The sequence below is a fragment of the Helicoverpa zea genome, chromosome 13 (assembly GCF_022581195.2).
Source record: "Helicoverpa zea isolate HzStark_Cry1AcR chromosome 13, ilHelZeax1.1, whole genome shotgun sequence".
NCBI classification, from domain to species: Eukaryota; Metazoa; Arthropoda; class Insecta; order Lepidoptera; family Noctuidae; genus Helicoverpa; species Helicoverpa zea.
The window spans coordinates 8,976,715-9,120,893 of record NC_061464.1 but is presented as its reverse complement, the minus strand read 5'-3'; the positions used below and the strand labels follow the sequence as shown (position 1 = coordinate 9,120,893).

The following is a 144,179-nucleotide window of genomic DNA, read 5'->3' as shown; positions in this document are numbered from 1 at the left end:
AAAGGTTAATAATAGGCCGATCAACTAATATAAGTACAACATTCAAATGTACAGTTTTGACAAACAGATTGCGTGTCGTAATAATTTACATCTTGAATTCACAAAATTAATCATATCTTTTGATAGAGTGAATCGATTTCGATGAAACAAAAACTAAGTAATACCCCAAGTTACGTAGAATTTTTTTATATAAGCATTGTCTGCATTGAATTCGTAGGTTTTACGTGAATCCCGAACGAACAAACAGATAAACAGATAAACAGACAAACAGACAAACAGACAAACAGACAAACAGACAAAAATGATGGAAATGGGTTCTGTTAGTTATCCTTTAACATGCTGGCTATTTTTTTTGCCAATTTCTTCAATGTACAAAAATTACTTTTCTACAGATTTATTATATGTATAGATGATACAAGTTAAGTGGTCATACGACAACAATTGTATCTGTCTTTACGTAGGTACAATTGACATGCAGGCAGTACCGTACCTACGAGATAAATAAAAAATACTTTTGATATAATAATTATAGATCGTTAAATTAACAATGAAGAATGATAGATAAATGAGAGCACGACGTAGGTATAGAAACACAAAAAATTGTAATATAGATTACTAACCTTACAACCGAAATGTTATTTTTTTAAGATTTTTATGGTAGAAAAGAGGCAAACAGGAGGCGAGAAACATTTACTCTCGCATTCATATAATTCGAAAAATAATAATAAACTGCCTACCGATGCATCAGAAGCTTTAAACTATGCATATTGCAAAACTACTAGTACTTCAATCGTTTTGTCATCTACCTCACTCACGACATACACAAGAAAATAAAGATAAACACAAGCAAGTATTAAAATTGTTTGTATACAAAACTGAATACCAGTAACCCACTTTCCTGCAAGCAGTTAAAATACAATGTTGTAGTTATCAGTTAACGCACAACTGGCAACACTTTATGATAAGTACGTGTGGCTTAACTATGTGCGTATACGCATACTCGTAGAATCATTGGAGGTCATAGACAAGTTAGTAAGCTTTGCTGACGGGAAATATTCAACGACTAGCACCCGCCCGCGGCTTCGCCCGCGTAGAGTTCGGTTATATCGCGTTTCCAAGAGAATTCTTCAAAAGTCCGGGATAAAAACTATCCTATGTTCTTTCTCAAGGTAGAACTCTATAATAATAATAATGGCGTCCACGGCCGATTTCGGCCACGGCGGCTGTTCTCATTTAAGGAGATCAGCCAGCTGCGCGGGACATATTATAGTGCACGAGCAATTGCGCAGACACAGGTGCACTCCCTATTCCTTCACTCTCATAACCCGATGGGACGGTAATCCGACACGACCGGGAAGAGATCAGGCGCAGGACCGACATTTACGTGCTCTCCGATGCACGGGTGAATCAATCACCAACTTCCTACTACGGGCTGCTTTGTGAAAGTTTTAAGAAAACCCACAAAGCGATTTCGATTTTCGGAAATCGAACCCGAGACCTCGAGCACAGCAGCCGCGCTTGCAACCACTAGACCAACGAGGCAGTCGTCTCGCATGGAGATGTATGGTAGTACGCACATTAGTATTTAGCCAGTATCAGACCGACTCAAACTTGGATTTGAATCAAGATTTTCTATAAAAAAAATGTCTGCCATCGGGTCAATAGTCGGCCGTATGTTTGCGGGTATTCGATGGAAAATATCAACTATATGGTGTGTTTACTTTAGTGTGCACTCTGGTCTACGGTCTATGGTTAAACAATCGATGTGTATGAAATACCTTTGGCTCGAAGGACAGGAAATTTATAAAATATGGATCCTAATCATAATCCTTTATGTTATCTGTGCGAATATGAGTTAAAACTTTTTTATTCTCTAAATTGTTATTCACGCTGGGGGAGACAGTAAGAGAATATCAGACTTATATCAACTTGAAACCATAAAAGTTCTGAAGTCTTGTATTCCAGGGATCCTGTAGTAGTTTTGAATAATATCGCAGCCCCGAAAGCATCAATGAGAAAATCTATGTCTTTAATTACAAAAAATTACATATAGGGGTAGAGTAATCAAAAGACTGGTCTTGACATGACCATAACCACAATTTCAAGAGTGATTTGATTACGAAGGGAAGTAGCTTTTGCAGGCTTTGGCCTCTTCAATTATTCTATCATCTCTTCGCGCGGTCTAAAGCGGCTTTCCTCAAAGGACACAGTTAATACAGGAAGCAGTAACTACATAAATATTGTACCAAAGCAATCTTTGTCCTTCAACGAGATAATTACAAGACGATATCAGTTCTAATATGCATTTTCCCGAGACCATTTAACTAACGGTGCCCCATCCTCAATTAGCAGACTTTATAAGAGCAACTTAACGAGAAGTCAGGTAATTCCTTGAATTACTGTATTAACACTTCGGTTAAGAGTTCCGTAAGTATAGCGGAATAGATTCCGGTGTGAACGATATTATTTCAAGGAAATTGCTGTTGCTTTAGATCCTGTAATTTTTGTAGAAGTCTTTTTTTTTAATACGTACCGTGATAGATACTGGCCGTGCTCTCGCTGTGGGACCGACATATTGGGCTGATAAAGTGTAGTCTCACTATAAGACATGCCATCGACACGAAAGAAGAAGAAGAATACGTACCGTCGTATCACAAAAACATTTAAACGTCCGTTGAACACTTGTCTAAAAAATATCAGGTTGTGACGTAGAAATTAGGTGAATTTTAAGTCAAACTTTTTTTAGACAAGTGTTCAACAGATGTTTAAGTTTTTGTAGTAATGCTGGTAAGGTTTGAATGAGTAACTAGTAACTTAAATTCTAACTAGCAACGAGTAACCTTAACTTAATGTGTCGTGGTGGTTTGATGGCATACGTTTACGTATATATAATAATTATATAACTCTTAATAAATAACCAAAATGAATGTCAAAGTACTACCCAAAAAAACAACTATTTCTACCATACATTAATTCTCTTAAAATTCACAGACTCTTAAGCATAGTTTATCTAACAATAACTTCGTTTAGCTATGATTTCACAGATCGCCGCTTCAATAATTTCCATCGAACTAACGATACCATAATGTAATTTTAAGCACAGATATCAACCAGACATTATTTAGAAAGCATCTTAAAGAGAAAACCCGCGGTTTTCACAAAAACATCTCATTGAAATCTGTACCATAAACTTAAGTTAACAAATCGACCATTATTATAGGTCTGATTTATCCTGCAGCTAAATCTCTGAGTATATCTTAAAGTAAGAACTGTTTGCCGCCCACACCTTCCTCATTTCTCTACAAAATAATAATATACATACAAAATACTCATGGAGAACAAAATGAATAGCGGAGATGTCATAACGCAAAATCTTCGAAGAAAGTAGCTCGACAAAATACAGGTGTTCTGGGGATGAGGAACGTTACTAGCCCCGCGCTTACACGCCGTCTATAGAACCCAATATTTGAAAAATAAAATCATCAATCAATCAAGACCAAATCTTTGACCGGTTTGGATTTGACAAGGAATCCGAACGCCTCGTTAGTTCTAGTATAGTTATCGGCACGAATTTTGAGCTCTGACCTACATCTGCACAGAAGTGATTTATTAGCAAAGAACCAATCCCGAGTGACGGCTATGACGCGATGCACTACGGGCCAATCACCGCTTTAGCCCACTTCCGCGCCTAACTTCATACCACAAAAGTTACCCAATAAACTACTTCTGCGCAGGTGAAGGTCAGAGCTCAAGATTTGTGCCGATAACTATAACTGATCACGCCTACTATACGTTACATTGACCTACAATAAGACGCCTGACCTACCTTCCTTATAGCATCTCCGCTATCTTTCCTTCCTCTGTGTTTTCACAGTTAAAGTTTTCAACAAAACTACAACTGTAGTAGCATATGACTCGCGTTATCTGCAACGGGACCTACCAGTCCTTATATAAAATGCAAAACAAACGCCAATCGCCCAGCCGTGGGCAGATTCGCCCAATAATAACGTACAAAGCAATTCACTCGGAATTTTATCTATACTTCATACTCATACAATGAAGAGGAATCATTTGTATGTTTGTTTGTAACTTAAAGACTCCGAAACTACTGGACCGATTTCTGGAAAATTGTGTCACTATTGGGTAGCCAGACTATCCCCGAGTCACATAAGCTGTATTTTGATTGAGTACGGGAAGAAGTTCCCCCGATACGTGGGTGAAACCGCGGGAAAACAGCTAGCTGTCATAGACAACTTAAAATACACGATTCTAAACACTGATAGCAAAATATTTACTCCTCGTACTATTTCTACTTATCCGCACGTCAGACTCACGTGCGTATTTACTAAAACCTTACAATTTACACTCGCATAGACGTTGACAGTTTACCAAATTACTGTAGTAGTTAAACTAACTGGTTTCCTACGTCTAACTATCAGTTACTGTTTGGTTTGCAACCTGTTCAATGTTAGGGTCAAAATGAGGTAGTAAGGTCTAGTTTGACCTCTTAAATGAATAGTAATGGCATGGAAATTTATGAGTGACGTAAAATATGGTGGGGTTACTTTGTAAGATATGGTTAGTTGACGTTTATCGGCTGATCAGGATATGATAAGATGCTGTTTTCTTCTACGTATTACCTCCGGAGTAGAATGTCTGTTTTTTATTTGAAATTTGAAGTAAGTTGTGTCAATCATTGAAGACCAGAATTCAATAAGAAATGTATGTTTCTCGGAAAAGTCTAAAGGACGTGGCACATTACAGCAGCACAGCAACAGCACGGCTCCACACCAGCATTTAAGTTGTCATTCAATTTAGAGCATTAAATCGTGTATATTATAATATATTTCGTAATGTCAATATGAAAAAGCCAACGGCGAGCAGTCAGCGCGCTTGCCGCTTCCACACAACTCGGCTCGCCGCCCGCGTGCTGCAAGCGAGCGGACCTCATGCGTACAGCGCGCCGACGGCGTGCTAATTGCGCGCCGACGGCGTGCTAATTGCGCGCCGATGGCGTGCTAATTGCGCGCCGACTCCGAGCCGGCAGAGAAACAACGTCATTGCGTCGTCGCGTCGTGGATACGCTTTGCATATGTTAACGGAAATGTATGTAATCCGTCATTGTATACAATTCCTAGGAAATCTATGAAATTCCTAAAACCGCCAAGAAATGTGTAAAATAAATTACATTACACACATTTCCTAGGAAATCTATACATTTCATAAATAGTAATCGGAAATGTACCTATATTTAAGATATCAAGGGGTAAGCGGGGGATAGCGGAGCGAGGGTATTGCTTTATCTGATCGGGCGCAATGTTACCTCATTGAAGAAGGCATGCAGCATGGAAGCAAACATGCAACATGCAGCAAACTTGGCTTCTGTCACGGCTCCAGCGCTGCGGGGCTCCGGCGGTCCCATGCGAGCTTATTGTCGCAGATGGTTTTCAAGCTCAGCTCGCAGGCCACCTCGCCCCTCCGCGCTTATTTGATTTGCACTCTAGAGGTAGGGCAAACAAGACTACGTGGAGTCGGTTTTGCAGCGATTCCTTTTCGGCCATTGGGTTTAAGTCTGACACTCCTTCACGCTGCTAACCCACAGCGGGAGGAAGCATTTGATGATTTATCACAAAAAAGTCGACAATAACTTAAACCCATATTTAATAATTAGCTAGTAGAAAATTGGTTTTACCATATTTATTACTTTGGCTAACTTTGACCAGCTATAATGAATAATATCCAGATAAAGTGATTAATTTATCACATTGTCAGGTCAATTTGGGTATTGTATATAATGACCAGTGATTATGAATAATATCTATTTAATCACTATGGCTGTAACATATATGTAAAGAGTATTTAGTTGTTGTAAGATATTTCACCTCCATGGTTTTATTTTCTTTATATGTCTTAAATACAATTTGTCAATGTCAATTGAAATCATAGACATAATATAGTAATCAGAACTGCTCACTTATTTATTTAATATTACTTTTATTTATTTAATATGAATAAAGAAAAACTGATAGAGGAAGTACGAAGATACCCATTTCTTTACGATCCTGGTGATTCAAAATTCATCGACACAGTAAAAAAAGAGCAGGCCTGGAAGAATATTGCTGGCGTTCTATCTGCAACAGGTCGATACATCTATTTACTTTCCTAATAATACTTTTGTGTAGGCCTATACCATAGATGTAATATACTAAAACAAGATTGCGCACTCTCAAAATATATATTTACGAAAATGGACTCTATTCCAACGCAATAAGGTACTAAATTAACTAATAAACAACTAGGGTGCCCATGAATTCTTGTAATGAGTCAAAATATGGGTGATGGATTTTAAAGCTGTTGTACTATTGTTATAGCTTCCCAAAAAAATGTAGAAAGGCGATATAAATGGCTCAGCAGTCTATATGTGAAGCAAAAATACAAAAAAAAAAACAGTCTGCACTTCGAATCTTCCTGTTTTTATTACTGCTAATTCCCGCTAATTATTAAAAGCCTATATTAGTATTTTAAGGTCACAAACTGCGTAAGTTAAAACTTCAATACCAATCTGTTTCATAATCTTAACAAACTCGGATTGGTCTCACATAGCTTAATCTCATAGTTACCCTATTAGAAAGGGACAGACGGCCTCCGTACTAACTGTTTCACTCGGCTCGTTTTTTGGTTAAAGGTGTGCAGTCCTGTTTACTATATTATGTCTATGGCCTATACTTTCATAATTTAAATTTAGAATGCCTATTTTGTAACTTATAGACTAAGCTTTATGTTAATTTTATATTTGAATATTGTGGGGAGATAAATAATAAAATCTGTAATGTAGAATAATAATTTAATATATATTTATAGTGTTTTTTTAATCATTAAGGAAAAGATGTTGGTACACTTGACTTCATGTTTTTGTATTACATATTTCGATACTGCCACGGAACTTGACCTTGAGGAGACAGAAAATATGATGTAAAATCATCGCGGGTATTAAAAGCATTATTTGAACTGTTTTCTTCGATGTTTGATAGTGCTTGCAATCTGGGCTCGATCTATCATCACTGACAGGACTATTGTAGCCAATAAGCCTGATATTGTGTTGATAGATCGATTAGCGCGCCGCGTGATGATAGTCGATGTCGCCGTCCCGCATGACGAGAACCTTGTGAAAGCTGAGAAAGAGAAACAAATAAAGTATCTCGACTTAGCGCACGAGGTTGTCGCCATGTGGAGTGTCGACACGGCTGTTGTTGTGCCGATTGTCGTTACGGCCAATGGTTTAATAGCCAAGAGCCTCGACGAACACCTCAGGAGGCTCTCGTTGGGCGGCTGGATCAAGGGACTGATTCAGAAGGCAGTACTCCTTGATACGGCACGTATTGTGAGGAGGTTTCTGTCTCTGGGACCCTAACCACCGGTACCTTGGACCCTGTGCCCGATATCGGTGGCAACCTATTTTTTATATTTTTAAATGTTTTTTATTTTTATATTTAATATTTAAAAATGTAAATTATATGTTAGAAAATAAATAAATAAAAAGCTAATGTATTATAACTTTAATAAATATAATACTTCATTGTGACTTTAAAAATACTTACCTCAATGTTACTGCCAATTTTTCCTCTGCTGGTATTGCCTGTCTGAAACTTGTGTTTTTCTTCGTAATATCCTTGCGAATAAACGATAGTATTTTATAAAATAAATATTTGGGCATATGAAAATAAATGTAGAATTTTTCATCATCGTCAATCAAATGTCTTATATTCTTCCAGTATTCCCCTTCTGTTAGTCGTTCTTTTAACATATTATGCACCCAATATCTTCGTCTTCTTTTATTTTCTTGTTCGTCATCGAGAGCAATAGCGATTATTGCTAGTTCGCGCAATGTAAACCGAGACATAATGAATACGTGCTAGTCCTAGGCTTGTTCAATCATAACTGTCTCCAAAAAATATTGAGATTGCGGTGACAGCGAGCTTACACCTCGCGGCCGGCGCGCGGATGGCGAGCTGCCGGCGCGCGGACGGCGCGCTGCCGGCGCGCGGCCGGCGCGCGGCCGGCGCGCGGACGGTGCGCGGCCGGCGCGCGGCCGTCGCGCTGACGGCGAGCCGTAGTCTAAATTCGAGGCGACGCCGTGCTGCTGCCGTGCTGTTGCCGTGCTGCTATAATGTGCCACAAGCTTAATTCTTAATTTGGTCAAAATGTATGAACATTGCGCAATCGCATTGCCAAATAGCAAACTTCAGATTAGCAAAGTTAAATGGCAAGAACTGTACAGATTCTTAATTCGAAGGTACACTATGCAAAATTATATGAACACAGGAACATCTATGATTCTTGAAATTAGCATAACGTTTGAAACGCGAGACCTCCTGGTCTAAAGTGCATAGGTATGTGACACTAAGAATGTGTTTCAGAAGGCCTGTTTGAAACAATAATAATAAAAGCGTCTACAGTGATTTTTTTGCCACGGTGACTGTTCTTGAAGGAGATCAGTCAGCTGCGTAGAACTTTAGGTACACAACTTACGAAGTTTTTGAGTATCGATTACATGAAAATATGTAGGCACGACGGTATACAGCGGAAAATGTGTACGACGGTCGTTTGTGTTTTGAAATATAAATGCCTAAAGCTAATTGCGACGAACAGATTTGGCGCAAAAATATACCAGTCAATCACAGCACTGCCTTTTAAAAGTTGGTTTAAAACTTCAACTTAACTATCTACTTATATTTTGACTTTAAGATGGGAAACTGGGGAAAAAATATAATATAAAATCTCCTCCTCTTTTGAAAGCTGGTTGAAAAAGAAAGACTTCTGTGTTGACTTTGCGTTGTGCAAAATTGTTGCCAATAACAATTATCTATATGTAAACATGCACATTGAATATGAATCTGGTATTTATCTACTCGTACAGCTTGTTTTAGGTTTTAAACACATGTTTATGAGGCGTTAGGAAAAAAGGCAGAAAGGTCTTACGTAAATGCGTAAGTATTTCTATAGAGAAGTTTAGATGGAATATAAGATTCGCACATAAAATACAGCAAACTTTGTTTTAACTTTTGCCAATTCTTTAATTATTTGATTACACAACTATCCGATCTGATATCACCTGCGACTTCGTCCGCGTCTGGAGAAGGTATCTCTTTCTCCTTTCTGCCTTTGTGACACCAAACACGTCCACTGTCGGTTCATACAATCTCCACCAATGCAATCGGTTAAGGAGTTTTATAGCGAAAGCTTTGCAAACGCAATCATCTAACAATTATAGTAATCTGTGCTGACACGTTTCATGGAAGTAAAGGATTACTTAGATCATATCTGCAGCCTTTTATTTTTTATACTGTCATTATAAAATTAACTGTAAATAACATACAGCTACAGTTTCCCATAACACCGTAAAGACATAAACCTCAAAATATAGGCCACTTAAGTACTCACGAGTCTGTCAAAAACGCTTCGTCAGCATGCAGCTGCCATTACACCGTCACAGTGTGTACCTTGCCTTATCTTGCAACACTTTGAACGCAAGTCAACGGGGTATGTTGATATTCCGTTATTTTTAATATGTGGATGACATGTGAGGAAAACTGTTTATAAATCTTTAAGTAGGTATTAAGAAGAAAAATATTTAATAATGTAGGTAGGCCTACAATCTTCACCTAAGGCTGACAAATACTATGTTGAAAACCGCGTCAAAATCGGTTCAGCCAAACGTGAGGTTATCGCGCACAATCATACAATACATACAGGTCAAACTGAGAACCTCCTGTTTTGGAGCCAGTTAAAAAATGAACAATTTCAGCCGAAATATTTTCTATTAATAGGTAATTCTGTATGTCTACTAAGTAGCAAAAGTCATGAATTAACAGAAACCTGCCCAATAACCTTATACCAAAAACAGTAAACTCTAGAAGTCTAGAAAAACAAACCTTAACCCAGATTTTATAAACACATTCGAACATACAATGCGTATAAATTTTACATTATACATTTTCTACAAGCCATACCGTACCTTAGCACTTACTATAAAACCAATATATTAACAACCGGCTTAAGAACGACCCTTCATAGAGAGCAGGGTCTTATATAACTGGTCAAAGATACTGGACTATATAGTCCAGTATAAAATGAACCGCCTTGTCAATGAATGTTTACAAAGAGAGAGGTCTTGTTATACTGGATGTTTATCCAGTATTAAATGATCCGGCTTATAGAGTTATATAGATAGAAGTGTAGTCCTTTTTATACTGGTTTCGTTATATTAGTCACTGAGGAAGGAAAGATGAGCGGAGATGAAATAATGCAGGTATGTCAGGCGCCTTCTAGGTCAAATAGGCACGGTGGGCATGACCAAAGCGATCAGTTACTAGTGAACTAACGAAGCGTTGGGGTTCTTTGAGACATTTTGTCAATGATATTTGGTGTTACAAAAAATGGTCGGGTCGTAAAGGCGTATAAGAGCGAAGACAGTAACATTCCTCGACTCTCACACCCGCATTTTGGCGCGCTACTTTCTTAGGAGATTTTCCGTTTTGGCACCTTTTCTATGTGAAATCATCAAAAAAATGACCCCTCTCGCTGTGGCTTGGCAGCGTGAGGGAGTGTCAGACTCCTACTGACTAAAACCCATCATGTTCCTCCGTAGGCCTTTTATGTACCGGTACTCTTATGGCCGTAACTCTTTCAAACAACCCCGCAGCCCCGGGCCGTTATGGCACCTCCGCTAGAGATTTTGTTCTCCATGGTATTAGTAGATATTATATAAGCTCAGATCTCATACATTTGTATTTGTATCAAATGTGTTTGTCACGGCCAGAGTCGGGCGTGGTTATAATGTGGGACAATCACGATACATTCTGCTTTTATAGTGTTAAGGTGACTGTAGATTGTGGTAGTCCCGGGAAATGCATTGCGGGATTTTAAAGATACAGTAAGGATGGATAATTTGTTCCATCGTGCAAATAGTTTTAAGAATAATAAGTTTTTGAAAATAAAAAATAAAAGCTAAAGCAGGCCATTTATCAATAAGAGTCGAGTCAGTAGCTATGGTTTTGGTACGACATAATATTTATATACAGATACTCCATTTTTTTGTCATACATGTCTTGTGAAACTAAAAACCTTTACCAAGGTTACCTAACTTACTAAAATTCTAACTCCGGACAGAAATGTAATACCTTTAAAACATATGGAGTGCAATAAACGTATTGAGTATTGAAATCCCGGATTCCGGGACATACACGATCAGCACAGACCCTTACAATAAATCGACAAAGCCATGTAAATACTATAATACGTGTACGCCTTACAAAGTATGAGATGAAGCAGTTATCATTTACGATCACTTCTTTATGCAGTAGGTAGACGTGTGTAAGCTGATGAAAATTGACAATAAACATCTTTATGAGATCGCACCTATGTTTAATGTAAACACCTATAAATATACATGATATTGGATACTAGTAGCAATTATAAACGTTTAAATAAATATTTATCATTGATTAATTTTACTATCTTCTTTTCATTGTTAGCTATCGTCCCGCCTCACCTAGACCTTCCTCATGAATCACTTTATCTATGGGAGAAAGTTTGCATGAAGATCTTTGCAGTATTTTTTAAGTTTATCGCATCTTATTTCAAGTCTTAAATTTACAGGTAGGTAGGTACCTTACACTTTTCCTTTTACCTACCTACCCTACTCCAGGATCATACAAACTTTTTCAAATCTTGTGCGACATTAGCAGATTTTGGACCATAAAAGAACTCTTGAGACCGCGGAATTGTTACACTGTATGGTATCTCTTAGCCATCTGAGGGCAGTGGTAAACTAATGTCCTATTTAACACCGGATCACCCTAACAACAGCATAACAACACAACACATAATCATTATTACTCGCCCTGTTTATTTTGGATCACATTTTAGTAGAAAGCCAATAAAATATTCATAATATTTCCTTAACATATCGAGCGAACCTCCATTTTGGTATTTGGAGTAAATATATTTCTGTATGTTTACTTACAACTTGTAATAAATGGTATGTGAATTGGTTTGTAAAGCTTTCACTGTGAAACTGCTGAACCGATAAGAATATGCAAAGTTTGATGGGGATGACCAGTTAATTTCTAGAATTCTTTGTGCAATAATTGTTTTAAGTTAGTCAATAGCCTTACCAGGGGGTATTGGATTGAGGAGGTCAGATAGGCAGTCGCTCCTTGTAAACACTGGTACTCAGCTCCATCAGGTAAGACTGTAGGCCGACCCCAACATAGTTGGGAAAAGCGCAAGAATAACGCGCAAGAATTCAGGAGCCAAGTATTTGAAAGGCAACCACGGGAGACAACTAGTGTTAATAATTTAGGTACCTACAGATAGTAAATTACTTTTTGATTATGTTTTCAGTTTTGGTAATGAAGGTCAATCAATAATGATAATTGTTTGAAGTGATTTGGGCTTTTAAAAAACGTACGTTTTGATAATATCCGATTTTTTTTCCTTTCAGCTAAATTATTTATTTAACTTATTTAAAAATACCAAATAAAGAAGTACTTACTCTAAATAAAAGCTTACCTGAATAAACGTCATGGTTTTAAGACAAACGGGTGATAAATGAGTCAAAGATGTTATCACGTCGCACCAATATTTTACTGTTAACATGACTTCTCAAAGTACTTAAACTTCAAAAACTCAGTACACTGAACTGTCTAAACAAATTATTCGAAATAGGTAGTTACTATCACTTTTATTTTAAACCTAATTGCATTGGAATAAGATTGCACATCTTATGGCACGGATTACGAAAAATCATCATATATGTTAGAAAATTTTGAATATTTTGAGCATTATTTTAAATGTTTAAAAAAATACACTTGCCGGCAATGAAATTGGGCTAGTAACAAAATGTATTTCGCGTCCCATGGGAACTACTGCCGGTACCAGGATAAAATATATCCTCCGTTACTCAAAGATAGTCTAGCTTCCCAACAGTGAATTTTTGAAATCGGCCCAGTAGTTTCCGAGCCTATAAGATACAAACATAAAAAAAATATTCCTCTGTATTATATTAGTATAGATTAAAACTGATTCTTGATTACAATTCTTTTATATAGTAATCAAAATATGATACAAAAAAGATTATTTAATCCATACTTACCACATATGGTTTTTTATTAACTTACCTAACAACCAATGTTTTCTAACATTTACACTGTAGGTACTTTAAAAACATACATATTTAAGTCGTAACTTGCTCACTTAAGTATCACTTGTCCACGAATATCACGATTTTGGTATCCATCACTAGCATAAATCTTAAAGTTAAGTTGAGTTTAAGTGTGCTCTAAGTTACTTTGGCCCTCACTTAAGTTAGCCACGCGTCATTAAAGTGTTCAAAAGATTTTTTTCAACAATATTTTTTTCTGTTTTGTTTAGGCCGATGGTTCAACTTTTATTTTAAGAAAATCTTGATTCCAATCAAAGTTTTCAGTCGGTCTGATACCGGCTAAATACTTGATATTTGTAGTGTGTGTCCTACCTGACATCTTCATTCATACTAATTTATGAGCCCAAACAAACTATCGGCCGACTAAAAGTTTGCTCTGTACAGGTACCTACTCATAATCATCATCCTCCTGCCCTTATCCCAATTTTATTTGGGGTCGGCGCAGCATGTTTTCTTCTTCCATACTCTTCTATCTGCCGTCATCTCACAAGTAACATTCTTTCTTACCATGTCTACTTTCACACAATCCATCCATCGTTTCTTTGGTCTTCCTCTTCCACTATATCCGTCCACGTTCATACTCATTACCTTCCTCACAATATGACTCTCATTCCTCCGCATCACATGCCCATACCACGACAGCCGGTAGGCAGGTACCTACTCATAACAGTACTACTAAACATGAGACATCAGGTTTTAGGTCCAAATCTTTGATGAAGTCAAGTTAGAACGTTATCATGCAAGTTTTTTTCAAGTGGCTTTATATATTACTAATAAAATTAAATTATATTTTAACCACCTCGGCAGTATAACTTTGGACCCCAGCATCAAATCTGCTCTTATGTCCACTAAATCAAAGATGCAGTATTTAAAAATAGTTTTATATTGAATATTCTCATTCAAATAGAAAAAAATAACAAATTAATATAGAATATAACAACTAGAATCGTTTAGAATAATATTTGTCAATACATATAAGAAGCCGCGGGGGGTTCTTGTGACAAAGTGTTAACGTTAAGTAAATATACGTGTAATCAATAAATATGTTAATGTATAAATCCATCCATTTTTTGTTGCATTTATTATTTTTTACATGGACTAGTCGAATCACTGGATAAGTTGTCATTCAAGTTTTGAATCGCGGCTTCGCCCGCGTATAGTTCAGTCATATCGCGTTTCCAAGAGAATTCTTCAAAAGTCCGGGATAAAAACTATCCTATGTTCTTTCTCAATGTTCTATCTATCTATCCCATGTTCAATCTCTGTACCAAATTTTATTAAAATAATTTCAGTGGTTTAGACGTGACAGACAGACAGAGTTACTTTCGCATTTATAATATTAGTAGGGATAATACCCAAACACAACTTCAACATCCTTTATTTGTAAACCTTTCTTCTACTTTATCCGTTTTTTTTTCTTTGTACTTTCTCATAACTCATAACACACATACTTCGTCCCTTCGTCCATCCAGTTTTGTGACAACTGTCCGTGTCCAGTGATTAATACTTCCAAGCTAGAAGGCAAGCATTGTGCTGAGTTGATTAATTGTACTTTAGCGTGCAGGGACGTACTCAGCGAATACATTATAAAAAATATTATATTTATATAAACATTATAAATGGGAAATAAGTTTTATTTACAGGAAAACCTGCAATATGTGAGTTTTGATTCACCTTTCTGTTTCGAAACATTTCTTTTATTTCTTCGTCAATATTTTTTTCGCCATGTAGGTACTTTTAGACGTCCAACATCTTTTAATTTGGGAAGGCCATAAGTTCCTGTTATTACGAGCAAAGACCCGGGTAAATACCTACTTGTGAAATCACGGGATACCGATGCTAGTCTCATCATCGGCCTAGCCTTTTCCTAACATGTTGGGTTGGTACCAGTGCTTTACATGAAGCGAATGCCTATCCGACCTCTTTAACCTAGTTACCTATGCAACTTGAATCCGCGTGGTAAGACTTTCTGGCTTCCGACTACCGGTACCAAAAATTTTCAAATGATATCTGGGACTCTCTAATTTAATGTGCCTTCCGAAACACGGAGGAACTCTATAAAATAATATTTTATACTGAAGACCAACCGTATTTACAAGTACTCACAAAACATGGAGGCGTTATACAAATATAATTAAATACTATAGTTCGGCCATTCAGAGAATGCGTTCCTGACACGTCGCGATTGAACTGACGACGTAACTACATTCATTGATTATTGATATAATAATGTTGTTTTAATGCTCCTCAATTGTTAAAACGGTAAACAACCAGCAAAAATATTTTTATCGTAACTGCAACGCCATTGCAAAGTTACGTCGTCAGTTCAATCGCGACGTGTCAGGAACGCATTCTCTGAATGGCCGAACTATAACACATACCTATTTCGAGCATATTTACCTATAATTCTATAAGTACCGTTAATACATGTTCAACGCCTTTATTTGTAAAGGTATGGACTTCTCAAAACTGTCTAGTAGACAGCGTTGTATAAAAATAAACAAATTGTATAAATATTATATGGTAGATATTATAGGAGGTATGGGATTAAAAGAAATAATATACTAATTTGATATTGAAATATTTATTCTATACTTTAAATGGTACTTGGAAGCAATACGTCCGTCTAACAAGATCCCGTGACGCAGTGTGTGTAGAGTTAAATAAACAGTAGATTGTTCAGATAGAACAAAGAACAATGTTATCGAAAGTTAGGAGTATTAGTTTTTGCTTTATATAATCCAACACGCCCCCTCAAAAATTAATCCCTAACTTTTAGTCATTCGTTAGTTTACTATACAGTATCTAGTCTACAATTCAACATTACAAAGTGAATACCAACTTATAAATACGACGTAACATATTATACTTCCAAGTAAGGTCTGGGACAACTGTACAATAATGGTCCAACATTTGCTGCACAGGATCAGGGAAAACCCAGAAAAACCTGATCAGACCATTTCATAATGAAATTGTACTTAAATTAAAACTTATTCTATACCCAATCCTTTTCTCAGTCTTATAAAAGACACGACTGGTAAAGGTTTTGTCAACAAGTCTGCCAACTGGTTACCTGTGGAAATATAATTTAATTTTATTACATTTTTCTCAACTTGTTCTCTAGAGAAATGATATTTTATATCTATGTGTTTGGACCTTTTATGACTTGTTGGATTATTAGCTATGCTAATACATCCGTTATTATCTTCATATAAAATAATGGGCTTATTAATTTTTAAGTTTATGCTTTCTGCCAGAGACTTAAGCCATAATGCTTCTTTAACAGCTTCATATAAAGCCATATATTCGGATTCAGTAGACGAGACCGCTACTGATGTTTGTCTCTTTGTACACCATGTAATTGTATTTTGATCAAATAATTTAAACACATATCCAGTAGTGCTTTTCCTATCATTACAATCGTGGCCACCCCAATCTGAGTCGACATATCCACTTAGGATGTTATTGTAATTATTTCTTGTATATGTTAACTTCAAATCAATTGTGCCTTTGATATATCTTAAAACTCGCTTTAAGCATAACCACAATTCTTTATTGTTCTTATTTGTGTACCGACTTAAAATATTTACGCATGTACTTAAGTCCGGACGCGTACAAAGCATAATGTACATTAAACAACCGATCAGGTGACGGCATGGTGCGTCACACTTCTTATCAGCGTTAAGAGCTTCATAGTTTAATTTAAGCTCCATCGGTGTGTTTATAGGATTGCAATCACTCATATTAAATTTATTCAAAACGGTTTTAATGTAAGCACTTTGGTCTAAAGTAATTTTATCATGGTGTCTCTCTATTTTAATGCCCAAAAATAATTTGATATCGTGTAAGTCGGTCATTTCGAATTTAGTCATTAAATATGCTTTGAAATTATTCATTGTTTGCAAATCTGCACATGCTATAACCAAATCATCGACGTACAAGATTACGTAAATATTTTTAGAAATGTCTCCTTTACCTTTCATATATATACACCTATCTACTGGGGAGTTCTGAAAACCTATTTCTTTGAGACATTGTTCAAATGTTTCGTACCAACATCTAGCTGATTGTTTTAAGCCATAAAGAGCTTTGTTTAATTTGCATACGTAATTATCTTTACATTTTACACCTTCAGGAACTTTCATGTAGATTTCTTCCTTTAGTGTACCATTTAGAAATTCTGTTTTTACATCCATATGATGAATCAGTAAATTATATTGATTTGCGTAGCTAATTAAGAATCTAAAGCTTGCTATTCTAGCAACTGGTGCAAATGTTTCATTATAATCACTAAGATATTCTTGACTGAAACCTCTAGCGACAAGACGTGCCTTATATCTTGAAGGTTGACCTGAAACGTCATTTTTAATAGTGAATATCCATTTACAGTCTACAATATTTTTATTTGATGGTTTTGGTACTAATGTCCATGTATTATTTTTCTTAAGAGAATTGAGTTCTTCTCTGACTGCTTTTTCCCACTGATTCCTATCGTTCAGAGATTTAATTTCATTTAATGATTTTGGTATATTACTTGTGATGGATAACGCACTATAGACATCATAGTCATTTTCATTATATGATTTACGCGAACATGTTTTCAGTCTTTCACTTCTTCGTAAATTTAAAAATTCATCAGGTTTATCCTGATTTTTGTGTTTCAAACTACTCTCAGATTCATTTTCAGGTTCATTCGGTATTTCATGACTACCGATTTTTCGAATTTTACTTGTACTGCATTCATCAGATTGAGAGCTATCTGATTTAGGGCCAGAACTATGAGACTTATAAGACACTGATTTTGTTACGGAGTCATTATCAGTTTCGTCTTGGGAATATGTATTATTACTCCGTTCAGGTCGTAATGAAGGCCTAGATTCGATAAAATTAGTCTCATCAATTACAACGTCCCTTACAGTTTCATATTTTTCGAATTCTGTATTCCAAACTTTATAACCATTGGGTTCATAACCTACCAGTATTCCTTTCCACGACCTATTGTCAAATTTGTTTTTACTGGTTTTATTATGAACATATACAGTTGAACCGAAAACTCTGAGATTTTTAACGCTTGGTTTCCTATCATGCCACATCTCGTATGGTGTCTTTGATTGACTTAAAGCTTTCGTAGGCGTAATATTTATTAAATAAACTGCAGTTAAAACTGCATTTCCCCAAAAACGTTTTGATGCTTTAGTGCCATTTAACATAGCACGAGCTTTTTCTGTTATTGTGCGAACCATACGTTCTGCAACACCATTTAACTGTGGGGTCCTAGGAACTGTTAAATGATAGCTTATGCCTCTTTCTCTACAGTAGTTTTTCATTTCGGTGGATAAGTATTCACCACCGTTATCACTATAAAGATTTACTACTTTGAAATTGAATTTAGCCTCACTTTTAGCGACATAGTCTTTAAAAGCTGTAAACACTTCTGATTTGTAAGTTAACATATACACCACACAATAATGTGTGTATTCATCAACAAATAAAACAAAATAATTTCTGTTATCTATTGTTGGAGGTGTTATAGGACCACAAACATCTGAATGCACAATAAACAGAGGGCGTTTAATGTAACTTTTGTCTTTAACTTTATTAAAAGGCAGGCGAGTCTGCTTCCCATTTATGCACGCTTCACACAACTTATCATTTGGAGTTACGGTATTTATTTCATCTGAGTCATCAATCATATTATGACATTTTAACTGCAGGAATTTAGTTTTACTTATATGTCCTAGGCGTTGATGCCATAATTCATATTTATTTTCATTAACATAACATGCTTGGGAAGCGGATTCCCCTTTTATTACTGGTATTTTAAACTCTAGAACTATAAGATTATTCAATGTCTTACCTTTCATGATGATTTTACCTTCCTTTGTAATTTGTGTGCCTTTGTCATCAAATATTATGGTGAATCCTGCTTGCTGCATCTTTGATACCGATATTAAATTATATGGTACTTCGGCACAGAACAATACATTTGTAAGTATTCCTTGCACTCCTGTTTGACTGATAAGATTTATGTTTCCCCTTTTAGTTGCTGAAATAAATGTATTGTTTTTAGCTACTGAAATTTTTAAAGGAGGATTTAAACATTCAAACGATGTGAAGAGATCATCTCTATTTGTGATGTGATCAGACGCTCCTGAATCTAATAGGAATTTAATTGTCGAGTGGTCTTTTTCATAATGGTATGCGCTTGTCATGAACGCAAATCCTGAAAAAGAAGAATTCGAGGTCGTTCCCTCTTGCAGGGCAATAGTTTGGACTTGTCTTGTCCTTTCTGGGGCATTGTTTTGTATATTTGTCTGTCTTTTGAAATAGAAACAATCCTGTTTCTTGTGTCCTTTGCGTCCACAGTAATGACATTTCACAAATTTTTGTTTGTTTGTTTTCTTGAATGTTGTATTCTTCAAATAGTTTTGTTTTGTGCGATTGTATCTGTTTTTATTATATTTTTCTTCAACATGGAGTATCTTTAAACTGGTATCACGACTCTCGTTTTTTAATTTTACTTCGTGATCTAATAGTTTAGTTTTTACAAAACCGAGAGTGATATTTTCTTCAGATAGTGTCTCAATTGCAGTGATAACGCCATCATATGTATTCGGGAGAGTAAGTAATAAATGAGCTACTTTGTCCGTTTCCTCTAATTTAGCTCCAGCAGCTGATAATTCTGTCAGCAGATCGTCAAATGTTGAGAAGTGTTTGATCAAGGGTATATCGGCTTTTAATTTTAATCCCAATAATTGTTTTCTCAGCGCTAATTGAGTTGCTACACTTTTCCTTTCATAGATCGCGTCAAAATGTTTAAAAACTGCTTGAGCAGTCCCATTTTCATTAATATAATTAAGATATGAGTCCGCCAAATATTCGACTATAATACTTTTGGCTGCCTTATTATTCTTTTCCCACTCAGCGGATCGCGTTCCAGGAATTTCTTCGTCAATAACACTGAGCAAGTTTAACTCTGAAAGCAGTGTACGAATTCTAAATTTCCATACACTGTACTTTTCTCCATTAAAAGGCTTAATGTTTCTTTTCACTTTTTCCATTGTCACAACTTTATTTTTATTTACAACTATGCACTTTACTGTCACTACGCACTACTGAATGTTCTCACTACTAAATGTCCTTTTTCGCACTGGGCCCATAACCTATAGGAGGTATGGGATTAAAAGAAATAATATACTAATTTGATATTGAAATATTTATTCTATACTTTAAATGGTACTTGGAAGCAATACGTCCGTCTAACAAGATCCCGTGACGCAGTGTGTGTAGAGTTAAATAAACAGTAGATTGTTCAGATAGAACAAAGAACAATGTTATCGAAAGTTAGGAGTATTAGTTTTTGCTTTATACAGGGTTACTGGTAAGTAGACCGCATCCTTTCAGGAGGTGATAGTATAGGTCAATACGGACAAATTTGACCCTGGGATACACTGGGCAAAAGTTAACCCATTTCAAGATAATCGAATTTTAAGATCTTTTCTTTACAAGTCGTCTAGGTACATGTATACATTTTTATTACTAGTTAAAAGTCTTGTTTTTGCAGATTTTTGTGTGTTTTGTGGCTGTTTGGATAGCTAGATAAATGTAGATGTTTTTTAAGTATTCTGCACAAAAAAATGAAGAGTAATATTTTTGAGAAAATATCTACTAAAAAAGTAATTGCTGTTCGCTATAATTTCCTCTGTGATTTGTGCAGTTTTATGGTTTGTTATTATGTAATGATTCATCTTCTATCCAAAAACACACAAAAATCCACAAAAACGAGACTTTTGACTAATAATGAAAATTTATACGTGTACCTAGACGACTGATCTTGAAACTTGATTATCTTGAAACGGGTTAACTTTTGCCCAGTGTATCCCAGGGTCAAATTTGTCCGTATTGACCTATACTATCACCTCCTGAAAGGATGCGGTCTACTTACCAGTAACCCTGTATAATCCAACAGATATACCTACATGTCTTGAAAACTTGTTCTATTTGCTCATGGCGTATTAATGGTGAGCTATTAATTAGGCAGTTAATTTACACGGTAAGTCAATATAGATGGTGTTACGGTGTTTTTTCTCTCAAATATCAGATCAGGTTAACAGTTTATTGATTTAGCGGTAAAATACGGGTGCTTACGAAATAAGAAGTTACGCAGTGAGCATTTTGTCTAAGAAAAAGTACCTATATTAGAACGAATTTTTTATATTAAAAAAAGAAAAAAGTAATAATGTTATAAAATAACTTCAGACAGGTCAGCAGTTTTTTAAAACAATTCTGGCGCTTAAATTAAGATAAAGCCCATTAAAAAGATTAAATCGATTCAGAATTTAATGTTAAGCGTAACAAACGAATAAAATGTTTAATTATAATAATTTATGATGCCTAAATCCATGCCTGTGTAATGGATTATCTCTTTTAAGATAAAAATATAATCGCTTTAGCGTTAGACCAGTAGTGAATCCAGTATTTAAGAATAATTAAAATACCTAATACATCTCTAAAAGTATGTATATGAAATACGTTGGATTTCTAGCATTAGTTTTACGTCTTCATACTATGTAAAAACTAACGTAAAACACTGAATTTTTGTACATTATTTTTTATACTTTTGATTTTTTTTTATTTAATTTTATCTACACAGTTGCAAGTAAATTTTAAAAAAATACTATACTTATTGGAATCTCCGTGTGAGAGGACGCCTGTGCGCAACAGTGGGACAAAAAAAAGGCTAAACAAAAATCTAGGTATATTGGAAAAGCATTGAAAACCGTAAATAGCGACGTTTTTACCAAATCCTAAATACCATATTGCCTGGGGACACTTCCCGGGACCCGAAGGCTGGCTTTTATTTCGCACAGAGGTTGAGCATTGCCATCCAACGTGGCAATGCTGCCAGTCTTTTGGGTACATTACCCAGTGACAGCGACGAGGAGCAATTTTGATGCCATTTATTAGTTTTAAGTTGTATACATATGTAAGTTTATTTTAAGTTACCTTTGTTATTATTTCCCAATAATAATTTTACAAGTAAAACCGCGGTCTAAAATATCTGTCACAATATAACAATAGCCGTAAAGTAAGTCCCACGCACCTTCCATAGGATCCCCTATTAATTTTATTGATGATACTAAAACCGCTATTTCTACTATAAATTACGTGAATATTTTGACAATGAATAAAACTAGATTCCTTTGTTTTTTGTTGAGAATCAATTAATTTGTGGTATCTGTAGACATACATGTGGTAGAAGTCAATGAATATATTATAATCTGATTTAGTGACTGTTGGAGTAAAGAATAATAATTCAAGTAAATCACTTAGTATGTTTTATTTAAAAGTTAAAGATGATAAGTTTTATTTGTGCCCACATTTTTGGCCATTGAAGTGTAATGAAGTAGTCATAGTATTATGCCAATCACACTCTTCTTGGCTTTTATAGGATGCATAAAATTTATAATTGTGTTGTTATATTTACATATTAATATCCAGGCTTCACACAATTTTTATAAAAAAAAAGTAATAATTTTAAAAACATCAACATCTTTTCACTCACAAGGGCTAATAAACTTATTAAGCAAGTTATTCTGTTTGCTGAATGACGGACAAACAAAACCTCAGTTTTGTTCAAACAATACATACAACCTAATAGGTACTAAAACACAAACGACGAATAATATATGACCTTTTGTTGTACGTCAAAAGGTCAATGCTCTTTAGGTTAGGGTTTCGATATAAAGGAAAGCTTATTTTTAGTCAATACTTGTTTTCTTATATATCTATAGTAATAGAAAATAGGTAAAGAGCTTCGGAGAGCACGTAAATGTCGGTCCTGCGCCTGATCTCTTTCCGGTCGTGTCGGATTGCCGTCCCATCGGGTTATGAAGTGTGAAGGAATAGTGAGTGCACCTGTGTCTGCGCAAATGCTCGTGAACTATATTATGTCCTGCGCGGCTGGCTGCTCTCCTTAAATGAGAACAGCCCCCGTGGCCGAAATCCATTTAATCCGGGACGTAGGTAAAACCGCGGGAAACAGTTATACCTACATATTTGTACCACGGAGCGCATTTGCTAGCGACCTAAAATATTTTTAAGGGGTTTTTAGTCTTGAAGAACTATGTCAGTTTGTAAATAAACATAAAATTGGTTTTTATACAAATATTATAGTAGGTAACTACTTAATGATTATAATGATCTTTAAAATCTCAGTTTACATTATAAAATTTTATTACAGCGATTAAAATTTACAACAAGCAAAATATTTATGGAAAATGTAATAAAACGGAACATTACTTTAAATTAAATTTAAATATACTATAAAACTATAATTTAATCACATAAAACTGTTGTCGTTAATATCTACATTCACACAATACTCATATAAAATCAACATTCTATTTTTTATATAATTTTATTTATTAGAGGATATCAGCGGCCCTTTTCTTCAAAAAGAAAACAAAAAAACTTTCCATTAAAAAGTCACAATTCTATCTTTCAGAGTTGGAACCCGTACTACTTAAGACACAGGCAGCCTTATTACAAAAAACATAAACATTTGTTGAACACTTTGGTAAAAAAATGTGTAGCTGCAAAACGAACCTTATTTCAACGCCTTAATCCGTCAATTTTTAGACAAGTGTTCAACAGACGTTTAAAAGTTTTTGTGGTACGACGGAGGAACTTTAACAACTGAACTACTACGGTCTCATGACGTCATCACGTGTTAACCAACTGTTTCTAAGGTAAGTCACTGTGTACATATTGATATACCTACCTTTTTAGTCATGAATCCTTATTCGGAATCTTACATTATTAACACCTAAGAAACGAGTGTCTGTATTTGTAAATTAGGTAGCTACCTGTTTTATTTTTAGATTCTAAAATACAGTTAAAATAGCTCTTTCCCGGGGCTGACGAAAAACAATGAAAATTTAAAACTGTGTCTTGGAAGGCTATCTATAGGTTGCTTATTATTCGGGTCCCCGGAGTAGTTTCCACGGGACACAGGTGAGATCTAGAGTAAAAGAAAGATGAAGTATGAAATTCACTATTGGCATTTTTAGCTATCCCTCCTCAGATTAACCTATTTCCTTAGTTAATAATAAAACACCCGAATGAAATATAGCTTAACTTTATCGACAGGGATACAATTTCTCGTATAAGTAAAATTATTTATTAATTTTTACATACAATTTTAACCCCCAATTATAAAACAACCAAATACTTACATATTACTTCATCTACAACACCACAAAATTCAACCAAACATCTCTCTAAAACCTCACTAATCCATATAGATAACCGCTCAAAAGTGTGCGCGCACGCATGATCAATAAACGTAGTTAGCACGCGCGAGGTCAGCAATCCGTTGACCTGACCGTGACTCATAGCTACCGACTGATGTTTCCATTATATGAGAAAAATATAGTTTTTAAATTTAGTTACCTATACTATATGTATCATGTTTTCTATTTAAAGAAAGAATATACCTTTTTTATGGGAAATCATCAAATGAAGCCCTGAAAGCGTGAGGGAGTGTCAGACTGTTACTGACTAAAACCCATCATGTTTCTTCTTAAGCCCTTTACATACCAGGGTCGCAGTAACTCTTTCTAACAATCCCGCAGCCCCGGCAGGAAAAGTTTCACAATTTCAAGAGTTAACTTACCAGTTGGACGTATTATTTTATCAAAATCTGCTCAATAGGATTAAGGACTTGCAATGCAATACATATTTACATCGATACTTCAAAATTATTTAGTGATGCTAATTTATAAACATCTATCTTTGCGTAACAGGATAAGTAGTGGCCTTCTTCGGAAATTGGATACCCAGCAGTGAAAGAATATTTCCAATCGAATTAAGTCAGGATTAGCGCTCAATCTTGTTATTACGTATCAGTAATATAATATTTGCAAAAAAGTACATTAAGCTCATTTTTTGATGAAGAAGTTCTACAATTTCTCTAACATGTTATTTTCCTCAAAAATTTGCCTGAACCGGTAATAAAACTTGAACAATCGTAAAAATACAAGTCATTATCAAGTTAACATTTCTTGAACGTCAAATTATCCATTGTGTGCGTTTAAACAAATTCTCATTAATTGAGATTAATTTCCTCTATGAAAAGAACCGTTTTAGAGATCCTTTTGTTAGTTATTTTTTGTATCGTTCATTCACCTTTTAAATATGACCTTTACTCATAAGTGTAGCTTTAATAATTTTAATCTTCTTAAGGCTTAAATGCCAGACATAATTGAAAATCTATTGTTTGACGGACAGTTGGTGTTCAACATCTTTAACTAGACAGTTATTAAGAAGGAAAATAAGCCAAGTATTGTTAGTATCCAAATTAATATAAATATGTAGTAGCCTCAAAGTTTAAAGGACAGTCTCAAATCCTCATAAAATATCTACAGAACCCATTGAACCATCACCACACTAATTCTATCTGTATTAAAACACAATACCAACCGACAAAGATAAATTAATACCTCCACCCACTAAGACGTATCACTATTATTATCATTGTATAATACAGAATTAACTACAAGCGTTCCATTCTTAACTCTCCACTTATGTATTAGCTATCATTATATGTTACGCTTCAATGGATAAGGGGCTTAATACAGTAGCTCATTATTGCTTATTGCATATAATGACACCTATTTGAGAGCCTTTTATTATGATACATTAACAGTTTTCCAAGGGTTTTCCCGGTCACTCTGAGGAAACTAATTAACTTAGATGAATGTAATCATAATCTGCCTATCCTTTTCCCAACTATGTTGGGGTCGGCTTCCAGTCTAACCGAATGCAGCTGAGTACCAGTGTTTTACAAGGAGCGACTGCCTATCGCCAACCCTACCTACCACCAACCCGCATTGAGCAAGCGTGGCGATGAATGCTCAATCCTTCTCCGTGTGAGAGGAGTCCGCTGCACAGCAGTGGGACGAAAAAAGGCTGTAACATGACTGCCTATCTGACCTCCTCAACCCAGTTACCCGTTCAACCCAGTTTACATTTTCCCAAAAGAAATTGCAATTTTTGGTGAGTATTTAATAACAATACTAAATGTCTGTTATTTTCGGCTCTCTACATAAACTTAAATGCCCGACTACAAATTATTTAGGTAGTGTAAAAACTTCGCAAAAAGTATGCAAATGGCCGCAAAATAAAATTAAAAATCTTGCTGTAAGTAAGTAATTGACTTTCAATGATATGTTCGCGAGTGTAGCCTGTGACTTTGTTGCAACGCGGGGTGGCAAACATTTGGTTGATAAAACTTTTTTCGGAAATAAAAAAGTGTAAAAGGTAACCACAAAAGAACGCCGTCATCTCCTCGACGAACATAATTCCTAAAAAAAAAGTCAGACCAATCAAGCATCTATCAAAAGTGATCAGATAGGACATGTTAAAGAAATATGTAAGATATAAAAAATATGTATATTTATAGTAAGTAAGTGTGTTGGTGAACTGCTGAGGTAATAAATAAATATATCAGACATCTACTTATAATATACTAGTTCAGAAGTAAAGTTAAATTCTCAAGCAAATAAATAATTAGCACAGATATTTATTACCACAGAGGGCAATCTGGTGTTCAACCTAATGAAATCCAGGCTCTCCATATTTTTTTTCCTTTACCAAATGTTGACCGCCCCTGTCGTTGAGTATCAAACGATTGCAGTACCCCATCGAGATTTCGTCGAGCCGATACCACACACGTTATTCTATAATGTACGGACGTATAAGGGCTGCTTCAGAACAAACTTGTGTTAAAATCATATACCTCTTTTCTGGTGCTGTCGGAAAACCATGGTGGGATTTTTTTTTTATTTAGCCTGTGTTGTCCCACTGCTGGGCAAAGGCCTCCCCCATAGCCTTCCATCTTTCGTTATCGGTCGCCATTTGTGGCCAGTCCTTGTGGAAGTTGTTGTGGAAGTTGTCCTCTCTCCAGAAAATACTGTCGAGTTATTGGTGCATTTAATCTCGTCATAACGTGAGGGAAGACTTTGTAATTTTGTATTTTCTCATAGTGTCATCATCATCATCATCTCAGCCATAGGACGTCCACTGCTGAACATAGGCCTTCTCCTTAGATCTCCACAGATACCTGTTGGAAGCGACCTGCATCCAGCGTCTTCCAGCGACCTTTATAAGGTCGTCTGTCCACCTCATAGTGTATAGTAGGTATTTCTAGGTGGCTAAAAACGAAACGACGGGAAAATGCTTCAGTAGCAATATAACTAAATATTACAGATTTTTTTACGTTCAAAAATACTAGGTAATTATATTTACTACAACTACTGAAATTCTGAAACTATAGGTACTTAGCAAAATCACGAAAAATAAAATGGTAATCAAATAAAGACTTGCTTCCAATTATTTACCCAGTTACCAAGACTCGGTATTCCGAATTTAATGCAATATTTCGCTTTAAATTGCAACATGTGATGCACCACGGTATCTACCGCAAACAGTTACTATAATAAGCATTACTTATATTCCGTTGCTTCATTTCACTACAAAAACCAACTAGAATAAGCTTTGCATAATTTGCTAAAATGAATAAAATATTTACTAGTAAAATTCTTAAGTTGCAACACATGTGAATTTCATCTTTATCTCTTAAAGAATAAGGTTGAATATTCTTTGAGTAGGTTGCTAACCATCCCTTTGAACACTGTCGGGTCTGAAATAGGCCTTACTGCGCCATATTGTGGCCTACTGACCTGACCAAAGAGTATGTAATGAACCACATATTTGTTTTCTGCCTACACGCACGCTGCATTTTATAGACTCGCTAATTTGTGAAGTACACTTACACGTTACGCAAGTAACTCTATTTTTACGACAGGTGTACTAAGAAAAACTGTTGCTACTCGTTACTTTTATGGCACAAGTGACAAGTTCAGAAACTGGATAGCGGTTTAAATAACTCTTTGTTTGTCATTTTTGTTAAATACACTAAAAGATTCCAACGAGTTTCTTGACGAATTTACACACAGCTGTGGAATACAGTTCGGTTACAGATAAGTAGTTTAAGGTTCTATAGTGATAGGAAATCTGAAAAATAAAGGAAAACGTAAAAAAATTTTTTACAAAACAATTGAACTTCATTAATAAACCTTCTCCTAAATCTGAAAAATAATATCGGTAAAATCGGTTTAATTAACCAAACCCTGAGATGATCGCGCACGAAGATACATACGGGACAAACTGAGAACCTCCTTTTATTTGATGTCGGTTAAAAATAAAATGTAACAGACCCATAATACCTAGAGAGTCCTTTATCTAGATTTAAGTAAAAAGAAAGTTCCTGTTATTAAGTCATATTCACCAACTAGTTAATAAGAACCACAATTTCCAAAGACCATTGCTATAAAATGGTCCTTTCGACCACGATTTGTGTTTTATCGCTTTATTACCTTTTGCTACCGTGGGCGATACTAATTGCCAGGTTATAGGTTTTTATGACTTTTTGTGTGATTTGTAATTGACGGGTAGCTGTGAATTTTATTGATTTCTTTTCGTGAGTGATATTTCGTGTTTTGTCAAATGGCCCAGTTTTTTTTGAAGCGTCATGAAATATTTGGGACTGCCTAAATGTGTTTTGAGATGTTGATTACTCAAAGTATACCTTTTAACCGACTTCAGAAAAAGGAAGTTCTCAGTATCAGCTGTAGCTATGTATGTTTGTGGGCAACTATTTCATGTTTTTCCGAACCGATTTTGATTTGAACTCATAGTATTTTTCAGACTGGAAAGTTTTAGGTATTATCATTATTTTTTAAACTTTTTTTCTGACGGGTAAGTATATTGATCACTCTGTCTTGATTAGTAGACTTTCCCATGAACTAATTGGAGCTAATGAAATTCCTATGATCACCAATATAATCGAACTTTCGCAATACTGTAATAATATCTATTATGTGCACAGTAACTATGAAATATACATTTCAAATGACTTCGGGATGTTATTGCTCGTTAAACTCCATCGTAAAATCCTTTATGATTGTATTTAACCACGACTTATCTACTAAATATCACTTATTGCAGTTAATTACAAGAGCTAAGACTAAGCTAAGCTGGTAAGACTACCAAATCCATGAATACCAATACGAAATATCATAATAGAAATACAAATAATTTCTGTCACCATTTCATTAAAGTTGTCTCAAAAGGGCTTCAGCGTGTTGGCTTCCAAAAATCCGAGACTATATCGCTCCGGGGTCTGGTGGAGACATATAAATAATCAATAAAAATAAATACCTAATTGAGTAGGTACATAGGGAACAGTTTTTTAAATCAAGTAAGTTTTTTTTCCTACGGCAAAAAACCTACACACAATGCTACTGACTCTTAGGCACAATACTTGTCCATCATTCGTTCCATCAAAAGACGTTCGCATCTGCAAAACTCGAAGCCAATCAGGCATTATTAGCAGCGGGAAGTGCAGACGCCCACGACTCGCCTTAGGCGGCCCAATCTTTAGGAAACTCACGATTTATCTCCAACACATATTATATTAACACACGTACATTTTAACGCGATGAAAGACGCCGAATGCTCGCGGCGTATGTAAATTTTTTCTTCGACAATTACTGAACAAGAATTGATTGGACTGGTCTATACGTATAACTGCGAATGGTGGAGAAATTCGCTAGAGGCGAAGGAAGGATTTTATTTTGAGGAACATGGGCTAACGTGTTTTTATGTGATTCATACTTTTTGGTATTGTTAGCTTTGCAGCTTGAAGAATGTTCCTTTAGGGTCCTATTAAGGTTGACCCAGAATTTAAATTGGTCAGGAATTTGTTAATGACATAATCGAAGAGTTAAAATTATTCCTTGAGGCTCCCTTATATCATTGAAAGGGCTCAATAGTGTGGTGTAAATTATTACGTGGTACAAAGAATGCAACGGCTGCTTGACAGATGGTCAAACCACCCACCACGAGCTGGTTTCTTCATTACTTAGAATTGTATTTCGTAGGTGGAATTTTGCTCTGTATATCAATTGATATTTAGGCCACATTTTTGTGTTTTGTCGGCTCGTGGTTTGGTAGTCTTTCACTTCATATAAATTCTTTTACGGCTCCTGTAGAATTGTATAACCTTTGACGTGAAACAGAGTGAATTTAGTAGTATAAGGCTTAGCAATTACTGTTAACGTTAACGTAAAAGGGGAAAAATACTTAGTAACTTCAAAACTACGGCACGGATTTTCATGCGATTTTTACTAGTAGATAGAGTTATGTCGCGTGGAGGGTGTAGCATATATATTTATACATTTGCCTGGTTGCTAGTGTAGAATACGTAATGCTACTAATTTTACAGGAAGGGTGCATTTTGCAAGAAAAAAGAGGTCAATTATATAGAAAACCGTCAAATCAATTGAACCCACCAAACTCAAAACATTAATTCTAACCACCACCGTTCAGTTACACGCTAGCAACAGTGATGGCTAGTAAAGTACCCACAGTTATGCGAGGTATGTTGATAACCGCGCGAAATAACGTTCCGTTCCACGGAATATTGTTGCATAAGTTCATAGCTGCTACTACATGATTTAGGCCTTCGTTGAAGAAGCTTGTAAATTGTGCTTACTAATAATATGTATTGGAAATCTGTCTGTTTGTTAAGTTACTAGTTGTGCTGATGATTTATGAGACGGGTATAGATAATTGGGAATAGATTGAACATAAAATCATATATCTTTGTACAATTCAAAGATATAGGATTTCATGTATGTTTTAATGTTAATATTAACAGGTTTCTGTTTTTGAAATATAGTCACTTGTATCTACAAACACGTTGCTTGAAAGGATTGAAGCTGCTTTTGGAATGGGTCAACAAAGTCACTATTATTTAATTTTTTGCTTTCATCAGGACTTATAAAGGTTCACTTAGACTGCTCATGGAACATAGCATCTTTACTTCAATTTGTATTCTTTATTTACACAAACTTAGATCCTTTCTATATTTACAAATTAAAAATTATTATAAATTAGGTACCTTAGGTAGGTGCTCAATCCTTCTCCATGTGAGAGGAGGCCTGTGCCCAGCAGTGGGACGATAAAAAAGGCTGTAACAGTAACAGTAGGTACCTTCTAATAATCAAAAACTAAAAATTTACATCAATTAACTAATTTAAATAAAGATTCAATTTAACACCTTCTAAAACCCAACCATTTAGAAAACCATACAATTACAAATTACAATTGCCACGGTCAAGAGTGAACATTGTACATGTAATTAATTCAGTTTAGCACACAATAGTAAACAATTAGACAAAAGAAAGTGACTTTCTCTCGTACTAAATGATTCACGCCGCCCACAAACCATCTTGTGGTTGGAAGAGCATTTGCATTCGCCCTTTTTGGTATAACTCGTTGGTGGTTTGTTGAAAGAAGACTTTGAAAAACGATTTCGAGAACATATTACATAGGTGTTACTTATGTATGTCCATAGGTGGTTCAAGACTTTTGAATTCAGTCAATTTTATTCGCATTTTCCCTAAAATTAAATAATAGGCTGAATTTACGCGTAAAAGGAAACGGGCTGCCTCCTTCATGAACCGTATCCGGGGTGTGTATGATTGCTGCAAATTTGATATTTGTGATATCTGATATTTTTGTTGTGATATATGTATAACTATTGAATTGAATTTAATGTGATGTAGTTTAATTTTGTAATTAATTTAATTTTAACTTTGTAATTAATTAATTTAATTTTGTAATTGTGTAAATTTATTGTATAATGTTGTTTCCTTTAATCTTTTTCTATTATGGGTTTCTTACCTGAAATAAAATTTATTTTTTATAAAGGCAGAAGTAATATTACTTTTTGAAGCTTTTTTAGTCTAGTTTACCTAAAATGTAAAAATTAATTAGTCGACATGTTATTATTATTCTGATTGAAAGTGCGCACAAATACACTCCTCGTATATAGGTAAGTATTTTTTCTAACACCTAACTGAATAAATGAACACGAGTATTAAGAACATAAATTCATATATAACTTTTAACTTTAAACGAACTCAAATCATATCATTTGTATAATTTAAAAACTTCACACTGCTCTAGGAATAGAAAGCTATGTAAAATGTAAAGTTTACAACATTTTTCATACATTTTACACTTTTTTGTGGTACGCAATGACTTGCATTACTTTGTCACTAGTCACATTACAGTTTTACATGCATGACCCCTTTGTGACATACGGACATAGGAGACGACTAACAAGTTTATTAGGTTATGGTAAAATACTAAAATCTTTAAAATTTAATAGCTCTGTCAACTTGGAAATCGAAAAAAACACTGAATGGTTACATGCATAGTCAGTCTGGAATTCTTTTCGGGCTAAGTTATCAAGGTACTTTTAAATCCAAAATTATGACTCTCCTGGATATTGAGAGTGAGAGGCAGACCAAAGAAAAACTGTATATAGACTTTCTGAAAGAGCACCTGAGTGAAAAGGGAGTCAATAAGTATGAAGGGTGACAGATAGACATGGAAAAGGGAAACATATTGCGATGACCCAAAATAAATTGGGAATAGGGCAGGATGGCGAAAAAGACACCAGCGTATTTGAATTATTTATAAATTCCCTGATACGAATAACATTTGTGAATGCTTTCCATACTTTGTACCACTATGTCCCAACCTGTGAAATGTCCAAACGAGTAAATTCAATAATCTCAGCGTGTTTGTGCAACAGTTATCACGTTCGCGTGACGATTGTGTGTCGTGTCGTGTCGTATAACGGAAGAAGACGTCAATTTTGGGACCCATACATGAACAGTTTTTTGGTGGGTAATCATCAAATGACCTGCCGTGGGTGCAGCATGTCAGACTCTTACTGACTCTGCTACACAGATAGCTTGAATGAACAGAACAACAGAATGGACCATTTTAAGACTTGGCCTCTGGACTTGTAAGAGATTGTGATCCTTGAGTTTTTTTCGGTGGTTCCAATCAAGACAGATAGGGAATACGGCCTCATTAAAATTTTAAAAACCTGTTAATAGAAATTTATAATTATCAAGCTAGTAAAGTCACAGATTACTATCATAGTTAAAGTGCATTACCCATTTTACGTAAATATACAAATTCACTGTATATTTTGAATTAAAATCTTAATAAACCAAGAAATATATATAGCAAATTCTTCTTTATATCATTCCTTCATATTTTATTCATTTTTGCTATTTCTGGGTATCAACATTAAGTTATAGGTTTATATATATATATTTAACACATCATATAAGTCGCATAACTACATACAACATACTCAAATAATAAACTACCATACAGGTATTATACCTACCTTACATAAGAACTTATCTTACCCATAGACAAGCACACAGGTACAATAAAGCAGTCATATCAAGCCATAGAGCACGACGACGCATTAACATTCTGCGCACGCGCGGGACGCCTCCCCCCCCCCCGCCCTGCGCCTCACGCCCGGCCACTCAGACTCACGCGCAGCACCCCCGCGCGATGACTGCGCGTGATCGACTGTAGTAGAAGCTATGCTATACTATATTGTAGATTTTATAATGGAGTTATACAGCCTTCTGCAAAAACTTAAATATCTGTTGAACGCTTATCTAAAGAAATTGGCTGCAAAACGGACCTTATTTCAACGTCATAATCTGTCATTTTTTAGACAACTTTTCAACAGACGTGTAAAAGTTTTAGTGGTACGACGCTTGTTGTTTTGTTTTAACGCGTAGTAAACATGAGATTAATCGACTTCCCAGTAAGAAAGAAGATGAAGGTTCTCTATTAGATTGTGTGTATTTGTATTTTCAGTTAAGAATTAGGATTCTGTAACTGGTTATTATTTCTCTCTCGTTTTAACTATTGGTTCCATGAATAAATACTTACAGTGTTAGATAGCCCATTTATCAAGGAAGGCCATAGGCTACATTTTTATCCACGTACGTGAAGTAGTTCCATTGGAATTCGGGTAAAAACGCTGGAAGAAACTAGTATGCAATACAACCAGCAGATTTAAACCTCTGAAGAGCAAAATTAGGTCCTACTTTTAGTACTGTGGTCTCTATTATGAAAACCATCGCCCCCACCTCAATTAATCGCCTATCTCTCACTGTACTTACAACCTAAACTAGACAACTTAAACAAACCTCCGTGGTAGCAACTGACAATGGAATTTCCGAATTGTACCACGTTTGACCGTGTAATTGTACAAACTTGTACCCACTTGTACCCAGTTTGTCCAGCGGTGGGCATAAGTACTAAAAATAAGCGTTTCTTAGAAACGATTTTGAAACGAAACTTGCTAAGAATTTGCCGTCCGTCATGTAATTTGTTTTTTTTCTTTTGCATTTTGTGTATTTATTTGTTCGTGGAAAATTGGGCGGGTTATGTGAAAATTATGTAACACACGGTAGCGCTACAGGTTCAACTTTTTTTAGGCATATGTTTAGAGTACCATTAAAAAAATATATGAAATCCCTGTGCATAGATATGGGTAAAAGGTATAACAAATGCTAAATTTTAATAATCTGTATGTATGCACACTTTCACGGCGAAAACGCAGAACCGAATTTATTGTACGAGGATACATCAGAGTATATTTAATAATCGAGAGCTTAAAATGAATTTCCCCAGCTTACGAATAAAACAATCTAATTATCAACCAAAAAAATATATTAATTTTTTCAAGGAAAAATAAGCCGTTACCTAATGATCTAAAATAATATCTCTTACGAAGAGAAGACATCAACGAAACTTACATATTTTTAAACCAAGAGTTTCTTTGTTTATTCAAACGTCCCAATCCCAGGTACTATTAGACCAATTTAAAAAATCTGTGTTAGATATCATTCATCGAGAAAGTCGAAATAAATTTGTTTTCGAGGATCACACCACTAGACGATGCTAGTGCAAAATAATATAATTTTAAAATGACATTTAATGTTGACAAATGAATCCAAGGTCAATATATTCTTATGCATTATGTCGTAAAACCGCATTTTAATCAATACTATTGTTAGAACACAAAGCAGGTTGTCAATCAAACTATATAACGAGCTTATTATGTGTTATTTCTGTCAAATTGTTGTGATTATCCTTATTTATTTGACACTTCTGAAATATCTAATATTATGTGTAATCTCAATTTATCTATCTTAATTCCTACACCATATTTCTACAAAATATCTATCTACATAGGTACAATACTGCACACCTGGTATTACCTACTATATCTTGGACTGTCTTCTGTAGTTCCGTTTTCAATCTATTTTTCAAATTCCTGACTATCAATAATGACTTATTGACTAATGTTAAAATCTCTACATATATTGATGATAAGGTCATAATTCATAGAATCTGGGAAACTATGGGTAATGAGTTAAATAATGTAATTTCCTGCAAAGTAAATAACAACGTTTAACTACATACAGTTATGAAGACACTCTGAAATTACCTCGAAAAAAAAACTAAGAAATGCATCAAAATTGGTATCCATTCTATACCAAACAACGACAAGTTTAAAACAAAACATAATTACATAAATCGATATCACAATAATTACCTATTATCTTCATATCATCGATATTACAATAATAATTCTCAATACATCACATCATCGTTTGACAATACCGTCAAGTTTCAAAACAATACGTTCTATATGTACCGGTGAATGTCGAAATAGCCGTAATTACTACAAACGGCTGATTGTTACATAAACTACGTATAAACTGACAATACTGTATCATTAGAACTTTGATTTGTTATTAGCAATTTGGATTGTGGGTACTTTTGCAGGAGTTAATCTCTACTACTAATATTATAAAACTGAAGAGCTTTTTTTGTTTGTTTGCTTGAACGCACTAATGTCAGGAACTCCTGGCCCGATTTGAATAATTATTCCAGAGTAAGATAGTCCATTTATCGAAAAAGGCTTTCTACTTTTTATTTGGGTTCGTGCAGAGGTTTCCACGGGATGCGGGTGAAACCACTGTCAGAAGCAAGTACATAATATAATACACAATCCGCGCCAAATATATTTGCAATTCTGCAGTTAGCTTTTTGAAGCCCTTTTTTGCTAGAAAATTATTAAATGACGCCTCCCGCTGTGGGTACAGCGTGAGGGAGTGTCAGACTCTTACTGTCATCCACCATGTTCCTTCTTAAGGCCTCTATGTACCAGGGCCGCGGTAACTCTTTCGAACAATCCCGCAGCCCTGGCAGTCTTTAGCCCTGGTGGGACCCACTGATATTCTATCTACTTAAAGCAGAAGCTTATTTAACTTTGTACCATCTTACAGCTATTGAACTATGAATTCTAAATGTATAGATTTACCTAATGCATCGATATTAAATCAGTCAAGATTAGCAAAGCTAAATGGCAATCAGGAATGATTAATTGCGCCATTCACACCTCAAACTTTAAGACTAAATTAACATATTTTATCAGATCAACCGTCAATGACGCCCACGGAAGTATTCCTAAGTTATAATAAGATCAAGATTTTTGACCCTAGTTCAATATTTGTAGGTAGTATACAAGGTGTTTATCTATTGTGCTATAAATTCGTGCAAGAAAATGTAAGTCATTACCAGTTTTTATCTTCTTTCAGAAATCATCATCTGCCGAGCCTTTTTCCAACTATGTTGGGGTCTAACCGGGTACAACTGTGTACAGTGTTTTACAAGTAGCGACCGCCTATCTGACCTCCTCAACCCAGGCTTCCCTCAGTTACTCAGGCCTCCCTCAGTTACTCAGTAAGCCGATACCCCTAATTAAGACTATTTGTCAGACTTACTGGCTTCTGAGTACCCATAACGACTGCCAAAGATGTTCAATTGACAGCCGAGACCTACAGTATATCCTGCGCTCCGAAACACGGTTATGCAGATATGCAAAATAAAATCACCCACGTATTTTAACGATAATCCTCATAATTCTAAAAGCTAATACCTAATAAGGCACGCTTATAAAACAACACCTTATATAAAACACAGTTTAGCTCCAAGCCAAATCATAAACAACCAGAAATAGTTAATAACGAAATACACATTTATTTTAAAGCGATTTTCTATGTCATAAAATGTATAGAAATATTGGATTTGCAATATGCAGAATATAATTTATACTTATTATGTAGGCGACGAGTATTATTATTAATTTAAGATATATTTATATACTAGCCGATTTCCCGCGGTTTCACCCGCGTCCTGTAGGTACTACTGCCCGTAACTGGATAAAATATAGCCTATGTTACTCGGGAATAGGGCTGCCATCTCGAATTTCGCCAAACCCGGACAAACGTTAAAAAAACCCGGACATTTAGCGTAAATCGCATTTTTTCCCCGAACGAGTACGATTTTTTTTTAACAAAATAATACCAAATTTGTTATTCATTTACTATTAACATATACTTAAATTCAATGAGGTGCTTCCTTACATGAAAAGTGTCCGGGTTTTCCCCGGACATTTCTTAAAACCCCGCCCGGACGGCCCCCGGACGGCCCCCAAACGAGGACAAATCCGGGGAAACCCGGACGGATGGCAGCCCTACTCGGGAACAGTGTAGCTATCCAACAGTGGAAGAATTTTTCAAATCGATTTAGTAGATTCGGAGCCTTTAGGGTACAAACAAACAAACAACATTTACAGTCTTTGTTATGCATATTTGTATAGCTTTAAAATATTATATTTATATATTAATATTGTATCAGTTCGTTTTTTTTTGTTTATAGGTAATAACCTATAATTGATGCTGTGTTTATATAAAAAGACTATTCATTAAAAGCTAATTAGGCTATGTAATATTTTATTATCTTAATAAGTTTATTTTTAATCTGTCTCTGTTTGGTTCTGAAGCTTGATTTATGTTTATTGTTTAAAGCTAATTCGAAACTCCTGCCAATTTGATGTTTATTTCCAAGCAGAAACAAAAAGTAATATAAATAGTGTAATCTTAACATCACCTTCCGATCCTTTTCCTAACTATTTTGTAGTTGGCTTCCCCAGTCCAACCGGATGCATTTGAGTACTAATGTACAAGAAGTGACTGCCTATCTGACCTCCTCAACCCAGTTACCCAGGCAACCCAGTACCCCTTAGTATGACTAATTGTCAGACTTACTGGCTTCTGACTACCCGTAACGACAAAAACATGAAAATGACAGCAAGGACCACAGATATGGAAATACGCAAAGCTGATCATCATCTGAACTTTTTAACGACAATGCACTCAGTACTCAAACACCAGGTGCTGACAAGTCAAGTTACTACTAGTATAAACTACTATATGTACATACAAGTAAAACATACAATAATGAGCCAGTAAGGGCGCTTCTACACGGTGCAAGTACCTTACGCACATGCGCAAGTTACATGCATTTATATCGTCGAACCGAAATCGCTTTGTAGGTTTAAGAAACTTTCACAAAGCAGCCCGGAGTCTGGAAGTTGGTGATTGATACACCCGTGCATAGGAGAGCACGTAAATGTCGATCCTGCGTAAATGTTGATCTCTCTCTGGTCGTGTCGGATTGCCGCCCCATCGAGCTATGAGAGTGAAGGAATAGTGAGTGCACGTGTGTCTGCGCAAATGCTTGTGCACTATAATATGTCCTGCGCAGTTGGCTAATCTTACATAAGAACAGTTGTAGCCGATAATCGGCTAGGAGGACATCAATCAATCGTCATCATATGCATTTAAAAAACGTGCGGATCTAGCGACTCTTGTTCTTGTCACTTGCGCATGTTAACTTGCTCCAGCTACATGCACCGTGTAGACGCACCTTAAGGATGAAACGTAAAAACATTATCGTAGAACATAATGCTTTACAAACTAGTTCTGGATGTTAGTAGGGCGTTTTTAAATGGATGACATGTTGTGGGATCCTTGTTTATGTAAAGACGGTGTTAAGTTTGTTAAGCTTATTAAGCTTATTACTTCCGAAGGGGTTGGCAGATGTGTTCTGCCTTTACAATATTATAGAATAGCTTTAGCCATGTCTTTTGCGCGGATAAAAATTAGGTATTTGCCCGGATAAAAAGTATTCTGCCTTTTTGTGAAATGGGCTGCCTGACGGTAAAATATTTTCAAATCGAAACAGTAGTTCCTGAGATAAACGCGTTTGAACAAACGATTAAAGCTTGCGGCTTTATAATAAGTACTAATAAAGGACAGTAATGCTAATGCTACTACTCTCACTAATTGATAGAATTCATTCAAAGATTAACGCGCAAGGGAACAATGTAGTTTCAAAATGTCGATCATAATACTATCTGAGCAACGGAGCCAGCTTTTTTGACTTTAGGTGGTCCAAAAATGCTGCGAGTTCCTGGTGAGGTCACAATTTGGGAAGACCTCTTCCCAATTAGGACACTTCTATTTACACAACCGCTGTCACTATTCCCGACTAAGGGCTGCTCGTAGGGTGTAGTGTAGGACTACTTCAGTTTCTATTAAAAGTTTGCGTCTTGGCGATGTTTTCGTTAACCGTAAATGGTGACTAGTAGATGACATCACACCTGTATTTAAAACATTCATTTGATTACACTTAATTGCCGTCCATTGCAGAAATAGCATATTTTGGACTGCACAGGATACAAGTCTTCCAAAAAAGGTTGCATTACGAAATATCTGCATGCCAAACTGCATGACTAAAGGTAATACCTATTACCAGGTCTAGAACTAGACATTTTGCTTGCCTTTCTAGCATTGTTGTGTTAAGACTATTATCTTCTTTTAGGATCAGGAATTTCATTAAATATTGCTAAATAATCGTCAAATAATTTTGCTGCTCTAAAGTTGGCTGTAAGTAAGTTAAAACAAAACATTAGGTAGGGCTCTGGTCAAAAGCTTTGCCGCTGTGAAGTTAGCAATTCGATGCCTCGAGTATACGCAGAAGTGTTTCATTGGCATGTTGTGACTATCGTGAAGTTATTATTATAACCTAACTTCGGAGTGAACTATTAAAGCAATATAATAAGGTAATATATAGTCTCGTGGTAAAATTGGGCTAGCTACAATCGGTTCTTCGATAGGTAACAAAATAAAATATAGACCATTTACAAGCTTTTGAAGCTTGTGAAATTATGGTCTCAGTTCTTATATTGATTGATTGTCCAAAACATTGCCGCATATAGTTTAAAAGTTGCATAAACAAAAACAATTATAGATTTTTAACACCCATTGACCTAGTGGCAGTGCAGCCTTCGTTGGACTGGTTTTATCCATGTTTTTATTTCATAATCGTTAATTAAGATTCCATAGTCAGACTTTGTTTATGTGTTAACATTTCGCGAAATAATTTTCAAATACCTTAGATTATTTATGCCTTTGCAATTAATCATTTTTAGAGTAGACACTTGGCCGACTGTTGGGTCCGGTGGTTGAAAAATATATTTTTTTTTAAATCGTGTATTCAATCGTACTTTTTAGTCGGTCTAATACCGGACAAACAGCTGATCATTGTTAAGAGTATACTACGATTTATCTTCGTACTGATTTATGAGCCCAAAAGAACTATCAAAGTCAAAGTCAAATCATTAATTTCATATAGGCCTTTACAAGCACAACTTATGAACGTCAAAGAATATAAAAAGGTTTGATTCTAGTTGCCAGACTCTTAAGATTAAGAAACTTATAACATTTTATTGAGAAGAAGAAATAGCTCAACATACTCCACAGACCATAGATTATTCTTAATCGATATCATAAATCTTCTAGTAAAACGTTTGGCACAGGTATTGTCCACGTTCAGCCTATGTTTCAATCTAACTTGACAGCTAGCACTCTGAACGCTCTATAAGCTTTATAGGCGGCCATTTTAATTTCAAATGCGCGGGTTTTCTTGATGTATTGTATTTTCCGTCACCTTGAAGTCCGTGATTGATATGTGTGCTGTTTTTTAAGTGGGGCAGTGTATTTGAATTATAGTTACACTTGGAAGCTATAAAATTGGGTAAGTTGTCAAAATTCTTTGTTATGGATGACATATTGACTGTAGTTTTACGGGTATGGATGCTTTGAATACTCTCTACCTTAAGTTTACATCCTTGATTTGCCCGAACGTAGTAGAGTTACCTATTAAAAACATTATATAAGTTTAACACTGGCCTTTTAACCGAGCAATGTTTTAACCACGTAGAAAAGAAAGATGAGGTTTTAACTGCCATCATGAAGTATATAAGCCCCAAATGGACAGATTTTTGTGACTTAGATAAAATACAGTCTTTCTTAGTCACATTACTTTTGTTGGTATTGCATTAGAGATGAATGTAAAGTCCCTTTAAATAATTTGCTCACATATTTCGGTACTTATTTTATATTTATGTCTTAGTAAGACACGATTTTTGATGATCATTTATTGTGTTTTTTTTTTTGGAAGATTAATGATCGGGTCCTTTGGGTGACTAGAGCCATGATTTCTTTTTGATATCTTCGTTTCTTTCTAGATTGTCAACTACGTGGTATTATCAGGTTATGGGGGTTTTATTTGTATGTACGATTTGTGATTGCGATTGTTAGACTGCATAATACCTACCCAGTACACCTTTAAAGTACTTATGTACTTCACAGCATATTTAATTTATTTTATGGTAAAAAATAAACAGTTATGACTGCCTCACTGACATCGCAGGTACTTAGGTAGGTATGTTTATTGAACTTTGATCAGCACGCCCTACGAAGGTACCTTAACTGCCAACTATTGTTAATATTTTCTCAAGCAATTAGTCATACATTAAACAGTTATTAACTTCCTTATAGCTGTACCTACTACCCATCAAAATTACTTATACACAGAATTATAATCCACACTAATATTATAAATGCGAAAGAAACTTTGTCTGCCTGTTGGTCACGATATTAGGCCAAAAGTACTGAACCGATTTAAATTAAATTTGGTTTGCAGATAGTCCAGAGCCTGAGAAAGGATATTGGATAGTTTTTATCCGAGTACAGGAAGTAATTGCGTATAGTATCGAGTTTATTTATAAGCTCTTGTTTCAAAGGTATTTTTATAACGATTCAAAAATTCCTCAAATTAAAGAAGATTTATATCAAACAAAATTTTAATTACTTCAATGCAAACTATGAATTAATTAGCTCCAAACCAGTGGCCATTATTCACTTCAAAAACCATTAATTATCAAAAACACATCGCTGAGTTTACATTCAACTTATAAGTAGTACCTACACTTCAAACTTTTAGTCGGCCGATAGTTTGTTTGGGCTCATAAATCTGTATGAAGATGAATGGTAGTACACATATTACAAACATCAGGTATTTTGCCGGTATCGCAGCGACTGAAAACTTTGATCGAAATCAAGAATTTCTTTAAAAAATAATCGGTAATTATCGGGTCAACTCTCGGCCAACTTTTTAGTCTGTAGTGTGAACTCGTTAATTTATTCAAAACTTGATTGTGAAAGTGAGTTGAAATTGTTTACATTTCGCAATAGTATTATAAAACTCCATTCTTAGATTAGCCAAGCTATTTATATTCACGAGGACAATACTGACATCATAAAAATAATTGACTTATTCTATTCATGGCTGCGATAATTAAACAAGTAATTATGTCGAAGGAAAAAATAATTTTCCTCATAATAGTCAGCGCTGTCATACCTAGTGAGAAGAAAAACAAGTTCTTATTTATCCATGAAACGCACACAATACACAAAAACGAATTATCTATTATTCAAGCATTGAATAGTTTTCGTGACGACGCTATAACAATAAAACACACCCAATTAAAACTAGCTTAAAATAAAATAACTCACCGAAAATAATCCTTTAGAATTTTTGTGTCGATAGCTCTAAAATATCCAAATTTGATGACACACACACAAACACACACACAGGTTATCATTCAAAATTGATGTGTAGAACAATTCACAACACTAGCACTTAGAAATGTGTTTTTCAAAAATACGTTCACGTGATTGGTCGGATGAGACAGCGCGCGACTCACTCCCGCGCAAGTTGGGTAGAGACTGGCGCATGCGTGGTTCGGTGCGCACCTGTCTCACTAAAAAACAATGGCAATGTAAACATAGTAGCTTGGAGGTAAGCTATGAAGCCTTATAGAGTGCATAGTTCAATAATAATATTGAGTAGCTCATTTGTTGGAGGTTGAGAACATGTTCTATAGATCACCATTTTATATAGATACACAATATGTTTTGTGTGCTATTACTAGAGTAGATTACAGTAGAAACTTCAAGAGAGAGATATAGAGAGATAAAGTGTAGAGCTGAAATGATGATTACATTAAAAAAAAACTTAGCACTGTAAGGTTATTCAAATATGTTCAGTTTCAGTACTGTCGGAGTATTTTGATTACAAAGAAATAAAAAAAATGTGTTTATTGTTAATTTAAAAGTTTTATCATATTAGTTTAAATTCTGCTGACCTTAAAAACATTAGGATAAAGGCGAGAGGTCTATATTTCTATACCATTTGTGGTACCGCAGTAGCCTTGATATTTTATCTAACTATGGGCTGAGTAATTCTGATTGTGAATCGAGAGTAGGTAACTCTTGAACCGTGATTGAACTTAATACCTACAATATGAAAGATTGAACCTCACCCTTTGTTGACCATAGTTTGAAAATATTTTGTAACAAACGGACTTTAGGTAAATGGAAAATACATTTGTTTTTACTTCTTTTACAAATATATTTTTTATTTTTATTTCCCAGTAGCCATGTCCTCGCGGTTTCATTCGTGTCCCGTAGAAACTACAGCTCGTACCTAATAAAATATAGCCTATGTTACTCGGGAAGAGGAAAGAATTTTTCAAATCTTATCTGTAGTTTCGGAACCTTTAGGGTACAAACAGACAAACACAGACATGTTTCCTCTTTATTGTATTAGTATAGAAGTAAGTATGTATATGTATAGATATAGACTAAGTTACTCTAAACATGTAATGGCCCTACAGACAACATCTGTCGTGTTAGAAATAAATTATAACGACTGGTCCTGTCTAGGCGTCTGTAATTGTCTATACTGAGCCTTGCAATATTATTATTACATCGATTGGTGTGAAAATAATAGCAGGATACTATAATATTACGTTTCCTGTCAGCAAGGTAAAGTAACGTAATGATTATGAAATTAATGTATTCTAAGCACCGGAATTTACAAGTTTTCTGAAAAGAGTTCGTTTAAAGGAATTGTATGATTTTCTAAAAAGATATAAAATCAGAATTTTGAAACACTTGAACACGAAAGATTTGTAATTCGTTTAAAATATGAATAATAATTAAAATATGAGATTTGATTTGTATTCGATTAATAATTCGTTTCGACGAATTCGTTTTACGAATTATTATGTAATTCGTTTCAAAATACATTACAAATCTTTTCTTTTTTACTTTGTATACATGTTCTAAAAGCATCCAAAACTTAAGTTAAAATAAGTTATCACTTAAAATTTCTTAGAACATATAAATCCAAAGTGTCGCTTTTTAACTTGACTGACATTACAATAGCAGCCTCGGTCTACCACTGAAATGGTTAATGACACTATAATTCATTCACACATACACCATTTGTTTAAACTTGGTTAAAAAAAGTTTCTATTTTTAGGGTTCCGTATCCAAAGGGTAAAACGGGACCCTATTGTTTTCGCTCCTCTGTCCGTCCGTCCGTCCGTCTGCCACCAGGCTGTATCTCATGAACCGTGATAGTTAGAGAGCCGAAATTTTCACAGATGATGTATTATTGTTGCCGCTATAACAACAAATACTAAAAATACTAAAATTCAATAAATATTTTGGGGGGCTCCCATTCAACAAACGTGATTTTTGTGGTCATTTTATAAATAATGGTACAGAACCCTTCGTGCGCGAGTCCAACTCGCACTTGGCCGGTTTTTATTTAAGAGGCTTAGAAGCACATTTATGTTATTTAAGTATATTTTATACAAGATTAAAGGGAAAGAACGACATGCTTGGATAGTTATAATTAGCTATCAATCAATCTTTAAAAGATACAAAAACAAATATTTACAAAAAATATTATTTACTCGCTGTTTTCCCGCGGTTTTACTCGCGTCCCGTGGGAACTACTGCTCTCACAGGGATAAAATATAGCCTATGTTAGTCGAGAAGACCGTTGTTCTAACACTGAAAGAATTTTTCGGAGTTTAAGAGCCTTTAAGGTACAAACAAAGAAAAATTGTTTAAAAATTGTTAAAACAAAGAAAAGTGTTTGTTGTCTCTTTATTATATTTGTATAGAAGATAGTATATAGATAATTCAATCAAAAAAACCAAGTTCGTATTATTAAAAAAATCAAAAAATCTAATTAAAACACCTATAAAGTCGACAAATCTTAATTTATAAAACCAATTCAACAGTGTGATATAATGAAATTAAAAATACCATACACCACTTAATTATTTTAATTCTAATTTTATTTGATGAATATTATGCTAATAAAGTTCGATGTATGCAGATCATTATTTAAAAAATAAATTTAGACGCCAGCATTATAATTCGATATCTAAATTCAATACATTCTATTTTAATGTCAGTCATTATTTTTAATTACTGACTACAAAAATATGTCTAGCTTTAGACAAACACAAAAAAACATCTAGGCCAAATAATGAATCATGATTTTATTAGAAATCTGAATAAATAAATAAAGTTTATTTTTTAATATAAAATATTTAATTTCGTTTTAAGATACCAGATTTTAATCCCACTCTCTCGTAAGTAAAAAATATCTCAAGCTTCGGGCCATCACGACGCAGTTTGTTCATAAATATTAATATAATTATAATTTCATTAAGTTCTGCAGTGGATTAGTAATAAAAAATGTTGCTTATCATGCTACATCTTGAGATACCGGTAATAGTTGCTTAACATTACTTCAAGCTAATACTCAGACCACACGTGAGCTACTTAGAAATAACTTAATTGCAACTTTGAACATTATGCAGTGCTTAAGTAGCACTTATGCCAAATTATCCAAAATGAAAATGGTGTTAATTTATTTGAATAATTTATGAATAAAGTTGCATTATTCCAGATTAATTTGTAAAATGTGTTTTTGTGAATTGGTTAATATCAAAAGTAAATAATATTAATATAATTAATAGCTTTTATACCTAATCTAAATATTGGTTGTCGTTTCTAAAACTATACATTTAGGTACTCTACTGAACGTCTAAAAAAAGATCATAATTTTAAATAATGATGCATATTATAGTATTAAACATATTCTGACTCTATAAAAAGATAATAATTTGGAAATAGACATTGTAATTTAAGAATATAATAGTTTATGTTTCACACCATAAACTTTCAAAATAACTCATGTAAACAGGTGTCCTATTGTCAAAAATTAATATTTGTATAAAGATTTAAAAAATTATATTAAAATTAAATTCATTTTTTAATAATTTGGCTATTTCAAACTCACTTTTGAATAATAAATAATATAATACAATGCAATTTACATCAAATTTTGAGTTCATTTTATTTTATTTTGTTTATTATGTAGTGTGGGGACAATTAATTATTTATAATGGTTTCCTGTTAAATTGGTTTGTAGGTGAAATAATGTTACGTTTATAATGTTCGGCTGGCCCGTTTATGACAGGTATTTGAAACTAATAGGTGATAGAAATAATGGCTTACCTACTGCGTTATGTCGTTTGAGCTGTCTGAGAGACATAACTGTGAGGTTTATTTTATGAATTCAATTAATATGATCAATATTCCTATAAAATTCTGAACAACAAGATTTTCAAGGTATTACTCACTCTAATTAGAGTCTTAAGTATGTTTTACAGTTTTTTTGTGCAGTTTAGTGCAGTTGTTTTAGAACAGATATAACTGAATTACGTAAAAAATTTAAAGGTCATTTAATAAGAGATTTAAGTAAGCTACTGGCATTCTGTCTTGTCACGTATTTTATGGAATCTCTTCACTACAAGAACCCGGTATCCCACTTTAAATCAAAACGTACCATAAAACTTTACAAGGCAATATAATAGAGATGAATTACGCGAATTGCCCGTGTAATAACTTTAACCGCTTTATAACACATTGTGTAAACAAACCAGGCTAATGTGCATTAAGAAAACCCGCACACTGGAAATTAAATAGTTGGCCGACTGTTGACCCGATGTTGGGTTGCGGGATTGTTCGAAAGATTACCGCGGCCCTGGTACATAAAGGGTTTCAGAAGGAACATGATAGGTTTTAGTCAGTAAGAGTCTGACACACCCTCACGCTGCTAACCCACAGCGGGAGCCGTCATTTGACGATTTCCCATAAAAAAAAATGGTTGGGATTTAGTTTTTATCTTTATTACAATCAAGGTTTTCAGCCGATCTGGAAGCCGACCCCAACATAGTTGGGAAAAAGCACGGGAGATGATGATGGTTTTCAGCCGATCTGATACCGGCTTAATACCTGATCTTTATAACGTGCGTACTACCATTCATCTTCATACTGATTTGATTTATGAGCCCAAACAAACTATCGGCCGACTAAAAGTTTGCAGTTTACGGGTATTCTAAAGCGGACATCTTTGGCGGAGAAAATTGATAATGACCAGTTATTGTGGCTAATTGAGTGTTATGTGAAAGTTAGAAGTAAGTAACTATGTGAGATTTGTTATTTATGACATTGACCATGATGGGCTGTTTATGTTTATTATTTGCCGATTAAGGTATCACTTGGTGCTAGAAGTTTATTCTAATAGTAGTCATTGAATACCTTCTCCATAGGTAGCTCCTTTTGGAATGAGCAACTAGAATCAAAAGCATGCATAGTTTTGGTGTTCATAAGTGCCTGTAAAGGCCTAAAAGAAGTAAAATGATTTGACTTTGACCTTATGTCTATTATTATTGTTAACATTAATGTTGACAATTTCTGTATTTGTGTTTGTAATTTAATACAATTGTGTCACCTAACAAAACTGACATGACACAGCAGTGCTAAAACCTCAAAAGAATAAAATGATTTTAAAAAAAGGTTGATGAACATTTTTTGGCATATATTTGTAAGAGAATATATCTATTAGGTACTATATTATGTTGACCAAAACTAAGGTACCCAACGCCACAATGATCAACAGTAACCAACAAAGTAGCGCAAGCGTCGATAGTCACAACAGGTGCTCACGCGCAGCTGTCATGGCGCGTGCTCTAGCGTAGATCCTCTGTCTAGCGGCCAGAGTAGGGGATGTAGCGGAAACTCATTATAAAGGAGTTTTTTTTTATATGAATTATTATTAGACGAAAATTGATTGTACGATTGTGAGGTTTCTTCAATTAGAGGGGTAATTAATTAGGTAGGTATGTATGATATGTAAAGGCCATTTTTTGGTGGGAAATTGACAAATGACCCCTGCCTGCTGTGAAGGAGTGTCGGTATCTTGCTGTCTAAAACCCGTCATGTTCCTTCTGGGGCCATTTATGTAACAGGACCGCGGTATCTCTTAAATAATCCTGCAGCCTCCTAAATGTAGAGTGTAACTTCAAAATAAAAAGTACGTAAACGACAGGAGAAATCATACATTATCTTAATCAGTTTTGCATATCTAACTGACCTCTTTAATCCTATTTACTTGGGCAGCCTGATACCTCTTGGTAAGACTGACTTGTTAACTCTCGGACTGTCTGGCTTCTGACTACCTGTAACGACTGCCAGTCATGTTCAAATGAAAGCTGAGACCCACCAATTCTTTTACTTAAACTCATGATTGAGTCGATGTGGTTTGTTTACGTTTACCTTTTTAAAAGCTCAAAAACTGTCGCTTGGACATTCCCTCAATTTACAGGCTCTGTAGCCAGTATCTTAAATGTTCTACATTCTTCCGTCAACAAAAGGTTACGTACGGGAAACATTATTATTATGATCTGATGTTCAATATCATTATGATAACATAAATATTATTTAATGATCCAATAGGTCATCATCATCTCCCGAGCCCTTTCCCAACTATGTTGGGGTCGGCTTGCAGTCTAACCGGATGCAGCCGAGAACCAGTGTTTTAATAGGAGTGACTGCCTATCAGACATCCTCAACCCAGTTGCCCGAGCAACCCTGTAATGTTTAATTAGATAGATAATGTTTCTGTAGGTCATTATATACTTACATATTCCGTTTTGTATTTCGAGCTTTATCACCTATACTTCTACAATAATATACGTAGTAAAAAGGATATATTTTTGCTTGTTTGTACAATAGAAGCTTCGAAACGACTCATCCGAAAAAATCTTTAACTGTAGGAAAACTACACTATCCCTAGGCGGCATAGGCTATATTTTATCTGGGTACGGGAAGAATTCCATGAGGACGCGGGCGAAACCAATTGTTAGTAAGTAAATTGACAAATCTAACTATAAACTCTTCGTTCAAACCGAGACTAAAATTAACCTAACTAAGATAAAGTTTTCTAGTAAAAAGGAAAGTGTTCATACCATAATTTCAACCGGTTTCGTAATTATGTGAGTATTAGCAGTAGCTACAGCCTCCGGCGTCGCTTGCTCTGTCATCAAAAATACTAGTTTTGCCGTAAAACGGAATATGACATAACTTGTATAAGGAGTCTTTTACCATCAACAGTGGTTTAGTAAGAGGTCTTAACTACCATGATGGTTTAAAGTAATCCAAACCTCGTCTTATAGAATTAGCTGTAGGTTTACCTTACAGCGACGTTCACCTAGTAAACCCTAGAGACAGATTTTAACCTATGAAAAGAAATAAATCGGCTTACCATTGCCTTAAACCGGGTACCGATCTGTAATACTAGAGATTACTTATTTGCCAAATAACTATCCATTAAATCTAAAATCCTAATCGTATCTAAAACTTCGTACCTATTAAACTACACTATGTAGTACTATTGTACTACACATTTACATTCAATGTACTTTAAAATTTCACATGCTCATTAATGAGAAAAAACCTGTGGATAAAACTCACAACATGACGTTTTTTGTATATCCGCCCCTCTAATAATAATCTAATTAGTTGACGGAAGCTGACCAGTTTATCAGTCGCTTTAATTTTAATGACCAACTCATTATATTGACATAAATTGTGTAATATTAATCCCACCCAAAACAAAAATGTGAAAGGCTGCCAAGTTCGATAATATGGAAATCCTTCGCCTATAAAAGAAGTGAGATCTGAATAAGTACAAAGTTCCATACACATACCTCAGTTAAAAATAGTTACTTTTTAATGATGTTACTTGGCAAGTTTTCACACACCTTCTTATAAACCTACTAAACGCAATGAATCAAGTATTTAATTTTCTATTAAAACTTGCCAAGTAACATTATTAAAAAGTAACTATTTTTAACTGAGGTATGTGTATGGAACTTGGTACTTATTCAGATCTCACTTCTTTTATAGGCGAAGGATTTCCATAGTATCGAACTTGGCAGCCTTTCACATTTTTGTTTTGGGTGGGATTTCATTTATTTTTGTAAGGTTGTTTATTTTATTTTTTTCTTATGATTAAGTTAGTTAAGGAAATGTTGTATCTTTCAGATTTTTTAATATGCACTATGCTTCTTACAAAGAAATGAACTAGATTAACTAAATGGACTAGATTTACCAACTGACTGACATGACATGTTATCATATATTATGTTCGTGGATCAAAGTTACACATTCGTTATTTTCGAAAGTGACTCACACTTAGCCGTTTTCAGATTTTTACTTTGACTAAATACAAACCTTTGTAACGAATTTCAGATCGGTACGACCATTCGAAGATATATTATATAAATATAGATAAATTTAGTTCGTTTTAGTTCCTTAGGGGTATAAATTTACACTGGGTATTTTACACCTTCATTATTTTGAAACCGACTCACACTTGGCCATTTTCAGATTTTTCCCTTTACCTTGACATAAAGACCTACCTACATGCCAAATTTCAAGTCAATACGACCATTGGAAGTGGTCTAGGTTTTTGATGAGTGAGTCAGTGAATCAGTGAATCAGTGAGTCAGTCAGTGAGTGTATAGTAAAAATAGCGATTTTCTGACGTCAATATCTCAAGACCTACAATAGGTATATTAATGAAATTTTGTATTTTAGATAAGTGAGGGGGTCTCAACAGATACTAGAAATTTGAAATGTGTAAATATAATAGATTTTGAGTTATAATCGTCGAATTTGGCCCGAAATGGTTCGTGTAATATAACCCACGGCCGGTATGTCGCTTTTTTGCTCGAACTTGGCGGACACACTGCCGTGTGTCTAGATTACTTATTATCGGTTTCCTTATAACATACCGTCATAAACTATTACTTAATATTTATTGATAAGAAATACTGAGCCTACAACGCGATAGCTCGCGTATTTTTTTTTCTATACCTACTTTCATGTTGTTTTTCCTGAGCCACTACAGTTATTATTCAAGTATACTATAGTTATTATTCAAGAAAAGGACGTCAGATTAGTTACATCTAGCATATTTTGGCACTGGGACCCCCAGTCACAAATACCTCTAATGCCTTCAACTTGAACATTTTATTTTGACACTTGAAAATAAATTCCTACCATACCATACCATAGGTACTTCACCTATTCCATAAAATATTATTCATATTTTGAAACACACGTTATGTCGCGATGACTGGTTTTACTTATTTTGGTAATAAACTCAACACCACGGATATAAGGATCGGTACACATTTAACTAGCAAGTAATTAAAGTGTACTGGAATATGGTACGCAAAAGTAATTATAGATTATGCTGGTTTAATTCACATAGTTAGGTACACGCTTCTGAAAAAACATATATCTAAAGAAAGTAGTTATTTTCGCTTTAACAATTTCAATGTTTCTCGCTACAGTACTTATGTGAATTTGCCTTCTGACCATCATGGGTTTATTAGAAAAATATTAAATTGGCTTAGCGTGAACGAATTTACCAAACTGAAACTCGTATTAATTTATTTCCTTGCTAAGGAATCCATGAAATCTACAATACCTAACCACTTTTAGTAGTAGTATAGTATGGTAGTATAGTAGTAATATAGTGTTCTAAATCCAAGGCTGATATTTTTATACATTTTTCACATGTGTAGGTCCAAAGCTTTATAAAAACAAAACCGAGTCCAGTGTCCAGTGTAGCCTAACGCAAATGAGTGCACGATCATTACACGGTCCGCGTCCATCCGGCACGCGCCGGACCGAAACCGTACGCACGATATGGTACCTTACTTCTTTGATTGATAACGTTCACGTAATTTTAGAATGAAAAAAACTATTCTAAATATAGATTTAATGATGTCTAGGCTTATTAGTGGTAACAGTGGCTGTTTTTACTAAGAAGATTAGTCGGCTACGTAGGACATGTAGTGCACAAGCATTTGCGCAGACACAGGTGCACTCCCTATTCCTTCACTATCATAACCCGATGGGACGGTAACACAACACGACTGGAGAGAGTTCAGACGCAGGACAGACGTTTACATGCTCTCCGATGCACGGGTGTATCAAGCACCAACTTCCAGACTTCGGGCTGCCTTTTTTTTCTTAGTAACTTCTGAGTCATATGGGATACACGCCGATTGTTAACTATTGTGTCTAAATATTGGACAGTGAAGTGGTTAAAGCTATTTCTGCCCGACTGAGGAATTGAAACCGAGACCCCGTGCATTGCAGTAATACTATTCAACTACTAGACCAACGAAGCTACCATACAACACACCTTAGGCAATAGGCAAACTTACACAAAGAAAGTAAATTACTACCGACCAACAACAACCAAATTAGTGTTCATATCATTAATGTTTTTCCACGTCAATGGAAACTACAGTCCTGATAACAAATGATCTGTCCTTTGTAAAGTGCGTACAATTAACTATTCGGGACTAAATTATTGAAAGGATTGCTTTTCGCCTTTACAAGGATTTTCTTTGTCAAACTTTGATTAATTACGTTTGAAGCGATTTGGTCAAATAATGCCTTTTGTTGACTCGTTCTATGGGTCGGCTGGCACCTTAATTTAATGTTTTATGTAGATTTGTTAGGTATGTATAAAATATTATAATTTGCAAGGTACCTATGTTTTGTGAACGTTGTCACCTTATTCTACTTACTTTTCTAACATTTTTTTTAGCCTGTGTTGTCCCACTGCTAGGCAAAGGCCTCTCCCATAGTCTTCCTAACTAGTATTAGTACACTTTTCTAACTAGGTGCTATTTAAAATTGGACTAAAATTACGTAATACTAGGTTTTATTCCAAATATTCTCTGATCAATCTTTTGCCGTTTGACCTTTAACATTGTACTATAGAATTTAATCTGAATTAGTTTTAAGCTAAAATCATGGTAATAAGTAGGAAAGAATACTATGCGTTATATTACATGAAAAAAGAGTTGAGGATTTGATAGAAAAGTAATGCTTAAAATGCGATGAATTATACATAGGTACCCTTTCTATCTTTGTATTTTCTTTCATCTAAACGCACCGTAATATTTCTCCATTTCAGCTTCATAATAACAGTACACAAACGTAATTGTATCACAAAACAACTGACCGACTTTACTGCTAAGAACTATTAGCTGGAATCTTAAGAAAAACTGAAACAGCTATACGAGTACTTATAAAAACTATAACAAAAGCGTTGAGTGAAATGTTTCTCTCTAATAATGGCGAAACCGACTTCAAAAATAAAGGAAACGTTACGATTTTCTTCGCTGTGACTTTTTTTTATTTATTTGTGACTGATCGTAATTTTTTTTATACCTGTAGTACAGTAAATATGATGTTTAGTTTGACGTATTTATTACTTTTGGTTTAAGAGGGCTATCACAATTTTTCGAGTTTTATACGAGTTTTGATGCGTCATTATGCTTTGGATATAGTCACAAAAAAAAAACAAAAATAAGATTAAGAAAGTTTGATCATTTATCTTGGGGCTGTTTTCAATAAATATTTTAATTTGTCCACGTACATCAGTAAAATCTTTGTCTCTGCAAAGGATGTTTCATAAAATGTTGCTTTTGGGGATCTTTTGATGCTTCGGTACTCCGAGGATATAGCAATTTAACCATTTATAAAAATGTTCAAGATACAACTATATCTTGTACTTGTGCTTGCTTACACCAATTTATTACAATTCATACAGTAATACACCAAAAATAATTCTATAAAACTGAGGGTTACTGACAATTTTCCGTACAAAACTATATTTTTTATCTATGAAAGTATAATCCAAATTCAAATAAAAAATATTTAATAATTAAGGTGGTATTGTTATAAAGCTTGAAAAAAAAAATGGCCTATTTAAAAGTAAAACAATATTTTAAAATAATTTTTGTTTGCAATGCAAAGAATCAATATAAATCTTGTGACGCGCGGTGTTCAACTTTAGTCAGCGCCAAGCGCTTACCGAGGAGGGACGTATCGTTCGCTGTTGCGCCGCGTAAACTCGCCGGAGTTCGAAAAATATAGCGCAACCTACGCATCTAACACGTTTTGATACTAGTGAGTTTTTAATTTATTTATTAGTTATAATGATCTGATTCAAATGTAATATACATAAGTATTAGCCCATGATATTCTAATGCGAAAATGTTATAGATTGGGTTCTCTTTTTTTGATGTTGGTTATATAGAAATATGTACGTAAATGTCATCGTCGTTAGTTTCGCTGTTGCATAATAATATTATTGGATATCTTTGATTCTTGCAGGATAATGAAAACATATTTAATTCAGATTATCAGACTCAATCGGATACAAGTACAAATAATATGAGAAGTATTTTTTGTCACTGGCGACAGACATATTTGTTTTAATAAACTATTTACATTCCTAGTTTTTATTGTTGCAGGAAAATGAAGATACAATACATGGAAGACGAATGATAGATTTTAGTTTTTTTATAAATCAATTACTTATACCTAATTGATAAACATGGTGAAAAGTTTGGTTGTCGATTAAATAATTTAAAAATTGTAAACGATTATTTGTTTATTGTAACTCAATCGAGCTATTCTAGGTTATAAAATTCATCAGTACAAATAATATTTCATAAACTATAAAACCAATAAACTATTTCGGAAAAAAAGTGGCAAAGTCTCAAGTTTGTTTGTGCCGCGTAGCGGTCCGCAGGTGTGCGTTGCGTATTTCACTAGACGCACACGCGCGCAAGTGCTGCCGGCTATCGTCTAATTTACCTAAACCTGAGCGATTCGATTTTGTAATAGCGCTCTTAAGAACATGTTCATGCAATGTTCGACTTTTCAATTCGCGTATGAGTGATTTTATTGCAATCGGGTTTTGTCTACTGTCTCAAGTCTAGACTGTCTTTATGTTGAGTTCAAACAAATAATTTGATTTTCCCCCTAAGAAAACCTCTTAGGTAGGTAGGTGGGTACAGGAGCTAGAAATAATCTCCTATATTTATTTAGATATATAAAAATCTTGATGTTAAGACTTCGTCATGTTAAGTCATAATTACTCATAGCCAACCGAATCATTTCTATACAATTTCTAACTAATTGGACAGTACACGTAATGCCCAATAACCATACAATAGCGGACATTATTGATAACAGCTGCCAGCGCAGTCAAGCGAATGAAAATGAGATTCGCGTGAGATTTCCTACAAGTACGGGTACAGTGGGATTGAGAGCTAGTGCGAATTTCGAAAACCTGTTAAGTGCGACTATCCATAAAAAGATACCTAAGTTTTGTATGCATTCAGATTCAAAAATCAATAAGTAATGAGTTGCCTCAGCCGGTCGCAAACATTAAACATTCTCATCATCGTCAACTCTTCTTCTTCAGCTGTCACACCAGAGAGCACCGACGTCTTCTCACGAAGAGAAGGAATGAGCATTAATCAGTGTGCTCGCTCAAGTCGCATTGTCGATTTTAGAATGAAAGTCAAAGTTTCCTTTCCTCAAGACGTTTTCCTTTATCTTGACTTCGTCTATGTACTTTGTACCTACTTCAAGATGTATTCCGAGATTCACTTAGAATTACATAGACAATTACAAGCTATATAGGTATACTGTTTGACCTGAATTGGAAACCGTGCACAAACCTTAGGAGCAGGTTGAGGGGGGTCAGATAGACTGTCGCTTTATGCAATATACTAGTATAGTTACCGGCACGAATCTTGAGCTCTGACCTACATCTTCGCAGAAGTGATTTATTAGCAAAGAACCAATCCCGAGTGACGGCTATGACGCGATGCACTACGGGCCGATCACCGCTTTAGCCCGACCCCGCACCTCACTTCATACCACAAAAGGGACCCAATAAATTACTTCTGCGCAGGTGAAGGTCAGAGCTCAAGATTCGTGCCGATAACTATACTAACCTGCATTCATTAAGTCTGGAAGTCGATCCCAACATATTTTAAAATATTACTAATCTACTAAACTAATCCGCCAAAAGAGCAACCGCACCCTTAGGCGCCGACAATCCGCGCCTCAAACATTGTCATTCGTCGCACACATGACACAAGCATTGTGTGACCGGGCCATTGTGCGCCGTGCTTTACGACCGTTACACCATCGCGAGTTACTGCATGTTCCTGTGTCCGACTAGCTGGAATTATCTGGCTTTTATTGTTTAATCCGAATCGATTATGAATGTGTTATGGTTACAACTTTTGAATTGTCATTGTCAAATAACTTCTTCCTTGCGCATCGCATATGCACGTCCCACATAGGGGTATTTGACTAAAAAAAGCGGACAATATTCGACAAGATCAAAGTACAGTATCTTCGCAAATTGGATGTACTTGAGGGTACCTAGATAAATTAAGAACCTAAAACTACCCACATTAAAAACTTTAAAAAATGTTGTGTATCATTATTTCGCCTATCAATTGAACGGTTGCAAACGGTCACGTAACAATCATTGAGTTAACGATTTTTTATCGCGCAATTTTGGTTGTTATTAACTAAACAAAGTCTTGTGAAGTGATATTCATGATGGATAATAATGAAGCAGGTTCATTCATTATTCGTTTTATTTTATTTGTTTTGATGTAGTATTAGTTAGCTTATAGATATGAACAATTCTTTAGACTGCATAAAAACGTAGTAAGATTTTACAACAAATATATACATAATAGTGTTTTTGTTATGTCTCAGGACGTTCCAGGGCAATTTTTGTTTTTTTATAACAAGATTAACTACTCTACTATTGAAAACATAGAAATTTAGGTGCCTAAATCTGCCTATCATATTTTTTTTCGTATTATTTTGTTAATACAATTTTTACAAAACAAACTTATATTATTCACTTGATATTGAAAACTTGACAATACAGGAGTTTTTCTTTAGCAGGTAGTTCTGGAAACAATGTTATTACGCGGGAATACTTATTTAAATTGATGAAAAAAAGTACAGAAAGAGAATTTGTAAAGAAGTTGGACTCTGTGGAGAAAGATATTGTAAGTAAGCCGACTTTCCCCGAGGAACAAAAACAACAGTTTCTGCACAAATTTTCTGCCATTAAGTCAGAAATGAAGACCAGATGGGTTGCTGCGAGTAGGACAGAAAAGGTTTTCTTGAAAAAAAATCACAGTTGGCTTCAAGGTACTGTAGAAATACCTACGGGATCAAGTAGAAATTCAGGTCGTCCATCGAAAGCATTTAGTGATTTATGTGATCGCAGTAAAAGGCGAAGAGTTGAGAGCCTTAAAGATGAGGGTGACTCTCAACAACTCTTATATGCGAGTCAAACGAAGCTCCGAGAATGTGGTTATCCACAGGCTGCAAAAGTGGTCAAAGATATCAGTAAAAGTCCAACCCGAGGATCAACGTACTTAAAAAACTACAAAAGCAGCGGTTCATCATTAAGATCACAATTAACACCCAATCAAGCATTATCGATCTTTGTGGAAGCGTCTTTAACGAGGAATCAGTATGAAATTATTAGGACTAGTGATAAAAAATTATATCCATGTTATAGTGCAAAGAAAGAGCAAAAAAAGACTGTTACCCAGATAAAGAATCAGTTTTGGTAACTGCCATCTGCGCCGAAGTAAAACTTCAAAATTTATTGAATCACACGTCTCAACGACTACTGTTATACTTGGATGATGTACTAAAAAGTCTACCAACAGAAGAAATAGCTTTATTGGAGTTAATTTGTAAGTGGGGCTGTGATGGATCGAACCAGACAGAGTACAAACAAAGATATGAAAATACGGCCGATTCCGATGCTTTCATCTTTCAATCATCTGTGGTGCCCCTTCAAATTATTTGTACCAATAGCAAAAGGGTTATTTGGCAAAATGCGACACCATCCTCACCTCGCTTTTGCCGCCCCATGAGAATAAGATTTGTTCATGAAACATTTGATATTACAAACGAGGAAATACAATATTACAATTCAGTGCAACCAAGACGTTCTGAATAGGATCTGACGTTCTTACATCTGACCCGTTTATAAGCAGTATTAGGCCAAAACGCCCAAAGAAGTCGAAACTCTTTAGTACCGCGGCTAGGGAAAAGCTAATGCCAAGTAAAGTTGAAGTCTCAACTGAAGACGAAAGTTCGATGGATTCTGGCGATGAAACTGAAGCAAGTACCTAGTGATTTTTTCAGTTAGGATTAATTGATTGATTCATTCATGTCACAAAATTTGCTAATAATTATTATGTTAAATTTTTTTTTCACGACTTTTTTTTTAACTAAAATAATATCATAAAATAAGTAATAATACATTCTACACAGTGATTTTTGACCAATAAACAGGATAAGAGCATAAAATAATATTGTCCGCTTTTTTTGGTCCAATACCCCTATGTGCGTCCGTACGTTCATTTCGATTTTCTTAACATCAGTTGTAGCCAACTTTCTAATCTATTTTACTACTGTATAAACTATTTTATTATGTACTGTATCCATCTTTGGAGTGACACAGTTATTTAGCTAGAACTCTTAAAGCCCCCTATTTTACTACTCTTGTCACAGTAAACTCACGACTAGATGAATAAGTTCTTGACTTAAGAAGAGATTTCACTTCTAGCATTGCCATACAATATGACGTGCACCCTTTTTCCTGTATACCTACTTACCTAGTTTTCTGGAGATTACCAAACTTGTCGCAAGGGCCAAATAATGTCGTCATCCTCTTTACAGTGATGGTCTCCTAAATACATCATTATCATCATCCTTTGCTAATACGGAAAAAATGAGCATTAAACACCGTGCTCACTCAATGCCGATTGGCGATTTTAGACTTGAAATACATAGAACCTCCTTCTATTTGGGAAGTCGGTTAACAAATAGAATATCTCCCAGTTCTACTAACCGATTGATTTACAAATGCATTGACACTTTGGACTCACGATAGTGAACCAAGATCCTGGCACCACCAACTGTAAAGCTTTTTCATTATTCATGTTACTTAGAAACGATGGTTTATGGGAAATTTAGCTTTTCATCCCACTAAGCATAAACCTTAATAAACGGTAATTTCTTTAGATTTAGCCATAAAAGTGATGGAAAAGATATTATCTTGTAACAATTTTAAACTTAACATTGATGCCATTGACTCACTAACTCACTTACCTATTGAAGATTTCCTATAAAATTATACATTTCAATTAGTTTATTCATATCCGTGAAACATTTTCACAATTAATCTTTACGCATCACTCTACAACTTTTTACAGTTTTCTTTGCAGAATGCCCATAAATGTGATAGAGGTTGATAAAACTCTTTGAAACGCCGATGTGAGTTAGAATTCAGAATAAACGCACTAACCCCGAATCCACAATAAACATCATCATCCTCCGAGCCTTTTTCCCAACTATGTATATTGGGGTCGGCTTCCAGTTTAACCGGATTCAGCTGAGTACCAGTGCTTTACAAGAAGCGACTGCCTTTCTGACCTCCTCAACCCAGTTACCCGGGGAACCCGATACCCCTTGGTTAGACTGGCGTCAGACTTACTGACTTCTGACTACCCGGGAAAAGGATTTTCAATGACAGCCGGGACCTACAGTTTAACGAATCCACAATAAACAAGGACACACAATATAGGAGATTCCACAATAAAGAAACTTTATCCGTCAGCTATATGGATATTTATTTAGCTTAAAGGATCTGAAACAACTCTGAATTGATTTGCAAAATTATATCACAGATAAGAAGCTACACTATCCCAAAGTGACACAGGCTAAATTTTATCTGGTTTCCAGAAGAAGTTTTGACTGGATACATTTTTGAAACTGAGGGAAACAGGTAGTATAAAACAAAAACCCCATATACACATAGCATTATAACTATTATTACAACCGACATAAAACTTTAAAAGAACAATATCTAGCTGCGTAAATCAGTAAAGCCATTACTGGGCCATAAGCCGCTGGTCAGGCCAGTAATGTTACGAAATTTCCATAATTCGGTGTATACGTGGAACCCTGCCCCCTTCACCCCTGGAGCAGGCTACCCCCCTCCTCCCTGTCACTTCCGGACGAAGCGGCGCGTGACGGGCTGGTCACGCACCTGCGTGGTACAAAGAAGAGGCGGTGGAATGGACTCTCAAATATGTTAGTAGAAAAAATATCTACATAGTTCGTGAGTGAGTGATGCGTACCTATATTTTTTGGAATTGGAGTTTATTAAAATCAAACAAGGCTGTTGCTCACTCTTCTTTGCTGAGCTCCTGTTCTAACTTATATTACGGGCATGATTGCCCTGCTTAGCTACGGCACTGCGATGCACGCTTTTTCTTTGGGTTTACTCGCTCTAGCAAGCAGTAAACAATTGCGTATATCTACGAATATTTTTCAAATGTTTGCGAAGAAACGTGTGGGGAGAATTCTAGTGGTATCTCGTTATTTCATTGAAACTGGAATCAAACGAAGTTATGAGTTTCCTACTTACAAAAGTGACTTACCACTATTCTCTTATAACTTACATCAAAACAGTAGTACGTCAGTCGTCCTTTGTTAGCCGCCCTTTTCGAGAACTTTTATTTCTTTCCTTCACGCTAGCTCCTTGAGGAATGTGCAGGATTCACACTTGTTACTGAGGAATTTGAGAATGTTATGTAACACTTAATTTAGTGATCGTCTTTTAAAACATTTCGACAATTGAAGAAGTTTCAGTCTCATCGATTATAATGTACCTAATGTAAATTCAAACCTAAAAATGCTCACATTTTTTTAACCAAATAAATATGATTAACTAACAATATCCTACCAAAACAGGTTCAATGTACAAATTCATGGCAAGGAAAAGAATACCAAAAGTTTAGATTTTCTAGCTTTATATCTTTGATATTCTTTAAGAAACCTGCCAATGTCTACATTGATGTAGGGTATCATTGATTAAATCATTTATTTTGGACTTAAAGTAAGAAGAGCCTTAAGGATAATAAACATGGTCTCTAGGTATAAACACTTTAAACATAACGCCATCAAAATATAGTCCTCCTAAAAATACTGCCAGTCATTATAACGAAATTGCGTGAATAAAACTAAAGAACGGCTATAACGCCATTAATGGACGTTTATTATTTTCTTCCAAGTCTTACGAAAACCAAAACACAACGAAACCCTTATTATGATTAATGGTGTTCTTTTACGCATAAATGTAGCTGTTAGTGGACGAAAATTCCTAATTAGCTCCACCCTAAGACGGAGGGGGTAAAAAATAAAATTCTTGTAGCTTGGAGGTACAATCTCGGGGTGTATGAAGCGTGTGCTGTGCGCGTGCGTGCTCGACCAGTCGAAGTAGAACGTTCGAGAAATTAGAGTGCGAGAAATATGAACACGGATTTCAAGCCTGTTTGTCATAAGATTTCGAGATATTCCTTTCAAGCTAGAAATGTTTTAAATCATATTTACGGCCTTCTCTGCCTCTGTTTCAGCTCCATAGGCGCAATTTCCGCTCGATTTTTACTCTTGTAAGATGCACCCATGTGAAATGGCTGTAAATCAAAACAGGATGTTATTTTATTGTACGAATTTAAATGCACTCTCCCTGGCAATCAGGTATAAAAATAATCCGCTTCCATTATTTTTATTTCAATAGGTATTCATCGGTTAAATGGACAATAAACAATGCTGTTATTGGAAATGAAAAGAGATTCCTAAATAAAAATAAGACGTACTTACCTAAAAACCAGGTCCTGCATGAAAATCTTTACCTATATTAAAATCTAGTTGGCAGTCGTAATGCGGCCTTGTTTAACACCAGAAAGACCAATTTATTTATAAAATTCACAGACACAAATCCTAGAAACAGAAATAATTACCATCCGCTTAAAATTACCATCCATTACGACAAACCAGTAGACGCTAGTTACAAACTCATAATTCCACTTGTCACATTATTTTAAATCACTTTAATGAGATGCGGTTACTTAGATATTACATAACACTCGGTTAAACATCTAATTTGTTACTGTAAACTTAACCGCAGTCTATTTCTGCTGTTGGTTTATTATTTTGAGACTGTACAGTCAGCTTCAGACAGCCCGGCTGTCATTTAACATCCTTGGCAGTCGTTACGGGTAGTCAGAAGTCAGTAAGTCTGACAACAGTCTTGCTAAGGGTTAGGTATTGGGTTGCCCGGTAACTGGGTTGAAGAGGTCAGATAGGCAGTCGCTCCTTGTAAAACATTGGTACCTACTCATTAGCATCCGGTAAGACAAGACTGGAAGCCGACCCCAACATAATTGGGAAATGTTTCGGGAGATGATGATGACAATCAGCTTCAAAAACAACCAATCAAAATTTTCTAAACAGCGTGTCATTCATCAATTTTTTTTAAGTTTAAGTTTTTTTAAGTCAAACAACAAGTAACAAACGCTATTTACTCAAGAGTAGACTCTACTCTAATCAAGAGTAGAGTCTACTCTTGAGTAAATAGCGTTTGTGTTGTTAAGAAATTATGAAACTTTACGTTGCTAGACACTTTTGAAAATTTTGATCTGTTCAGCCAGTTATGTTGCTGATAGTACATACTTACGTGGTTTTAATTTAGGTTGGTCTGATATATTTCACCGCAAAAACAAAGAGGCTTATTTTGTTCAGTAGATAGTTTCCAACATTTGTGGATTCGTTTTCTATATAGTTTTTAGTTTCATTGGTTTGGAGAAAATGGATGCGCTTGCGTTGATTTGAATGAACCAGGTCATGCTGAACATCCGTTTCAAGACACAGTTGATTTGGTGTGTGAAAGCGAATTTTCTTTTTGTATGTTTTTTACTCATTGACTCTCGATTTTCCTCCATTTAATGAGCCCTGCAGGTTCTGATCTAAAACATCACGTATTTAGGTTAGGTAACCTACTTTTTAAAACTATGTAAATGCCATCCAAGCTTAGTAAGTGCTGTAATTTAAGAATATCCCATTTAATTCAAGACCATTCTATGCAATAAGAGGTCAAACCGTCTTGAAATCTCAAACAACTATGTATTCATTGTAGTTCACAAATCATTAGGTAATTATGGAATACCTTCTTCTTTACTTAGATAAAATGTTTGCTTCACTTTTTCTAAACGTGCACCATTTTCGATCGTACAGCCAATATGTCGTTAGTTTCAAGTGTAATCTAGCGATTGTAAGCAGAGATTGTAGGATTGGCCCTTCGCGTGCCTCGTCCAACCGAACGTACTAAGTATACCTATACCCCACTATTTCGGCCCTATAATTAATTTCCTTTTTTATTCTAATCTGTGATTCTCAGATTTTGGCCTTATCGGTTAATTTCTTGTTATGTTAGAACTTTGACGTAGTTTTGATGGTGAAGGTGTCGGGTGATTTTGTTGACTATTTTGATTGAGTAGAGATTTTGAGATAATCTGGATGTGTAACGAAATTATTTTGGACGGATATTTAAAAAAAATGACCTGCTACTATTTTTGTATTCGTTTCGATTTTAACCCAAATCCTTTAGGTACTATTCTAATGCTTTCATAATTAATGCCCAAACAATAAGACAAGAACAGCGGGCAGCATGAAGCTATATATGTAGTATTCATCATTTCAATTAGCTAACTCGTAGGTACATATTTAGTAAATACTAAGATTTTTCCAGATTCGAATATCTTCGTGCCTCATACAGACTTCTTGTGACCGTGTATACCCGACCCTTTCCCAACTATGTCCTATTGTCATAACCAACCAAATTATTGTACCACAATAACTACACAGCTAAACGTCTACATTTAAGTACATACTTATCGCCATCTTGAAATAGCAAGGTAGAGCAATCTACAAGGTGCAATCACTTGGTATTATCGTATAGTATGCAAAGCTAATGCTTGTGCAGCACATAATGTCGGCTATCTCTGATTGATCTCGAAGTGAGGTTATGTAATGTTAAATTGTTTTGTTTGCGGGCGTTTTGGATTGCTTTCCTACCTTATTATATTGTGTTTATCTACTGACTGTTTCACCCGCGTCTCGTGGTAGCCTGTATTATGTCCTTTGTTAGGCCCTGGACTGTAAAGGACATAGGCTACTCTTTTCCAAAATTAAAGCAATTAAGGCGAGGAAGTGGTCAACAATAATTCCATAACCGGCACGCGCATCTAAGGCGCCAAAAGGGGTCGGAGCGTCTGAGCGGGGCGAGGATAACAATACGCGCGCTAGCTTATAACTAAAAGTCGTAAGCGACAAAATGGTTTTGTAATTTTAATATTTAGAAATGATAATTTAATAAAAATTCCTACTACCATTTTAAAGAGTATGTATACAGGGTTACTGGTAAGTAGACCGCATCCTTTCAGGAGGTGATAGTATAGGTCAATACGGACAAATTTGACCCTGGGATACACTGGGCAAAAGTTAACCCGTTTCAAGATAATCGAATTTCAAGATCAGTCGTCTAGGTACACGTATAACTTTTCATTATTAGTTAAAAGTCTCATTTTTGTGGATTTTTGTTTGTTTTTGGATAGAAGATGAATCATTTCATAATAACAAACCATAAAACTGTACAAATCTCAGAGGAAATTATAGCGAACAGAAATTACTTTTTTAGTAGATATTTTCTCAAAAATATTACTTTTCATTTTTTTGTGCAGAATACTTAAAAAACATCTACATTTATATGGCTATCCAAAAAGCCACAAAACACACAAAAATCCGCAAAAACGAGACTTTTAACTAGTAATAAAAATGTATACGTGTACCTAGACGACTTGTAAAGAAAAGATCTTAAAATTCGATTATCTTGAAACGGGTTAACTTTTGCCCAGTGTATCCCAGGGTCAAATTTGTCCGTATTGACCTATACTATCACCTCCTGAAAGGATGCGGTCTACTTACCAGTAACCCTGTATACTCAACTACTAAAAAAGTTAAGAGGCTTAAATCGGTCCCGTTTGCCCATAATATGTGAATCTCTTTTTAAAAAGAGGTATGTTTGATATATTTTTCTCTGTTATAAAAGTTACCTAATCATGTTTCTACAACTAACAAAATAAGGCTTATATCATGAACTTTCAGGTAACCAAGTTGTATTTTGATCCGTTTTGTATTTACTGAGAAAAATTGACATCCTTGGCGCCAAAAATTCCAATTCGTCCTCTTAACATAGCCAGTTGTTTTGGTGTGAAAGAGCAATAGATAGTCGGAGTATACATATATAAGTAGGTAGTTTAAGTACCTAGAGATTAATATTTTTTAGAGTTGGGATTGTCTTGTCTGGTGATGATGTGAACTATTCAGTACACCATTGTGAAAATATCAAAGCTTAGTATGCCGTGACGGTAAATAGTATGACGCTTAGGTACTATTGTTGTCATGTAAGTTAGTTTCTAGTGTACTCTATCTTTGCTCTAGCTAGTCCTCTCTGATCAATTACAAAAGGTGCACATTATAGTAGGCAAAGTTAATATTTGTGTAGGCAGCAAGTTATGTCGTCTCGATCTCTGATTGATCTCGAAGTGAGCTTATGTAACTGTTTGATGTCGTTTTGGAGTTATCGAGTAGTTTGTAATCCCGGAAATAGATATTTTAGTGTATGGGGTAATCTATAGGAATTTAAGTGTACCTATAAGGTTACAGTACCTATCTACATATATCTGTTCATCGTGTTAAAATGTGTGTTAGGAGAGGCATAATACTCGTACCATATCATGTCTACTAAGGACTTCTGAACAAAGGTGATGTAGAAAGCAAACAATAAAATATTAATTTATAATTTTTATTTTCATTTGTATGAATTGTATTGGCATTTTTACAAAATATAATGACCCCTTTATTTTAATGGAAGAATTAAAACAAGGCTTATATTAATTTGGCAAATCCAAATTCACCTCAGTAACAATTACACTATGTATAAAAACTCCAAGTAAATAATTATAATAAAAAATATACATTTTTTACAAAAATGTAACATTACGTAAAGATTACAGCTAAGAGACTATTGTATTCTTGTTATAAAAATACTTAACATCGACTAATATTGCTAAATAATTAATTAGAAATAATAATAGTCATAAAGTCAAAATTCAGATATGCAAATTCTTTTATAAAACGTATTTTTTATTCAGATTATTTACACAGATTTCTTAAGCTAGAATAATAATATTAAATATGATATGTACAAAATGTACAAGGACTTAATCGATATTGGGGACACAAATATATCAACTGGTTAAAGAAACCAAACAATTTTTGTAATTTTGAATGTTGTACCAAAAAAAGTAATTTATCAACGACTTGATATATTTGAATTCCCAAAATATTATAAAATAACTTATTTATTTATAAACGCTAATATAGTTCCTTTGCTTATGAATTTGAGTGTCAAATAAATAGAAAGGATTACATTAGGTTTACTAAAATTTTAGCGTTTATAATTAAAGTTACTAAAAGTAGTCTTAAAATAAGAATGATAATGAGTGAGACAAAGTGTTCAGTACAAACTCAGATCTGATAACACATGGAATTATATATATCTATTGATATTACGTTTTTATTGCACGTTTAAAACGTCAATGTGCCCGGTTACGTTCGTCAGACCTAGAAAGTTAACTAGTTATGGCCTTACTACAAAAACTTTAACCACTGTTTTACACTTGTCTAAAAAAAATGTGGCTCCAAAATGAACCATATGTCAACGTCATAATTTGACATTTTTTTAGACAAGGCTTAAACTGACGTTAAAAAGTTTTTGTGGTAAGACGGTCAGAGTTTAGGCACTTTACTTAACAAACTTATTAAGGTTATTATGATGAATATTTGTGAACGGTTTTAAAAAATAATTTCAGATAATTTCTAGGTCGGTTTTATATTGTGTAGGGCGAGTACTCCACATAATTTTAGCCTTATGTACAAAGCTTTCTTTTTGGCCTTTCAAGTCCTATATATTCGGTGGAGAGAACCCTAACTTGATATAACTTTTGCAAATATTAAAAACATTGTTGTAAAGTACTTATGTAAAATTGCAATTATGTACTGTAGTCAATTTAAAATTTAAATATTTTGCGTAATTTTTAAATATTTTGCAAAAATTATTTGTGTGTGCTTTTGTTTATATTTTATCTACAGATGAACTTAGTCGGTGGGTCCGCAATTTTACGTATTTTTATTTACAAAGTGACCGTAACCCCACATTATGTTCTAATTACAATAAAAAAATATGTTTGGCATACATTTTGTGACTCATCATACAACTACTTTGTACCTATTTACCCCATCTGGCATGCCATATATGGCACAATCGCAGGCTATATTTCAGGCACCAATCATTTAAAGGCACATTTAACCCCTGAACTACAAGATAAATATTTTTTGACTTTGTAATATCAATAAGAAATTGTTGCAATTATTATCTTATATTGTCAGTTATACTATAATATACAACTTTAAATACATAAGTATACCTATATCTGGGCGGGATTTCATCAAATCATACTTGTTTCAGGAGTGTGTAACATTCAAAAATTTTGTTCATTATTTTGTACATACAATACGATACGATACATAAGTGGTATAAAAATGTATAAGATTCAATATTGTAATCTTAATTTTATGGCACTCTATTTGCACAGATACGTACACGTATTAGAGTCCGGATATATATAATATAACCAATAACACATATTATATAAGTTCTCGCTCAGTCTTCGATCCAGAAAATCTCAATAGGCAATAATGATCACAGAAATATTTAAATATTGTTTATTTGCAATTTTTTATGGTGCCATATTTTTGCCATAGGCCATACTAGAGCTGTTTTGCGTCAGTTGGTTTTAATTTCAAATTGCGCAGGAGTCGCCATTTCAACTGAATTTTCAACTGTGAAAAAGATCGAAATTTTCTTCAAAGCCATATAAAATGTACGTTTTTACGTTTTTTCAACTGACAAATCGACTCTTGCGCAACAAACCATCTTTAGCAAACAGCCCCCCTTTCAAACCTGTACACCCAGCACTCTATCAACCACAAACTCATACCTCACTTCATCAGTCTTAGTATCTTCCTTGTTGAGACAAGGGTTCTTGCACTCCACGACCTCTGGGACCTCCTGTGGGGTCGTTTGGGGGTCTCGACGGAGCTCGTACGAGGTCTTGGAAGACCGGCCGTCGGGGGTCCTTCTCTCTTCAAGTTCGTCTTCCCAGTCGTCCTCTGATAGAATTTCGTCGCCATCCTCGCCGGGTAGGAGGGGGATTGTGGTCTTTGTTCGAGTGAAGAAGGCCATCTTTTCTCTGTTGGAGAGAATTTTGTTGTTAGTTTATTGTGTCACTAAAATTAGTTACATACCTATATCCAGTGGTGAAGATTGCGCCTACTCTTTGATATCATAATATAATAATACGTCCAAGGCCGATTTCAGACACGGCGGCTGTTTTCATATAAGGAGATCGGCCAGTTGTGCAGGACATATTATAGTGCACAAGCATTTGTGCAGACACAAGTGCACTCACTATTCCTCCTGCGCCCGATGGGACGGCAATCCGATACGACCGGAGAGAGATCAGACGCAGGACCGACATTTACGTGCTCTCCGATGCATGGGTGTATCATTCACCAACTTCCAGACTCCAAAGTTTCTAGAATATCTTTCCTTTAAGAACTTGGACGGAATACTATCTTCGTATACTCACTTGAAGGTGACGAGGTCAGGTTTCCGTCCTCCCTGTCGACTCTTGCGCAGGCGGTAGATCTCGCGGCACGTGCGGCTCAGCAGGCGGGCTGCTCGCTCGCCGCCCGCCGTGCCGGGGGAGATCAGCCGGCGTAGTGTCTCGTCTTCGGCCACCCACGCTGCGACGGCTGGGTCGTTACGGGTGCAGGCTTCTTCTAACCTGAGGGAGAAGGTGAGGTTTAGATATATTGTACAACAAAATAAATCCTGTACTGGACAAAATAAAATACAGTTATTTCGGAAAATATGGTTCAGTTTAGTAACTAAAATCACTATCGAAAAGGGGGAGACTATTCTAGGGCATACCAAAAGAGCAAAATATTGCAAATATAACAATGGGATAATAAGATGCATTTGTATTCTACTATTTGCTCTTCTGCTTCAACCACACCAGCCATATTCGACCTGTTTTTGAACGGTGCCACAAATTAGGGAAAGTTAGCTTGAGGACCTAATAATAGAACTTCGTTCTAGCATCTGGCGAGTTGGCATACCGTTGTCACTCCTTGGAACCCGGGGCTGATGTAAGTGGTTCTAATAGAAAGCCTCGGGGAGCCGCAGGTTGAGTATGGATGATTCGTACGGTAGGGTATTTTTTTCAAGGCATCCTTCCATGTATGTGTTAGGGAAGTGGTGTGGTGTGTATGTTACCTCTTCTTGAGCGCGGTGAGGTTGGCGATGTCGGTGCGCAGATGGTGCAGCCGCGAGTGCTGCGCGCGCAGGTCCAGCGCCAGGTCCAGCGACGTGCGCGGCGCCGCCCGCAGGCCCCCGCGGGCCCCCGACATGCCGGAGCGGCCCCATCTGTGAGGAAGAATACAGGGTTATTGATAGCCTACAGTAACATTTGTAGGGTTTCTTAAGCTAATGTTTTTTTCTCACTTTACTCAGAGTAATAAAGTTTTTTTACTCTCTCTTCTGTTGTGGATTTTGTGTGAAAATATTACTTAAGAATACGTATTGGGTATATCACCCTGCATGTTCTATATTTATTCAGTTTTCATTTATACACAGTGTTTATATGCATGATCTAGCATGATTATATAGTCATGTGGAGTAAAGAAATGCCATAAGGCAGACAAGTCAGGCACCTTCTTGTAAGTTAAGTAATGTACGGTAGGTGTGATCAAAACGACAAGCTACTAGAACTAATGAGGCATTCGGGTTACTTGACACATCTGTCAAAAATTGGTTTTAATTGATTGATGATTTAGTTTAAAAAAACGGGCAGGTTACAAAGAAGGTGAAGGAGGCGGAGCTACTAACAGTCCTCGTCCCCCGATCACCCACATTGGAGCGTCCCTTTCCAAATAAGTATACTGCATAATATAATTGGACGTAGTTATGCAGAAACATTCCAACCCACTGTACGCGTAAATGCTTATATCTCAAATTAAACTTGAATTTGAGATATAAGCATTTACGCGTTTCAGTTGTATTCTTTTTTATTCTAACTAGTAAAGGTACTAGAGGTTTTATTGTTGAATTATATTGAGTTTAGATAACCATATGCTAAATTTTAGGCTGTTCAATCACAATAACTCGATTTCGGGTGACTTGTGGGTTGGAACGTTTCTGCATAACTACGTCCAATTGTAAAAGTGTTAGTAACATACCTGAGCGAGCGTCGCTCGCGCACGCTGCGGTCGAAGGGAATGCGCGCGGGCGGCGGCGGCTGTGACGTCACGCGCCGCGCGTACGCCGCCATCGACGAGTCCGACTCCGAACGGTTCAGTCTAAGGAAAATGTTGTATGGTTAATACTTTGTCAAATGAATCTTTGGTATTTGGATTGCATCATCTTCCGAACCTTTTCCCAATTATGTTGGGGTCGGCTTCCGGTCTATCTGTATCCATGGTAATTGGATACTTGTAGATTACCATTTACAGTTTAGCTATATTATTGACAGGTAAGTTAAAAACTCATTTAAATTGGTACTTATATGATATTAAAAAAAAAAAACATCATTACATTTTCATCATAATTCGTTAAATAATTAAATTAAAGTTACCTATTTGGGCTGATTTTTAAGAATTGTGGGTTTCAACAAAATAAAATTGACCTTCGAAAAAAAAGGGCACAGCAAAAAAAATGTCAAAATCATGTTTCTCTGCAATACTAAAAAAACACTACTAAATTGAGGTACAAAACAAACGGCATAAAACCCACAAACTGAGAATTATTCTCCTTGAAAACTCTACACCTACTACAGTTTTAAAATTGTAATAAGTAGGTACTGACCTGCAAATGTACTGGGCTTTAGCAATGCTCTGTGGTTGCGGCGAGAATGTTTGAGACCTCTTGATTGTGGCCAGGGGCTCGCCGACGCTGGCGTTCACTTGTTGGCTTTTTCTATAAAAAAATATGTATATATTGTAGGTGGAAATTAAATAGAATGAAGGATTAGTATGTGCTGAGCATTACTGTAGTCAATTTCTTCATATGAAATAATTTAAACACCCTTTACACAAGACACAAAGAATTTTAAAAGCTGTATGATTCAGAAATAATTTAAACACCCTTTACACAAGACACAAAGATTTTTAAAAGCTGTATGATTCAATATACAAATACATATTTTTTTAAACCTTTATTTAATACTGTATTATGTATTTCGATCTTCGAGAGAAAATATCGCAGAAAATTAAAGACCAAAAAAGCTACTGAATATTTCAAAGTTCAGAAATTGCTTTCAGCAAGGTGAGAATACTTTACTGTGATAAAATTGAATATAATAATGCTCACAAAAACATATAAGATACATCCACATTGTGCCACTATTCATGCTAGATCATGCACATAAACACTGTGTATAAATGAAAACTTAATAAATATACAACATGCAGGGTGACATACCCAATACAATTCTTATTAAATAATAATATTTTCACACAAAATCCATAACAGAAGAACAACCAATCAAGAGTAAATAAATTATTGGAGAGAGCAAAAAACTTTATTACTCTGAGTAAATCGAGTAAAAAATCTTTATTACTCTGAGTAAAGAGAGTAAAAAATATTTTTTTTTGTTTTTAAGGTATATCACCCATGAAAAAGACCCATGTAGCTTATAATAAGGTATTGTAAGCCGACACAATGTAAACATACCTATATACATATGTACACAAGTAGGGGAATATATTATTTCTCTAGCGGAGTGTGGTGCGGCCGGCCGTCGCCCGCTCGCCTCAACTTCATATATCTGAGAGGAAAATTTATATCTTGTAGCCCAACACCCTTTGTTAGTAAGCCTAATTTATTAAAGAAGGGATTTTTTTTTGTAATGTAGATCAGTAACCTTTATATTTTATTTCGAAAAATACTAAAAAAAAGGGCACTGCTTTTTGCACTCGCATCGAATTTAGTAACAACAATATCGTACCCATTTATTTACTAAACACCTCTATTAAATATCAATACTACAAATAAGGCAATTTACAGCTACAATAACCTCATAAAAATACGTTTTAGTCAAAATTACCACCACCAATAAAATTACCAAACTACTATTAAGAAACCTCAAATTACTTTACCAAAGGCCTAAACAATAACCTTAACTAAAAAAATAAAAATCACCGTAACCCAATACCACTTTAACCATACTTAAATTTAAAACTGCTTTGAATAATTCGAAGATTGCTTTAAATAAGGAGCAGATTGCTTTAACCATGGCAAGTAAGGTGAAACATACCTTCTATGTAATTGCCTCGCGCCTTCAGGACAGAAGTTACATTCAGTGTTAGTTTCCTTCTCGGCGGTGGTGGGGTGGAGGAATTCCTCCTCTAAAGCAATATCCTCCTCAGGAATGTAGTCCTCGAATGAATCCTCTTCCACTATCTGTGAGAATAATCATTTAAATTTAGTTAAATATCATTCTCGAAGTATATTTTTTGGGTCTACTGCCAAAGGAAAAACAGATAAATCCACATCGTTGTAAGATGACATTTTATAAATACATTTTTAACAGACTTCCCAAAAAGGAGGAGGTTCTCAATTACTCGAAATCTTTTATGACTTTTTTCAGGATAATTTTGCTATTTACTAGGCTATATTCAGAAGACGTATGTTCAAGTAAGTAATATGTATGTACCTGATTGAGTGGTTCTCTGGACTCCTCGTCCTCCGATGCTGAATTGTCACCACAATCTACGTTGCACTCTGCTCCCGTCATACTTTCTGGTCCTAGAACAAAAAACAATACTTTATTTTTCTCGATTCTTATACCCGTTTCTTTCGCAGTTTAGAGACCATGAAGGTTGAAAATAATCTTATTCCTGAAGTAACTCTTATTCCATTATCTACTGTATTTTATCTTACGTTAGACCTTTTATTTTACCTTTAAAGCATTACAAACAAATAGTATCATTTTCCCGTAATCAAGTTGACGTGTCTACTTTCCTGTTGACTACTTTATGTTCAAATTGCTAATAATAAGCTATAACATAATGACACTATGTTTTATTATTGTTTTTGGCAATGCTTTTCTCATAAAGTGGCAACATTATAATCTCTGGTTTTTCATTGAGTATCGAAATGAAGAAAACAAAATATGTATAATCTAAAAATACACTGTCATACAAAACTATAAAAATAATCTAGCACAAACCCTTACCTCTGTTCCTAGTAAGAGTAGAAGTCTGAGAAGATATAACGGTAGACTCATCCGAACTCTCATCTCTTCTCATACACCTGAAGCTGAGCACATTATACCATTTCTGAGACACCGTGTCCGGTTCGAAGTCTGCTAAACTGACTTGTGCACAACCCTGTATGTACAAAAAATAATAAATATTTAGTAAATGGTTAAAAATGGGGGCTTTAGGGGGTGTTTATTAGTTTGTTAGTCAGAAGTAAATCGCTCTCGCCTTGTGGGGTATTCACATGGCACTCGAGGCTTGAAGCCGAATACTCGAATTTGGCTAGTTCTCATCATTTTTGCTTGTATTGGATTAGTATCTGGTATAATTATAGCGATGATTTGTAGATTTTCTACTGCCCTTGTTCTAGGGTTTAGTGAGATAAGGTCAATTTTTCAATCATCAGATAACATTTTTTTGAAGAATATGTGTTATTTTTGATAGATTTTGTATAGAAAATATGTCAAAGCGCCATGTTCCTTTGATAGAAGTAAGTTGACGAATGAAGAGTCCGATACCGATGATGAAAGGCCACTTATCTTTTGTTGGTAACGTGAAGGGGAGTGTCAGATTTGTTCTGTGTTGATGTTATTCAACTGATAAGTCATCCATTTAATATTTTACACATAAGGGTTTTTTTCAAGTATGTACGTATTTCTGCAGCTGTGTCAAATATTTGGGACTTTTGTTTGTGGACATTTGCAATGATGATTACATTACACATTAACATTACATTGGTTTTAGCAAGTGAGAACTTTAATCATTTGTAAGGTAATTGGTGAATATTGAAAATTGTTGATAACTATAGTTCGGCCATTCAGAGAATGCGTTCCTGACACGTCGCGATTGAACTGACGACGTAACTTTGCAATGGCGTTGCAGTTACGATAAAAATATTTTTGCTGGTTGTTTACCGTTTTAACAATTGAGGAGCATTAAAACAACATTATTATATCAATAATCAATGAATGTTATTACGTCGTCAGTTCAATCGCGACGTGTCAGGAACGCATTCTCTGAATGGCCGAACTATAACACCAGCTAGAAAGGTGTTAACATTTATTTACTCACCAAACACTCATCCCCAGCAGTAAGATTGACCTGCAGCGTGGCAGCCCTCAGAGCTCGAGTCCCCAGTGGCGCGGAGTGCGCGTGGCGCAGCGCCAGCGCGGCGCCGCGCCACGCCGCGCCGCCCGCGCGCCACGCCACGCCGCAGCCGCCGCCTACTACGAGGGCACAGCGGACTCCACTGTGGGAAGAAGATAATGTGGTTAAGGTATTGTTATAAAAATTATTGTGAATACAGTTGGAAAAAAGGCTTTGCTAAAATGATAGTTACACATTTTCCAGATATCCCTTCTGTATTATATATTATCCTACTAATAAAAATGTGAAAGTTTCTGAGAAGTTTCTGACAATATATGGATGTATGTTTGTTTTTCTTTCACACAATAACGACTGGGCAGATTTGGTTGAAATTAGGTATGTAAATAGGTGATACCCTATAACATACCCTAGATTAACAAATAGACTACTTTTTATCAACACACCACGCGGGCGAAGCCGCAAGCAAAAACTAATTTTCAATAAAAAAATAATGTTATAAATACAACAGTTTGTGAAAGATTATGCAAATAACTATTCCTATCACGCAAAAACTACTAAATGAATTTTGATTAAACTTAATAATAATAGTGCTTATTTATCAGAATAAAATAGGCTAATTTTTATCCATATACGAAAAATAAACACAACGAGACACGGGTGAAGCCGCGAGAAGAAGCTAGTAAAATAATATTGTACTTACACTTGAGTGCCGATGTCAATGAACAGCGCGTGCAGGTTGCGTGCGCGCAGGATGCCGATCTCCAGAGCACTCTCTTCTACACAGTAGCGCAATTTGATCTCAATTTGGGCACTGTTTACTGTAAATAAAGAAAAAAATATATACTTACAAACGTTAAAAGACATTATAAAAATACCACGATATTAAGTTAACTATCTGTTGAAGAATGTGTACAAAAATTCTATAGCTATTCACGTTAAAATGACCAGATGGAATAAAATGTAATTATGCTACGTCCTTTAAAGACAAAACTATAAAAAAATCTACATAATTAACCTAGGTACCTGCGGGAAGGAATCCTATCTTTCAAGTAAATCTCAACCTTACGGACATACACTATATAACTAAAATTCATCCTTATCGTATAAAAAATAAGGTACATAATAGTTTACCAGCATTGGAAGGATCGTTAGCCGCCTGCGCCGCTTCGAACACGCCAGAGTCGCCCGCCACTGATTCGTCGCTCACTGCCGCTGATACCGATCTAGTGTTTGTGCCTGCAAATTGGAGAATTTATTGTTATTTAATAATAAGGATATTTATTGCAAAAGGTGAAAGCTGCTTAAAGGAAGTCTTTATCAAAAATTCGTAACTGTAATTTTTAAAAGAGTATCAAGATTTTGAATATTATTCTTGAATATTACGAGGAAATAGCCTCGTAATATTCAAGAACTACTTCAACCACTCTAATGGATCCAAATCTTTGCCCAAAACAAGTGAATATTATCCCTCTTTAATATGAAAATACGAAAACAGGAACACTCTTTCCAATTTAAACAAACATTCTAATTGATTATGGATGTACCAATTAATTTATTCTCATCAATTTATTTCAAATATTTGTACATAATCAGTCAAATACTGAAGGCACCACCCACTCAACTACTAAAACATTCTATATCAGTTATTCTCTGCGACAAGAATACTTTTAAGAAGACCTAAAATCAAGCTATATTTGAGTATTTTGAGAATCATATACCTAGTATACAAAAAAAAATCATAAAATGTAATAATTGAATGATACTGACCACTAGAGGAGGGAGTCCTGGGCGAGGGTGGTGGCGGCGTCTCCGAGATAGGCGACAGCGGCTCGCACGGCCGCCCCGGCCCTTGCAGCTGAACTGGAACTGAATAAACAGACATTATTAATATATTTGAAGAGGTAAAATAAAGTAGTCGATCGAATAAAGTTTTGTTAGGTAGGTTTGCAATTTTATTTAGTTGGCGGGGCATGTTTTCTTATTCCATACTCTTCTATTTGCCGTCAACTTACAAGTAACATCATTTCTAACCATGTCGACGTACACGCAATCCATCCATGGTTTCTTTGGTCGTCCCCTTCTATTATAGCCATCCACTTTCATGCTCATCACCTTACTAACAACATGACAGCCGGTTTCCACATAGCTTTTCGGTTACCGAAGCATCTTTCAAACTTCCTTCAAAAATAGTTTAGATGTAGTAAACTTACTTGTGGCAAGTCCTGTGACTTCATTGAGGCCGGTGGCGACACCTATCCTCATTTCTGCTAACTTCTCTTCCAACTCTCTCTGTTGCCGCCTTTGCCTTTCCACCTAAAACACAAACATCCGAATTGAGAACCTCCTTTTTGGGTAGTCGGTTAAAAAGGCTTCTTATAACATTTGCAGGAAGAAAATATACTTGTGGAGTTAAAAAATACTTAGATTTATTTATGATCTTTAAGTGTTTCTCTTTTCTTGTATTTACAAGTGATTATGTCATTACAAGATACTTTCTCATACATCATAGATTACACACATTATAAGTACGTACAACAAATAAACACTAATCTTGTCATAACAGTATATAAAGTGAAAGCAAACAAGCCTGGGGCGTATTATATGATTCGGCATTATATTCTGATAGGAGTAAACTTACAGTGATGAGAGAATTGATAAAATTCATCAAAAGCTCTTTTGGATTGCATCAGGAATAGCGTTTTTAAGATGGGAAGCCATCCTATGATCCCTCCGTGTCTACTGATTAAAATCTATATTTGACCTTAATGTACCAGGGCCTCGTTAATTCTTTCAATCGATCCCGCTGTCAGAAATAGCTTAGTGACTGTAGAAATTCTGAGTTACTCGCATTTTTAATGATATTCTAAGGATAGGAACTACTTCATACACCTGGATCAAAATATGCATCCTGATATTTCCCTTTAAGTTACTTTTAACCTACCCATTACCAAACTTTGACCAAAGCATATCTTTGTTATAATTTAAATAAAAATTAATAAGTAAGGAAACTAACTAACTTTCGCATTTCAATTAGTTAAAATGTTCTATGCGCTTGTGCCGATGTGCACAGATGTCAAGGAGCATTAAAATTTGTCACAGCGGCAATGTAATGATTAGACAAAACACGACGGACCGATAAGTGTGTACAATCGTGCAAATTACAATCACACACGCTTTCATATAAAAGGTAAGAAAAGGTTGTTTACGTAAATAGAAGTTATTTTTGTTAGAGGTGTGAAAGTTTATGTTCAATTGAAAGATTTGACATCTATATTCAGTCTATATACTTAAGATAAGGGTATCTATGTTCTTTTTATTGTCAAAATGAAAATAGTTAAAGTATCAAAAGTTACTAACTGGAATTTGTCTTTACTAGGTAGACATATCAGGTAAATGGTAATAATGGTGTAATTCCAAAATTGACTATCTGAATGTGGAATAGAAACAAACAACAAGCAACGTAATCATTCTGTAATGAAGGCATAATCGGTAATGATGAGACTGGAAGCCGATCCCAACATAGTTGGAAAAAAGATCGGCAAATGATGATGAATTGACAAAGATTACAATGATGACAGTCTAAATGATGATAATATGACAATCTGAATAAATACCTGATGATAAGAAGGTGGTGGTGGCGGCGGACTGGCTGATGAAAGACTACTCCTGGGTGACAAGGACGGTTGAGAGGGAGAACTGCTGGCCCCGGGAGTGACACTGTCAGCATTGTAACTTGTGCCACGTAGTAACCTGATGAAAAGGAAATAAGATTTAAAAGCTATCAAAAATCACCAAATTAGGTAGGTATGCAGATAGTTTGGAACTCGTAAGAAATTCTCGCAGTTTTTAAATACAAAAACATTGCAACATTTATTTAAAGGCCGGTACCTCAAAACTTTCAACACGAAAAAGTATGAGAATTTCATAAAACAATAGCCGTAAAGTATGTCAAAAGTTGTATCAGTTGACCTTACATAGGACAAAGATATGCAACGTAATCATTCTGTAATCCTAGGAGAAAGTGCCGACTGCATTCCCAATCCTTATAAGGCTGTTGCGAATTTGGACTGAGAAAGTCTAATCGATCCAAGAAAGTTTAAGTCATTGTCCGAGTTCAAATTCAAATCATAATCCTACTTTATAAACGTCCTAAATCGGGAAATTAGCATAAAGCTATCCGAACGTTGCATAAATTTACTTGATGTATCGCTAAACGTGTTCGTAATAATTTACTTTGACGTTTGAATGGGGAAAAGTATTTCGCACTCACCTTTCAACTCTTCGATGCAAATCTACCATGTCGATGGGTTTGTCAGCGGAGAACGACGTGGCTATTTGCGGGCCTCCGTAAATATCGGTAAAACTGATACCGGAACTTAGGGAGCCTTTACTACTGGCTGTAGAGAGGGACCCTAAACTCGAACTACTTGACACTGACAGGGTACTTGCTGATAAAGTCTTCAACTGTCCCTCTAATGTCGTCATTGATGTTAACGCGTCTTTTAACTGTTGTAATAACAGTTGCTTTTCTTCGTGTAACCTTAGTCGGTCAGCAATGCACTTGTTGGACATTTCAAAGGCATTTTTGAGGTCTTGCTCTAATCTCTTGCATTCCGTTTGGATTTCAGTCATCTCTTGTTTAGATCTTGTTCTTGGAGTTATACTCCTGAGTTCTCTGAGTAGCTGTTCCTTCTCTTGGAAGAGCAGCAGTCGATCCTTGTCGGATTCCGCTTGCCCTGGTTGGACTTTGTCCTCAAGGTCGGCAAGTTGCTGCTGTATCTGTTGTATCCTCTTCCTGGCTTCATCGTACTGTAGGCGAACCCGCGCCATTTCAGCTAGCCTCGTGCCAATAGGAACTAAGTCGGCACACAAGTCAGTTTGGGAAGCAGTACTTAGTTTCTCCTGAGGGAGGGACAGAGTTGATAGGTCAGGTGATGCGTCCCCAAGTTGCAATCTCGTCAAATCATCTTTCAGTTTCGCCAATGATTGCATGAGGTCTGCTCTTTCTTTCTCCCCTGAGGTGAGCGATTTCTGAATGTTTTTCAACTCAGTCATAATTGCTTGGGCTTCAGTGATGTTGTAGCAGCCCTGTTGAGCACTGATCTTTTGCTCCACCCTGAAATAGAAAAATATCGGAATGAGTTAACTTGTTGCTGTATCCTTTTAATCGTATACAAAGTAGTCGAACCAAAAATTTATAACAGACCAGAGTTGACACTCAAATGCACACACCACACAAAATCACTCAAATATTTACTGATCCGACTCGTGGCCATGATTTCACAGACACTCAGTATACATGACAACCGCCCAGCTACCCTCGTCTTCGCCACCTAAGAACCATTTCTAAAGCATACTAACTCAGCCAAGGTGTCGACTCCGCGACGGGCGCTGGCGACCTCTGCTCGCGCTTGCCTTAGCTCCTTGCGTAGCTGAGCGACGCGGCCGCGAGCCTGCGTCACCTCCGATCTTAGCAGCTCGGGGTCATGGCGGGAAGTCGTCGACGTTGTCGTCATAGACGTGGTTGATGAACACACTGTGATAGAAAAGAAAAAGAAATTGTTATGAGGACAATAATTTAAGAGGTCAGCAAATGATGATTGTCTAGGATTTAATCCTAGGATAAGACTCCAATGTAACCGTAAGTAATGTTTATCTTTCAGAAATATATTGAAGTGATGGTGTATTGATAAAAGATACAATATAAATTATAACCGTCAAAGAAGAACAAATAAAGCGTAAGAATAAAATAATGCCGTCGAGTGGAAACATAATAAAATAAAAAATTACATTCAATAAAAGGACACGAAGTTTCAACATTAAGAGGCAGGTTTTTGCGATAAAATGTAGACACTATCTATGGAATCAGATAAAAATAAAGCCTTATACACATTACGACCGTAAGTTTTGTTGGAAAAAATAAATATTAAATTGAAACGCTTGTCGTATGTACAAGGGACATTGTATTTGACAGAATTATTAGTATCGCTTTATGATAGTCTTAAGAAAAATAAAAATACTGGACAAGTGACCAATTAATTCTTATACTTTAAGTTGCGTCGGTACTTATGTAGCTCTCATCTTTGAAGACGATGTTGTAATTAAATTTTACCCTATAATGAGAATTTTACTTATTTTATTTCTCAATATTGTATTGGTATGTAATTAATTTGTATTTCTAAAGTGCATCCCTGCATTAACTTCCCCAAATATACTAACTTTATATTATATCAAAATATACATATTTTATATCGAAACGTTTCTTTGGAGCCCGACGGACCCCTAATAGAGGATACGTAGATGGCAATCGTAGAAACGGCACAAATGATTATTTTCAATTTACCGACGTCCTCCCGAGCGTATGCAAACAAATTAACAACTTTTTGTTTTGATGACAATTTACTACATATTGGCTTGGGAGTGTACCAATGCATTTAAATACAACTTATACCTTTATTAATTTGTAAAAGCTTCCTACCATAGGACAGACGAGTGGCTTACCTACTCGTCTTGGTTGGTTATGGTATATATATATTTTTAAGTGTTTTGCTAAGTCTAAAAGTAACAACCGGCAAGCAAAACGACCACAGTGAGAAACGCTATTATTTTTAATATTCTTTCACGCTGATTTCTTATCTTACTCTGAGTACAAAGACAGGGTAAGGTTTTCAGGGCTCTAAATATTTTACCCCGAGTCCATGACATTAGAATTTATATGACTTCTATTATGTATAAAATACTTACGACTAGTCCTAGAGGCTGCGAGCGTGGAGAGTGCATTATTCAAATGCTTGTACTCATCCTGGGCTAAACACAACCTCTGTTTCTTCACATCGTACATCTCTTTCTTCGCCTGTGGACAAAAAGAGAGGGAAATCAATATAACAGTTCCAAAAAATAAGAACTTCTTCTTTTCGAAGTCGGTTAATGGACTTGTTTCTACCTGCTCCACAAATTACTTCCCAATGGAGTCCAAAGCGAAAAAACAATTCTTTAAAATTAATAAAATCCTTCCCCCGAGTTACAAAAGATTTTCAGTAAAGTACGTAATTTTGGTATGCTGACGATACACAAAATCTTTTGGAGCCATGTAGACGCCATGGAAGGAATTTGAAGGTATAGTAATTTATTTATTGTCTTCTACAAAATTTTGGACCCAAGTGAAAGAAATGTATGAAAACTTTGCTAACGGAAAACAATGGGTTTGGAGTAAATGGGAACGAGCCGGTTAAAGAAAAAAGCAACTACTAAATTAAGAATAGGTTTGTTAAAAAGTATGGCTGACGAAATTACAGAGTGGACTGGAGAAAATAATTAAATTCCTATCGTGGTTGGAATATCAAGTTATTCCGTAGCACCGTGTAATAACTGGATACAGTGTCGTATGGTAATGTAGGTAGATAATGAGTATGATTATTTTGAACTTGAAATTCCTGAGGCGTTTATATTGTTTTGTTTTGATATCGTAGTTTATGGTGCAATCTACACATTTTTACGCTCTATAAGGAGAGAGCATGTTTCAGGACATAATCATATTGAAATTGATAACCAAAATATTATAATAAAATTCAGCGATCAGACAACTATTAACAATAATAAATTTTAAGTACTTATGCGATTTTTAACAACCAAACCTAAGTACCTATTAGTTTATATATTATGTAAACTAATTAAAACTGCATGATTTGTATCTAATAAATCAAGACCGTTACGGTAGGATACCTTAGTCAGACTAATCTTTTAGTCAAAACAAATTGACTTTGAAAAATTTGCTTTAAAAGCCGTATGGTGATCTCTTTTGATTTAAAAAGGGTACATAATTACGTTGATGAGTTGTTCAGAGCTCATGTTTTTGTGGGTAACATAAAAATTGATTGAATTACAAGACAAAACTGCTTATAAAAACTTAATTATTTTGCTACTGGTCCACAACGTTATTCCACATCAGTTTTTATACTATAAAACGTTTGATCGAGTGTGGAAAATTGTTTTAAATCTCGAAACTGCTATGTTTGCGGTAAAACGTACGTATTTCTGAAAAGTTTTATCTGCTAGTCATTTTTCGACAGATCGATAAATATTTATAGAAACCATAAAAAATAGTGAAACCACCTAAAAAAACCTATTTCGGCTAGGTGTTGGACCAAATGCAAATATTTTTGCAGGCAAAATTTTCCTGTGCTCCTACAACTAAACATTTAATCATAAAGTCATATAATATTTGGTCAAGACATGAATGTGTTAAAATAGAGGCATCATAAAAGTATAATGATACGTAATAATCCACTGAGAATTCATAAAGATAAGGTTAAAATATCTCGCAAGAACATACGAAATTCATCAAGTCACATACAAAATTAACGAGTCATTAGATCAGAGTACAGAAACACGCATTTTTTGCTCCAACCGTTAAATACAGTATTATAAGTTGGGCAATGACTTTTTTGGTTTGGAATCCGTGTAAAAACAGGTACGAATCATCGTACGGTTATATCCTGCTCTGCAAAAAATCACAATTAAATAACTTTGAACAATGTATTCAAAGCTCTGACGTCAAATGCCCGATCTCGATGTGTAGGGTGTACATAATTTGAGAGGAAAAACAAGTGACATTTACGGTGAAAAGCCGCAGCGATCCATTGAGCCTACAGGCTTGCTGCAGCCGACTCCAGGTGTGCGGCGGGCACTGCGGGAAGGTGCCATTCCTGCTGAGCACCTGCGTGGCCACGTAACCTTGACCTTCGTAGTACGCCACTTCAGACACAGGCACTAAACGCACTTCCGCGGAACGTATCTGACGCACTGACAGTATGTTTTCGTAAATAGCCTCGTCCTCTAGGTTTTGACCTTCGGGGCAGAGCCGATAGCCGAACTCGCGACTGATCTCGTCGAGGTTAGCGTACTCGGGGCGCTTGCGCAGCTCATCGATGTTCTGGTACTGGGGCTCGTCGCGCACGCGCAGGCCGGCGGGGCGCGCGGAGGAGCCGTCCACGCGCACGCCGTACTCGGGCGGGCGGCGCTCCATGCGCGCGAGCTGGCGGCTGCCGAAACAGCCGCGGCACCAGGTGTGCGCGCGCGGCCGGCCACTCTGCGTTTCGGGCTCAGGGGGAGGCGGCTGGGACCACATAGTGAGCGCTCGCCGCAACGGACACATCTTAACCCCCAAAAGGGCGCGCGTCGACTGGCGCGGGCGCGCGGAGCTCGGATGGCGCGCAGTGGAATGCGCCCGCGCCGCCGAAAGAATGCAATCTCGGGCGCATTTCGGAGGTCGATCTCTCCGAAGGGCCGGGGTCCGCGGGCGCTCCCGCCTCCCGGGCCGCGGCCATCTGTCGTAATAAGTTCGTCGAATCGAAACGCACGGCCCGCCGAGGTGTCGGCGCGAGGCGACGCACTAACGGACCATCACTGACCTCATCCCCTCATGCGAAATCACACTCATATTTTTTTTTTTCATTTCAATCAATTCAACTTAATGATCGGACAGACCTAAAATTATTGTTTCACTTCTGCATTTTTACATGTTATGTCAAAATTTTGTCTTTCGTATCTGATTGTTCACATTCTCTAAGTGATACTTATTGTCCAACTCAAAAAAGCTCTGAACTCTTACACAAGAATTCTTAATCTTAATTATCTCTAGTGCAGCCTCCATATTTTAATGTTCCAAGAAGTAGCAATAAAGTGGCAGCCCTAAACGTAACAGTTGTTTAATTATTCAGAATGAGCTTAGGCTCGTTAACTAGGCGGTGATAAACAATCGTAATCGCAGCAATCCTCGGATGACCGCGGCGACAACAGCGCTGCGGAATGCAAAAAAGCTGAGCAATTTCACATGTGACACTGGCCATGTAGCGGTCACGCGTGTGCAGTACTTAGCGCGCGATTTTCTCAGATTTTCCACGTAATCAATTTACATGCTTTAATGGCGGTATGCGAGGGGGAGGCGCGCGGGGAGCTCAGGGCGCATCTGCCGGCTGCAGGTAGACGCGTACATTTTTGTTCCGGAATTCCTTTACACGCATTTGCAATCCCGTCCCGGCTCCGAGCCTTCGTATTGACCCGAAGTTCGGAAGTAAGAAAAAAATTAAAAGCAAGTGAATTCTCGCAAAGCGTTTTTCAATCGATACGAAGCAGCCTGTCGAGCTATTCTCACGCTGGTACGGTGGAATAGCTCGCATTTTTTTCTAACTAACCGCATAATTCTAAAGCCACACATGTGCGAGCATGTTTGATTTTTCAATAGACACGCGAGCACGTTATACTGCAATGTGATTTTATGTAAAATACATTATGAATATCATACCATGAATTGAATACAATGCAAATATTTGAGAAATGTTTTTCCATGAGCGTCTCCTTGGAACACCCTTTTGTTTGGAGGCTATTAAAATGCAATGTTGTGGAGTATAACCGCAAATAACTATAACACTTAAAGCAAAAACTACAAAATAGACAGTTTAATTCATAAAACTCAACGTTAACGAGTTGATGGTGTACGGACAGGTAATTTGGCACGGTGCCTACATTCCGACGTGCGGTATGTACGACTAATAGCACCATGTGTTTTTTGCTAACAAATACCGGTAAAATTTCAGGTAATGACGAAAATAACACAGATAATGTATCTACAATAACAAGATGTTGAAGTCGGATTTCATAGAAATGCGGCGGTTAACGTGAACATTCAAGAACGCGGTATAAAATAAGTGACTCGAGAAATTAGATGCAATTATGATAGAAAAGAATGTAGAATTCTATTTCTTGTTGCCTTAATAGTATTTTAACACTTCTAAGTAGATATAACTTATGTAGTTAAGGAGAAAGTTCTTGTGGATTAATAAAAACATTACACAAAGTTATCCGAGAGTTGATTCTCAAGGCCTGCAGTGACAAAAACGTCAAAACACCATCAATAATTTCCATGGCTTACGTCTGGTTGGTATAAAATTTATGTTTTAATGCATATATCATTGTTGCATTCTCAACTATGTATGAGATAAAGCTCCGTGCATTAAGCTCCGTGAGAGGTAATTTTATTTCCCATGCGAAAGACAGAATCTGGATAAAGGTTTTACTGGAATTGTTTTTAATAATTATTTTCTTATTGTTGGAATCTGTAAGTTTGCCGTGGGGGTTTCTAGTAAGAGCATCTGCCTCCCTTGGACCGGTTGCTTTTCGACTCACTCTACCATGTCTGCATCTCTTTCCTTCTCACACAAGTTTACCTATAGAGCCGTCCTTATCACACCTGCAGCCTACGGAACTAATTTTACGTCTTTTTCTTCTCGTTGGCTATCTGCTGTAAACGACCGACACATTCGAGTTTTCTTTGGCTCTAAAAAATGTATTTTATTATTTCCATCCCACATACTAAGCATTAGCGCAAACTTAATTAAAACGAAAAATACCACTGGAATTTTTGCTTGCTGCGACTTTTTCTGCAGCCGTAATTAATTTGTAATTTTAATTTAACATTAAAAAATACGGAACATTTGGTATTAATTTAACGCTTAAGAAGATTTTTCACGAAATAACAACACGATTTAAAATAAAGCCGAAGGTCTTGCTAGATAATGTCTGTTCATATCCAAAATTGAAGCTGGCCGAGGTTGGAAGTTTTGTTTTTATTACTTTGGGATGGCGAGCAGCGGCCGGGGGCATGGATGCGATTAAAATTCCTGAGATACCTCACGCCTGCCGTCCCTTGGGCGTTGCGATGACCATAGACCGGACAAGCCGTGTAACTTTCCTACACTATTGTTGCTCGGTACTAACAAATTGCTGATTTTCTGATAAAAATGTAGCTTTTTATAAAACAACGTAGAAACCAGGTGTCTGTAGCCACGCTTCAGTGTAGTTGGCGGAGTTTAAAATAAGTTTTAGTTTTATACCTTTACTATAGCTTACATTTCTTTCAATTTACCTATACATTGCAATAATAATGATCAATGAAAAATTGACACGATGGGAACGACCTTATAAGCTAAAATCGTCACTGCAGACAATAAAAAACAACAAAATTTTTTTTCTTAATATATTGTCTTGTCTCGATATTCCTAAGGCCAGACACGCCACGGGCCCCTCTAAGAGCAATCTGCAGCAAGAAGCAAGCCCACGGGCAAAGCACCGGCATTACCATATTACAGAAATGATTACCATTACAACATAATGCGACGTTGCGACGCGACCGACACGACTACGAAATATCATTGTTTTTATAACATATTGTAATTAGAACATATTTGGAACTACAATAAAAAAATATATTAAATAAGTTCATTGATTATAAATGTAGATGTCACAGTGAGATTCGATAATATAAATAGATAACAACATCATAATATTAATGTTACGTAATATTAAAAATCAAACTCGTCAAATTGCCTACCAAAAAGCAATAAATTACTGAACGAAAACTATAATTATTGCAGGTATATTTAACCTTTGTTTTGATTGCTTGTGATATGCTAATAAATAATATTAAAAATTTGTAGCACCTAACACTGATAAATACGAAAATCTTAAAATTAATGCGAACAAGTCCCTATGTTATTACAATTTTAAAAGAAAAAAATGTAATTAGTGCCCCGCAAAGACATTCTTCTATGGAAGAAGAAATCTTGATAGGGGACACAAATATTTCTATAGCATGTTCTTAGAAGACTATGACTACATAGTGCACAATCTGTGGAACCATGCTGGATTCGAACCCACGACCATTGCCGCGCAAGTCAAGGCTTTTATAACTTAGCTACCAGAGCTATCATAATAACGATGAAAATTGACCATACATTCAACACGTTATTGTTATTCTATTCAAGTAATGAAAGAAATTGCTTAGCTATATTACTTTTTAATACGATTTAAAGCAAACGTGCTAAAAACCTACTTTGCCACAATAATATATCAATCAATACAAACTTTAATTTGATAGATAGATCGAGTGTCAAACACTTATTATTACGGTGTTTTAATTAAGCATTCTCTGAAAAAGTTAGTAACACGAAATATAAAAATGGACACCGTGAAATTCACAAGGAAAAATAAAAGTACAAAGCGAACGTAAGAGCGGTACAAAAAAGTCATGTTAGGTACTATCAATACAACAAAAAATCAAGGACACGCATTCACACGAGTTTAATCTCATCCATCATACAGACGTTCGTACAAAGAGAAGAATGTACCGAATATTCATATTAATAAACTCGAGTCGAATGCGGTCTAGCGTTATACACGATTATCCTTCCACGGGGAAAAGAAAAAACGATGGTAAAAAAATAATATGACAGAAGGCGGTGGAGGGGGAGACGAGGTGCGCGGGCGCACGAAACACGCGGTTTGACGTATTCGTTTTTTACGCTCATATTCTTATTATTGGGTCCAACCGCTCCCGGTGTTACGGCCGTGGAATGCGCCATAGATTGACTTACGCGCAGACGCGGCATCAATATTTTTATTTACCAAGAATATTTTGTTGTACTTTAGTTAGTGTTACATTTTTGGTCTGGTTCCTGAGGTAAATTCAAACTATTGCTTAGCCCAAGAGTTTAGAAAATAATTTCAAAATTCTAATACCAGACATGTAAACGAAAATTATGGTAATGAATATTTTCCACGGCAGCCACCAAAGCGACTTAGCCCTTCGCACCATAGTTCAGTGTACCCTATTACAAAATTCATTTCATAGTATACGCCTATTATCAATTCCATAAATATTTTTATAGTAATCAACCTATCAGCTTGGAACGCTAGTCCGCCGGCTAAGTGGCTATTACTAGATAATTGCACGCACTAAACTTTATAAAATGACATTCATCACTAGCCTTACAAAGGTTGGGAGACATTTTAACAACTAAAGACCTTCACTTCATATTTTTATTAAATGTGTCTTTACTTTTCACACCTAGGCAAGACCGCAAATTAATAGTTGATTGTTTGATGAGCAGTAAAAGTAGAATGCGCCATGGAATTCCCCAGCAACAATTTTAAATAATTCTTATAGTCAAAGAGTACTAGGTAGCAAACGGTTCAATCGTATCACAAATCATCTAGCACTTATTTAACAAAGAATAGAAAGAAAAAAACACAAAGAAACACAAAACAAAATACACAGCCAGGATGCAGATCTACCTACGACCTTCATAACGTAAACATTTCTGGAATTTGTTGAAAAAACAACAAACGAGCGAACACCCTCGTGAGAAATGGTTGAAAAAAAAAACAGAGATCCTTTGTCGTGGATGGGAATCGTGAGTTCCAGGAATTCGCGTGCCATCCATACAATAAATACGTTTGTTCATAGCACAGGCACCGCCGTTGTGTAGAAGAACGCACCAATGCTGCAGACGTAGATGTAAGGAAAAACCCGCTAGTTTCAATTAGATGATGAACATTCTAAGGTTTGTTTTATTTCACTTTGTCGGGTTTCGTTATCTTTTATTTGAAGAAGTTAGAATAAGGTTTCTTAGAACCCTTTACTATCTTTAGTCATTTGCGAACATTCATAATAGTATGTCTAGGGCGTATTAGTTGATCTCTCTGAACTGAACACATTTTCCACGATCATCAATTTTGCTCAACGAAAATAGAAAATCAACAAAATTACAATTTACTTGGAACAGGCAAATTACACTAGGTAACAAGCTCGTAAATCACGCGTGTTCCTTTAGTAGGCAAGCACGAAGACGGACAAATGCTGTAACCCCGGGCAATGCGTTAAGCATCCCTTTATGGGTCCGTTGTTACTGCCCACTTGAGATGTCTATAGTCATAGATCGATTTTGGTTGATGGGTCATGTATATCTAAAGGAAAGATTTATATCCAATGTGGTTTTAAAATTTGGAGAAGAGAGACGTCTTTTTAGGGGATTCCAAAAGCATAAGTCTGTCGAAACAATTCCAAAGCAATGCAACCTTAACAAAACACGCGAGCGTAGGAGGCAAAGACCTACAAAAGGCTGCGAGTAAAGCCAGAATTAAGGACATACTTCATGGTATTATTTGTGTTACGTTTCAAGTTTATATTTATTCATACTGCTGTACTAAATACTGCCCACATGTGCATAGCTCGCGTAACACAAACGCGGTTAAAGGCATGAATACACATAATTGCGAGTGCGTGAGTCTCCAATATAGGGTTACCAGACAAAGGATATGGCCTCAATATATAGGCAAGTTTTGAACTGCAACCGAATTTACGTTACCTTAATTATCTTCCCCATAAGATTAAGCTTCGAGAACGATAAAGAGCTTTTTAAATTGGATGACTTTTATATCATTTAGAGAGAGTCTTTTACTAATGATTTATGTGCATAACTGAGATGATATTGTACCCTTACGTTATAGAGACATAAAATCTCCAAATTGTAATTTTTCATCGCGATATTCTCTGGTAACCCTACTCCAAGGTCCAGCGCGGAGGTCGTCCTGTGCGCACGCGTCTCCCGCTTCGAAAACAATCTCGGGTTACGAGCAACCAACTCGTGTGGGCACGAAGTACCTACGCCAGGACGACACGAACTCGCCCGATTAACATCCAGATTGATATACCCAGTGCAAAAAACGTATGCCCTAAAATGCAGAGAGGAAATTTTGTACGTGCAAATATTTTCTGAAGCGTTTGGAAAGACATGGAATCTGATTATCAGTGAGTCAGTGTTTGATTACTGATAATGTAATACTGTTTTCCTGAAAACCATCTACTTGTTTGGATGACTATATTTAGGCACAGAAACGTCTGAATTTGTAGGGTCTGCTAGTGAAGCAATGATTCTGAAGAGCTGAGATTGAATAATAACGCCAGATCACAGAGAAAACAGGCATGCAAATTCGTAAAATGTGAAAATGTGTCCACGTTGGCTTTGGCGTTGGTCACGGTGCGCGCACGCAAGTTTACGACGGGTGTAACATTAGCCGGGCGGTGAAACAATAGGCGCACGCGCTGAGGTCGCTCGCCGGGTCGAGGACGGGCCGGGACAGCCTTCCTCGTCCTTCAGCTCTGCAAGCTTTATTGTACGTGTTGCTATGGACCTGTAGCCATAAGCTGGGTTTTGGGACGTTCGCTGAATTTATGATTGAAAAATTCAAAGCTCTATTTAAAAGCTTAATGCCAATTAAATGGAAATATGTCTGGATGAAAGTGCTCAAACTGTTGACATGAAAATTATTGAACCTATAAAGATGCTAAAGAGATTCATAAAAAGAAGAAAAATTCCATTAAAAAATGCAACTAAAATACAAACTAATCAACAGCAATCCAATATGAAATTGTATCTCAAAACTCAAAAGACAGTCACGTTTCAGAATAATGTACCGACATAATTCAATTCGTGTTGAAACATTTTAGAGTGTTAGTTAAAAATGCGACGCCTGCGCAGGGGCTCATGTCATCCGTTTATGATTGGAGGACGCATTCCATCGTCGATGCACGACCGACATGTCTTATGGGAGAATACAAATAAGATAGGACATGGTTTTTTTTTTTTTCAATTTTATGTTTGTCAGTGTTATGTGTAGAAGTGGAATAAATTGAATGTATAATTTCTTATGAATCGTTATTTTTGTCACGTTATAGACTGTGAACGGATTATGTTATTTTAATGTGGTGGGAATTGGAGAAATTCATAAAAAGCCCTGGTAAGACCATGAAGTATTTTTTACCAGGTGCGACAATCTAGTTGCCTCACATGCCTGCATATTCCTAAATATTGTTTGCTATCCTTCATAAATAATACTTAACCCTTCTAAAATCTTAAAATTACACAATTTATACGAAGATTCAGAGTCGACTACTGGTTCATTTACATCACTGGAGGGCCGGGCTCCGAGTTACTTCAAAACTTGTTTTATTTTTATGACAGAGATTTAAAAGGACAATGTGTTTCGACTACTGGGTTACGCTGAGATTAGATAATATTAAATGATCCTTTGTGTAAACTACTCACTCTTAAATATTCTTTATGGGCATAACATGTAAGTTGGTGTACATTTGTGACTGTGTAATCTGATTAGGAATTTTGGGATTTCAATTTTGGAGTGGTTTAAAATTATTTTGACCTTTGGAAGATCAACTATTTTTGGATGGTAAATCAGTGATGTGCATTAACGTTTGTCACAGCAGCTTTACTTTTGATGTGAAAAATAATGACTGTCTCTATTAGCTATGCATAAGTCTGTACCATTCACAGTTTCGACCAGCAAACATGACATGGTACGGCGCCATACGTTCCAAGTAATCTATATTTAATAAGCGTTGTAATTACACAAAAAATCCAATTCACATTTTGTTTAATAAAGAACTTATAAAAAGTCATACTTTCACTTTGTAGAATAGCAGATCATCAAAAGCCTCGGGCTAAGCAAATATGGAGCCTAATAAGATTTGAAAGACTAACGTATTAAAGAACCTTGTTGTATTCATTTCAATAAAGAAAATGTTCATTTCTATTTTTATTCCATCTACAAAATATCTAAATAATCGTATGGACCAGTCTGACCTTTAACGGCGTTGAGCTTTGACAGATGGTGTCATTAACTGCACCGGACTATGCGTACGGTGAAAAAAACTCACTTTTTTAAAGTTAGGAACTCGTCTATAATTATAATGAAGCATGAACACATCGGGTCAAAAGAGTGTGGTAATGTCAGTAGTGGTTTAAAATAAAACGTAAGGAATGTTTTTAAAAGAATTTTTCAGTTTACGACTAGGGTTGAATTTTAATGCTCAGTTTGGGGTGGCACAAATATTTCTGTTAGCTGTTGTATCAAAATAGATTTACTAACATTAACATAATTAAGTAAAACTTTTCGGTAAAACCTAAATATTTCGTGTCTAAAATAAAGAAAGAAATTTCAGTACACTCCGAGAAAATTCCAATGGACTCTTAAATCTTCGTCGAGACGAACCAGATGCGCCAAACTGGTATGATATTAGCGCAACATTTCTGTTCATACCCCAGCCTACAATTATTGGGCAAGGAACAACCTGTAATTTATCAGTAGTATACAGTAGCATGCACGTACGTAATAATTATTTTTTAAATATTTAAAAAATACCGGTTGATGTAAATTGGTTGGTAAGAATGCTCTTTGAGTCGTGTGTGCATCTTTTGTAGGTATATTGGCGGTAGAGAATTCAATGTCATTGGAGTTATTTTACTTTGTTCTTAAATGCCATTTTGTATTAGTCATTTGCTGTCCTTGAATGAGGATATAAGCATGCAATATTTAGCACGTGCTAACATTTTCGTTGTTACACGTTCGTACACAAATACAAAGGTAATGAAACTTAGGGAGGGATCCCCATGCTAAAATAATTTTCCATGGAAACAAATCTATTGATTTAATGCCAAGTTTGTAGGGGTATCAAAAGACAGGGGCTACTAGCTAGATCATTTGTGTCAAAGACAGGAAAAATATTACGCTTTGAAAGAATAAAACTAAAAAACTGTCTCTCTTGTAAGTATGTATATAGACTCATAGTCTTTCTGAAACGTCAGTAGAATTTACGTCAGCAGTCAATAAACGTAACATATCAAGCATGTAGGAATTTTCCCATAAAATCTCGAAGTAGATCTCGTCCATGATAATATATAATTATACAGTATGTTACAAGAATTGTCGAATGGAATGCGATATACGCATGACCCCAATGACCTGGGTGCTGTCAACATTTTTATAGATTTATACAAGCCGTTTTATGACAATCGGATTTTAATGCCCGGGTTAAGTGCCAATGGAATTTCAAAACGATGAGCTAACATTCTGGAACTCTGAGAAGTACATGGATGTTTCAAATATTTATATGTTTTTCAAAAGCATAAAATTACTATGTACCGTTCTTTTCCGTAAACGAACCAAAACAGCTTAATTAAAAAGCAAATTCTGCTTATTTTGGACGTCAATCTCAAGCGTCCAATCAGCTCGTAAAATAAAACATACGATTCCCATATTTCATTTATCTCGAATGCATCGATCACATTTCTCTTGTAAGGCATTACCACAAGTTTGGGCTCGGAAATATTCATTCACGATTACAAGGTGAATTTTAAAACGCTACCGGGTGAAACATCTTGGTCCACGCGTCTGTATCGAAAGGTACTTCTTAAAATTCCAACATTCTCATGATAACGATGGCTTTACTCGTTAATGTTATGGCCGTTACATGTTTTATACGAGCCAACGATAAAACTGTGGATTTTAAACAAAAGACTTTTATATTTGATTGCACAAGACACTTAAGTTTGCAGGATAATATATGGAACGAAACTTAAAATAAGTTTAAGAAGTTATTGTGTAGGAAATTGACAAGGGAAGGAAGAACTTAAGAGTGGTCAGGTATAATGCTTGTCGCTATTAAAACAGTTATGTATGCTTCAGTGCGGAATACATTAGCAAAGTATTGAAACATAATTTCCTTATTTTACGGCATGGAAACACTATTGGAAATTATGAATGAACAAAATATGATATGTAATTAAAAATTTTACAATGAATAAGAATTGCGTAAAAATATATACGCAGATAATAGTGACGTGGAAGCTGAAAGGTTTGTTATTCAATTTACTGTTAATGACAAACGTTAGAAATGTTATTTTAACACTCTTAATAATTATGCAACCAGTGATCAATATACACACGGACGATTTGGATGAACCCTAAAAAGAAACAATAAAAATACCAAAGAAAAATGTTACCGCTAAATGCTCTGTCATCGTATAGTACTTTCAAGCTTTTTATTGTACGACTGATCCCCATTCTGAGCATTCCAACAGTATGAGTGTGTGATGCACGTGTTTTAATGACTGCAAAGGATTGAAAATGGTATTTGAATATGAAAGGGGATTTGTTCGTTGGGCTTTTGTGTGACTGTCAGCTCATTGTAGAAATATGATATGGTTGACAGTCAAGTAACAGGACTTGTGCTATGAAGATTGAAGAAAATTTAAATAGAGTTAGTGAAACCTCGCAATACGATATTGATAAGGAACAGGTATTTAATACCGATTTTAATGCCTCCGAATATAATATAGAGGAAACATTATTTTTCCAAACCAACAATATAAATTAGTACTGCGCTTATGATATAGAAAAATCGGGTTAAATATTTTCATAGCACAGATTATAATCAAATATTTAAATTCGCCTACATTGAAACGAAGTTACGCTTGCGTGGAGATTAAAATACATGTCATTGGATTCTTATGAGAAATGCGTGGACCCAGACGATTTATATCGACGGTATTTTAATGGATTTAATCAATTCCCCTAGTGCAGTGCTGCGTTTACGATGAAAAATGGAAGAATCGCTTTGCATATTATCTAGATGTATCGTTTCCATCTGGTACGAGGAACGTCCATTTATAATGGGACGCATTGATATAATGCTTTTAAATTTTCTACGTGATATCTGTGTATGATATATTGTTCAAGTGAGTAGCCACTCGGTGACCCGTGCAATTTGTAAACTAAAATTTTCTCCGACCATGGACCATGAAATTGGAGTAATAACCCACGCATCCTCGTAAATTTACAGTCCGAAGGCTGTGTAGGGCGAGGCAGCGTGTAATACGAGCGGCAGATATATCATAATCAAGCCAGCATCTAGAATCAATATATTATCTGGGCGGTAGCCAGTCGAACGGTAGCCCAACGTTGCATTACATTAACAAACGACCCGTTTCTAACTCAGCGGCCTTTTATTATAATATTATGCGATATTGTACATCCACTGTAATTACGTGTTGACCTGTTTTATGGTCAGCCAGTGTCCGACCATCGTGCTGTCGTTTATTTCTAGTTTATTAATTTCAATGTTGGCTTATTTTTGTATTTTATGGCGTTAGTTATAACTAGAAACTTGTCTGCTTGTTTCTTCAATCTCAAATGCTAATTCTTACCTGACTTGTATGTACAAAGAAACATTGGACCCTGGTAAGGAATAGGACCCAAGAAAGTTTATGCATGATGCTGCAACAGACATATGTGTACCACCGACCAGCCTGTCAACCTGACAACTTTACGACAGCGCTCTTCTTTACGATTTCCGATGGACAAGACCAAGATCGGCTGTATCCAATTAGCAGGTACATCAATTTCTGTGTCATGGTTATTACTGCCAATTAGGGATGGGCGATACCTACGCCGCGGGATCGCATACAGATCGACTTTTTAGAGCAAGTCGGGATAGAGATCGGCTTTACACAAGCCCATTTACGCTCATGTTTGATATCATTATCGATAGTTATTAATAGACGTTGGGTTATATGCGCTATCAGAAATCAAATCAAATTATGTATTTAAATATGGCGATATTTATTGTATTCATTTTCAAAAAAATATAAGTATCGGATGAGTTCAGAAAGCCTATGGACTAAGGTGTCGTGAGACAGGCGCGTTGTCCCTATTTCTAGCTTTTTGCCATTCCCGCAAAATACCACAAGGCCTGACACATTTAACTACTGAAATACTTATGCATGATTAATAAACAATACTAAAACATGCAATAACGCTGTCAGAAATGCGTTTCATTCATTTGCATATGCAAAAATGCAAATGCGATGCCTAGTTATCAAATACCTTATATCTGTAATACTTGCTGTTCCTCATTTATTTTATTGAACCTGCATGCAATAACTTTGATATTTAATTATTTAATCAACTGACAATGGGCCTTTCTTTTTGTGGTTCCTCGCGTACATATTATATTTTTTATGCTCCTAGACACCAATATACTAACGTTGAAAGTACTATTTGATTGCCCATCTTCACCAACACGATGAATATTCATTCAAATATTATTACCAACACCTATACAAGCGATTCACTTATCTAACATCTCGTTAGAAATAACCGATTTGAGAGGCACAAGGAGAGAAATATTCAATTTATTACTAATTACAATAATATTTGATTTAAATGAGAGAATATAAATGGTACGAAATTTTTATTGGATGGTTAAATTTGCTGCTGGCTGCCGGATGCTCGGTTATATAATAAAAGTAACTGGATTTTCGTAGCCGATAAAGTTTTTGTAGAAAATCAATCTGGTATGATGTTACTTGATGGGGTTCTAGAAATGCTGAAGATCTAAACTGCATTTTAATTGAGCATACTGCCACAAAAATGGAACCAGTCAGCGCTAACACAAGATAGAGCGTTGGAAACACCTTTTGTGCCAAAGATTTTGCTAGATTTCCACATATACGAATCCCAATCCGTCTAACATTTAAAAATAGTTGAAAATCCAGTCAAAATCCGGGCGGTCCATGGCGTCATACATTTTACGCGAACCGTACGGACTCTCCACGCATGTGTTACTTTATTACCTAATACTCTGATTGCGTAAACATATTTTATGAGGATTGACGTGTTCTAAAAACGGCTTATCGCGTATCGTAATGTGCTACGATAATAGTAATGTTGTAGAGAAATTTTCTTTGTTCTAAGCGTTTCAATTGACGTATTGTATGTGGGTTTAGATTTACGTTTTTTAACTTTATGAGTCAGTGGGAGAAATTGTTTGATTATGCACAAAGATGGACTTGCTACCGGAGATGGTATGAATGGAACAATAGCTCAAGTGGCATTGTATACTGTAGTCATAATATGCAATTATTGCGCAGTGCAAAGTATCTACATTGAGATCACTTACTTCTACAATATTTCATTCAATAGGTAATAATAGAATAGGTTCACAAAGGCTAAAGAAACTACTGCTCCTGATGTACTTAAGTCAGTTATTTTCAGCTGTCGACAAATTTCAGCCTATATAGCTAATTACTGCCGGTGTAGAAATAATGGCATTGAATGAGATTAATGAATAGGATTACGACATGAGTAATAACTAAAAACAATGATGCACCCATATTTAGTCATCGTGGCATCATGCTCTTATTTGTATTGTTTGACATCAATTAAATTGAAGTGCACGTCACTGAAGAATTTAGGTTTAGGTATATGTTTTAGATGCACCTATTTTCTTGTCATCGTTAGCCTTAGTGGCAGAGTTGTCTTAATCCTGTAAGTCTATGACAAGGAAGCATATAAACTACAGACCTATCAGTAGAGAAGGCGATGTAATGACTATTTCCTTAGTAAAATATTTTACTATTACCTACCTACGGTACTCACAAGTTGGGTATGTGACTATTTTCGTAATATTTACAAAAGCCCTTCATATTCTAATGACAAACAAAGTGTTTATTACAGCCATGTCCTTCGTACGAGGCAGTTGGTGCTTAATCATGTATAGGCAAGTACATAGTTGGCATTTACCACATTGTAAGTGCGGGCCATCCCACGAGAAAGGTGACATTGTTCACTAATAAATTATTTCAACATTTATATTAACAGCTTGAAGAAAATAGGATATTCCGGATTGTAGAAGAATAAATACATATTTTAATTTAAAAAAAGTCTGTAATAATACAGTTTGAAATGAAAGGAATTCCCATTTAATTGCTAATACAATTCAAACTGGATATACCAGAATTGGTTATTTATTTCTAACTTATACAATTCTAGTAAACGTCTTACGACAGACGGATATTTTCTGCGGATTTCCCATTTTATTTGGAATGTTTAGACGCGTAAGACTTGCTGAAAAGCCCATTAATTTATATTCTGGTCTACAACCGGTCGAAATACCTCATTTGTAAGGATGTAATAATATCTTTGTTTTATTAAAAAAAGCTGCATAATTATTCTTTACGACGCTAATTTTGTTTTTAACCTCTAAAATTGCTGCTACAAATAGACCTCTGCAATTAGGACCAATGAAGTGAGTCCTAGAACCGGTTCATCGCATGTTGGAACCGTTACGACATGGGACTCTGATTACCCCTCAGTAAATTAAGTATCCTATGTGTCATATTAATGTATTATGTTGCTTTGCTGCTTGTTTTCTTTCCAGGATGGATGAACTTTATCAAATGTCAAGCTTGAATGTTAGTTCTAAGTTACAGCTTATGTATGACACAAGTTATGACTAGCAAGACATCATCACGACGTAGATAACTTATCTACAAATATGCTTTATGCAACATTTTAATTACGGCAAAGAGCTAAAGTTCCGTACAGGGCTACGCGACACCTCGAACATTGTTTTTTTTTTCAATTAAAATATTTCGAGGGCCAAAATCGAATGCGGATTCCACGGTTGAAAGCAATACTTCTGATAAATTATCGCCTGTGTCGTTTATCACCGGCAACATTGTAGAGGTAATAAAAAACTGTCGGGCTAAGATGTGTATCTGTTGCTGTTGCGTTCGAAATCTGAGGTAATGCCAAAGTTCCAGAGGTTTTTTTTGTGATTTAGGTACACGCACAGCCTTAGTTCTTTATGTTAGTTACTTTGGCATAAAATATAACAAATTCAACTGAATTCTTTTTACGTGTGTTTATTTTGCAAGAGTTTTTCGAACAAACTTTCTCGATATAAGCACTTCAAAGTGTCCTATCATTGACTCAATAATAACTTATCCCTTATATTTTTATTTTTTTCTTTATCAATTTTCAAGAAGATGGCACAAAACACTATCCATTCTTGCATACGGCTGATAAAACAAAGTGCATGCTACATCGTTCGCAGTTTCTCGCCCGGTCGTCCATCGTACCTTCCTCTCTTACTTTTTGCTTACAGCGTAACCTGGTGGCAGCATCATAACTATTATTTATTGACGGTTTGGTTCGTTTTAAATTTAGTATAATGATGAGTTTGCTGCTACCACTTCAGTGTAAACCGCTTCCTTCGCTTTTAAAGGTATGAACTTGGATACAGGTAAACGACAAGAAGTATTGACGTCATAGTTGCATAGTCTTTTGTTTTTTCTATGAGTAATATTTCGTAGAAAATTGTATATTTAGAAATATTATAATATTGCAATTTACGGGGCACCAAAAGCAGTTAGGTACCCCTTTGCAAATAACAGGACAAGCCGTATGTTCTGTAGATGCCATATTTTAAATGCAAACAATATGGATATTGTCAAGCATAATTTTATGCTATCATTGACTACAAACACACACACATGACGTCTTGTAATAGCAAAGTTATAAATAGAGAATTTATCAAAGTTCATGCGTTACAGCCACTCAGTCTCATTGGACAAAGATGAGTACCTATGGAATGTCAGTATTTCCTGTTGTTTATATTTCTGTGGCTACGCAGTTAAATACAATTGTGTTTGCATAAGTTTTATCTTTTTATGTTGTTACTCATCCAAAAGATGGGCGTAGTATGGTCTAGAAGTTTGCCTTTTGAAAATATGTCGGCAGTAGGTATTTCTGACTCAGAATAAGTCTAAAAGAACCAAGTAGCATTTGACTAACTTTTTTTTTTTTTTTTTTGACACCTTTTCACACACGGTCGGTTAGCCCCACGCTAAGTTATTAATTAACTTGTGTTATGGGTGCTAACACAACTGATAAACTACATATAGCTACATATATACATATTTATAAATACATAATAATATCATAACACCCAGACCACGACCAACAAGCATGCTCATCACACAAATGTCGATCGAACCGGGAATCGAACCCGGGACCTCAGATTCGGCAGTCCGGCTTGGTGACCTTTGCGCCACAGAGGTCGTCGAACTTACTAATACCTAATAGGTACTACTAACAAAAACTACAAATTACGTTTTAGAACTACTTTAATGAAGGCGTAACTATGTGCCTCCATTTCTTTAAGAACATTATGACATATTTCGAGCATAATATAGGCCACTGGCATTGTTTTAGGGCCTTGCTTTCAAGATTAACCACGTATGTTGACATTTGTCAGTATGTAATGATAATGACCGTAATCGGGCGTTTCCGAGAATGCGGACAGAGATGCCTCACACAGGAAAAAACCTTAAAAAGAATGCAACGCAGCCATCTCTTATGTAATTTATGTTTTTCGTCATAATGTTAAGGTAGGTCCGAAAGATTCTTTAAAATTGTTAGTCTAACTTTAAAGCATATTTCCTTAACAACTAACGCAGTTGCTTTACCTCGCATAGAATTCAACAATTTCATAGACAAAACTGGTTTAGTTACTCTGCCATCAATATCAGAGCGTAACCCAAAACATGCTTCAACTCCATACCATATCATTATTGTTCATTAAACAAAGCTACCATAACCCGTATTCCCAACATCCGAAATACCAAAACAACCTTGTCTATGGTAAAAAAAAGATCTGGAAGCTGTGCCCCTCCCCCTGATCTGTGGTGCCTCAGGCTTTGGTTCATACGACCTTGGTTCCAGGAACGACCCGGGTCAAAAATAATAACCGTTCGCAACAACCATCAATTTTCTACCATCACAATCAAAATAATACAAATTATACGTATCCCTTTTTGGGGTTCCGTAAAAAACTGGTGGGACGTATTAGTTTTCTGCTGCAATTTGGATGTGTTGTAAGATTTTCAGCAAGTTCTTATCATACAAAGATCATTGTCAGTGTAGTATTTTTTAATTTTAAAAATAATTCCGCAATAATCCTATGTTTGTGCAACATTTTCTCCGAAAACAACACGGATCCCTCGAGTCGACACCAAAACGATAAAATACCTTTCTCAAAATTCGATTTCAAAATTATTGTGAGCCACATAACCAGTTGTTACGGCGCATATAAAATGTGCAGGGCGTGCTCAATTAAATATGTATTAGCGTATGTTACCGCTCAACATTTGAATAAATGCAATGCTAAACAGAATTTGCAGTCGCCTGCTGACAATGAAGCCAGGAGAAGGCTCCGTTGAATGGCAAAGTTTGTAAATACAAGGTGTTGATTTGCATTTGTGCCATAGTTCAGGAGGAGGACATACAATACGTAAATAATCGATTGGAATTACAGTAGATTGGAAATCACTAATATGCACTGCTTTTTTTGTCATTGTAATGTCGTGGTATTTCCGAAGTAATCCAATTTTATGAATGAAATTTATGAGTGATCGTTGTGTATGCTTTGTGTTTGCGTTTGTGTGAGGGTGCAGCACGGTTTTAACGCCAGTAATATACGCGCCAAGTTTAAATAAGGCTGGATGACATTTACGGAATTCCGAAAAAAAAATGAAAGAAAAAAAATTACGTACCAATTTTTTTATTGATTTGGGTCGAGAATCATTAGCATAATTACCTCCTTGAATATGGCACGGATGCAAATCAACAGCTTGTATAGGGAACAAAGATCCATGGTGTTGCTTGTGAGAATCTAATTGTATTAATTAGACAAATCATCACGTTTGCTTGGCTCTAAATCTTTATTCAATCAGGCAATTAGAAGGGCTGTGAATAGTAAGTTCTAATGTTTATTTGCTGATGAAAAGGTGGGGTTCAGGAAGTATCAGCCTGCAGACATTATATTCTAAACTAAGTAAAATCAGTTACCGACTGTCAAAAGAGAAAATTCTATTCATAGAAAGGAATTCCTTTTATCTACACATATTTCTACACCAAGATTAAAATTAAACAATGTTGTATTAACATACTCGAGGCATTCCATCTTGAAAAAAGATAACGGACAACAGTTAATGATACTGTTATAGGTTAAAAGAAAAATAAATTACAATGACCACAATGACAAAGATAAAAAGTAAATATGGGCTCTATTGTTATTGTAATACTAAATGTGTAATACAAAAGGTGACATCATGGTGGCTCCGAAAGTGACGTTGGATGATCGAATTACTGAAATAGAGATATGGAAACAATAGCTCTGTTACGGGTTAAGCCGAAATGCTGTAATGCTAGCAGGAATGTTTTAGCTCCTTGTAGGGAAACTTTAGTATTCACTAAATCGTCTCGATAAAGCTTGTGTGAGGATTTATAACAACGAGCTTTTAGAAACCTTTAGTAAATTTTCAGAATATACTTGACTATAAGACATCTAATCTTCTTTATATAATGTAATTGGAAACTAAAGTACATCCTGACAAAGCATTATAAGACATTACTGTAACAAACAGCTTACAACAAGATTAGGATTAAAACAATGAATAAACAAAATGGTCTATTGAACTGTATAAGCACCTGCGAGGCAAATAACTTCAAGTGTTAGGGTCCTTTGTAATCGGATAAGGCTGTGGCACACGACCACGCGTAGGATTTTCTGGGAACTTGCCAAATCTGGTAGGAGCCTTCTTGGTAAAATTCCTGACTGACTATAATCTACTAAGGGGACTAGGACGGATCAAGTTTTGAAAATGATTAATTTATATAAAGCAATATAGGCGGTAGTCTAAAAAATATATTAAAATCTGGTGAGGATAATGAATAAAAAACAGCAATAAAGACCCACAAAACATCGAAGTTTCTAGTCATTTGGAAACTCAAAATTCTTCAGAAGATATCAAAATATGCCTAAAAAGTCAAATTCTTGTAAATCCACCAAAATCCAATTTACCTAGAATATTAATATTAATTCCAAAAAAATGTGATACATTTTTCCTTAGCCTCACGCAACCGCATTCCACGTTACAAAATTAGTGGCATGAGTAGGTTCTAGGAAGCCGCACGAGAAATTTTATGCTTCTGAGAAGGACTGATGTCTTATAGACCAAATCTAATTCTGAAATCGCACGATACCACGGAAATACCTGGGGTATATGCAAAACTGAGGAATAGAGGACATTTTCAAAATGCATAACGTAATGGACTGAAGTTTTCAGATGTACTTTTATGTCCGGCAAAACTATAAACTTCTGAAATCCAACTTTGAAAAGTCCATACGCTAATTCAGCTTCAAAGTGGTCAAAGTATTCCCTCATCAAGACCTTTTATGAATACAATTATAAAATTGACAATCTTTACAAAAAGATTAACCCGTTACTGTATTTATCACCAATAACTAGAGAAATTATCACAGTCAGTTTCTAGGTTACGTAGGCGACGTCCCAATTAAAATTCTATACAAAAGCTTATTTGCTAATTAGTGAGCACGATTTTATTCATATTGCTAAACAGTTTTGTACCTATAGCTAGAGTTAGATACATCTTCCTTGCGCAAACGTCCATGCTAGACTTAAGCATGTATACGATTGGGCAAGGTTTAAAATTCTGCTAAGAAAATTACCGGTGTTCCTTATTCTGTTAGCCGTAGAGGTGATTTTAGGTTGGTCGGTTGTTTCTGGTTGGTAAGATGGTTAGTTTTAATTGTGTGCACATGCTTGCACGTCCCCGTAGTGGTGAGGCTTCTGTACTATTATACTCGAGATAAGTCGGTGAATTTTTATATGCCAGTCGCATGATGACTGCCATGTTAGAATTGAATTACATTGTTAATACAGGCATTGGATGAAACGTTTCAATGCATGTTATTGAACGAAAAATTGCAAAAGCAGAATGTCTTTGTACAATGTTGAATGGCTAAATCACAAACCTATCCAAGAAAACGTATAGTTACAATAAAACATATCTGTAAAGTCCACTAGCATTATCGGTTCAAAGCTCCAAGACGATTTGCAAGTTGACTAGACGTCGCCTATCTCCTGCTAAGTGACTTTGATGGCCTGTTGAAGCTATCTGCTATGATAAAACTCTCGTAAAACGTACAATATGCACAACTTTACTGCTTATGTCTTTGTTATCTTAAAAGTATGAAATGGGGCATCAAGTGTCGATACCGATTTACGATGTGTCGATCGTTTATGAGGCCATAAAAGAGGCCAGACCTCAGTTATTGGTATGCATTTTTTACTTTCTTTTAATACTTTAAATAAACATATTTTAGTGCTGTGCTCCACAGCAATTTGTTCGCCTATATTCTTTTTGCATAGCAGAATTTTATATATGTACTTATGCACTTGCGTCATGATTGGACTTCCTCTTAATCGCATAGGGAAAGATACGAAATTATCCCAGAAACTTTAAAAAAATCTCCAACTCATGTATAATACGCAAAATTTAAAACAGACGCGAAAACCTGCGCACACGTCTATTCGCGGAACAACTGGCTACGCAGAAGTGGAGCGCCTATCGAAAGATTGACTCACGCATCGGAACGCAATATCCATAGATAGCAATATCCGATCAGTTAAATATGTGTTTGCACGCAACGCATATTACAATTTCGTGTTTAACGCATTACAAAGGTATTTAAGGCCATTGCTGAAATCCTGGGAGGTCTTGATTTCCAAGTGTTTGTTCCACTTAAGTGCAATTTTAGTTCTCTCGTCTATGTAAATTCTGGATCTCCCTTACTCAAGTACCTAAGTAGGACGCAACACAACGTTTGGGAGCGTATGTCCTTCCTAATCGTCAAAAGCGCGAATATTTCAAAGTTTGCTATCGTAATCTAAAAGCAAACTGTGACCAAGGTGGCCATATCGTAAATCCTTGACCAGTCCTGATGTGGCTGTTTGACTACCTGATTCATGTTGTTTAACCTAACAGTGGAATGTTCCACAAAAGGCACTTAAGTATAAATTGAATTTTCAGATATAAGCGCTTTACTATGTCGTGCTACTTCTTATTTCGTGTGTCACTTGAAGTTTTCAAAACAAATCTTAGTTACCTACTTAACGTTTGAAGGGTTAAAGTATGCATACGTCTTCCGGCCACAGCCCAACTTACAACACCTACTGTTTACATATTTTAAGCATCATAACACGTGGGGATTACGTAAATGATGCTAGAATGCCATTTTCTTGGTATTATGACTAAACAAACGTGTTATGCGAGCTTTATAGCGAGATAGAATATCTACAACATATTTTATTGTATGAAAACATTGAGTCATCTTAAAAGCTCAAATGTCATCATTGCTAAGTAAATTGAGGATATTACAAAACCGAAAATTGAAGACCAAATTAATGTTAGTGAAAAGATGATAGATACAATTTAAGTTTTACATGTAGCCTCGAGTATGAATAAAGAAAGTGACCCAAATTAACCTTTACATTCCACATCACTCAAACGACATCAAACTTCCATTGGATACGAAACTATTCCATTTAGAAGACAGACACGAAAATAATGACACAGTACATTATAATCTTCATGCATTACACAGATCCACATCAATTTGCGCAAGTTGGGGTCTAAGGTCCCGGGTTGAGGTAATTGATCATTCTAATCATCTTATGTATCTTTTTGTTTACTTGCACCGGAGTTATCAATCAATTGACGTCAATTGGTAGGACTGAAGGTTATCACTGATGACTGCTGGTATTCTATCGTTTGTGACGTTAGTCGCATTCCTATTAGAAATTACTTTGCTGATTGATTGTTAGGTATTTTTGTACCACTTCGTTGGATAGAGCTTCTGATATTTTTTAAGTTGTAAAGAATTTCTTCAACGCTTTTTTGTTATTATAGGCCACACCCGGAAATTCTTCTCTTTGACTGTTTATACATAATTTTATAGCAAAAACAAAACATTCGGCACCTTTGAATCAAATTATCTACGTCGTTGCAAATTCCGAAATGTCTTGGACATAACTGCTTTAATATTTTGACAGTTGAGAGCAAACTAATTGGGGCTAAATATCAAGGTTCACTCGTTGAAATTGTGTTGATTTAAATATCATTTCCTTCATATTGCAAACCAAACTATTGTTAACAACTTGAATAAAATTCTGGTAAAGTCCTTTGCAATATAATTGCAACTTAATTGAGAAGCAAATTCCAATCTAAGCTCGGAGCAGTTAACCTAAATGGATCACAATTTATTTCGCCTTCCGAATCTGGTCAATTAAGTCAAAACAACAACGATGAGAAAAAAAACTTTGAATTCGAAACCGTTGAAACGATTAGCACAGCAATCACGATTCTGTTACAGAATGGAGATCTCAAAAACCTAATGCGAAGGTAAAATCACGTATGTTCTCGCTAAACGAATGCAGATTCGCCGTGATAACGGTATTCGGAGTGCGAATGTGGACGTGAGATGTTTGAAGTCCATAACCTAGTATTCGTAGGTAACAGGAAAGTATTCAAAAAAGCTGCTCATATGATTTTATCATTTTATCTGACTTCACGTAAAAACTGAGAAAGTTAAAGAAATTCTTAACCTTAAATAAAAGGTAAGGATCAAGATAACTTTATGTAAGTCCACACAATAATTTTGAAATTAATTCAAGCAGACCAAAGAATTTAAATGCAGTTGCAATGACACAGAATTTAAACTACATTATATGAATTAACCCTGATTACAGCAAGAATATTTTCGTCATAATCGCACTTACAATCAAGAAGTAAGGAAGTATTTAATAATTTTTAACCTTTGTTGTCATTACAATCGCGATAAATTTTGTGCTGGCAAAGCTATTGTACATTAGCCCTTTATTATTGCTATTCATATTTATATTGTGTTCTTAGATCAACAAACGGCTTTGACCTTAATATACCTACGTCAACTTGAGTGCTTCAAAAACTTTATATTTACTTTGAATATCGTATTAGGTAACGATCTTCAAGCATTCTATTGTAGTGCTGGCAGCTACTGAATTTTGTGTAATTAGCAATTATTTCGTAAATATTGCATCACAAATACACAAAAAGCTTTCCTCCGTCTATCTTTTAAAACATTAACTAAATGACAAGCATTTTGTCAGTTACTTTTCCTTTAATCTTAACGATGAGAAATTAAAACTGAAGAGCGTTCTCTTCCTGAGTGAACTTTGATCCATCAGTCTCGTCTCATTGCGTGCTCAATTCGAAACAATACCGCAACCACTTATCTCTTATCTCTGTATCAGGGCACGATCGCATTCCATCGTTATCTGTCGGAGAAGCCACTAAACGAGTGTTTAATGTGCCTTTGAGTACATTAATTATAGATAGCCGAGTTTCATTAAATTTCATCACATTTTTATTACTAGGTTAACCTATGCCAGTGATATTTGCTCGTTGCTGTATTTCTCCAGTTTTATGAGCTTAAATTAATGTCTCATCGCCATTAATTTCTGCTGCAAAAATATTATTATCGCTTCATTTTGCGTTTTCCAATGAATTAATGTTACTTGTGTGTGTAAGAGCTGCGTATATTATGTTATGCATTGATGTATGCCTCGCTACGGAGATAAGACTTCAACCTTTGACAATGGCAATATACATTGTATGTATTGTTAACTATTAACTTGCATAATAGACAGTAGACTGATATTATCACGTTTCCACTCTAGATAACTGTTTCAAACGAACACGGTGCTTGAATAATTTTATATTCATCAACGTCTCATTACAGGAAATACTCAAACAAGAGTGCCTTTGAATGGATTATAGAAAAACACCGTTTTACGTCAGCTAAGAGAAATTCACTGGGACTGAATCATGTTGCAATGAGCTATGTAACAACAGTTGGAAATGTTACAGTGGGTATAAATGAAAAGGGCCACGGCAATAGCAAATGACATTTAAATCCATGAACTTGATGGTCATGTACCGCTACAGAAAGTCCAAATGACACGCTGAATGAGGCTAATTCTGTTTTCTATTCCCACAGTTGTCGATATATTGTATTCAAGTGCAAACGGACTTGTCTTTAAGACCTATTACAATTTAGTGTATTCATTGTTTTTGACATCGCTACTTTTGCTTCACAAAATGATGGCACGTTAATTAAAAACCCAACAAAAAATCATATCGAAAGTTTCTTTGAACACACTGATCGTGAAGACCTAAGATAAAATCAAGAGCAAAAAACCGCCAACTACAAGCCATCTAGTACTAACGTCACAAGTTAATTGAGTTAAAATTAAATCCAATGACATTGCTCCACTGATAGGAACGAGCTAAAGCGTTTATCGATGGATGTCCGATAAGTAACAGCTGCACTCGATAGACTCTGAAGTCAAGTTGAAATTATCGACAACATTGCCTTCATATCAGCACATTAAAATGAAACTGATCGATTGATGAACCGAGATAATCCATTAATCGATGCAAAGTAAGTGCTTCGAGACATGAACGGCAAATTGTCGCAGGAAAATATACCCGCTGGTAATGTTAAATTAATAAGTGCCTTAAGATATGATTGAAGTTTTGAATTTGTAGAGGATGCTGTTTTGTAAGCTAATGACGATAGGTTTGTAGTTTCTTGTGGCCTCGTTGGTCTAGTTGTCGCAAGTGTGGCTGCTGAGCACGAGGTCTCGGGTTCGATTCCCGAGTCGGGCCGAAATCGCTTTGTGGGTTTTAGAAGACTCACAAAGCAGCCCGAAGCCTGGAAGTTGGTGATTGATTCACCCGTGCATCGGAGAGCACGTAAATGTCGGTCCTGCGCCTGATCTCTTTCCGGTCGTGTCGGATTGCCGTCCCATCGGGCTATGAGAGTGAAGGAATAGGGAGTGCACCTGTGTCTGCGCAAATGCTTGTGCACTATAATATGTCCTGCGCAGTTGGCTAATCTCCTTACATGAGAACAGCCGCCGTAGCCGATAATCGGCTAGGAGGACATCATCAGTTTCTTGTGGATTTAGAACGTTAGACGATGCACTACACGATTGACTGTCGACATTATAAATTCTAAACAGATCATTGATCAATCAATTTGTTTTTACGTATTATAGGATTTTATAGTAACGGGTACTTATAAAATAATTAATATTGATATATTATATTATGTACTAACCTCGAGAGCCTCCTGCGCTGTATGCAGGTACTCCCTCAGCATCGCTTCCTGAATGCTGAGCCATTCTAACCTCGGGTCTTCCAACTGCGTCACCTCTGTAACAATACGTATATCATCATTAGCTTTCTTTACTTTTTGTTTTACGTTAATAGTTATCAAGGTACTATTTGTTAGTAATTCATTTACGTCATTGTCACTGCTTAGTCAAATATGATTAGTTAACTACGTCATGTCACTTAGCACTGAGGTCAAGTCCTGAGCTTACCCAATATTGATTTTCTTACGCACTATCATAACTTCTAAAATTTCGACTTTTTGACCAGTGAGACTTCAAAAGATAATGGAATTTTAATAAATCCGTTTTCCGCGTACTCAATTACTTGAGACAAATAAGCAGCAACCGCAAGCCAATATGCGAGCCAGATTAAGGCTAAAGAATTACTCATCGTCAAACTATGCGATACGGTTGCCGATTACCAAGCGATTAATGACGAGACCGAAGTAGTGTTTGATAATGGTGGCATTCAATAAACACTGATAGCAATCGCTTTTACAGCCGATAGTGACATTTGGGACGGGGCTTGGCGTGATTATAATTCACGGTCGTTTATCTGAAAAACTGATTGTACGTGTACTGAAAGCGCTTTCTAATTCAGTCGGCAGTTAATTTCTTTTATATTCTTAGAAGAAAAAAGCAAGAAGAAGAACAACTTACAAAGATGTAGGTACTTAATCCTGTCTACAACAACATACAAAGAGATACAAAGTCCTAAATGACTAAAATACAGACGTCTCTCGTACTCGCCGTATCAAATGAAATGACCTACACTAAGCAAATGATCCACATTTAGTCATAAAGCACATAGCGACAGGAACCAATCATAGAGGCAGTCATCATCGGGGCAGCTGCATTCCGCCGTCATTCGTACACCGCGTGACATCCAAAGTACGCACGCGGCGATCTTTCAATTATTATTCTCAATTCTGAACCCGACAAGGCCGGAACGATTCTACCGACAGATTGTTACTCACTTTATATCAGATTAGAGAAACAATGCCGTCGAAATTGCTACGTAATTTGGCTACTGTTCGCGATGAAGGTAAAGTGATAGTGCTAATCAAATGGGTAACTTAAACCGGCAACTCATGGTTAATGATTATATCTGGGAGGATTAGAGTTAGGAATTTGGGACATGCCTAGTTTTATCAAAGGCTAAAACATTTTGAATATGATCTATCTTTAATACCTAGCTTGCTGTAAATAAAATTAATAGGATCGGTTACTATCATCAGTCGAGAAAAAACGCAGACGGTACGTGTCATGAAAACGGATTATTATTGAAGCCCACATTTCATAAAAGAAAAGGTGTAGACAAAGGATCCAAAGTCACGTCCTACTTAATTATTCATAGGAGTATATTCGAAAAACGATAATAAACAATATCAAAGTTAAATCAAACCCGAAGGACCATAAACAAGAAACGCACGTGACTCTGATTTCTTTGACGGTAAAAATTGACCACACACCATCAAAATTATTGATATTCAAAGACACGAAGTAGAACCATCTATAAACCCGTGTGACTCTCCAAAAACAAATGCAAATGAAATCGCAGCCATAGATGGTTCAAATTCAATCAGTTCAAATTGTCAAGATAATGTAGGTACTCGACTCTAATGATATCCTCTTGAATATTGCGTAGAGAATATTTGCAAAGAATTTGAATACGGAATACCTACTACTCAATTCCAATTAACCAAGAAAGCGAACTCAAAGTATCAAATGAAATTCTCAACACAGCGCGGTGTAAAATAAAAGCTGGTATGAAGCGTATAAATATTGCGGGCTTATGCAGAAAATAGGTATGGGGGAGATCGCATACCTTGATAAAGAACATGGATGCTGTAGACTAAATATGTAAAGTGGAGGAGGCATTAACAAAGTAACATATGCATATTTACACAAGTATGCAAACTACTAGGTTCAAAGACTTAAATACTAGAAGAATATTAAAATTAATTGCACCGCTCATTTTAAACAAGTTCCAACTTCATTATTGCTTGTCCTTTTCTATTCAGAACTGTGATACGATCGTTAATGAGTGTGTCAATGTTTTGTTGATCTTGTAAGATTATTTCATTGCCAATTTGTCTATGAATCGGCATGTTAATATTTATTTTATTTCTGCTATAAGTTCCATGCGATAATCTTGGCCGGGCCCGGTTATGGATGTTGCTTAAATGTCAATTATTTCTTATTCGCTGCGCTCTTTTATTTGCAATCAATGTTTTACTTACTGTAAATTAAAATTACTTTATAAACTTAATTTTTACTTCAAGCTTTTTAATTCCCAGTATTAACATTGTAAAGGCAAGATTATTTACTTGCTTTAATACGGTATGCGTGTAGAAAATAAACTCGAAGTTGAATTTAAATTTTCTCTTGCAAGTGGTAACATTCCTGTGAATTTATATTGACTCGTTTGCAGCATCCAGCAGGACCGACGCTAAATAAATTTGGTTGTAGAAATAAAGTAAGATCCTTAAACCTTTGTGTGGGATTAGAAATACATAATGTTAAAGCAACGGCATGTCCGAACCGAAAGTCCTGCACGTTGAAACTAAAGGTGACGTATTATTTGAATGAAAGCTATCAAGATCCCATCGGAATACGGGGAAACCTGAACTGGTGAACAAGTACCTATTTATGCATTAAACGCTGCAACATTTAATGCGAAAAATGCATAGCTAGAGGAGCTTTGATGTAGATTGTCTTTTATTTTCATTATTACGCTAACTACATTATTACGTTAGTGATGAATAATGTTATCCGCGAGGCATTCTTCAAGAAATGAGCTTTTAAATGATGGACGAAACATTTGTAACGTCCAGCATTTTCATAACTAATTTGACCGCATTATTTAACAGTTTTACTACGCCACTTCGAATGTGATTCGTTATTATAGCGACGTGCTTAACTACCAAAGAGATATAACTCTGTACGTGTTACTGTTTTATCTGGAATTTCTTTACGATCAACGTATATTATGAGTAGACTAAATAGTACTGTAAATTTCTTTGGATATTCAGCTTGATCGTTCAGGATCACCGCACTACTGATTAATCGACATAATCAACTGAAAGTAATTATAATGCGTAGACCGCTTCGTATATTTTACTTGGAATTGCTTTAATTACCATCATTAGCATTTTCATGGATGACCACGGATCTCGTTCCTCATTCTCCATAAATTTGCCATCACTAATTCAAGTTCGTTTTGTTTATTGAGCATACATAATTAAAGTTAGGACCAATAAACAAAAGTACTGTAATAAAGCAACTGAAACTGTAAATTGTAATAGAATCTTAAAATGAGTACCTAATAGAGGAATACTCGATAAAATACAACCAAATAAATAGTTTTAATTATCAATTAACATTGGGGAGAATTTATGCGATGGCGTTGGAGGCTATAGGTAAGCTATCGACGGATCTACACGCGTAAAACACCATAGGTACTATAAACGAGTTGCGAGTCATTTGCATTTCGTATTGAATATTGCAAATGGTCACTGTAGGGCTACTGTACTGGAATTTATGAATATACAAAGCGTTTTTGAGTTATTTTCGTACCAGATATGCTTGTTCTATTTTTGTTTTTTTGCTATAAAACGTACTTTTAATACCAGTTTATACACCGCAATGTTTAGACTATTCATTTGTGTTACGAGGAAAATATACAAATTACAATTAAGTATGAATTATATTTGCTTTGTTAGTAATAAAGCTGTGGAATTTCGCGGTAAGTGTGTTTACACATCATAACCATTTTCCGTTTATAATATAAAATAGCTGAAGAACTATCCAGAAGTAACTTTAAAACGAACATAATACAACAGTTAGGTTATTCGTTGCCCATAGCAACCCTACACAACACGACAGAATAGTAAATGTGACGCATAGCTGCGCCGACGCATGTAGCGAACAACTTATGAGAATAGCACCCCACTCCACGACACACTAAATAAACATACAATTTACTTGCAGCAAGTTTAAAGTAAATTAAAATATCTAAACTGTAATCAGTTTAAGTAATGACATAAGTTACGCACACAGAAAATGGTTATTTAAACTGAGAATAATTTAAAAAGCGCGCGGGACCGTTTATCTTCTGTGATAGGATCTAATGAAATGAACAGATAATGAAACCTATTTGAATCCTTTTGCATAATTTGTTCTGAATGCGTAAGTATAAATTAGCTTGAGACAAATATTCCAGCCGGGGTTACATTGCCTACAAATACTTTTAATGAGCACTGGGAATTTATTTGCTTGAATAAACATGTGTTTTACAGTCCACTGCATAGATGGCAGCGCACCTTTAATAAAACGCATTTTAAAATACATTTCTTGTAACGAATTAGGGAAAAATGATTTTTTACCAAATATTAATTCTTGCTCATACCTAGGTTTGAATCGTCTTTACCTGGTAAGGGTTTTTCTTTGTAGCAAAAGAATCATGACCGAATTAAGGATAGATAAATAAATATCAATAAAGATTGCACCTAGAATTTCAATTTAGGACTAACGTTCTCGAAGATGTGCAGAATGTCTAAGGTGTAAGAATAAAACGCTCTTAATTAATGAATAGCTACGTAAAGATAGTCACGCAGTCAAGAAAATTCGGAGAATTTTATCAGCAGTCACAAAATCTTATCATAATAAACACTGGTGATAAATTACATCGCATACTGTATTAAAACAATAATAACTGCATACCTATTAATTCATAATAACATTGATAACGCACTACGCACTTTCATAAAACTAACGTAGTAAATAATACTGACGTCTATGGAAAATCAGATGACATCATATTTAAGGTTTTTCAATCGAATGCAACGGCTTTCTACGTCGACTCGTAAATTCTAGACGCCATTACTGTAGAAAATTGCAGCGTGCAGGCAACTTCACAGAAATTAACACCGAAAAAACATAAAAACTAACAAGCTGCGATCAAAAGACGATCCGATCGGCCACAGTTGATGGGTGGTCTCGAAAAAAAAGTAAGAAAATGGCGGAAAAGTTCTACGGTTCTTATAAATAATGCATAAGAATGCGTGAGCGTCGTGCGAAAATGTACGCCGTGCGTTTGCGCGCACCGTTATCGGGTGTTCGCGGGTCGTCAGATATCGCGCGTTTTCCATCTTATAGCACAGTCATTATTGCCTTTTTACCTTTTATAGCGCTGTGTAGATAGGTAACTATATTGTCGTGTTGGAAGTTTTCGACGCTTGCCATAAACTTTGTTAGAAGTCATTTATAAAATGGATTTAAGTTGCTTCTTTAGGAATGATTTAGTGTTGTTCATGCGTTATCTTACTTGTTTGACATTGCCGAGCCTAGTTTTAGTGAGACACAATATTATGTTCAGTTTTGCAGTGTTCCCTATCTACGATAAAATTGCTTTGAATTTTCTCATAATTTTAGAGAATCTTGGCCACTAATTTTCAGGACACGGCCTGGGCATTTTGAATAGTTCATGGAGAATTTGTATGCTTATATTGTATAATAATATGTTATGGTAATGGCTTTTCATCTGTACTCCTTATTCAATATTCATTCTAGTCATTACGCATTATAGAAATGTATTAAAAATTCAAAACAACACGTTTATTTTATCTGCATGTGAGATTACACGGTAGCAAAGCAATATCTATGCAACGACTAATCAATTCAATACGACTCACGAAGATGCATTTGCGTAAATAAACGATACGTAAGCATTCCATTCATAACACGACTTATTTAGTGCTCCGCCATAGAATAATCTAAGGATTCACATAAAAACATATTATATCCGCGAGTCACGACTGAATCGACATGCATCCGAACGTACGCGCAACGCCATCTATTTTTCGTGGTGTGACGTTAAAACTCTTGCGCATTTCGATTTCAAATATCGAATTCAAGATGGTGGCCGCAACAGTCGCAACATTCTATAGGCTAGACATGAATCAACCTGTTCAATAATTCATAGGGAATAACTAAAGCACCGTGGTACTTCATAAGCCCCCCGCGAAGTACATTTTTCACCCGACATACTGAATAATCCAGGGGATAATAAATAAGAGTTAGCCTGTTGTAACTGGTACAAACAATTCATTGTGCTAAAATGAGTTATTGCATTGTTAATACAAGTCCACTATTTCGCTACTCAGTATGCTAAACTGGATAGACATAACTTAAACTTCTCGGACGGAAATCCGAGTGACCGGTTGCAAATTATTTTTTAAATTGTTTTAAGGTTCAGTTTCTCACATGTGATACGAAAATTGCTTGAAAATTCACATCATGTTTTACCATGGAATACTAAGAACAGATTCCTAATCTATTCCGTTGGAAAAACTGCCAAATAAACAACAGGTGTTACTCACGATTGACATGATTGATGTAATAGCGTCCGATCTGTGGATCGTAGGCCTCCTCCCATCCAAGTGGCAGCTCATTGCCAATGCAGTCCGCGAATGTCTGTGGCTTAGTATATCTGGAACAATAAACGTTTTTTGTTGAGTCTAGGAAGCGCTTGTATAATCCTAGAACCGAGGCTAGGAAATTCATTATATGGATAATGGGAATTGAGATGTTCATGACCGCTTGTTTGTAAAACAACAACGTATATAATTATACGATTTCCAGTTTCTGATTCTTCTAATTGAGTCTAATTGAGTATCGAAAAACTTTAAAGACAGTAAAACTCTAAGTTGCAAACATTAACCAAGCATAAAAGTAACTTTAAAACCTTATACACGTACGCTTCAGGAAAGTCGAGCAAATACATAACTAAAAAAGCTTCCCATAGAAGGACTTACATCAACAACCCAACATTCTTCCCACGAACAGGGGCGAGCCTATTACTGCGCTTCTATAACTATCATTAAGGCAAAATAATAATAAGCTCCAGTTATTATTTCGAATCTTTCGACTGGATAATTTCACCGCCATTCAGTAATGTGGACTGGTTGGAATGATTCCGTATTTATTCTGTGTGTAAACATGCAACTGGCCTCCTTTAAACCAACCAATTTTGTTTTAGACGTCTCTCAAAAATTCGACATCGATATCTTATGTCTTTAAAAGCTACCAGTTCGAAAATAGATTAATCACCAGACCGTTCAAATCGTTTAGCCTTCAATCAATTTAGAAGTTACGGGATCAAGAGGACGCGGTCAATATCATTGGATTTATACCAGTAGAAATAGCACCTCGTTAGTCAATCACATCATTCAAAATCGAATCAATTGGTAGGGTATTAATACATGATATAGGACGAAGAAATCGCTACCGATCTCTCAAAGCAATAACGTATTTTACATTAAAGATTTTCTGATTAAAAATGTAATGTTAGGAGCGCGATGGAATTATAGATAAAACTTAGGTAGTATCGAACAAAAAACAGGTGCAAGTTTCTAGATTCAAGTTGTGCCTAGGCGTGCAGATAATACAGGCAGGTTGTGGCATGAGAATAATTAATGATGGGCGATGCGGGTGCCGGGAGCTGGCGCGCGCTGGGCGTGGTGCACTGGCGCCGGCGACCTGCTCTACTGCTGCCACAATTTCGATCATGATTCACGTACAACCAGTTCACCAACAAAAAGCGGACACACTCGCATTTCCGATGGTGACGAAATCAACCGAACGCCGTCTCATACGCATCCCACTTAACGGTTTTCGTGACTTTTAATATGGCGTTTATACGGTAGTCGGTTATTAAATAAGATTCTTCGGTTAATTGGCCACGTTTATGTCCAGTTCGGTGTACGTGCAACTTTTGAAATCGACGTTTTCGATGTTCGCGTGATTCTGTTTTACCGTTTGCTGGTTGTTTTACAGTAAGCAATCAAGTAAAGGCTTTTTAATGAGTGCGTATAACTTCGTGTAAGGTTAAATTCACGTGCAATTATAATAAACACCTTACAGCTCAATTTAACAACTTGCAATCTCGCATAGATTCAAGTAATCTCTCAAGCATAATCCACTCAATAAAATATTTGTAAGAATTCATTTTATATTAATTGGATAACACGAATACAAAAAGATTAGTGAAGGGGTAAACCATTAAGGCCGCACATTCTTTATTTTTGTTATATCAATTTATTGAGACAAAGTCGAGAGGGGCAAATCTTCAATGGGAATTCGTTACTCCTTCCGCACAGCTACCGAATGCGGCGTCCATTTCAAAACACGATCACTCTTATCGAGGTGAGGGGATAGAGGGCGCGTGCGTGTGCGCATCCAATGCATCGGTGTGGGAGCAAGAGGGAGATACAAGAGTAGTAAAAGCGAGCGAGACAAATAGAGAAACAATGTTGCTGCGTTATGGGAGAACGGCAAAACCAGTCCTGTCAGCGGGACGTCAAGACGAGTCGAGTTCTCGGAAACGGTGACCCGTGTCACGGAATCCCTAGTCGCACACACAGACACACTTTCACACACACGCGCACGCGCCCACGTAAACGAAACACTGGCTCCAATCAAATACCTCTGTGACAGAATTATTGGTCTTTATTATAATATTAGGTAAACATTCAATCGTTTCTGCTTTGGTATAAAATATGTACATGCAATAAACTTTTCTTAGTTGTTGCAACTGGTTACCAAAACTTTATAAGCAAGTTCTTTACATACTCGAGTGTTGTAAAAAACTTATCAACGATAAATAAAAATATTTTGCGTTCAGTCTGTCGATAGAAGTGGGAATGTCAACGCAATATCAGTAGATAAGATTTTAACGCTGCATATCATGAAATGGAATTCCGAAAATGTCGGAAGTTTTGTCTGCAATACAATAGCCATTCACAAAGTGTAACTTAAAAACAAAACAATAGTTTGAAGTAGAGTGGTATTTAAACACAGCGCCATCTACCGACCCGATGTAGAATTTGGCTACCGGTCTTGCGCGCTAAGTTTGAACAGATGTCATTAAGTAGACAGGCTCCACCATGGATCCTCTAACGGTTCCTGATACAAGACCAAGAACTTTTTTTTGCACTTCTGACATCATAATTTTAAATCTAATTTGAAGTAACTTTTTCTTACTCTTCTATTAACTACTCTAGGCAATAAAATAAGATTGCCTAGTGATAAAAGAAATGATAAAAGAAATTTTGAAGATCCAGCACCAAACAAACAAATGCATAACAGTACCCATATTTCGAGTAAGAAAAAAGCATGTCCGACTCGCAATTATATAATTTGTTCTACTTTACCTCACTGTCCGTACAAGTTTTCTCATATAAAACAGTTCGCAGCAGAATTGAGTTCACACACAGCTGTATAGCGTAATCGATGCGAATAAATCCGCGAGTTATGCCGTGCGATATGCCAGTGCATCACAGTCTCATTGGAAAATAGCGCGGGAGAAGGCCAATGTACCGCCGTTCAGCAGCCGCAAATAGAAACATGAAGGTTGCTGCCCGCTTTGGACTATTTAGTTACAAGCCCCTGCAGATTTGAACGCCATTCCAGGTGTAAAGGCTCACACGATAAAGTTTTCTAAAATCCAAGTGCCTTTCCAAATCAATAAATCAGTAAAATGTCATCAATGTCGTACCATCACACCAAAGAATCAAAGAGGCTGACCGTAAATCTAAATGATTAGACCATTAGTCACGAGTTATCCACGTATCATTTCGAAAGTCCAATGACCAAATCCTGGATTACGACAAACTTGGAGTACGTCTGGTGGGAGGCGGTGCCATGCTGTCTCACACATATCGACCGACCGACAGACGAACACGCACACCTACTAATGCTCTATAAATATCGCCAGGGAAATATTTTAATCCGGATGGCCCGTTTAATGCACATTCCTTGTGCTTTGGAACAATCTCGATTTTTTTACTCCTTTACTCCATGAGGGCATTGCCCTACTTAGGTTTTAGTCTGTAAGATAATCTGTAATACGAAACTGTGTCAGTAGACACGGCTAAGGATAATAATGTTAGGTGAATAACCTGTTCCTTACAAAGCTATAAGTAAATTCTTTAGACGTGATGTCACACGTATCCTATGTGCTTATTTAAATAAAGCCTCATGTGTTGATGAAATATACTCACGGACAGGAAGATTATAAACCTTCCTATGGCCAAAATAGGAATCGTGTTAGGGGTCAACGTGATTTCCTCTCGCATTCCGTTTGACTGACACATTCGTTATAATCAAATTAAACACAACTTGCAATGAATTCGTCGAAGCATGCCGACCGGATGATCCAATACGTGAATATAAAATTTGTATCTGAACCGAACCATGCATTAAAGTAACCACACATATAAACATTGTTCGCATCTTGCGTCACGACCAATCACCAAAATCCAACAAATTGCTGCAGCAATCGCTCGAAAGTGGTAATTATGTATTGATGGTAAACGCAGGAGGCTAATGTGACTCTATGACGTCACGCGTTATTCGATCATTGACAAACGACATTCCAACGCTTAGTGTGAACTGTGTTGTTGAAACGCACGTCACGTCATTCCCACCAAGGTCTCATGCTCGTCTTGAGACTCAAGAATATACACATTAAATGCTCCGATCTGAATAATAAAGATCTCTTGACACTAACTGCCTTTAAAATCTCGAAATCCTTCTTCTTATTGTAATGAATTACGAGCTTCATTAGCAATGTTTCAAGTAATTTAAGTTGGAAGCATACATCTTCGAGGTTATTATTTCATTACTATTTTATCTACAATTTGAAATAATTTGAAGTTCAGTCAAAATAAACTCGCACATAGAACGTAATTTATACAATTCAATGTTGCATGCTGTCTGTAGAAGTGACGGACGGACGGACAGCGGGTTGCATAAACACTGAATATATAGGGTTTCCGTTTGAATCACGCCGCATACCAGCCGCCTTCGTCACGCCGGCAGGCGGCGCGTGCGACACAATATCATGAGTATCACGACTCCGCTCACAAACATTCGATAATACGATACCTAGTCTAAATAATGTCTATACAGAATGACGAATTGTCGGCCGCCCCGCTTATAATATCGCCGAGACTCAGGAATTTCTAATTGATATTGCATTGTGGTCACTCCCATTCTGTTGCTTGTTTGAGTAATAAGTACCTACAGTCTGATGAAGGAGATTAAATGCTATAAATCTCAGCACAAGTCAGACACGACGTTGTAAAAATTGTCGTAGTAAATCAGACGGTACTCTAATTCGCAGGAACAAAATTTTATGATGGTCGTAATTTATTATTGTATTTGTGTTATTTAAACGACGCATGCTAAATAATTAAGCGAATGTTATAAAAACTGCCCATTCATTAGACTGGCCGACCGGTTTAGATTTACATAGATAGAACATAAGAGTAGCTGTGTCTAGAATTGAGAGAACACACATACACCAATTTTAACGATATCTTTAGCATTCAAATCTTCTCATTATGCAAATATGCAATACCTAGTTACAGAATGTAGAAAAGCAATCACAAGCAGTTGGTCGTTGCAACTTCGAATACCGCCCTCGAAGTATGGCAGAAATGTTGCTAATGGCTTGTAACGATGTTTGCCGGCAACTTCACGACTGCACAAATGATACTTTCCCAGCGGTAGAAAGTCAAACATTAGGTAGGAATGGCACCAAAGCGGCTCCATTCACATATCGTTGTTATTAGAGCGGTGTCAAGACCGGAAAGTATGGATTAAACAGAGGCCAAACAAGCAGATATCAATGTGCGCGAACGCATCGCCAATGAATGGGAGGCGCCGGGCTTCTGCGAATGTTTGTTGAGGAACAAAATTCCTTGCTCCATTGTTTCGTAAATGATCGACCGCGCGGAATGGGGTCGGGGAAATATTTGCGATTTTTACAGCTACACACTGTTGCCAATTTCTTTGGTAATACTACAATGCTGCAGGAAAATGTATTCAGCACTATAAATGCATGAAGGCAAATAGAATCCATTACAAATGGAATTTCTGCGGAAATGCAGCATTTGATAGATGCTATAAAGTATTTTACTCTTGGAAGACTGATCCTTTTCTATCAGCGTGGGAACTGGCATCAAAAACTTTCTCGGGCAAGTGAATCTTTTAAAAATCAGTGTGCTGATGCATTAGTCGTATCAAAGAATACTCTGAGTAAGCACCAAACTGCTCGATTAATTGGGAACAAGTCAGAATTCGTCGACGCGAACCGACCACTATCACCTAATCGCCGTTAACTACAGGTGTTTTCGCATAGCACGCAGCTTACGATCATTTGCAAAATCACAAACCTAAATAGCTTAGTAGCGCTAAGGCACAAGGTACATATTAGAATGGTAATATTGTTTATTATAGTCTCTTGTCGCATATTTCGCCCACGCCCAAATGGCGGTTCGTCAACAATTTATTCAAAATCAAGGATTTGTGCCAGTTCGCCTCACTGTGCCTCTATTTATGGGCACCTAAAAATTATACCATTCACGGTTTTAGGATTTACGAAAGGTAAGTACACGATAAAAGCCACAATATGTAGTTAAGCAAATAAGTTTAAATAGGTACGTAAAACGAAAGCGAACCAATCTGCATAAGTTTGAGATCATTATATCAAGACCTTGATTTATATCCATCTAAATTATTGTAGTTGTAAAAACGGCTGTCGACTTTACATTCGCTTTGATATTGTAGTCTTTACAATTTCTGTATTATTATGAGAATTGTGTTCATACCTACCCACATGAAGTTGATCTTAACCTTATTAAGAATGTCGTTAATTACTTTTCCATGAAAATAACTTTCTTAAATTAATACGCCCGTAAATAACGATATTAATTTTTATTAGACGTTTTTAAGTCGAATAGCGGTAAAGTATCAGTTTAGTTCCATCATCTGATATATTAGGATTGTACGTTTAACGTGGACATTAAATCGTCCCAAACATTTATGGAGGAAATATTAAATAGTCAACATTCTTAAGCCAACCACGTCTGGGCGTCCTCCGATGGCTAATCAAACACTCTTATGCAAATCAAGCAAATAGTTATACAATTTTATGAGCGACGACTATCGTCAATTTATCACTCCCTATATGGTGGGACAAACACGCAGAAATTCCATCCGACCATTCCGAGACCCGCTATGTCGACACACCATATTTTGCAAGTTTATGCTAACTTCATGAAGTTATGGGGCGGGCCCACTATACAAATACATGTTAGACCAGCCGTTCCCAAATGGGGTTCCGCGGAACCCTGAGGTTCCGTGACAGGCCCTCAGGGGTTCCGTGGAAAATTCAAGATTTCCATATGGTAAATCGTTTCACTTTTGACAATATTAAATTATTATTCATTTTCAATTAAATTGTTTTAAATATTGCATTCCAAAATTCCATTTAGGCACCATGTAGGTGGGTACCACTCGGGAGTGTAAGTCTCGTACTTTCGCGACAAGTGGCGAGGTAAGGCCACGGTAGCAGATAATTTAATCCCGTTTTTTACAAATTGTGGATTAACTTAATACCTCCAGGTCTTCGGCGATCGGCAAAAGCAGGTAGCGAGTCGGCCAAAAATCACCGCATTTTTTGGGCTTATTTCATCGCCAGGAATATACGTTTTCATTCATTTGACAGAACGTGAAATGACACGGCATACGAGTATTTCCAGTGGCTATATTTACCATGAATCAAAGTGTGACATTATTTTCAATTTTTGCACCTCCGCGAATCCGAAAATTTCGCGCTCGCTTCGCTCGCGACGATGTTACGTGTGATGCTTTTGTGTTCGTTTAATTGCTCAAGTATCCAACACCGAAAACATTTCGCGCTCTTCCGTCGAGGTTTCCTTTGATGTTTATTCTTTATTCCTCTGGTTCAGAAAAAGCAATAGCGCTTTTTTCGCTAGCTGCTTAGGTATTCATTTGCATTTGCTTTTTTGAGTGGATATTGTACTTTTTGAGACCTTATTAATTTACAGTGGTTTTGTTTATTTTGTATAGGTACTTAAACTAAAAAAAAATCGCGCTCGCTTCGCTCGCGATACCGGCTACCGCTGAATGTCTTTCAATGCTAGCGGGTGCTTGGAACTTCTTCTTTTAGTTCAAAAAAATCGCGTTCGCTCGCCTCTCACCTGTACAAACCCAATCTATTTCTTTTTGCGTTTACTTTGTCACTTTGTCAGTAGTCAAACTGAAAACTATTCACATAATACACAAAGTCAAGGGCGGCTAAGTTGTTTTCTGGCCCGTGTGGCAGATAGCCATGCTACGCCTGAGTATAATGAATGTGTCTCTAACCATATAACCATTTGGTGCGCCAACACACGCCACGAGCCGTACCTAAGTGTATTTACGTCTTTAGTTTACTTCTTACTTAAGCTAAGGTTCCGCCGAAAAATCGTGAAACGAAAAGGGTTCCGAAGCCAAAAGAATTCGGGAACCGCTGTGTTAGACCATATAGAGTACCGAATGGCAGGACTAAATAAAAGGTGTCTGTAGTAAAGAAACAAAAAACTATAATAGATGTGCATAACAATGAAAAAGTCGTTACAAGTAGGTAAACAACTGCTTTATGACGGCATATAGATAAGAGAGGAATGCCAATTTTGATTAGAAACGAGAGCAGAACAGCTTTTATCGCATACTCACATAGATAACTTTTAAACATGCGTGATTTTAAACACATTTTATAATGACTATCTAAGCGGATTGCAATTCAAAACATGCTACTCTACTTAATAGGAGTCAATGATTGCATATCCATAACAAGAAATAATTTCCTGTGAAATTTTTGCCAGGCCAGGTGTTCATTAATGAATTCTATTGAGAACCAAGTCTGCAGCTTCTCCATTGGTTTATCACGAAGAGATTCTAGATAAAACAAGCAATCGTTTTAAAAGTTCTTGGATGGAATCAAAATAAATCTTGCAGTGCAGCCGGTGTCGGCAGCGGCGGCGGTGTCGACGCGCGTCTGGGTGTATAAAATCGCCAAGGACATATTTATCTGAGAGGAATGCGTAGAATAAACAATGTTGTACGCTATTTCGCGTCCGTTCGCCGCCACGCGCCGCACCCTGCAGCACACACTTCAACAAATGTTTTGTAAATCTTCTTTGCACAACCAATAGATTTTTTTACGTAGCTTCTACTAAAGACTAAGTAATTTGAATAGCTCTCAAAGTGAACGAGTGAACCCATTTAAAACGCAGTCGATTAAAAGACAAGAAACGTTGTAAAATGCCCAGCCCCTTTAAAGTTACGCATGAGGGAGCTCAGAACTTGTGCAGTGCGTGGGAAGCACATACTTGGGTTACACAATCTTGTGAAGATACCTTCGTTAAACACGATTGATTTTATGCTAGTTGTTGGAAAAAAAACTATTTGAGAAGTTTGCTGTGGCAGTAACACCTGATGCTATAGTAGTAAATGAATAGTAGCGTTTCTTCAACACAGTGTAGCGTATAAGGAACAATTACATTATAAAATTAGCCATCACGCCACAAGCTACTCGACCGCAGACATGCAGATCGCATTGAAACATTCCAACGCGAGCATCCTTGTATTTCCCACATACAATTTGCCCGCACCTAGGCAAGTACGCATAGACACCTAACGCAGATTTCACTCGCAACATAGAATTATGCATTAACGATCAACTGAACGCAACACTCTGGTATGCAATAGAACAATGTACCGGCTTAGTGAAACTGCATTCAACCGATACAATTAAAGTAATAAACACCGGCAAACACAGGTATGAGTTCCCATTCGCTTGTTAATCGACGATATCATTGTCTTCAGCGCTTCCTTGCTTAAAGACACAAAGAATCGTTTTTCCTATGCTCACAATGCGTAGCTGTCGAACACTACTATGTAGTTAATGTTTTTTTCTATAACTATATACCTACCTACGTCACTCATCTAGTTACGTATCACACTTGTTTTTGAGATCTGCGAAAACCGCAAAATGCTCATTCGCACGCAACGTCTCGTTACAGAAGCATTTGAGAAGCCACTTATTACCGTAAATGTATAGTTTCAGCTACCAATGACACCATAAAGATCTTTATCTTGTTAATACAGCCATATATATCTAAATTCAAGGGCAAATATTTAGTTATAAACGGCGATCTCTCAGATCAAAATGAGACCATTACATCTGCATGTAAAAACCTGGTCTACTAAACTGTCAACATTCTTAGGGTAGGTAAATAATTGCATTCTGCCAAAGGCTGTGACGTGAAGGCACATTTTTCATAGTATAACGTTTAGGTTCCGTATAAGGTTAATAGCGTCGTATGCGCCCGAGACGTGGCCGGGTTATTTTTAGCATTAATAAATTGGCTTAGTGGCTCGGTTTATTGTGTGCGCGTTTCGCACAAGTAGATGTCGACGTTAGAGTGACATCCGCGGTACCTCCGCTCCACACACCAAATTCTAGGTCAATTTTGCCTGCCGTTGCTCTTTTACTATTCACTTACTTCTTTCAAAACAATGCTCTAAGATTTTTGCGATAGTAGCTACTCTTTGACCTCAATCAACACCATTAGTTCCCAGTAGCCAAATTCACTTACAATTGGAAGTTTTCCATTATCACTTTTTAGCTCACCGAGGGTTATCAAGCGAACCTGATAACGTAGGATCGTAAACAGAAAACTAACATCGTAGTGTTTTGGTGGGCTAAGTTGGTAACCACGACTAAAATATCATACTGTAAAGTCGACTGTATGGAATGCAGTTTGCCAAAAGGTTCAATAAAAATACCACTTTATGTTTCCTGTGTCAGCGGCGAATTTTATTGTGGTGTCAATGTACCGGGACCAGATTCTCATATGCCTTCTTGAGCTTGAGTCAATTTAATCCACATTCGTATTTTTATGCAATATATGCTCAATACTTTAGCCACTATTTTTAATACATTTGTGTCTCTACAAGTCTGAAATGAAACAGTTACTCAAAGGTTCAATCAAAATCGCAGGCTGCTTTGAATACCCATTTGCCACTTCGCTACTGAAGAGCATTTGCAGTTACAACTGCATTTTGTGTTATAAATATTAATTGACAATCTAGTTTTTCACAAAACAAAACTACACGGATTTATTAGCCCGTTATACAACGCCATTAGAAACTAACAGTTACTCAGTTAGGTTTTTAGGATGTCTCATTTTCGTAATGGAACAGGCATCGCTACCGCTAATTGTTACGCCGTTTAGCATCACCAAAGTGATAATTGACCGGTTTTAACTGTAACCATGCATTTTCAAGTGCAGGTGTACTGTTTTTAAGGTTAACTTTTAAAACAATGGTGCAGGTGTCAGTTTAACTATGGTAAATAGATACGGCTAGAGACATGATCGGTATTTAATAGGGATGTGTTGTGCAGCACCTGCAGCTTGCTGAGGTGGTGAAGGGGGGTGTGGGGCGGCGGGGGAGGGGGAGTGCGCCGCTTTAGAAAGGCGCGACCATCGCCGCAGGCCCGGGCCGCATTCTACGGCCTGTCATTCACACCGCGCAACTTGCCTATGCATTGCATTCCATCTCCCACCGCGTTCTCCACGCATCGGCACCATACACACACGCGCACCTTACGAAACCACCGACCGCACCACCATCTAGACAACATGCCACATTCATTCTTAACACATAAACGCTTCATCGAATTATTTCTGCGCCAGTTCAGCCACTAACATTGCTATGAACCAGTTCCGTGGCCTCATTAGTCGCGTACCGACTGCTCCGTTCACCAAATACAAGCCCATACGAAAACAAGACCACAGTACACATTCCAAAGGATAACAAATGATAACCATAATTTGTGTTTAGCTCATTTGTTGTCACTAAATAGTGGAATGTCGTGTGAAATCGAGGTTGACGCGCATTCTTACCACTAGAGAGCAGCAGCGTCGCGGCGACGGAACAGTTTGTTTTTCACGATTTATTCTATTTTAAAGTTGCGTTTAACACTTGTAACTTCAACACAATTGATAATATCACGTGCACTCCCGATATTTACGTCCACAACACTCAAACTCAATCAGAAAACGTTAGAAATCGCATTGGAATGTAAAATTTTGACATGGGGCTCTTACGGGTTAACACTTCTCTTTGGAAAACTTACCTGTCTCGCGGGTCGATCCACGTCGTTTTTCTACTGTTGTGATCGATGAAATACAGTTTTCCGTCAAAGTCCCTCGCATAATCCCATCCGTCGGGCAAGGGTATCTCACCGTTTCGTCTCCTTGGCATATTTCACTGATTAAATCCATTCAAACGAGTAACGAAGCACACTCGCGAACTAGCTACACGGCCATGTTGAATACCTCATTACGAGGTGTGACGTCACGCGGGATCGGCCAATAGCGGCGAAGGGCCCCCACGATGGAATGCGGCGCGTACGCGAGCGCGAACACACGAAGCGGTTCCGTACGTCACTTGAGCGATAGCAACGATACACGCGACCGCACCACGCGACCCCGCGTCGCCGACTAAACCCCGCCGACTCGCAGCCACGTTATCACCGCACATGATAATATTCACTACCAGCACCTACTGTCTAAATGCATTCCTCGACCATCTAATGTTTACATTACATGGTCTACTAGTGCCGACTGACTGATGCTATGTACGGAGCGGAGACTGAAACGAACTGGCAATGTAAGCAAAAAGTAGGTAGGTACATACCCATTCAATCTATTTACGATTCCGCTGTATAAATATGTATAGACGGCAGTGTATACGTATAGATCGCATTCCTCAGCGTATGTATGTATATACGGACACATACAAATTACTGATATGTACCTATGTAAGTAGGTATGTTTATCTGTCGCTACAATATTATTGTTGCCATATTAATACAACTTACTGTGTTGTGTTGTGTTATGATTATCGTGTAGTTTTAAATGACCTACTAATTTATAACTGACATAAAAAACAAGGTTAGCAGATTCTTTCGACGGAAATGATCTTTAAGTACGTACCTATCTGTAGCTTTATATTTTTCTTTTCTTGTATCTCAACTGCTAAAGTAAAACAATAAGAGTTAATTTTAAGATCTCCATCCATTGTTTTACAAACAACCTTAATGAGTTAATCTTCAAGCAAATACAAAGAGCGTTTGTCCAAAATTACAAGAATTCTGTTATCAGTATTTACAAAAATATTTGCCTTTGTTTATTTTTCACAAATTACTCAAGTGTGCACGTTCAGATTTACATATTAGTTAAGCCAATCGATTAATTTTATTAAACGATCAAAATCGTGAAGGAATGAATAATCATAAAACTGATCAATTTTGTTGCTGTTACCGCCCGCTTCAATTAGTTTGGACTATATAGTTATAAAATATTTTGGAACTATCACGTATAGTCACAAAGAAATATAGTCATAATTAAGTTTATCCCACCATGACCTTAGTCAATACTTAATAATATGGAAGTACATAAGTAGTTAAATAGAAAAAATCTAGAAATAATTAGGTAGATTCTTCAATACAGGTACATAGTTTAACGTAGTGTTTTCCCTTACAATACGTAGTTACAGATTTTGACTTAGCTTCTAAATATACGGTTACGTTATCCATTAATGACTTACGAATTTTCCTTACAGTGTTTATTATTTTAATCTGTTTTATTTCTCTAACTAAGGAAGACCCTCTTTTCTATGTAGAATCGAAACATAGTTATTTGATGAACTTACTTTGGCAGTCCTCACGGATAATCAGAGGCCTGAAAGTCTAACAACTAATCTTACGAAAGTGTATTGGGTTGCCCGGGTAACTGGGTTGAGGAAGTCAGATAAACAGTCGCTCCTAGTAAAACACTGATACTCAGGTGTATCCGTTGAGACTGGAAGCCGACCCCAACATAGTTGGGAATGGGCTAGGCAAATGATCATGGTTAAGATACTGCATAATTGTGATTTATAATACCTACAGTTATTGTACTACGGAGTCATTACGAAATTCGGATCTTTCATTCTAAAAAGCCCAAAACTCTTAAGTTTAACTTACAATGGTTGGTTTATAGTTATGTAAGTAGGTATGTTATGCCAACAAAGACGATCTCGGATTCACGGCAAAACTTACGACGCGGAACTGAAATCATCTGCCAACAAAATCAGTTTTAGCAAATGTAGAAACATAGGTATGCGGTGCGGGCGGGGTAGGCCCCGAAAGAGATGGCGGGACGACCTGGATGCCTACGACCCTGATTGGTAGGAAGACTCAAAAGATCGAGAGGTGTGGAGGCAAAATGGGGAGGCCTTTGCCCAGCAGTGGGACAATACAGGCTAAGAAAAAAAACATATATGTACGCACCCTAACACTTTTGACTTTTTACAGCCTGTTACTGTTACCAGTAAGTATGCTAACTATTATATACCTACCTACATAGACATAGAATTTCGACATTATCCCCATACAAGTGCTGTCTGTCAAATCCCTATCTCTGTTAAAGAAAACATAGGTACAGAATATTGGAGACGTTTTGCGCACACGGTAAAATCGCTGATTTGAGTAAGATGGTATTTAACCATAGTCTGACACTGGATTTGGAAAAAAAATCGGTCGAATGAGTGAGAACCGTTGAGATGCGTAGTTTTTCCATTATGATGTAGGCATACACTATTGAGTCATATCGTTTTCCTCACCACAGAGAAAAATCTTTAAAGCCATCATCGTGATTGTGAAACCCACGACGCTTACCTTCTTTAGGCATTTAGGCGGGAATCGTAGAAAAAGTCAATGGCCTTTTACAATGTAGGTAACACCCTTGAGAAAAATATACCTACCTAAACTATATTAGATACGTACCCCACTAACTAAAACAAGCGGTTTCGCCTAGGTCTTAATGGTGACTTCTTCACATACCCAGATAATAGGTAAATAGCCAATGGCCTTTTTCGATAAATAGGCAATCCAACACTGAAAGAATTTTTCAAATCGGACTCTAACCCTGAGATTAGCGAGTTCAGACTATCAAAGAAACATAGTACAAACTCCTCAGCTTTAGAATATTGGTAGGTACTGGAGGTAGGTAAAGATGTAGGTATGGTCTTATTACCTAAACATCTTTTACTTACCTTAGGTACCTACTCAATTTGCCGCGTTTTTACCAGTTCCCTCTTTATCCTGCACACTTGCTTCTTTTCACTGAAGCGAAGGTTGCAACTTCATGTTCCCTAGTGGAACGTGACTAAAATCATCAGCGTAATCCGTAAAAATTTAACGAATAAAACGAAATTACATAAAAATACCTAGACTTTACGACTCAGTTCATTGAATTGAGAATAGAACAAATAGGTGATGCCCTAAAAGTCGATTAACTTTTTCGGTGTAGGTCCATGAATAACTTAATCTAAACATTTTATTTGAAATCGAACAAATAAGGATAAAATACCTGACGATACCCATATGATCTTTGTACTGGGCAAAGATCTCTTACCTAAATGTTCGTGAAAAAAGATTGAAAATTCTAACACAAATTTTGTAAGGGTATGGTACCTACCTGTTCATATGTCAGTACACTAATACAAGTTTTTACAACGAATAATTTATTTATAGGTAGCTAACTCACCTGCAGGAAAACTCGTGGGTAAAGGTAGATAAGTAGGTATCTTCGAGAAATAATGTAGGTGCTGAAAATAACAAATGAATGAATAATGACGATTCACGATGTTCTCTGTTCAAAATTCACTCGAGCACACACACTTAAATTTTTTGATAGCGGTCAAAAAGCAATATCGGTTATTGTAAATAATAAAACCAAGCTCAAAGATCAAATGATCAAGCACATTTATAGATAAATTATTCAAAGCCAACATGCAAAGGTATGAATTTGTAAAGTGTTTTCACTAAAATAAATAATCACAACAAACAACAAAAATGGCTGCTCCGCAGATTTGAATTTTGAATCCATTTTTATATTCTTCTAAAATGATGCAAATGTCATTTTACCTATTCAGCCTACATGCTACTCACACGAAAATTTTTTTTGAATAGTGTTCATAAATGAAAAAAATAACTTTCACATTTCAAATGTTTTCTAATGTAATATTACTATAATATTATTCGATATTTTAATTCAATATTCCTAAAAATACGAACAGAACAATGTTTCAATACGCCATAAAAGTTGCAGCACTCCTCTTTACTACTTTCACATACTATGAGAGACAAAGACACACCATTGCTAAAACTCACAACATGCAAGTCCATGGAACGCGCTAAACCGTCAATGTCATGTGTTGTTGGCAGTTTTGTCAACACGTAATAAAGTCGCACGCAACATTTTCATTTTCCGTGTAATTAAATAGTTTATTAAAACAGCTGGTTTAATCTAAGGTTAATAACTGGTATATAAAAATGCCTACCAGTGATAGTGAGGATTTCGAGAGTGCTGACGAGGGCCACGGCAGCCCTGACAAGAAGGAAAGAAAGAAACGGTTGTCGTCTTCAAATTACAGCGACGGCGCATTAGAAGCTGAACAAAAGCTTACAAATACTCAAACTACTTCCAGTAATGTTCAAAAAGTTGTAGAAGATGTGGTATGTATTTAAAAATAATGTGGTATAGTTCCAGGCCTTTGAAACATTCATCTTTGTATATCTGAGTCCTCTGCTGAGCCCAGTGTAGTTTTCCAGTAAAATTACCTCCCCACATGTTTAAAAATCTATAAAAGTTAATCCAGTAATTTATAATACACAATCTAAGTGTTGTAAATTAAACTTACTTAAGTGTATCTTATCAAAACATTTTATGATCATCAAATATGCTAGATATTCATACAAATTAACTGTAAGCAAAAGGTCAGGGCAAATTTTTGTTTCATTATTCATAAACCAAAATAACCTTATACATATTGGTATTTGGTTTGCTAATTACTATGTATGTACATTTTCTTAATTAATACTTGCATATTTGAAGTTGAATTCCTCTATTTATTTACACAAATTAAAATATTTCCGAGTTACTAAGAATGTTGTGTTACTAGACTTTATATTTTTAACTAACTGTGACTAATATCATTAGACAAGTTTGTCATTTTCAAATGTCTTGATTCTAATACAGCTTTGTGGTCATCTATCAGATATTTCTCTTAATCATTTTTACTTCACACCAAAAATAGACAAAAGTATGCACATGTTTCCCAAAACCTCCTGATACTTAAAAAAGGTTCCATGCAGCGAGTTACACAATATTCCCTGACACCAAAAAGTTCTATAACTCTCCAGGGTCTCAAATTTTCGACTATCAGCTTGCACCAAGTTTAGCATGTAATGCACATGAAAGTGCTCTATCGATTAGCACTTTCATATAAATTCTGTATTAGATAGATCAATACTATATTGTTAGTTCTTTATACACTAGGAAAATAAAACATATATATTGTTTATATTTTTTTTTTATATATTATTTTATAACCAAGCTTTAATAAAAAACCATATTGTTCCAGAAAGACACAGATGGCTGGGATGACTTTGACATAGAGGACAATGAGCCCATTGTACCACAGATAACAAAGAGTATACCGGCTAAGAATAAAACTAAGTTGGAAGAACAGCTGGGTAAAACAATAGAGGATGTGAAGTCTCAGGATACCGGCTGGGATGATTTTGATGACTGGGGACAAGATGATGCTGCTGCTGATACTCAAAAGGTAATTTTATATATATAATATTTTTATGGGATATTTTATGACTCCGTGAGTCAGTGTAGACTCTTACTGACTAAAATGTACCAGGGCCACAGTAACTCTTGCAAAGAATCCCAGCCCTGCCCAGCCCTAAATTATATTTATTACCTTATATCATCATCCTTGTGTGGCCTGTGTGAACTGCGTTCTGGGACCTAAATAACAAGTAGCCTATATTGTTCCTTTAGATAAGCGTTTTTCACTTGTTGCTATCTAGACACACGGAAGTGTGTCCGCCAAGTTCGAGCAAAATCAAGTTATCAACATCCTAAGTCAAATGTTTGCTTTCATACTACCTATTCCCTGCCCATCCACCAGTATCTGAACTGAAAATAAATACATGTGAATGCTGTACAAAATCATTGTAATATTTATCGTTCCCATGTAGAATTATTGTAGTTATATTCTAAAGTACTCAAAATTAAAAATATTTTACAAAAAAAATTACAGGTGGCCCCACCAAAACCACAACGTCAACCGAGCCAACCACCACAACCAGAGCCCAATATTCAGGAGGTTACTGACAGATTAGCAGCAACCTCCACCGGTGGTAGTGGGTGGGGGTGGGGATGGAGTGTGGACTCCCTGCTCAGTACCGCTACTGCTGGCATTACTAATATTACCAGTCAGGTTTCACAGGTAAGAAGAAAAGACTATTGTGCAACAGCACAAGACAAATTGTGTGAAAAAAGCTTGTGACAAGCTTTGCTCATTCTTGAATTGTGGTGATCTAAGGAAATAAAATACATTATGTCATGTGCTGTGCCCGGCTTATTGAAGAGGTTACAAGTAAAAATTATCATCCAGGTTCTAGTAAAATATCGGTTTACAATTCACTTGAAATTGTATGCTAAAATAATACAAATAGCAACAGATTAGTTATGTGTTTAAAAGTTAAGGCGGACTGTAATCAACAACTTATTATTTTCCACAACACTAGAAATAAAACTTTCAACTTCATGAAGAATTCTTTAAAATTACACCATAGGTAGCGTCATACAAACCCTACATCCTAAAAATATTATCTCCCATTCCTAAATTTTCCAGGGCATATCAACAGTCCTAGAAACCGGTATAGGCGCTCCCGACCCTGAAGAACTAGCTCGAATCAACCGAACATCTAAAGACAATGACTCTAAAGTCAGCAAATCTGACCATGAACCTGCAACTCCTAGTGAGAGGAGACCAGAAGTTGGTTCTGAGGAGGCTACGGCGAATACTGGTGATGCATTCCAGTTTGGCAGTCTGTTCTCTGGTGTTACCAAGTTTGTCGAAACTACAGGTAATGTTTTTAGACTGGTTTGTTTTCCTTTAAGGGCATGTGAAATATTCAATTTTGTTTTTGGGCTGTGTCTAGCTTAGCATTTTTCTAGAGTCCAAAGGTTTGAATTCATCATTATCAGTTAATGATTTTTTTTTCTTTGCTCTATAAAAGTTGCATTTTGCTTTAGTAACAAACTCAGTATTAAATAACTGAATAAAAATTAGAATTTGAAATATTTATTGTCATCACGCCACTTAAAAACCGAGTGTTAAGATTTGGATTCAATCATTTCTCATAATTTCCTACACAGCTGGCTGATCTCCTTGGAGACAAACAGCTGTCGTGGACAACAATAAGCATTATGTTTATATTAATATTATTCTTCTTATTAACAATTCCAGGAACAAAAGTAATACACGGTGGCCTAGACACCCTAGAAACTATAGGCAAGAAAACCATGGAAGTGCTACAAGATGGGGACCCAGGCCTTGCCAAGAAGCGAGCTCTCTTAGGCCTCGGAGCCAATGATAAACCAGTGCTGTCCCAAGTATTGAGGGAGGCCAAAGCTAAGGCTGAAGAAGATGATAGAGTGAGAGAAGAGAAGAGAGAAGCTAAGGAAGTCCATTATGAGAACCTGTTTGATGATTTTGAAGGTAAGGTATTGGTTATAGTCCGAATATGTGCTGTAAATTTTCTGTCTTTTCTATCGATTGGGTATTCGACTTTTAAATCTCAATGAATTATGTTGTAGCTGGATATTACCAAATTCCGCGAATACATAGACAAATTATAAAAGCTACATAAATAGCTACATAGTAAGCTACATAAAATAGTCAGATATGGCTACATAATTACTGTCGAGTTGTCGTCTTAAATATTATTAACTATGACGTTTTAAGATGGCGACAAAGATTCAACCTGTGATACAAATATATCTCTATTTAGTTAAACTTGCAAAACATTACAGCTTAAAATATCTAAAGGCTTCCTTTGTGATTACCTTGATAAGCTCAGTCCCAGTCTTCTTCAAGTAAATGCTGTACTTTATTCTTTTTTCATGCACTCTTTTTAAGAACTACTTATTAAATTTTTGTGATTATGAAGAATTATACCTAGCTTTATTTCTGGTCATAACTTTCAACTTAAAAGTAAAATAATCACAAACATTCCTTCAACCTTCCAGGCCTAGTACATTTAGAAGCGTTAGAGATGCTATCCAAACAGGTGAGCATGCGCATAGAGGAGCGCATACGCAGCGTCGACGCGGATAAGCGACAAGATATTAAAGAGACGCTGCAGCAAGTTGCTGGTAAATGAATAGTTTATATTTATTTATGTTGTTGTGTTTGTTTGTACTCAAATTTTTGTGGGTAAATGACAAATCTCAAAATGATAGTTTTATATTATTTAACAACATTTTAAAAGTATTAAAACGACTGGTTGTTTTCATCGACCTTAGCCGGGCCAGAGTGATTGTATATTGTATAACGCATTGGCAACATTTTCATCCTGTCTGTATACCAAATTGTATCTTAATTAATTCTGCTGTTCCATCATGAGAGCAGTTTGAAAATTGCTGAGAAGAATTAACCATTACTAAGGCGGCCAACTTTCCGAAAACTGAATGCGGGACTTAACCTTTCGTGAAAAGGGGGAGGGGGGGGGGGGCATTGAAAAATGATCGGACGGAACTGACAAAATAAAAACCGTAAGCAAAAAGCTATAATTTAACCTATCAATATCGTGTCACAGCGTGCACTAATGTATTATTTTCAAAATCATTAGGCCTCACGAGTTCAGTAGAAATAAAGAGAACGAGATTATATTATAGGTAATCAGTCTGTGTTCCTGCACTGTTGAGCGTGCGCGCAGGTGGGTGTTGTGTAGAAGCGTGGTAGAAAAATACTGATGCGGGACATGCGGGACGTATACAACGTTTTGCGGGACTATTTTACTAATAATTTCAAAACGGGATTTCGTCAAGCATTGCGGGACGGTCCCGCAGAATGCGGGACGGTTGGCCGCCTTAACTAGTGTTGCCCAAATTCAGTCTTGGTCTTGCAGTCTTGGTCTTGTTCTTGCGTTTTTGCAAGACCAAGACCAAGAACAAGACCGCGTATTTTTAGCAAGACCAAGACCAAGACTGACCGTGCAAGACTTGAGCAAGAACAAGACTTAGCCTGCAAGACTCTTGCGTCTTGCAGCTAGGACTTAGCGCTATTTCACTGAGTAGTTAGGTGTAACAGTTCGGTGTATAGGTAGGTACGCTTAGGAATTCTATGAGACGCTAAAAACTGTATCAAAGAATATGAAAAACTGGACCTATGCGCATTACGACTAATACCATAAACATAGCGAATAAAAAAATATCTATTAAAATCAAACTGAGTGCATGCCTAGTTATGTTTTAACCATCGGCACTTTGATAATGCGGCATCAAAGGTTTTGTACTTACTTCTCAAAGTTTGCCGCTTTTCGGAAGTACATGGTTATGATACACGCGCCGGCGGCTTCTTTTGAAATCTACAACAATCGTTGCCGCCACGCCGAAATCATAACATTTGACACTATTTGATTGCCGCCATAGGGCGTACGTAATAGGTACCACAGATTATATAATAGTTACTCATGCAAAATAATTTCCTAGTAGAGTACATACAGGTGTTCCAAAGAATAAATAAGTTTCAGAGTGCTTAGAATGAAAATGAATACATTATACTGATCAAGCAAGTAGTATTATGATTAGGATAAAATGGTAAGGATAGGTAGTAGATGTCATATTAATTCATTCTAGTAAGTATATATTATAATATTGATTACTTATATGGTTTTAAACTAATTACTTAGGTACTATTATTGTACATTTAGTCATTATATTTCTTAAGTTTTTACAAGAAAAAATAGCAAAAAAGTGTTCAAATATCACCCGTTTAATAAATATTGTAGCCACTTTTAAATACACCGCGACTTTTTAGTCGTCTTACAAAGGTGGTCCACTCAATGTATCCGACATAAAATACCACTAGGCACGATTATTATTTTTACAGCATTAATTAAGATAATAGGTGCAAAGAAAAATAATTAATACATTAGAAATAAGAAACATTCTGTTAATAATGTTTACGTATCAAACGGTAGAAAGTAGGTACCTTCCCAGCGCTCGAGTCGAGTGATCGTTCCATCTCCATTTTTTACGAGACAAAATATCGTAAGCCAATCTAGCACAGTCCACGTGGACTGTCATCCAATGAGATTCATTCCACGAGCGGCACGACGGCACCGCCAAAGACGACGACGGCACTTTTCAAAGAGTCCACGTGGACTTTGATAAATGCCGCCTTTTACTTAAAAATAGGTTTTAAAACGTCTTGCATGATGAGTGATAGGAACCGTCGCTACTCGAATATCGAGTACCTACAAATGGTACGCGTGTACGCAATAGCTGGTGACAATTTAAGGGTAGCAAGAAGATTGTACGCTGCGCCTAACAATCTAATAATGTTACGCAACCGAGGAGTGATCAACCCGCACGAAATAAAAATATTGTGTTGCGCGCGGCGCGTGTGACTGTTGTGCGCCCTGAGCTGCGTGGGGCTGCCGGTAACCCAGCGAGTGGTAGGCATTTATCGCGCGCAAGTACAGAGGGTGACAGAGGCCTGATAATACGTCATTGTCAACTTACATCACTTTGTTTCGGTTTTATTACGAAAAATGTTTCTGACGGTCCTAAGCCCGTAAAAGTATGAAGGAAGAATTGGAATTAAGTGTTTTCTTTTTTTTCTTAATTGGAATTAATTCTACAAAACTAATAAAATAATATAAAACGCGTAGGTACTTACCTACTAATAAAATAAAAAGCCTGCGATAAGAGTTTTGTATTACTTACCAGCCCGAATATCTCTGAGAGAGATGATGAGAGTAAGTATTTCCTAGCTGTGCCCGCGACTTCGTCCACGAGGAATAGTAACTTTGGAGGTATGTTCAGGACTTATTTATTTATTTTAAAACTTCTGTCATCAAACATACAAACGAACTCTTCAGCTTTATAATATTAGTATAGATGTACTCCAAAACATTCACTTATATGTAAAAAATAAATGATAAATCGTAAAACTCTTTTATTAAATTTCTTATAAGTCGAGGGTTCAATCTCTTTCTAGACAGATAAGTATTGTTCTTTAAAATACAGTCAAGTTATTGTAATTAATTTGTTTTTTTACATGTTTTAGCAAATGTAAGCTTATAAATCATAAATGTTTATTAAGAAACAGTTACTTCCATGGAAAACGACATGTAGGTCAGTTGATTTTTCGAATTTCTTATCAAATCTTCAGTTATTTAATAATCTGCTTGATCTTTACTATGGCTATGTTAATTCAAGCTCACAATGTTCCAATTCTAATACGTTTTTCTAAGATTTAAAGTAAACTTTAATAAATAGTAATAGACTAATAGGTATTTGCAAGACTTGCAAGACTCTTGCTGCAAGACCAAGACCAAGACCAAGACTGGGAGCGCAAGACCAAGACCAAGACCAAGACCAGGTGTATTGGCGCAAGACCAAGACCAAGACTGGCTAAGTCTCGTCTTGTTCTTGCATTTGGGCAACACTAGCCTTAACCATTACTGTTTTGTATGTTTTTAAGATCATTTAAATAAAGCTGATAAATCAACACTTTTCGAACATCAAAACAAAAGACAGCCCCCAAAACGCCCGCCCTTGACAACTCCCTAGGTATTGGGAAGAAGATGCACTATATACTAAAACTTTATTAAATCCCACTTGAATTTTCCAGAACTATGCGAAATGCCTGAAGAAGATGAGGAAGAGGAAGAATCTCCGAGCGCAGGCTTGTCCAAGCCTGATGCGTTCCACGAGCGACTGCAGACCGCCACACAGGACTTGGGGCTTAAGCTGCAGTTCCAACCGCTTGTCAAGTGAGTAGACCATGGTAGACCTAAGTTCGCCGACAAAATAAATATAAGTTTTTCTTAAAACAACTGAGTGCTGATTCCGAGGTTTTTGAGCGTTCGCAACTCGATCCGTAATTATAACTCTATTGAAATAAAGAGTCGTATGCTGCGTCACATGATTTAGGTATAACATCTTCTTTCATTTTGCCGGTTAATAATGTTTACACTCGCAAATGTTAGTGGGAGCTTCTTCCCACCCTAGAGAATAACGCACAATAGAATCCACAATAATATTTATTTAGGAGAAAATTATAAATACATTTTCATGAAAGCACAATGACATGACACAACACAGACAACCCATTTTTATATTATTCTTTTTAAGTACTCCAAATTCAAATTGGTTAATAGCCCGGTAGGCCGACAAGTAGTAATAATTGAAACTTTAACAGCAAAAGTGAGCGCGACTGTAATACGACCAAGTACCGATGACAGTCTTTATTAAATGAACAATTCAAAGATAAGTGCTACGTAATTCAATGGTGTAATAATCTTCGCATCGAAAAATTTAACTTGCAAAACTAGGCACTCTGTTTATTCTGAAAATTGAACGTGAAAATTAATAGTAAACAGTTGTTTTAAGAGAACACACATTTATGTTTTTCTTGACTATACTAACTATACTATGTAACTTTATGTTACGCTTTTCTTACCTTCCTGTTTATTTTTCAGGTTATTGATACAGCGCTTTCACACTGGCTGATTTTCTTTGCCGTTGATAAACCACATGAAAGTTCTGTTACAGTGACATTATACAATGTGTCCCGGGGATAAGTGACCGCCCGAAATTTTTTGAATATTTGTACAAAATTAAGGATAATTTCTTTTATATTTTTGAAAAAAATCATTAAAAAATTTTATTGTCAGGCCTGTTAATAACAGGCTTTGCTCTTTTTTTTCAAATTTCAACTGACTGTATTTTTGCATTTGTTTGAAATAGCAGCAAACATTGCTGTGAGCTATTGTAGGAAATATCATGTAGTTTATAAATAAATTAAAAGAAAGTGATATTAAGGGGGCATTTATTGGACTTATTTTGAAAAAACTGAAAAAAAGGCGTTATTTTCTTTGAATTTTTATTTTCTTTTTTTTCTAATAAATGTTTTATTACATTTTTGTTATGTTTGATAATTTTAATTGATAAACTATGATGTCGGCTAGTCAATAAAGAAAAAAGAATTTAAAAAGATGTAAAAACTTAGGAAATATCTTAAAAAAACTGCAGCACGTCACAGTATTTACTAAAAATCATTAAAAAAAAACCAAAGGCGGTAAGTCCCAAATATAAAGGAAATTATCCTTAATTTTGTACAAATATTCAAAAAATTTCGGGCGGTCACTTATCCCCGGGACACATTGTATAACCCTCCCTTAGCATGCTTTTCTAATAATAATCACAGCTTATTTTTATATTTTCAGACAATATACAGAAATCCTAGCCTACATAACATCACTGGAAGCCGATGTACAAATAAAGTCGGTGTACAAACGCGGCGTCTCCTGCCTCGCTCAGAGCACTGCACTCTCAGTGGAGCAGTACCACAAGGCTGCTGAGATGCTGCTGGTGAAGCCCAGGAGATCGACTGCTGATGAAGCTGATGCCCTCACACAGTAAGCCACCATTTGCCTAGCCGTTTCCTAATGTATCATCTGCCAAGCCTTGGGTCTTAAGCTTCAGTTCTTGCTTGTCAAGTAAGCTGTTTACATCATAATCATCAGCCGAGCCTTATCTCAACTATGTTGGGGTCGGCTTCCAGTCTGGATGCAATGACTGGATGGAGCTGAGTATCAATGGTCTTCATATAGAGACTGCCTATCTGACCTCCTCAATTCAGTTACGCAGACAACCCTATACTCTTTCATAAGATTGGTTTTCAGACTTTTTGTCCGTATCGACTGCCAAAGATGTTCTAATGACAGTATTTCCCAACTATATTCGGTAACACCACACCATAGAGTACTAGGCTGCTGATATGCTGCTTGTGACGCTCAGGAGATCCACTGACGAGGCTAGCCACACATTAACTTAACAATAATTTCGAGTATATATTTCTCACTATATCTTCCAGGATGACCGTGGTGCTAACGAAACACATCAGCGAGCTCGCGACACTGTTCACAGAGAAACTGAACGCTTTACCCTCAGACAATAAGGAACAAGTCAATACGTACATCACCAATATATTTTTAGAGGTAAGCTTATGTTATACTTATTCGGATACATACTAGTTTTCGCCTATGGTGTAATAGGTTACAGGACGTAGGCGTCCTGTAGAAACTACGTCACGTATCTGGATGAAAAGTAGCTTATACGATAAATGGGCTAACACTGAAAGAATGTTTCAAATCGGTTCAGAGATTCCTGAGATTTGCGCGTTCAAACAAAGAAAAAAGACTCTAGCTTTATATTATAGATTGAGGCAAGCGTATTTCTCAATAAGATTCGCTCCAATTAATATCAAAACTGCCCCTGTATTATTAGAGCTCTAAATTTTTTTTGGAAAAAAAGTTAAAGCAAAATCAACATGACCATATTTCAAAATACATAATATACATAGGTATATTTTAGTGTTACAAATAATTATAAAACTGAATAAACCAATTCTTTTAAATGTTTTCAGGCTGGCAACAGTTCAACATACATCCAGAACGCGTTTCAACTAGCGCTGCCTATACTACAGATAGGCGCTGTATAATTAAATAATAATATATAATATTAAATAACTATTGATCTTGTAACTAATGGAAACATGAGTCAGTTAAAATATCTTGCTTTCTAAGGTCAATCACCATGTTCCTTCTAGATCCCTATGTGTGCCCATTTTAGCTTGGGAGTTTGTTCAATCATTGCTTCTGCCCAGCATAAACTCGTAGGAAGTGGTGAAGGGAGTCTTATGTAATTTTGACGTTCAAAAAGTGGTGTTTTGCAAGCTATTTTGAATAATTGCTTTTAGATTTTTTGACTGCCAAGACCTTAACTCTTACAAATAATTCCAATCGGAATAGCTTTTCTCTAGAGCTTATTGAACAATATGATGTTTTTTGTATGAGCTTTTGCTGAGAAAATGTTTAGTTAGATTCTGATTTCCATTAGCTACTAGGCCGCTAGTAAATACTTTATTATGTGATACACGTTAAAATGTTGTTACTACACTGTGTGGTTCAAATTTTATTCATAAAATATTTGTGAATTTGGGAAAGTTTTAGTAACCAATTGTTAGATAATAATATAACAGACTTGATCATAATGTTTAATAAATGTAACTGACGACAGGCAGGAATAGTACCAAAAAAGTAACTCGTTTTGCGCAAACTCTCGTCCTGCGCTAATTCTTGTTTTGCGCAAATTCTGTTTTTGCGCTAAGTTATCACTAGTTTTGCATCCTACAAAGCACAAATGAATCTACTTCACAATTTTTTTTTTCAAGGACTACGCAATTTTTTTTAGATACGTAACTCATTTAAAATCATTAGAAATTGAAATACCTAATGATTGGTTACTAGAATAGAATATATGGTTAAAACTTACTATACTTACTTATTATAAGTAACTGTTCAATATTTGGGTCTAAAATGAAAAATCATGATTTTTTCTTATATCATAACATATATTTAACTAATAAATGAATATAAGATAGAGTTCTTCTTGACACTTATCTATAAAAGTTTTATATCTGTGAATATGCCTAATATATTAAATGCATTTATTTAATAGTGAATGTTGAAAAGCTTTGTTTCATTTTACTTACCTTCGCCTTTAAAAAGAAATCTGAAATTCACTGTTTAACCAATACTCAATCCATTTATATTAATTTATACAAGTAGGTACTATTTATTTATTTATCCTTTTTTTTACACACAATATAGAAATATGACATGTTTAAAAGTAATCTCTACCTGTATATCTGTGAAAGGAAAATAGGAATAAAAGCGATATACTTAAGATACAGATGATGTGTGTAAATAAAGTAGGTATAGGAAATGAACTTAAATCCAAAGAAAAGAAAAGAAATATTTCTACATACACGACTACTACTGTATAATGTTATATAGGTACCTACATAAATATATAAAATAAAAACTTTTTTTTATTTCAAGTTATAGACAAGAAAAATCCAAAGATAAAGATTATATTTTATTATTCCAATCCAAACAAACCTTATTACGCTTATAAAGGTGTATTATGAGTACGTAATGATTGTAAAGAATTCACTAAATAATAATAATAGCGGATCATGGTGAATATCGGGCATTGTGCCGACACCTGTTGCGCCTGCGCCTGCGCCTCTAACCGACGATAGCTTAGTGTGGATGCGATGCGGAATTGAATATCTTTGTTTGACTGAATTTGATTCTGTTCTAAGAGATGAAATATGTTTTTTTATGGTTAAGTATGTATTGCTGTTACCATTTTTTTTAAATAGACTGTTTTTGAAGTCGTAAATAATACGCAGTTTGCGGCATAGTTCTTTCACAACTTTGCATCAGGTACCTATGCAATGCTCTTTAAGCGTAAAGTTGGTCAGGAACATATGAAGCGGTTGTACGGTAAAGTTTTCTGAAAGTAAACTTACTACATCACATGATATTACGCATTCGATGCGTGTACTTACCTACATTAT

General features: G+C 36.0%; 3 protein-coding genes across 3 annotated transcripts in view; 1 reads left to right on the top strand and 2 right to left on the bottom strand.

Annotated features, from left to right (window-relative positions):
* LOC124635651 (ras association domain-containing protein 10) overlaps positions 1–43,254 on the bottom strand; it is a 142,452-nt gene extending 99,198 nt beyond the window's left edge. Inside the window, exon 1 of the mRNA XM_047171588.1 lies at positions 43,024–43,254. The gene's annotated coding sequence lies outside the window, so the exon portion shown is untranslated. The remainder of the gene's footprint in view (positions 1–43,023) is intronic.
* A 23,109-nt stretch (positions 43,255–66,363) lies between these two features.
* LOC124635552 (protein kibra) lies at positions 66,364–128,216 on the bottom strand. The gene is made up of 20 exons (XM_047171464.1): positions 127,744–128,216; positions 116,069–116,178; positions 109,631–109,725; positions 81,811–81,919; positions 80,428–80,602; positions 79,337–80,182; positions 78,681–78,816; positions 77,277–77,379; positions 76,834–76,932; positions 76,198–76,302; positions 75,767–75,884; positions 75,031–75,208; positions 73,935–74,088; positions 73,413–73,504; positions 73,014–73,159; positions 71,564–71,674; positions 70,939–71,058; positions 69,977–70,126; positions 69,288–69,485; positions 66,364–68,888 (listed from the first exon to the last, which is right to left on the bottom strand). The coding sequence occupies exons 1-20, from the start codon at positions 127,869–127,871 to the stop codon at positions 68,594–68,596; spliced, it is 3,468 nt and encodes a 1,155-aa protein (XP_047027420.1). The 5' UTR covers positions 127,872–128,216; the 3' UTR covers positions 66,364–68,593.
* A 3,665-nt stretch (positions 128,217–131,881) lies between these two features.
* Positions 131,882–143,285, top strand: LOC124635910 (protein FAM114A2). Its single transcript, XM_047171864.1, has 10 exons — positions 131,882–132,171; positions 133,080–133,283; positions 133,770–133,958; positions 134,367–134,601; positions 134,985–135,236; positions 135,767–135,892; positions 139,380–139,521; positions 140,977–141,168; positions 141,627–141,750; positions 142,179–143,285. The coding sequence occupies exons 1-10, from the start codon at positions 131,989–131,991 to the stop codon at positions 142,251–142,253; spliced, it is 1,722 nt and encodes a 573-aa protein (XP_047027820.1). The 5' UTR covers positions 131,882–131,988; the 3' UTR covers positions 142,254–143,285.
* The last annotated feature ends 894 nt before the right edge of the window (positions 143,286–144,179 follow it).

Bases quoted from the DNA above. Each gene is read 5' to 3' on its own strand.
- LOC124635910 (XM_047171864.1), top strand. From the start codon at position 131,989: ATGCCTACCAGTGATAGTGAGGATTTCGAGAGTGCTGACGAGGGCCAC. The intron at 134,602-134,984 runs GTAATGTTTTTA...TAACAATTCCAG, and splicing joins CAAGTTTGTCGAAACTACAG to GAACAAAAGTAATACACGGT. The intron at 135,237-135,766 runs GTAAGGTATTGG...TCAACCTTCCAG, and splicing joins CCTGTTTGATGATTTTGAAG to GCCTAGTACATTTAGAAGCG.
- LOC124635552 (XM_047171464.1), bottom strand. From the start codon at position 127,871: ATGCCAAGGAGACGAAACGGTGAGATACCCTTGCCCGACGGATGGGAT. The intron at 109,726-116,068 runs GTGAGTAACACC...GTATTGTTACAG, and splicing joins TTACATCAATCATGTCAATC to AGGTGACGCAGTTGGAAGAC. The intron at 71,675-73,013 runs GTATGTTTCACC...ATTTTTTTATAG, and splicing joins GCGAGGCAATTACATAGAAG to AAAAAGCCAACAAGTGAACG.